Here is a 144,179-nt window from a genome sequence, read left to right as displayed (position 1 = left end):
ATTCTACGCTTGGCAAAATCCATTATCCCCATCATTGGTCATAAAGACATTTTGCCTCTTTGCATAGGTACTTTTGTCCATTGACATTTTTTACCTCGTTTCACATATGATTGATTCTGCATCCATGAACAAAGTCAACCACCAGATTCGTACAACAAGAATTTCTTTTGTAGTTTTGTCAGCAAAAAATTTCGCTTGCTTGTCCAACATGAGCTTGCTCAAGAATTGGAATGTATTCACCTTCAATGGTAATCATTTGCAATTCATTTTCTTTTCCTCTCTTGTAGAGGTGATCGTCAATCAATAAGTAACTTTTGACTTTGGTTTGAATGGATTTCATTTTCACATTGCTCAACCCCTCTAAAAAGGTTTTGTTCTCCATAATGTACGAGCTCCACTTTGGTGCAACCACTACTTTGAACAGTGTTGCATGTTCCACAAGTGCCTAAGTTGTACAGATGCTGCATAAACTAATGTATTTATGAACATTTCTTTGCATTCTAGGCAATACACACCCCATCTCATGAATCTTTGAAATGTTTGAACTTTTTCATTGAGTGAATTCCCATATTTTGCACATGATCTTGTCAAGTACACTTTTCTCTTGGTTGGCTCTATACAAGGTCAAAATAAACCATCATTCCCTTGCTTATATAGCCTTCTAGCTATTAGCACTAGTGTTCATGTTTTCTCAATGATTGATGGTTATCTTTCAATCTATATGGATCCAATGGTGAGCAAAGGTATGACATATTCACTTCACCTTGGCACCATCTCAATGTTGAATAGATATGAGTCTGGTAGGTCATCATCAACACCGATTGGTGCTTCTCCATGAGTCAGTCTAGACAAATGGTTAGCCCTTTGACATGTGGTTCCTTTTTTTACCACTACCAAAGAAATCAAACTCAAGCAATAGTATAAAACATCTTACAATACATCCTGTATTGCAAGTTTTGTTCACCAAGTATAGCAGTATGATCCACACAAAACACAAAATTGTTTGCAAGAAGTTAGTGTCTGAACTTCTTTATAGCATAGACCATTTATAATCCTTCTCTGTACTTGCATATTTATTTTTTGTGCTATTCAACTATCTGCTCGAGTAACTTATAGGAAAATCCATGTTGGTCTCTCCAGGCTGTGCCAAGATGCATCCTATAGCATAGGCTGATGCATCAACATGGACATGGAAGATCTTCATCCAATTCGGAGCTTTCAAGATTGGAGAAAAAATCAATCTCTACTTCAATAACTAGAATGATCTTTCAAGATTGGAGGTTTTGCTATGATTGCATACATATAGATGAATCTTATCTAGTATCCACAATGGCCCATGAAGGTTTGTACCTCCCTAACTTGTGTCGGTCACTCACAGAGAAACAATCACTTGAATCTTCTCAAGATAAATGGAAATTTAATTCTTAGCCACAGTGTGCCCTAAAATTTTCCATTGTCTTACATGAAGACACATTTCTCTGGGTTCAAGCAAATACAATAGGTGTGACATTTCACAAAGATCTTCTTCAAGTGCTCTATATGCTCATGTCTCAAGACAGAATGCATGCATACTTCATCCATGTAGATTTCTAAGAATTATCTTAGACACTCTTTGAATGCATGGCTCATCAACCTTTGAGCAGGTGCATTGGTCAAGTCAAATGGCATCGTTCTATAAGGAATATACCCCATTATGTGGAAAATGCTATCTTATGTTGATCCTCCAGCTTTATGGAAAGTTTAAAACCATCAAGAAAGTTGTGAGCTTCCTTTCCTGCACCTCGCTTGATCACATGATCAGTAATTGGTAGGAGATAGCTGTCTCGGATAGTAGCCGCATTTACATGTTTGACATTTACACATACACGTAATTTTCCATTCTTCTTGGGTACAACCACAATTGGTAACACCCAATTTGTGTGCTCAATCTTGTAGATAAACTCCACTTTCTTAAGCTTGGCTATATCCTCCTTGCTCTTTTTGGAAAAACTTTTGTTATAGGTATAGGGACGTTGTCTGCAAGTCTTTGCATCAATCTTAAGGGTTATGGTATGTTGGAAAATGCTTGGATCTACTTCCTTAAGGTCCTTGTATGACCATAAAAACACATATCTATATTGTTTGAGCATAGCAATCAGTAGCTACTCTTCCTCCTCTATTAGATCCAGTGGCAATGTATGTCGGCTTTGGCTGCTTTCCTGGTTTAGTTAAGTCAATGTGCTTGGATTTGTGAGGCCCATCATAGGATGCCCCTAGTTCTTTAAGTTCTCGCATCAGTTGCTCAACTATGATTTTTCAATCTTGGATTGTATATTTTGGTAGTGAGAGGGTGTGTCAAATTTATCCTCTCTGAATCCTCTTCACTGTCCATTTCAGTCGTCCAAACCTCATTCAAGGTCTGTTTCAATTTTTGATACTCTCATTTTTGCTCGTTTTGGTCATCCTAGATGGATTTTTGGTTGTGTCTTTTGTTTTCACTTTCTTCTCTTCATTTTTAAAGCAAGTTTAGTGTATCCTCATGTGATCTTGTCTTTCACACAATCGATTGCTCCTATGAGCATCAAATATTGCGTTTTTCTCTTCAAAAGAGGCATAGGTTTTTTGTGCATGTGTTTTGTTTTCTCACTCGGTTTGCTTGATATATTTCTTGTCTCTTGGATTTTTGGTTAGGGAAATCATAGAAGATCACCTCGTTTTTGTTTGGTTTTGTCTTGTTTTTGAAGCTACTCGATAGCTCATCCTCAATGTCTGTCTTAAGAAAATTATTGTCTCATGAATCTTGGAGTTCTTTATCGTTTTGATTGCTCAAATCTCTTATAGAAACCTTGTCAATTATGTGTTTTCACTCTAGTATTTCCAGTGCATCCAGGTTCTTGGTCTCTTACCCGTTTCCAAGATAAAACTCACCATATGGAAGGGTGCCATGTCAAAGCCATCTTTATCACAAAGTCGCTTTGGGGTTGCTTAGTTAATGCATACATCTAGAGTGGCCAATATCTGATCTCTACCAACTCTTTTAAAAATGGTTCTAGAATATCGTCTTTGTCCTCCATTGATCTCTCTAAAATGCAATCCTCTCTAGCCAAGCTCTGGCATTTGGACGCTTCAAGCTATGCTTTGTCTTGTAGCCATGCATGTATTTCCTTCTCGTTTACTGTTGTTGAGTCAAATTCCTCTACAAGAGTTCAACTAGAATCTCTATAACTATGGTCCTTTATGTTGATCCTTGTGGGGTAATCTCCTTATGCCACAAGTAGATATGGTTGTAGCCCCAATCTTGGACCATTTTAAGTAGACACATGAATGGTCTCCCCAAAATGACATCAAAGTTTTCGTTATTTCAAAATCCACATGAGTATGCTTGTACTTTATCCCACATGAGGATACTATGATTTGTTCCAGCATACCCACTGGTCTCTGTACATAACCATTTGCAAGTTGTATTCTTGTTTTTTTGAGAGCTAGTCTCTCCCATTTTTTCCATATCTCTTTTGTGGAAATGGCCACTCGAACCCCTCTATCAAGTATAGCAATCATTTTCACTCCTTTGTGCTCCAATGGCAAGGTGGTATTTTCCTCTTCCGCATCACAGTAATCACCCACCTTATTCATAGGTATTGGTTTAGGCCTTTCATTTGTCTGGTGTTGTTTACCCATTTGGCCATCTAAGGGAATATCTTGATGAGAATTTTTTAGCCCCTGCCCACTTCTCCCCATAGATACAGTCTTATTTGGCACATCTTTGAGAGAGCTATTATGCATTGTATAGGAGTCAACATTAGTTCATGAATGCTTTTGGTTTACATCATCTTGGATTTGGCTTCCATTGAGAAGGCATTACCTTGACCTCAAATTTTGTTTCATGCTCTCCTATGAAAGATGGTAAAGTCTTCAACGTTTCAGGTTTTCTCTCTGTAGATGCTTTTGTTCCTACATCACCGAGATTGTATATCTCCATGGTAGAACTCATGATCCATATTAATTTGTGTGATAGTGCAGCCTTAAAAGTCACACTACCATACTTTCTATTCCTGATTGTTTTCCATAAGGCTTGTGGCCATGGCTCTTTCAGTTCTGGAATTTGCATCATCACTTGTGACTTAGAGTCATTCATAGTATTAGCCACTACCCTCATGGTAGAACTCATGATCCATATTAATTTGCGTGATAAGTGCAGCCTTAAAAGTCACACTACCATACTTTCTATTCCTGATTGTTTTCCATAAGGCTTGTGGCCATGGCTCTTTCAGTTCTGGAATTTACATCATCACTTGTGACTTAGAGTCATTCATAGTATTAGCCACTACCCTTGTGTCCAATGGTGTTCCAATCTTAGGCTTCATCTGATCAATCATTTTGTTTCCTTGGTGCTCAAATTCCTTATTTATTTGGTGGATTAATACTTCTTGTTTAAGAATGTTTAGTTTTTATGGGCTCCATTAGAGCTTGACTGGTCTCTATGAGCCGTTTACACATTTCTAACCTCTATTTTTCAACTTTGGGATGTAGGTATGTCAACCATCTTTGTTCCAGGGTTTGGTTCATTTTCAATATAGTCTTGTAGGCTTGCAATAGAGCCTCTAAAGGTTCTAGAACTTTGTCTAGTAAGATTGAACCTCGTGATGATATTTTGGACAATATCGCTCCTTTCGCTTGTTCCTTGTTTTCTTTTTCTTGTTTAAATTGCTCTCTTGTTTGTTACAGCTTTGTTTCTAAGGCAGTTTTCTCTTTCAGCCTTTTTGCTTTCATTTTGTTCCTTTTGCCTTTCCATGATTTTCTCCGAGTCCTTATAGACAAACCCTCAAACTTTGTTTGAACTTGCAGTTTGTTTTTGTCCTCGACGAGTGTGGTTTTGCAACTTCTTGAGCTTGGACTCTAGTCACCACATTGATTGGAATCATTGTCTTGGTTTTAAATCCATTTAAGCACAACACAAACCCAATGATGTTCATTGTTGTTTTTCCTTTGTTATCATTAGTTTTGGGATAGTTTGAAAGTAAACGATCAATCCCACAACCGTCACAAACCCAGGGGGGAAGGGGAGAGGGGGGTTCCACCTCAAAATATGTAAGTATAGCACGTGAGGTCACCCAGAGGGGTTTTTTATATACCAAAGAATTACATAATTCCATGTACAAGAGGGGTTTAAAAATGGAAAATGAAAAATTGAAAAAAGTTAAGGTTTTATGAAGGAAGAGGGGTCTTTTATTTCATGATGAAGTGTGTGTGTGTGTGTGTGTGTGTGTGTGTGTGTGTGTGTGTGTGTTTGTAGAAGGGTTTTAAAAATACCTCTTGAATGCACATGCTATAGGTATTTTTGAAAGGTGGACCCCCCGAGGTCACATAACCCAAAAAATTTCTTACGTTCACCTTTGTGTGGAAAAACTCTTGCTTAATGATCACCTCAACATTCATCATAGCAAGGACCTTCCTGTTGGGATACTTATTGAGCCCTCATTGGTTATCCCAACCTAGGAGGATATCCTCTAGGTTTATAATTTTGATTCTCTATGAGCATGAGTATTTTTTCCTTCATTGTATAGTGATTTTTTTTTTATGGTTGCACAATATATGTTAGTTTTGCAGCATCTTCTGCACTTACCCATTAAGGATAACCTTCATCGCCATATGCAATATCCTTAGTGTCATGAATATTAATTTCTAACCTTCTAAAATGTTTCTCAGCTTAAATTGGCCACTAAGTCCATAAAAAATAAAAAGAGAACAAGTGAAATTGATTAAGTACTAATGCACCAACCGGTCAAGGCTTGGAAAAAAAAGGGGAAGTCCATAAAAGGGCAAGTGTAATAGCTAATTGATTATCTCAGTCATAGGTGTTGGTTAAGGAAGGATAATTGTATCCTGGCAGCCTTGATCAAAGGTATAGCGCAAAGGAGATGACTGAGAGAAATTATGTAAATCTAAAGTTAAAAAGTGATTATATTACTCTCAAATCATTAGGATAAATCTTTAGACTCTAAGTATGAAGTTTGATAAGCCTTAGGGTGAAATTCTAACTTACCATAATTTAGTAGGTCTAAATTTAACAAGATCTGGGAGCAGTTTGGAGGCAGTTTCAAAGCACTGTGCTAAGATTTTGCAATGGAGGTGAAAGCCCAAAGGCTGAGTTTTATTTTTGCCAAAGATTATACTATTTAGCAAGTCCTAAATTAGTAGGTAGGCTATAGCCCTGGTTCAGCTTGATAAGTCCAAGATTTGTGCAAAGGTCTTGCACCCGAGCTAATTAATAAAAGGGTAAGTTTATGGTTGTTATTAAATGGAAAGGAAAAGCTAAATACTAAGGTTAGATCAGCCCTTCCCTCATTTAGTAAGATGACTCTAGTCTTTGTTTACTAAACTTGACTAAGCCACATGTCCAAAGTAGCATATGCTTCCTTTGTGTGAACTTAACAAGTGTGTGTGAGTGTGTGAAATTAAGCCACATGTCCAAAGTAGCACATGCATTCTTTGAGTGAACTTAACAAGTGTGTGTGGTGTTTCCACTTGCCAAGATAAGTCCCAAGAAAGGGGGGGGGGGGGGGGGGGGCAGGGGGTGTGTTTGTTCTAGCATGCAAGAGGGGACAAGTGTTGGACATGCTTGACTTGCATTAGGAGGCGTTCCCACCTTATTGGTCAAGTGTAAAGTATTCTAATTCAAGCCTAGTTGCACACTTTGATAGCTATATAAGAGAGGTCTCATTGCACTTTTGAGGCTCTTGATCTTCTCTCATACTCTCTCTCTCTCTCTCTCTCTCTCTCTCTCTCTCTCTCTCTCTCTCTCTCTCTCAAGTACCCAAGATTGGCAAAGAAAACTATCTCTCTCTCCCTCTCTCCTGGGACAAACTCTATGCTCAAGCTCTTGGCTATGGATGCAAATACAAGCCAATGAAAGTTTCTTCTTATCTATCTCTATTACTATGCTATGCTAAGAGCTTGTCCATGAGCAAGTGTACATGGAATATCAATTCTTTTACTTGAAAATTACTTCTCTCCAGCTTTCTTTTCTTTCTATTTAAAAAGGATAAATGGAGTGTTTTCTATACTACTTCCAATGTTCACTTTTTTCGTTAGGTCTCATTGCCACAAAAACTTGGTGTTTTGGCATGGGTTGTGTTCAGAGAGGATTAAGAGTGAGGGTAATTGACTATGGAGAGAGAGAGAGAGAGAGAGAGAGAGAGAGAGAGAGAGAGAGATTAAGAAAAAAAGGCTCGCTCCAAAAACTGATTTTGGATCAAAGTGAGCTTTTCTTTTGAATTGCTCAGTTGAGAAAAATTCTAGAAAAACTCCCTCCATTCCCATCCCCCTTAAAGGAAAACTCTCTCCTTTCATAATTAAATTTTGTTGAATCAAAAAATAAGTGTTAGATTCTCTAACACTTAGGTTCTCTTTCATGGGTCTCGTTTGGTTCTTTGTAATATGAAGTCAATGGAAACATTCCCTAGTTTGTGTGTGTTTCTATAGGCTGCGTGTATCTAATGATTGCCCGGTTCTCTTGGGGTAAAGGAGGTTTTTGGACCAGCACTACTTGAGTCTTGTCTCCCCCTTGGGTTGCATTATTTAGGCCTATTTGGTACCTTGATGGTGGTGACAATTGCACACCACTTCAAGACATGTGATACATTTGTTGATTCATGGTTGTCGTACATTTAGGTTTTGTTGATAGCTTTGGTTCATCCTTCTGATCACTTCTTTGACCATTTCATCGACATTCGATACATTTTGAGCCTAATCAGTCTACTTTCTTGTGGATTCACTTGTGGTAGAAGAGGTACTATTGGTCGTATTGTCAACATATTTTGTTACCTCTCCGTAAACCTTAGAATTGTCAATAGATACAATGCTCCTCCAGGGAATTGCTCAAATGTGGTACAAGCTTTCAAGTGCAAGTTCTTTTTTAGAGTTTTGTTTCTCAAGCCCTTTATGAAGAGAACTGACAGCCTCTCATCTTGTGGTGGCTCTTGCAGAGGATATCTCTTGATGTATTGCTTGAGCGAAGCGAAGCTTCCTTCGCTTCTTCATTCTCTTTCTACTTGAAAGCATAGATTTGGGACATTCTGTTGTGTTTGATTCCCCATTCAGAGAATTACTCAGCAAACTCTCATAGAAGTTACTCTATGTTTGGAAAATCTCTACTTTCAATGGTTGGAACTACATTAATGCCATTCCTTCTAATGTCAATGAAAGGATGAGAATAATGCCATGTGCTAGTCTCCACCCCAACCATGCTATCTTATAGCCTCCCCTTAGCATACACCTATGCCAGGCCATGCCGATGGCCTTGCCCGTAGGACCTCTATCCTTATATTACCCCCCCCCCCCCCCCCCCCCCCGAGAATCATTTTCATCCTTGAAAACGAACGTAGGAAAACGTTTCTTAAGTGCAGAGACATTCTCCCATGAAGAACCTTCTTCAGGTTTATCTAGCCATTTTACCAACATCTGTCATCTAACATGATGTCTGGTGCGAAGCTCATGAGAATCCAAATTCTTTTTGGGTTCATGAGGGATGCTTGGCGGTTCGATAAGGTCAACTACCACACCTGTGTCGATGACATTATCATTCTGTCCTAGCTATTTTTGTAAATAGCTAACATGAAAAACAGGGTGAACTCATGAGTGCTCGAGAAGAGCTAACTTATAGGCCACTTGACCTATACGTTTCAGAAAGGTAAACAATCCACAATATTGTGGTGATAGTTTAGAAACTTTTCCTATCATCAGACTTTTTGAATGCTCCGAAACCTTGAGAAAAACCTTGTCTCCTTCTTGAAAAGTGGCAAGATAGTGATGCTCATCTACGTACTTCTTATATCGATCTTGAGCTTGCTTAATATTCTGTCGAGCAACTCGAAGCATATCAAAATGGTCTTGGAGAAAATTCTTTGCTTGTTGTATCTTCTCCGCAGCCAACCCCACCGTAACAGGTGATCTAGATTGAAAACCATATAAAAGAATAAATGGACTAAACCGTGTAGTCATATGCTTTGAACTATTATAAGAAAATTCCAATATAGGCAAGTATTCTTCCCAATTGGTTTGCTTCTTGCTAATGTACGCTCGTAGCATATCCTCTAGCACTTGATTAACCCTTTCAGCTTGACCATCTATTTTGGGATGATCATCTGTACTAAGATTAAGTGTAGTTTCCAACTTTTGGAATACAACTCTCTAGAAGAGATTATTGAACTTTCAATCTCTTTCACTAATGATACTAGCTCGAAGACCATAGAGTCTATACATATGCTCTATAAATAGTCATGCTAATTTCGATGTCTTAACTGTAGTCGTAGTGGGAATGAATCAACACATCTTTGTTAGACGGTCTACAATTACCCATATGGCATCATGGCCACGATTCAAAATCCATAGAAATACTCTCCCACTTACCTTGTGGAATCTCTAAAGGATGTAAAAGGCCACCTACCTTGAGGTGCTCTGCCGTATTAACTTGGCACTTCTGGAAATTTAGCATCATGATGTAAGCCTGGCCAATAAAATTTCGGTTGAACTAAGGCATACGTCTTATGAATACTTGGATGACTAGCACTTAGACTATCGTGATACTCAAATAATATTTGGCGCCTAGTGTCTGAGTCCCTTGGCACATATACTCTACCCTTTTGGAGTAAGTAGCCATCATCAATGGAAAATTTATTACATCGCTTAAGCTCTTCCTGAGTAGGGGTTGAGATCTATGCGTTGGAGTTTTTATCTGCTCGTGTAGAAACATGTTGATATGGCTGTGCAAAGGTATGTAAGTGTGAGGGGTCCCTTCTTAAAATTGCACTCCACACTTTAGCATATGATTGATCTTGTGCACACTTGCCACATAATGACTCCAAATATTCACTCTTGATTTCCATCAAGAGCAAGTGAATTAATCTAATGCATTTGGCTTAGTGCATCTGCTACTACATTATATCGCCCCCTGCGATAATGTAGCTTACAATCATAATCTTGAAGGATCTCTACCCATCTAGCTTTACGACCCTTCAAGTCTATTTGAGTAGTTTTATACTCTCACAGTCAAAAACTACTTCAAACTTGGCACCATATAAATAGTGTCGCTACTTTTGTAAATCGTGAACTATGGCATAGAGATCCCTCTCATCATAGACAAAATAACTTTGTGAGCTCTATCCAACTTTTTACTTTCAAAGGCTATAGGTCTTCCCTCCTGGAGAAGTACCACACCAATTGCTTTATCACTAGCATCAGTCTCTACCACAAATGGCTTAAGTGGGTCAATGATTGCTAGGATAGGAGCACTGCCTACAGCTTCAATATCTTGACTAGCTTATAGTTCAAGAAGTTATGAGTCGTACCATCATTCACTAAAAGACGAACACATTTTCTGTTAATAGTGCCATGCATGCAAATTAAATCATTGGGGCCAAAGGTGGGCTATCACATTGAAGCACGCACACAACACTTGTGCTTTTCTTCCATATGAAGAACCTCTACAATGCTACATCACAATATTTAGGAAATGAATCTAATGTGAGCACCATGTGCATGGCCTTTTTTTGCCTTGCAAAAGAGGACAATCCTTCTTATTATGCTGGTCCGAAAGACATCTGAAACACAAATTGTGTTTCTTTCCACGCTCAAAAATGGCAGTGCTGAGAGACCCACGTGGAGTATCTCGTGATTGCTTAGGCTTCTTAGCCTCTTGTGGGCGTGGAGAGGTATATTGTCTCTTATTCCTCTTAGAGTATGTCAACTCCCAAAGCCACGTACCATATTTGCGGTGATACACCATGCTATGGTTGCTTCTCGAATCAATTTCCAAACAGGGGCTAAGAGAAATCTTAAGCCCACGAAAAACAAGGGTTCCAATGAGCCTAAGGGGAAGGAAAATGTCCAAAAGTCTCCTAAGGGCAATTCCAATAACAAGAAAGCTAAGGAGAAGGGAGTTTCCAAAGGCAAAACAAAGTCTCTCCTAAAGAGCTTGAGCGTTGTCGCAAGGATAACCGTTGTTTCAAGTGCGGCGAGCAAGGGCATGTGTACCGCGCTTGCCCCCAAAAGAACACCTGCCACGAGCCTCCTAGAGCTACCTTGGTTGAAATCCAAGAAGAGGAAGCTCGCCACAAGGGATCTCCTCTATGCCATGCTTGGGGAAAGGTAAGAGAACATGATGCTTTTATTCTCTTTGACCCTGGTTCTACTCACAATTTCATATCCACAGAGTTGGCCACCAAGCTAGGATCCAAGCCTATGATATGGGAGATGTCCTACCCGCATATGGTGCTTTCAAGGGGCAAGAAGGCTTCAGTCACTCCCTTAATCGAGAAATTGAGGCTCCATGTCCAAAGCTATGTGGACAAAGAGGACTTATTTATCTCTCCTCTCAAGCACGAGGATGTAATCCTAGGGGCACCATGGTTTGATCGCATGGCTGCCAATGTTAAATTCCCTGAAAGGAAAATCTACTTTAAGTACAGGGAAAAAGATATGTACATAGATGCCAAAGAGATGGGTAACACCATACCCATTGTACATACACAAGCTTTCAATAAGTCAATAAACATCTCTATTTCCGTGTACATGATTTTTATCAAAGATTCTTAAAATGAACCTAATGCTTTAGCAAAAGAAATATAAACAATTACAACGAATTAGAGTTATCCAATTTTCTCAAGAGATTTAAAGATGTCTTTACTGACAACATCCCTTGTGAACTACCTCCTAAACGAGGCAATGATGACCATGCAATTGAACTTCTTCCAAGAAGTCCACTGCCTAAAAAACCTCCTTATAGAGTTTCTCAAGCTCAACAAGAGGAGATTATGCGGCAAGTGCATGAGTTAGTTGAGAAGAGCATGGTTAGCCTAGCTCATCTCCATTTTGCTCACCCGTGTTATTAGTGCAAAAGAAAGACGGCACATATCGTATGTGTGTTAACTATAGAGCACTAAATAGGATCACTATCAAAAATAGGTTTCCCTTTCCACGGATAGAAGACCAATTTGATAAGCTACAAGGGTCAACCTAGTTTAGTAGAATTGACCTAAAAAGTGGCTACCATCAAATAAGGATAGTTGATCAAGACATTGTAAAGACCGCATTTTACACTACGTTTGGTCTTTACAAATACATTGTCATGCCTTTTGGCTTGACCAATGCACCAGCCACATTCAATCGCTTGATGGAGAAGTTATTCAGGCCTCATCGAACCTTTACTGGAGTGTTCTTTGATGATATTATCATCTACAGTAATTCACTAGAGGAACACAAGGAACACCTCCTGGTCATATTTCAAGACTTAAGAGAGAATAAACTTTATATTAATCGAAAGAAAAGTGATTTTTTCTTACAAGAGATTCAGTATTTAGGTCACATTATCTCTCAAGGTGGCATCCAAATGATCCATTAAAGTTAGAGGTAATAAAAGGATGGCCAAAACCAAGGAATCTTCATGAACTAAGAAGCTTTATAGGTATGTGTGCATACTATAGACACTTCATAGAAAATTTCTCACAAATCGCGGGACCATTACATGACCTAACAAAGAGAAACATTAGGTATACATGGTCTGCCAAGGAGAAAAATGCTTTCAAAAAGCTTAAACAAAAGCTTATCTCTCAACCAGTGCTTACACTGTCGGATCTCTCAAAGCCATTTGAGGTCCAATGTGACGCTTGTTGTAATTGCCTTGGAGCTGTTTTGCTCCAAGAAGGGCACACCATAGCCTATGAAAGTTGAATCCTCGACCCTGTTGAGCAAGCTCTAGGCATATATGAAAAGGAACTCCTTGCAGTTCTACATGCCTTAGACTCATGAAGCACTATTTATTGGGGACGCCTTTCATTCTGCAGACGGATCACCAAAACCTTAAGTACTTCATGACGTAGACCAAGCTCTCCGACAAACAAATGAGGTGGGAAAATTTCCTTTTGCAATTTCATTTTCATATTGCTCACATTGCTGGCAAGCATAATAAAGTAGCGGATGCACTCTCAAGATAGCCGAGAGTGAATGCGGTTTCCATACCAACTCACAATGATCTATCTTCTATGATAGATGAGTATGCTATTGATCCCAATTTTCGAGATGTGATTTCAGCCCTTGCACTAGGGAAGAAAGAGGAAGAATTTACTTTACAAGATGGTTATCTTCTCTATGGCAATAGACTATGCGTTACTAACTCACTATGTGAGAAAGTAATGTATGAATCTCCTACTCCTCCTTGTGCGGGGCATAGAGGGATTTTGTCTACTCTAAAAGGGATTGAAACATATTTCTATTGGCCTACCATGAAAGCAAACATACAAGACTATGTTTCTAAATGTGTGGTATGCCAAAAGACAAAGTTTGATAGAGGGAAGCAACCTGGATTGCTTCAACCTTTGCCAATTCCTATTTCACCATGGGAGAGCATATCCATGGATTTTATCTTTGGATTGCCTAAGTCTATCCATGAGAATACGGGAATATGGATGATAGTAGACAGGTTCAGCAAACAAGCTCATTTTATACCTGTCAAAACAACTATCAAAGCCCATCAAATGGCAACCCTCTTTATATCACAAATCTTTAAGTACCATGGCTTGCCAATGTCCGGAGTGTCGGATAGAGATCCTAGAATGACCAGTAATTTCTGGAAGGGTCTCTTTGAGAATTTAGGGACAAGACTAAACATCTCTTCGGCCTATCACCCCCAAACGGATGGCCAAAGTGAAATAGCTAACCTAACAATTCTTGATCTACTAATAGCCTACGTAACAGAAGTAGATCAAAGATCCCAATGGGAGAAGTACTTACCCTTAGTGGAGTATGCCTACAATAACACTGTACATACTTCCATGGGAAAAGCACCTTTCAAGGTAATTGAGGGAAGATAAAAAAGTCCCTTGCTATTTAAGGTACACGGGAAGATCTTTGTTGCAGATGAGTATAGCCAAGACCTACAAGAATCTTTCCAAAAGATAAGGATTCTATCTCTATCTCACAACTAAGGCAAAAGGATGTTGTTGATAAGCACAAAAGAGCCAAGCCTTTAAAGAAAATGATTGGGTCTTACTTACGTCGTGTGCCTTGATTAAGGAACACGATGGGCAAGAATCCTACGGTACACCAAAAGTACTATGCTAAGTTAGCAAAAAGGTACTATGGTCCCTTCCAGATTCTTAGACCTATCAATGAAATGGCCTATCAAGTTGCCCAGCCATTGGCTCATTCACAATGCTTTCCATGTGAGTCTACTAAAGCCTTACAAAGGAGAGCCACCTCAAGAACCAACTATTGAAGACCACCAGAGATCGAGGACCAAGAAGAGGTGTTGTAGGCCAAGTCCATTCTCCGACATGAAGACAAGGTATTAAGGGGTGGTAAGACTATCCGACGGTATCTTATTAAGTTTAAGAATTATCCTTTTGAAGATGCTAGATGTATACAAGGCATACAATTAAAGGATAACCTAAACCTTGTCAATGTTTTACATGAACAAAGTTTTTGTCTTATAAGACTCTAGTTTTCTTTATTGTGCACAAATGTTAAGTAGTATGCATGCTTAGAATCAAGTTTGTGGAGACGACGTCTTCCAAACACCAACTAGAGCTTGTCATTCTACTATGGAAGATTAATAGGACTAATGTGCAGACATGCTTGTGGCAGCTTATGCTCTCAAGAGCCAAATGGATTAGTCATCCATTCTAGAACGATGTTGTAGGGTAAGATAGGGATCCTCTGCCCGCTAGAAAAAGGACTAATGAATCTATGCTTTATCTTCTCTACCCCATAGTTGAGGATGACTATGATTCCAAGAGAGAGGTAATGTCATAATAACTAATATCTAATTCTCCTAAATGATTTTCTCATGTTAAACTGATCATTTAATATGGGGAAGTACCAGGGGAGAAAAAGTTAGAATATTGGTTAAGCTGGTAGACCAGCCACAGTAGGGATCCAAAGAGGGAAAATAGGGATCCAAAAGGGGGGCCATCTGTAAAAGAGCAATGTGCAACAATGGGCTTTAAAGACCCTAAGGTTCAGCCCATTAAGACTTCCAAAATGTTAAGGTTCCAAAATTCAAAGGTTGTGTCCAATGGTCAAGCTTAGTGAAATTGGATGCTTTGTGAGTGTGCCAAAACATCTTCAAGACTTCTACATAGGAGGGGGCGAGCCCTGTAAGTAGGGGATGAGAGAGAAACACACACACACAAAGGGAATAGGGGACACATGTTAGCTCCCTAGCCCAATTGTTAGCTCCCTAGCCCAATTGCCCACAAGGTGCACTAAAAATCCTATTGGATAGCCATAGAGGTGGACCAATGAGAATAAGGCTAGAGAAAATCTAGTTTAATTCATTTAAAAACACTTGATAAAAGAACCAATAATAATTAAGCTCTCTAGAAGACTATTGGCCAGTCCCCCAAGGGGTCCAATGAGCATTCAAGAGCCCCATGGCTTGCCTGATTCCTATTGGCCAAAAAATAAAGGTGTCCAATGAGAGTTTACTTGCATTATTTAATCAGCTAAAGCTCTCACAAAAGGGGAAAGGGGGACACTTGTCACAAGGCTATCACTGATGCTTCTTAAACCCTATTAGCTAAGCTTGGAGAGGTCCAATGGGAAGCCAGCTAGAGGATTTAGCAAGAGAGGTCAACCAAGAGAGAGAGGGGGCTGATTTTTCAAAGGCATTATCACACACACACTCACACAATCTCATGTGTGAAGCAAGAAGACTCTCTCTCTCTCCTTCTCAAGCATTAATGGAAAGCTCATCACCTACTCCAAGCTTGTGAGAAGGGAGGCCTACACCAACAACTCTTGGCTTTGTGATGCAAATCCAACCAAGAGCCAAGCTTCAATGCATGCTCATCTCCTCTACCATGCTAATTACTAAGCTATGCTAAGCTTTTATGAGTGATTATGTGAGGAGATATACTTCTTTGTCATAATACTACTCCTTCTTCCTCTCAATCTACTCTCATACCCCCGTTAGCTCTCACCATCTTCGAAGGTGTGTGAGGTCTTGGGTATGAGACCGTGAGGGAATTGATGTTGTGTTTTGTACATGTTTTCTTAGTGCTTGAAGCTTCCATCTTAATTGCACTAGCTAGTTATTTAAGGAACACAAAGCATTGTATTGTAAAATGTCTCCCTTGATGGGGGAAACCTATAATACAAAGCCTTTTGAAGGGGGGACCAGCTCCATGTAAATCCAATCCTCAACTGTTGTCAATAGCTTAATTTCTTTCTCTTTTGAAGTAGTGTTCATGCCTATCTAACTAGGTGTTATGCTTTTTGTTGCTCTCTCAACCCAAGCACTCATGCTATGCTCATTAGGAATCTATTCTAATAAAATGCTCACTATGTCTATGTTATTTTCCACTATGGACAAGTTTCTAGGCCATTAAATGTTACATGATGAATATGCATGCCGCTCCAAATCAGCCTTTGCTAAACACTAGGGGCCATAACACCTAGTGTGCATGCATTTTGCAAAAACAAATCAAGACCTGCATATCCATGATCATACTTTCCAATATTTATGGCGGATGTGATGCTCCTAGCACACATTAAAGAGGAGTGTAAATAGATCTGAAGAGAAACTAAATACTTTCTACTGCAATCATTTGCAAGACTTACTGAAACATTTGAACCATAATAGAAGGTGAAACATTAATCACTTCTAGGTAGAAACAATGAAACCTTCTCATTACAAATCATAGCCTTGCTATATGCATAAACAACCAACCGTTAATGTTGTTTAGAAACACTTGTACCTTAACAGGTCATTCTGATTATCTGACAATTTTTTACCACTGAAATTGTTCCTTACACATAGTGCTGAAACGGTCTATAAAATGGATTCAATCAGCACCTAGGGACGTTGTCGTGACACATACTTGAAATAGATGGCACCAGTGTCAGTCCTAGAGACTCACATTCTCCACCTGTGGAATATGTCTCATGTAAGGGTGTCGGAAAAAAAACATCCTTCAAGTACAAGATGTACCTTTGCATGGAGGTAACTGCAAACACTGTACAATGGGAGTGAGAGGGATCCTCATTAGCCTTGCTCCACACTCATTAAACCGAACTCCTTGAGTTCTTAGACCATGTTGTATCCCATGTGACAACATGTGACAACATGTTGTCATGTGCCAAATCAAACCCTACAAGTGGGTCCATAACTGCATAATGCAGAAACTTATTTTGGACACTACAACCCAAACTGCTTAGCTCTTGGATGACCGTGTCATTTCTCTTAAGAGAAAAAATGGATAAAAACATAGGTTTATGGAGCCTGCATGAAAAGCAAACAAAAAAAAACAAAACCAAATCAGATGCGTACCTAGAGGTTGAACATAGTGTTCACTTATCCGTAGCAAAAGGCACTTGTCCCAAATTTCCCACTTGCAAAGGCTTGGGAGTGCTAACTAAAAATTAGTGAGGTGCAAGTAGGAGTGCACATGTAACCTTGGGTGTTGCCTTTGCAATCCAAACCCCTTGGTTAAAATCCACATTGTCAAGTCATGTGGTTAGACTTTTGGAGGGAAACTGCTCAACTAGCAGCCAACAGTGTCTGAATTCAACTTTGAAAGTGAAATTATCCACTACCCCTTGGCAACTTATGGACTTATTTTCTTGAAAGTGCAAGCGTGATGGGTCCAAGAGTTGACCATCAACACATTAATAAGTGAATGAGTAATCACGAGCTGGGTCTTACCCCAAAATTGTACTCGTATAGATACTCTTAGTGCTATAGATAAAATAGAAGATTCATTCAAGGTCAAATCTTATTCACCACTAGATCTGCTCTAGACCCAAAAATTCATAATCTTGGGTTTTTGTGAACAGTCGTGCTGTCTGAAATGCTTGCTCTATCTATACACCTTAGTAGAGATAAGCATTTACGAGTTTAAGTCTTTCAAAACTCAACTTGATCTTCACACTGAAGGTATAGTGCAACACTAATACCCAAAAAAATCAGTATTGTCAAGACTCTTGCTTGTCCATAAAAATCAATGGGTACTCAACTGGATGTCATCAAGGGAAAGATGAGCTAGACTTGGAAAGGTAAAGCTATCACTTGTGGACTCAGATTGCACTGAGACCCCTGGAGAAACAACATATGGAGGATCCTTCGGACTTACCGAGGGAGTCTCCATTTGCGATAAGGTTGGTTGTTTAGCCTTTCCTGTATCCAAGAATCTCATGAGACCCATTGAAGGCATGTTGATTCCCTTGTTTTGTCTCTCTTACTCAATGACCCTATGGATGACCTCACAAACTCTTTGTTGTTGATCCTCCACACTAGTAGCACCCATTGTGAATTGTAGGACATCTAACCAACCCACATGATAGGTGTGACATGTGTATAGATCGGTTAAAGTTTCCGTTTGTAGTTCGTACTCCTAGTTCTCATTTAAGAACGCTCCATCTAGGATTGAGGTGCTAGGGGTGTCCTTTGAGCTAGATGCAATGTTGCTTTCTAGAGGTTTCCCTTTAGCGGTTGCTAAGTCAGGAGCACTCGATTGCTCTCTTAGCAAGGATATTGACATAGGGGCTTTCGCTTTTAACTCTCTTCGTTGCTCTGCCTTTCGTAAGCTCTCGAATTTCTTTTCCCTAGCCGCAATGATATATCGCTCAACCTCTTGCACTTCGGCAAGGCTTCTACCATCGAGTAATATGACCTCGGAGGGGAATAGCTCTGAAGAGTCATGAGGTGCAGTGAATGAAGTATTCACGTGCACATTCTTTAAGGGAATAGGGTCTACATTGGTCATGGATGAAGAATTTACTTCCCCACCCCCTCATTTATATCATTAACTCCATGTTCGGAGCGAGTGGCTCTACTAAAGGTTTTCTTCAAGCAGCTAAGCACGCTCGGCCCGGACCGCGGGCCCATGGCATGCATGTCTTGGCTTGAGCTATCGAGATTAGGCATTGGGAAACCCTCCATGACGTCGTAGTCCAAAGGAAGAGTCACTAGCCACTATGTTTGGGTCTTGGTTTGTACTACCTTGGGTCCCCGTCGAGGGCCCGAAACCTAAGGTAGGTGGATAATGAGAACTCACGTAAGTCGAAATTCTCTCTAGTTGCTCCGTCTCTAGCACACGAACAGAGCGCAGATGCATGTACCTTTAGCACCCTACAAGCGTCAGCGAATAACCTCGAAGGTTAACCACTTACTTTTTTAGGCGTCCGTTTTCACTCGTTTTTTATGTTTTTTAATGATCGATTTTTTGATTAAAGTGTGTGATAGCTGAAAATGAGCGTATCACTCAGAGGGTTGTGGTGTGCTTTTTAGCACAACGTTCGAACACCTGAAGCTCCGTTGGTTCTCAAAAAAGTTGATTTTTAGGTACGTGTGAAGCTAAAATACGTAATTTCAAAGGGCGTCTGAGACCTGAGCCTGAGCATGAGCTTGGGCCTCGGAGATATTCCCGATCCCGGTCCTACCTTTAAATTTTTTACATAATTTTTTTATAAATATTTTTTTTTTGGGATAAGGTCATCGCGGCCTGCGCGCGAGCACACACACACTCTACTTACCTACTTACAACTAATACACCTATTGTTACACACTAACACACTTCATTAGCTCTCAAAGATTTACTTCCTACTTACTGTACATTACATTACACATAACTAACAACCTTAATACTAAGACCTTATCACAGAGAAAACATAGTAACCTTTCAAAACTTCATTAACAAAGAAATACACAGTAGCAACACAAAATTCTTCTTCTCAACACACACACCTTCCTTCCCTACCTTTCCTACAATTGAAATTGCACCACAAAAGAAGCACAGAGTGCCATTCAAGCTTAGTGTATGGCATTCCTCGGCAACGGCGCCAAAAATGTGCACGTATGTCGCGCGTGTCAATGCAAGGAACTTGCCAATACACTGTGTGCAAGCCACAAATGGCTCCAAGCACACAACAAGCCTAAACTAGTAAGCTCAAAGATGGCGATGGTGTGTCACTCAATGCTCTACGCTTGCTGTCGTGGAGGATTCCTCGCCTCAAAGAAGAGAGAGACGTCGCTATGTCGTGCTCAACCGCCTCGCCGCCGTCGTGCCGCAACAATGCTCGATTGCACTCTCTCTCTCTCTCTCTCTCTCTCTCTCTCTCTCTCTCTCTCTCTCTCTCTCTCTCTCTCTCTCTCTCTCACGCATACACATACACACAAGGAGATGATGAAGAAGAAGAAGGAGATGGAGCAAGAGCACTCTTCAATTGCACAAACGAGAGAATGAGTGAATTTTAGGTTTAGTTGACTTTTATATGAGCTCGCCCCATTCACACTTGGACGCCCCATGCTTAGCCAACTAATCCCTTGAATGTTCCAGTTAGAGTGCGCCTTTCATCGAAAATCACTCTTACCCTTTTCCTATTGGACCGACAAGCCGGTACATGACTCTACCAAATAGATAATACGGCGTCCGTTCTAGGTGATAGGAATGTACGTGAGGGTTAACAGGCTAAGAGACAACAGGAAGGGCTAAGAGCCATCTATTGCCACCTATTTTGGAATGGCTAAGAGCCATCTTTTTGTAATCCATCAATGATTGCTTTCAAGATCGCACAACTCTATTCAGTTGAGTACCCATTGATTTTTAACGAGAGGGAGTACTTTGGGCTCCAGAAAGCCCAACAAGAGGAAGGAGAGTCGGTGAGAGACTTTATTAGTCGCTTGAAGTATTTGAATTCTCGTTGTAATCCAAATGAGCGCTTCAATAATAATCAATTTCTTGATAGATGCATTAGGGGATTATGACATGAGGATATCTACAATGGCCTAGTCATTAGAGGTATCACCACTTGGGAAGCAGTCACCACCAATGTGATCCAATTGGAGGATAATTTAATGATTCAAGGAGAAAGAGTGTCTGTTGAGCCTAAATCTATTAGCTCGCAAGCATCAGGGCATCAACCAATGACCCTGTTGGCGGTCATAGCACAGCACAAAACCCACCGACATAATGTCAATCCAGTGGATCGGAACCCGGCTAGTGCATGGAGGCATGGATGCACCTAATGTGACGGAATGAGGACTCTAGGAAGAGGGGTAAAGCAAGAGAGGAGAAGAGGGAAAGCCGATGAAGCAAGATCCATGCACACACACTCTCAATCTACACTCTAACTCTCTAATCATGCAGACAATGGTGTATCCCTTTGCTCTAATCTCAAGAACACACACTCTAATCACACATTAAGCATACACAAAGAAGCCTAATGAGAGAAATGTATGCAGCCCACGTATACACACACTCTAATCTAGCACACATGTGAAGCAAGAATGCTCAAACAAGAGGGAAAACTTGAGAGAGAAGAGAAGATTAACACTAATCATACACCATTAATACACATAAGCTTGAAAGACAAGAGAAAGCAAAGAGAACTTAGCTTCCATTAATCCCAATGACCACTACATATGATGTGGAAGATCCAAGCTCCATAGCCACTCCTCTTCTTCTTCTCCACACTCCCTTCTGTAAGAATGCCCTTTCACATCTTGTGAATTGACTTATATACAAGGGCTTTTAAAAATGGGCGGCCGGCCAAAAAATGTATAACATGCTGCAGGTATCTAGGCCATCTAATCATCAATGTACAACTTGGAACCCACTGTGGAGCCCGTAAATACAAAAAATATATGCATACACATATGTGTACACACCAATGGAAGCATAATGCATGTCGTTGACGCTCGCCTGTCAACACTCTCCCCTCCCGAAGTTTTGTCGTCCCCGACAAAGCCATGTCGTGGTATATGCTTGCGAAAGAATGTGCCTACAAAAAGAAAAAGGTGGATGAGGTAGCAAGCGCATAAGGAAAAGGCAAATCACATGTAGTAATGAGTAAATGCAAAGAATTATGAAATGTTACACTGCCATTAAGGAAAAATAAATTGCGCTTTGCTGAAATTAATTAATCAAGAGTTTTGGTCTTATGAATGAGTCTATCAATTAGTTAGCTACGATTAAGGGTTAAAACATTTACTCTAGTACTAGCTAAGTTAGTAAATTTATCCCAATGCAAGATTCCCTAATTATGTCTGTCATAGATTAGCTAACTAACTCTCACAACTCAAAACAAAAGATTGAATTTTTTTTACTTGAAGCTCAATGGAAGTCTTTCTCATTTCATTTTTCTTGCTTTTCATTTGTTATTTTTCACATTTTGCAAAATCATTTGACGTGTGTGCTTATTTGTATACCCGGGGCTTTTTGCTTCTCAAAGAAAAGCACCCACATTGGGAACCTCTAGGGCTCTAGTACCATAGGCAATACATGTGCGTGAAGTACCAAATCAAGCTAGGATTTCTCTTCTAGCTTAAGCTTTTACACTTGTAGCACTTCTGTTTTTCTTCCATTTCCTTTGTATTTTCACTAGTGTTCTTTGTATTTGGGTGAGAAAGCCTCTCTATGCTTAAAACACTCCTAAGGTTTCAAACACTCAAATAATTTTACCAACTAGGACTAGTATTCAAGTAAATGAGTTAACCTAAAGTCACGGCCTCCTAACCTCAAGGCTCATCTAAACTCTAAGTCAATTAACTAAAGAAAGGACAAGTTTATACATCTTTAATGGCAGATAACAAAAAATAATTGCATGCACTTAATAAAACCAAGAAGAAGCCACAATCAACAAATATATATGTACAAAACCATATAGCATAGGAAGGAGTACACCTGTGCATGGGCTCGATGAAGAGGTCGATGTCATGGAAGCTCCTCGTGTCTGGAGATACATCATGTCTACATGGTCATCCAATCTCCATGGGCAAGCTAATGTCTGTCTACGTGCTGCATCAAAAGATCAACAAAAGCACTGTACCTCCAAGAGGTATGTCAGCAGCAAGATAAAATAACAAAAGTAACAAAATAATAAAATAAAACATCTAAGCTAGGGTCTAAAACCTGGATATCCACAGGGAAAAAACCCGAAAGGGAAAAAAGTGCCTCTGGTATATGCACATAAATCTAGTGCACATATCAATGTGTATAAATCTCAAATCTCGTGCAACTAGGAGTCAAGAGAGAGCTCTCACCATGAAGCATGATCTGCAATCTCTTAGCTCGATCTCTAATAGTCAAGGGCTAGTTAACACCTAGCTCCATATGTAAAGTCTCATCAACAGCACAAGGAATGGTCGTAGGGTGGGCATCAGCCTCTACTCGAATATTCTGTGGAAGGCTCTTCGGTAGCCAAATCTGCAATGCTCGCGCTCTCGTAGAGATGTCAGTCTGAGCTCTCCTAGCGTGTCTACGTGTGCATCTAGCTCTAGGACACACTACCTGTTATGAAGGTACCAACCTCTCTAGGGGTAGTCTCATCTCTCGACATCTGGCTCATGGAGGTCTCGCTCTAGGGTATGATCTTGTACGCGCTGGGTGTGCTACCGCTCGTGGCCTAGGTACCCAAACATGTCTTTGTCCCTCAAAGTAATCATGTGCCTCAAGTGACCGTCTAGATGTGAGCCAACCATGTGAAAGTCCGTCGTCGATCATATGGCTCTTTAGAAATATGATCGTGTCATCACAAGGTAAAAATCTAGCATGTATCTCGTCACGGGGAACAAATACCTGTTGGGTTGTCTTGGAAGCTCTACGTGGAGAGCTACGTGCCTGATCTATCCTGTGTCGCTCCTCAGTGGCACTACTCATCGTCGCAGAGCCTGTGCCTAGAGAAGGCTCTACACATGGCTGAGATGCCTGTGTATGTGGTCTCCAAATAAGTCTAGCAGGCTCTATCGTATCCCTACATAGGGTTTCAGTAGAGGTCACTCTAGTCCGTGTGCGTCCATGTATCTGTGGTGTAACCTCTATCTCTGTGGTGTCAGTAATGTGGTCTCTAGGAACCTGATCTAGAAAAGTACGGCTCGTGGCTGGTCTCCGCTCAATCGGGTGATCTAATCGTGAATCGGCACTCGTAGCTGGCACTAGGGCAACATCTATATGTGGTGGCTGCTCTCTCTGTGACTCACTGGCTATGACACCGCTATGCAAGCTAAAAGAGTGGGATAGCGATGATGTCGGCTCTGCATCTTCTCTCATAGGGGGATCTACTCTCGTAGATGGCTCTAGCTCGACAGCTATCTCTAAGGGCCTTTGTGAGGTCGTCAGATCTAAACAAGGATGCTCAAGGGCAGCTAGAATCTGTGGAGTGGTCTCATCTATAACAAAGCCATCAAAGTCACTCACTCTATGACTCTGTGAGATCTCTCGCTGTGTGCTGGAAGTCTCGTGGATAAGTGTGGTAGGTGGTGTAGGCTCCCTAACAATACTCTGACTGGGCTCTAGTCTCAGGGGCTCTACCTGTGGTGGCAGGCTAGGTGTTGGAGCTATCTCTCGTGGCACACTATCATCCTCATCTGGCATCTCCCAAGGTGGTAGAATACGACGTGACAAAAGAAGCCTAGGAGGTGATTTCTCTAGTGGTGTCTCTCAAGGACTCAGAGCTCTCGATAGCTGTGGAGCTAGCGTGGTCGTCTTGGGTAAACATAAATCATCATGTCTAAGTCGAGGGGAGTAGGGTAGACCTATAGTCAAAACATATACTGCATGATCGACATCCCTATAAACTCGCTCACGTGGATCTCCTATCAAATATGCAAGAAGGCGGGCTGAAGGATCTCTGGATCCACCACTCGTCAGGCGTCTATACCTACGACCAAGCTCATCTAGATAGGTCACAGTCTGCTCAACTCTCTGAAGCTCCAGTAGCCTAGGATGTGTCTGTGTGTCTAGGTTGTCATCTGGGTGTGCTCGCTCAATGTCATCAAAATCAAAGGTCTCAATCAAGAGATACTACTCTCTGAGCTCATCAATAAAAACTGCTCTATCGGCCTGTGGGTAGGCTCTCACAATCTGCCTAGATGTAGACATCATGCGCTGCGGGGTGGCTAGCCTCACAAAGGGGTGATCATAAGTGTCAACATAATATGCAACCCCTCGTGGAGATCAGCCTACTATATGCAAGATCTGACCGTCTATATCTCTCATGCTATCCCTAGTCTCTCTGGTCTCAGACAGTGTCTGAAGGGTGGGGGTCAGTGGTCTAGGGGCACTCATATCTACAATGGGTGATCTACTGGGCCCTACCTCTGGTGCTCTCAACTGGGGTGATGCGGTCGTCATAGACTCTCTCGTATGCTCTCTAATCTGTGTCATCAAAGGCTGGCATGGGTCTCTAGATGGTGCAAGGTGTCGAGGTTGAGACTCTCTAAAGTACGTGTCTCGAAGGCTCTGGGTCTCTATCTGTGGCTCACTCTGAGTGGTACACAATGTGCTAGCAATCGCCGTGTACATCACTCTAGACTCGTGATAGCTCGAAACGCTTGGCAGCAAATCAAGTCTAGGTGAGCAGAATCCTGGCGGTGGTTTCCTGAGCGATGTGGGTGGTGGCACTGTGTCTAAAGGAGGTAAGGCACTCCTACTCGAAGTAGGGTGCTTGGTCGGTCGAGGATCGTATGGCAATCCACAAGTCAAAAAGGTAAAGCTCAGTGCTTGTGGTGCTCATGTAGCATTTGTCTTTAGACTCGCCAACTAGTGTCACAACATCTGTGGATAGGCGTCTACTAGAAGTGCGACACTCTAATCGATATATGCGCTGAGCACTATCTATATAGATCACTCGAGGACCTACCCGCTGTAATGTAACCTGCACAAGATGGTCGAAGGCCTCAAGGCAATCATCTGCGTGTACTAGCTCTATCTCCTCTAGCCTAATCAAATGGTCAACCACATACGTGGCGCGATAGTCATCTCTAAATGTGCCATCCCACGTATCGTCGGGAAGGACTCGCACCACCTAGAGGGTTTGTGTGGGGCCAAAGGAGGCGCGGCACTGGACAAAGAAATGTCCATATGTGTCCGTGTAAAAGGGCCGGCCTCTGTGCTCGCCTACAATTGTGAGAAATGTGTACTTAGAGCACGAAGTGGTCATGGCCATTATATGTGCGCTCTCGGCGTGTGATAGGCCTCTAAACCTCGTCAACTCGTCGAATGTAGACTAAAATCAAAATCTGCACTATATCGAGGTTTACGTGTACAATCGGACTCAAATCTGGCAAAATCTGGCAAAACCTAACTCTCGACGTATCTGCTCTAAATGTGTCTTATCATGTGTACATGCACACGAGCGTCGAGTATGTGGGGCGTGTGATGCGTGTGGAATATGTGTGAGAAGCAAAGAAAGAAAGAAAAAAAAATCATTTTTTTTTTGGGTTTTTTTAAAATTCGGATGCCCATGCACACACTCTTTTTATTATCTTGGTTGACTTTGTTTCTCTTTCTCTCACTTAGATTCTTTCCTCACATGCCTTGTCTTTTGTTGACTTTACTCCCTTTCCACACACCTAAAAACAAGCATGCACATGTGCTTGACCCCCACTCCCTTTGTTTGCTTGTGCAATACACTTTACACACACCCAAATTGAGGATGGCACACACCCCTCTTAAATGATGCACACACCTAAATCAAGTAAGTGCACACACACACCCAATTTAAGTAAATGCACACACACATAAATCAAGTAAGTGCACACACACACCCAATTTAAGTAAATGCACACACACATAAATCAGGTAAATGCACACACACACCTAAATCAAGTAAGTGCACACACTGTTCCGAGAAGTGAGACCTATGCGCATGCAAAGCTAAAAATAGGTCGTGAAGTGCGTACGCTCTCAATTTGGTGAAGATTTTTTTGCAATTAACACTTCAAAATCACACCCAAAATCAAATTTTTATGCATTTTGCATCCAAATTAGGTCGATTTTGGCTTCTTTTTTTGCCTAATTTTGACTAAAAATTAGCATAATTAGCAATAGAATTAAGCAAAATTAAGCATATACAATTGATAATCACACTTTGAACTTTGCAATTCATCCAATTTCACATCAATTTGCAATCAATTACAAGCCCAATTAAATGTGCACACACAAGCATAATCAAGCACTAATCGCTAATCAATGCACACACATTCTATCAAAAATTGGGCAGCATTTCAGTGCAAAATTGGCAATCAAAAACCATAAACCATATCAACATATTGACCATAATCAATCAATGGTTTTGCATCAAACACATTAGCATCAAAATTGTCAAAAAACAAGCACCAATTTGTACACATTTGCCCTCACGTTGGCATACACTAGTGCACATAGATTTGCACCGATTAAGTGCACCTAATCAATTCTCAAACCTGCACTTTAATTTCAGATTTTAAAGTGGATTAATTCACTCACATTACAACAAGAATCGCATCGATTTCTCCACTCCAATTAACGATTACACACACACACATGTGTGTGTGTGTGTGTGTGTGTGTGTGTGTGTGTGTGTGTGTGTGTAGGCAACCGCTTCACCGCATCTCCACTTACAAGCACCAATCACAAAGCATCATGTGTAGCATCATTTTTATTCAAATCAAACACATAATCATGAAGGCAAACCATCCAATTAGAAATTCATTCATGTATAGCACCAAAAACACACAAGATTAGTGAGTAATTAGACATCAAAATTAGCATAAATCACCCATAATTACACACTTTCTAATCACACAAATCATGCAAAATTGATGAAATTTCAACCCGTAAGAGTGATGCACAAGCCTCTAATTAAGCACATAAACATGTAAAACACTCCAATTGTTAGCGGATTAGTAGTAAATTAGTGATCAATTAGTGAAATTGAAGAGAAAACATGAAAATTACACAAAACTTTTTTAACAAAATCTCATCACAAATCAACTATTCACCATCACCAATACCTAATCCTAATGAAAATTAGAAACTCAAACCATCACACGGGTGATCCTTTAGCTTAGGCACTCGATCCCCGGCAGCGGCGCCAATGTTGGCGGTCATAGCACAGCGCACAACCCACCGACATAATGTCAATCCGGTGGATCGGAACCCGGCTAGTATATGGAGGCATGGATGCACCTAATTTGATGGAATGAGGACTCTAGGAAGAGGGGTAAAGCAAGAGAGGAGAAGAGGGAAATCCAATGAAATAAGATCCATGCACACACACTCTCAATCTACACTCTAACTCTCTAATCATGCAGACAATGGTGTATCACTTTGCTCTAATCTCAAGCACACACACTCTAATCACACATTAAGCATACACAAAGAAGCCTAATGAGAGAAATGTATGCAACCCACGTACACACACACTTTAATCTAGCACACATGTGAAGCAAGAATGCTCAAACAAGAGGGAAAACTTGAGAGAGAAGAGAAGATTAACACTAATCATACACCATTAACACACATAAGCTTGAAAGACAAGAGAAAGTAGAGAGAACTTAGCTTCCCTTAATCCCAATGACCACTACATATGATGTGGAAGATCCAAGCTCCATAGCCACTCCTCTTCTTCTTCTCCACACTCCCTTCTCTAAGAATGCCCTTTCAATTCTTGTGAATTGACTTATATACAAGGGCTTTTAAAAATGGGCGGCTGGCCAAAAAATGTATAACATACTGCAGGTATCTAGGCTCATCTAATCATCAATGTACAACTTGGAACCCACTGTGGAGCCCGTAAGTACAAAAAATATATGCATACACATATGTGTACACACCAATGGAAGCATAATGCATGTCGTTGACGCTCGCCCATCAACAGACCCTAAAGCCTATTGCTAAGGAGCCAAAGATATCTGAGATGACTTTAGCAGATCTCACCAAGGCTATTCAAGAGAGTCTTAGAGACAATCGTACTCCGCAAAACAATCATATGTATCCAAGAAGGGAGCAACAATGGTGCTCAGTATGCTATGGACCGGATAGTACCAGTGAACGCCCTACTTTTAGAGTAAAATTCAATGGGAATTGCAATGCCTATGGAAGGTATGGTCATCAAGCCAAGGATTGCATAGTATTTAAGCGCGCGATGGCCAATAGACCAACCTTAGCATGGACAGACACACCTCGAGTGCCTAAATTGATGTCGGCCCCACCTCTTCAACAAACAGCACAACACATGGTCCCTAGGGCCCAAAATCTTGTTCAAACAACACCTTACCACCTCCAATGCTAGGACCGCAACCACCACATCTGAGAATCACTTCTGTGAATCAAGTGGGTTGTGAGTCATCTATTGCTTGTTTGGAAGGCTGTGAGGAAGATATAGATCCTAATATTGCCTATGGGATGGATGTGCTTGAAGAGAGTCCACAATACTGCATGGAGGACTATTGGGGACAAGTCAAACCTGTCTATCAAGTAGCTGCTCTTGCTGCAAGAGGCCAAAATATCAATTACACTAAGTGACCACCTCTTCAATGCTATGAGTGTGGAGGTCCACATCGTGTAGCCGAGTGTCCTATTAGGCTACAAAATAATGCCACACTAATGCAAACTAATCAAGCGAGCACGTCTACAATGGCGATACTCATGTGTAATCAATGTGGCATAGATCATTTGATTGCCCAATGTCCAAATAATCCAAATGCACTGAAGATCACGCCATTAAACTTGATTGAAGTTACCAAGGAGCCATCACAAAGTGCACCTGTGGTACCAGCAAACGTACTCACACCATTGATGCTCCAAAAACAAAATTATATTCTTGAGGAAAGAGACACGGCATCAATTGCCCAATCTCAGAAAAAGAAGAAAACACGAAGGAAGAGATCGCAAAAAGCAGCGAAGTCAGACCCCAGTTCAAAGACCAACACAGGGACTGGTGACGACCCCATATATATGAACGACGCTGAAGAGGATTCTGATTCATGAGAAACCATGGAGACCAAAACATCCACTAAGATAGAAACCAAGAAGGAAGATCTTCATGATCCACAATGACCGGGATCCAAGAAGAAGATAGGAACTTATCCAAACCCTACAGAGGAGATCGAGCGAGTCAAGCAATTAAGGAGTTTGGTAGAAGATACCCAAAGGGATCTAGAGCCAGCACCTAGGCAAATCCAGATTACAGACACATTGTTCCCTACACAACAACAACCTCACCAAGTCCATAGACCCTTAGCCATACCTAGTGTCATCCAATAAAAAAGTGACCTAAAGTCATGGGAAAGTGGGCGTACTCACTTCTTGATGGAAAGAATGTTTACAGAGGGACTACCTGATCCTATCGAAGAAATGGAGATCCCATCTTTCCCACGTCAAGGGACTGAAGCCCAAAAGGTGCCGTTAAACATTGCTAAATTGATGGATTTCATGTCTTCAGAAGTTAGAACCACCGTCATGTCCAAACTATATAAAGACCCTGAGATAAGTCTTAGCTCTTCGAGCCTTCCTCAATGGAGAACTGAAGTTTGGGCTACCACAATTTGCACAGATGGATGGAGCTGGGGAGATGCCAATAGAGGAGGGACACTTAGATCCACAACCCAACCTAGATGAGAACCTTGTTATAGAAATACCTGTTAACAAGTTCGGACAATACTTTGAGGGTGATGAATCCAATGCAACCATACCACTCACTACCAAGGGATTGATTGTGAAGGGAATCCTTGATGGTGGCGCTGGGATTAGAATTGTGACTAAAAATTGATGGGAAACTATGGGAAGACCTCACCTTGCGACCACAACCATAGTAGTGAAGATGGCCAATGGGTCTATTGTTAAACCTATTGGGATGCTAGAAGATCTCAAGATCAAGGTCTTTGGACATAAAATAAGAATTACCTTCATTGTTATGGATTCCTCCAAACACACTATGGCATCGGAAATGATCTTAGGACGTCTTTTCATGAGGGAAGCAAAAATGGTGCATGACTGGTCTAAAAACCATATCTACTTGCAGTTCTAAGGTTCTGTCACTCGAGTGGATCTTGTGACTGGTCGACCACATCCTCTAGGAAACAGGTTTATAATTGATCATAGATCTAACACAATAGTTCACTCAGCCCCATTGCAGTATTGTTACACGTGTAAAGCGGACACTGATGTTGGGGAAGATTCTCCTTATATGGATGTACTCCCTGGGATGACTGAGTCGGACAATGTGGATTGGGTCCACCTAGCAGCAACCATAGACACTTGGGGAAACAGGGCGACGACTTGGGTAACACCTGAGGGGGATGAAATGCACGTACCCTTAAATATGCTACAAGCAATGCATATAGCTTCTGACAAGACTCATCTTAATATAACGAAGAAAACATGCACGTGGGTCCCTAAAGATTCTTTAGCAACCATAGCCAATTCTAAAAGACGGGAGCCTGGTAAGAGACATCCCACTCGCTCCAAGAAATGTAAGGAAACGTGGAGTTGGGTTCCTAAACAACTATTGGAAGCCCAAGGCTACTATCAAGGAAATGATCAAATCTGGGTGCCAAAACGTAGATTGTGTTCTTACCTGTCACCTAACCCATGTGAGCCCGGCACATATGGTCTCACGAATGATGACTTTGTTTTTCTCGACGACGAGGATAGGGGTATAGCCTTAGGCTTTCCCCCCAATCTCTACAATATCCTATTCCCTTGACTCTTTAGGGGGAGTGCAAATAAATAGGTTAGGGTTCCTTATGTTTGTGTTCAATAAGTGTTGGTACCTTTTCCCACTGATGTGCCTCCTAGAGGTATTCTTTGTGTTTCCTAGTGTGTACAGGAACGTGTTCCTATGGTTAGGATTGGACCTTCATGGAATCTTTCTCTCGCTCACACTTCAAATCAAGCACGACCATCAACACAAACAGGTGTTTCTTGTCCATTAACATTGCCCCTTATCTTTTTGCATCCATGTTTGTCTGCTTTAATTGTGATTGGTAGCATAATATTCAGTGCATTTGCTTAGTATCAAACATTAAATTCAATGTAATTTTTTGTCATAATCACTTGTCTAGGTTTAAAAATCAAGCATTCCGACTAAGCTAGTTTGACCAAGCTAGGTGTTGGAGAGATCTTCTCTTAATACCATGGGGAATGCCTTCCTAATAATTAATGGTTACTTAGGTTCTTAATCTGATTTAGGAAGAATTGTGTGAAATGTACTAGGGCTTTCTAGTGGGCTTAGTCCCTATTGACCTTTAGCTTAAGTATCATAAAGGGAGTTCACTAGTGTGATGAGCCTGGGGAGGGTAACAATGTTATATGACCCCCAAAGTTACAAAATTAAAATGCTGAAAATGAACAAAAAATAAAAAAAAATCAAAGTGCCACAATGTAAAATCTTAAGCTGGAAGAGAAACCTCATCTTGATTTGGTACTCCACTCACATGTATGGCCTATGGTACTAGAGCCCTAGAGGTTCCCAGTGTGGACGCTTTTCCTTGAAAAGCAAAAAACCCAAGGCATACAAAATAAGCACACACATCAAAATTGAATCAATGTGAAAAGACTTTGGGGGGTCAAAGAAAAGGTAATCAGTCAGGGGATGATTTCATGAGAAATTCCTTTTATCGTAGCTTAACTACAAGGTCTTCTAGGTATAGCCTCTAGTCAGCCCTCGGACATGAAATACTTGGCTCTCGCGATTAAATAACTTAATTGACCAGAGAAAATTGAGAAGCTTGCCCATGGTATTAATAGTCGATCTTTAGTTGTTTAATTTTTTACCTTTACAACTGTTTATGCGTTTGATTATTTTGCAATTTAATGTTTATTGTTGACAAATGGTTTAAATTTTTCCTACCAATCAATTTGTCTGCCTAAAACTGCATATACTTGTATATGAGAATGCAATTACTGTGCCAATGTTGTTTGATTTTGCAGTAACTCAAGAAGGCTAAGGACATTCATCTCAAATGCTCTTCCACCTCAACAAATGAGCTTCAACTCAATAGCTTTCGAGGACGGAATCTATATCAGGAAGGGGGGCATGTTAACCCTCACGCACATTCTTATCACCTACGATGGACATCGTATTATTTATTTGGTAGAGTCAGGTACCGGGCTTGTCGGTCCAATAGGAAAAGAGTAAGAGTGATCGCCGATGACAGGCGCACTCTAACTGGAACATTCAAGGGATTAGTTGGCTAAGCATGGGCGCCCAAGTGTGAATGGGGTGAGATCATATAAAAGTCAACTAAACCTAAAATTCACTCATTCTCTCATTTGTGCAATTGAAGAGTGCTCTTGCTCCATCTCCATCTTCTTCTTCTTCATCTCCTTGTGTGTATGTGTATGCGTGAGAGAGAGAGAGAGAGTGCGATCGAGCATTGCGACGGCACGACGGCGGAGAGGTGGTTGAGCGCGTCGTAGCGGCATCTCCCTCTTCTTCGCGGCGAGGAATCCTCCACGACAGCAAGCGTAGAGCGGTGAGTGACACACCATCACCATCTTTGAGCTTACTAGTTTAGGCTTGTTGTGTGCTTGGAGTCATTTGTGACTCGCACACAGTGTATTGGCAAGTTCCTTGCATTGACACGTGTGACATACGCGCACATAGCCCTTCCTGTTACTGTATTGACATAGAAATATTTTAATAAAATCATGCCTAGTTTCACCTTTCCTGCATAGAAGTTGAAGAGAGAGAGAGAGAGAGAGAGAGAGAGAGAGAGAGAGAGAGAGAATGTTGGGCTAAGGAAAACGTCTTGTTCTAATGTGGTGTATGTCCCTTGCATATGCTCCAGTGCAGAGCATGTCTGTGTCTCTATAAGCGTACAACAATATGCGTGTACAATGCTCTTATAAAGAGAGGTACGATAATTCACGTCTGGACCCACCTAGCGTACATGTGGTCATGAATGTACCAGAGGGACTAAGGTATGGCATTTTTCCTATGAAGAAACATAAAAAATGTTTGAAGATATCAGTCACTTACCTTGTCCTTGACAGAGTAGTTAGAGTTATAGCAGAAGTGTAAATGGTAATGAGATGGAATTATGTCAATCTCACTGACATGCCATGCACGAAGAGGTTTATACCCTCGGCGACACTGACGACCCCAACAAATTGAGCCGATACCAGAAGTGCCTTGCACAATCGAGCATGGATACATCACAAGTTGCCATTGTCATGTGTCAATTGTGAGCTTATCTCCGCACGTTGCCGAATGTCCAAAATTGTTTGCCAATGTCGTTGATTTGAAGTCAACGATAGGATCTTGAAGCCTTGCTTCTCATAAATGTTGTGAAAGCACTTTGCTTTGTGCAATAGGCAATCTTTGCCAACTTAAAAGTTAAATTGTAGAAAACAAGAAAACTCGTGAATTGTCTAACCTGGTTGCCCTGCAGTGGCCAGTTGTCTTGAGTTTTCGAAATAAAAACTCACTTAAATCTGGCTCATAGCCATATTTGTTGCACGAGAGAGAGTTGTCGTATGCACTATATATGTCGTCTTGGCATATCATGGAATAACATGGAGACACTTGTCCAGTACCCTCCCAAGTTCATATGCTCATAGCATATTCCAAACGGGGGAAGTCTTTGCTTTGCATGATACAATTCAGTAGCCCCACTTTGGATGCTTCCATTGCTCATAGCTACAGATACTTTTGCTCGTAGACAGATGCCATAGCAAAAGAAAGTCGACCTTGTTGAGCATTCGTAGATAATCGACCTTGTCAAATTGTACATTGTATTGAAAAGTAGAAAAATACTTACAAGAGATGCACCCCGTACTTGCTTGGCTTAATTTTTTATCCTGTGGATTTGTAGATGGAGCCTTGCTCCCATGATGTCTGTCATAATGTTGTTCATACACGAGACAGGGAAAGGAAAAGTAACCCTCCTGAGTTGCGCAATGCTGCTTTGCATGCAGCCATTGCCAATTACTTTAGAAAATTGTCGGATCACATGCCACAAGCCTTGCATGTACCGCCATGCCACAAGACTTGCCTGAACCTGGGGATCCAACATTGCCTAGGAACCATGTCCTAGAAGAAATTCCAAGCCAAAAGTGGGAAATTGACATCCATAACTGTAGACTTTTGATGGTAGAATTCATTGGGCCAGCGATTGTGCTCATAGTCGTTTAAGATATCACATGCCATGCATGAAAAATGGCGAACATGCTTGAGGGGCTCGATTATCGACAAGTAATTAGCCTCCAATTGTCCAGTGCATGCTTGTAATGAAGAGAGATCTGCAAATTTAATGAATTCAGAAATGAAAACGTGAAAGTCAACTTGCTTACCAATGCTGACAAGCTCTCTTCGAGTGGTGGAACCATGTCGTTGTATTCGTGATGTCCTTGTTATCAACGTCTTACAGGTTGCATGATCATGCATGCCAAGCTTCTCGTATCAAGATCCTTTGAAATTTTGTCGTAGTCATAATCATTGTCCCACTGGTTGCAGTCGTGGCGATTTGCCAGATTTGCCAGCTGAAGCTCAAGCCTTGTTGAAGCCAACTTTGAAGACAAGAGTAGGGTCATTCCCCTTGGGATGCCTTGTGCATGCGGCCCTGAGGACCTACACCATCATCGCATAATCGTGGAGTGGCAAAATTTTGAGTATAAAGCCTTCCCGCAGCCAAGACATTCTTGGAGGCCTTTTTGAAACTCTTCAAAAACGGCCTTGCCGTCTTCATGGGGTAGGCCATTGCTTTGGAGGCCTTGCTCGAAGCTGGGATGTGGTAGGCCTTTGTCATGGTGGGATGGGCCCCATGGGTGGCCCCTTGGGCACCCTAGGGCGTCCAAAGAAAGAAAAAGTGTGAACATTTTTGCTCATATCACAGAGATGGCGGCCGGACCCACACGATGGAGCTCAGTACAAGTCGAACCAGGGGACGACCTTGGGTCAAAAAAACCTCCATGGGGTAGGGAGAATAGAAAGAGGGAAAGAACTCGTCATTTGATGAAGGTCACAGGCCACCCCGTTCCTTGACTAAGGGTGTGCACACACGGTACCTCTCTCTGTCAAACCCGCCACCTCCATGCAAGAGACTGATCCCGCGTCCCCTGATCTCTGTCAACCCCGCCATAGGACTCCTCGACACAAGAGCCCCTGCACGTGGTCGCCTGCTCCTCGGCTGCTCCTCTTGTGTAGCTTCCTTCATGGAACAAGCCCGCCAAGAGAGAGAGAGAGAGAGAAGAGAGAGAGAGAGAGAGAGAGAGAGAGAGAGAGAGAGAGAGAGAGAGAGAGAGAGAGACCATACATGCCTCATGAAACCTTCCCTCCTCCTCCATGGCTCCTCCTCCCTGAGCTTTGGGACCAATAAAAAGCCAAAGGATGGATTGGCATATGGTTCCCCTCCCAACCTCCCTCCTTATATCCCTTGGCCCTTGCAAGTAGGACCCCTTAACTTATGCCTAGCCCTCGGCTCCTAGCCCCATTGAGCCATTCAGTCCCTAGCCCTTGGCTTGCTGCCCGGTCCTACCATTGGCCTGACAACACATCGATGCACTATTGATTAAGAGCAATGTCACTCGTAAAGAAGAAAGTGGAAAATACCCTCTTCAACCTCATTTCTCTATCTCTCTCTTTACTGTTACTCTTGAGGGAAGTGTGCAGGTGGGCATTAGTAGCAAGAGCGACTTGCAAGGGTAGTTGATGGCATTAGCAGCGTGAGAGCAAACTGCAAGGGTAGTTCATATGGAAGGGAAAGGGTAATGTCTCTCAAGACTTAGAGAAGAGGGATTGGTGGATTATTTGAATACAAGCACGACCAAATTGAGAGCCACGACACTGCATGGTTGATAAATACTCTCTCTCTCTCTCTCTCTCTCTCTCTCTCTCTCTCTCTCTCTCTCTCTCTCTCTCTCTCTCTCTCTCTCTCTCTCTCTCTCTCTCTCTCTCTCTATATATATATATATATATATATATATATATATATATATATATATATATATATATATATATATATATATAACATAGCAATGTCGAGCCCCAACTCCTCAAACCCCCCCCCCCCCCCCCCCTCCAAACACACACACACACACATCGAGCTCCTCCTCCTCACCTCTTAAAGGGGAAGGAATGCTATATATCCTATACTTGGATATGTGCATGCATGGACACACACTGAGCTCCTCCTCACCCTACTCATGGTCTCGTGCGGCACCACCCTCTACATGGGAGTTTTTCCCCTCTCTCGCCACCTAGCAGCTCAGCCTTTATCCTTTTTCTTTACTCTTCAAGGGATAACTCACATGCGACCTTGACCCCTTAGCTGTGTGTGTGTGTGTGTGTGTGTGTGTGTGTGTGTGTGTAGCTGTTTTAACATAAATAATAACACATAATTAAACTTTTACATTCAAAAGACAACTGGCTCCAGAGAAAGGGAAATGATAAGCACAAAAACAATTCAATCTTAGAATTATTTTTGTACAATGCTTATAAGAATGAAGCCTCATTCCAATATACATATATCAGAAGTACTTCCCCTGTATAATAGGTGTATGTGTAATCATGTGTGGACAACTGCTTTAAGCCAAAAAAAACTTCCAAGATAAGATAGAGTCCTTATTTGCATCCATCTAAATAAGACAACATATATGTTAGCCTTGGATGTGTTTTACAGGTATCAATGGACTATACCACTTGTTATCCATGTCCATCTCATAACGTTTTTTTAACTTACAAGCTTAATCCAAAGTATTTATGTTGTTTTTAAGCGACAATCATCACGATGCCAAGTTTTAAGCGACAGTACCAAGTGTAAGAACCAATATACATCCGGGGTATACCCCCCATCCCAAAGCTCCACTATGTACCGACAGGTTACTTACCATCAAAGTTTTGCATTGTCAAGCCAAGCGGCAGTTAACATACACTTCTCTCCAACATCAGTGCACAGAAAAAACCCCTTATATATACTTAGCCAACCCAAAACGGTGGGCTTTACTAGGCTTAAAGCAACAGTGGTCAAGATGCCATGCTTAAGTGACAGTTCTCACTCAAAAAATTAGTACACACCAGGGTATACCCATCCCAAAACATTTTTATGAACATCATGCAACGTCAGGTTACTTATCACCAGAATTTGCCAAGCCAAGCAACTTATATATATATATACCCCTATTCAAAAAACCAATGAACCAGTTAATGCAAAGTAACATCGCATCAGAATTTTACTGTGTAAAGCGGCCATATTTATTATGCCAAACCCCAAATTTTTAGAATCGCCTTCATTCAAACGATATAATATGCAGCTTTTACTGGAAAAAACCGAAACCTAGTAGAGGGATCAGAGCTTTACTGCTCTGCCTTCTTCCCCTCTATTATATTCATTTATATAGGAGATTCCTTTGAATCCCATGCCTTCTTCCTAAGGAGCCCATATCAATTCCATTACCAAGTAAAAGATAGAGGCGACGATGGATTCCAACTGTGACCCCTGGAACAACAACCAAAAGCTCACCCTCCTAACTAGATGTGCTAACACACCGACATGCATCCACAAATTTGATAAAAAAGTGCAAATGCAACTCCGGTCGATCTCAGCTGGTCTTTCCCCTCACCCGGCACTAGCGCTTGCTCATCGTGCCGGCCTGCCCATTGCATGCGCACACCTGTACAAGTTCTCTTGCTCTGCCTACTACACCGCCCAACACTTGCTATTCGCCATGCAAAAAAGGCTTTCCCTTCTATGCTAAGATGGAATATTCGTTTTTTGAAAGTAAGGTGTGATCCAAACTACCCGGAACTTGCATAACATTCGTGCGTTGGCACAAATTCATTGGTTGAGAAAAGTTGTTGCAATGTCCGGACCTACCAAAGCTATAGGTGGCCATCCCCCCTCAGACGAGATGAAGGTCCGTGCACTTTTCAAACATGAATTGCGGAGAGGCTTCGAACCTCTGTCCCCACAACAACGCAACCAATGGAGATAACCAAGCAGGCTCAACGCCTTGTTTCTCTTGTAGCTGCAAATTTCGTTTTTGTGCACGAGCTGTCCAGTGTGAATTGTGATGTGCTAAAAAGGGAGGGAGAGTTTGCGCGTCTAATTTCTCTTTTGAAACGTGTCGACCTCGGCCTACTAGGTCGATATACTGGTTCTTCTCATATTGTATTCATTACTTTCTCAGATTCCATCCTCTCACCTTAGCCTACATTCTGATTCTAACGTGAGCATTTAAAAAATGAGTAGAGTTAAGAATCGAACCCAAATCTCACAGCATGTAGTGTAACTAATGTAACCGATTGAGCTAACATGTGGTGTTATAAAAATCGTGATCTATAAGCTCAAAAAAATGATTGTTTGCACGCCTCGAGCACCTCGCAGGACACCTCTCCCACGCTTCTTTTTTGCTAACCTCTTGCAACGTCGTCAAGCGAGTTGGTAGCCTCCTCAGCCCGCAACCTGTTTTCGTCGTGGCCTTCATCCATGGCTCTCCTTCTTGCATGCCTCCTAAACCCACGATCTGTTTTCGCCGCCATGGATCTCCTTTACTTTGACTCAAAGCTTGGGGTAGGATATTGCTAGATTCTCATTAATGGGATTTTGTCAAAAATCGTGGTCACACACTACATACTACTAAGGTCCAATGGTTATGAGTTTTGTGTTCTAAGTATCGATTATCTGAAAATGGAAGCAATTTAACGAGAGCATAGTGCTATTTTGAATTATTTTTAAAATTACGAGTTCTTTCCCAACATTTGTGTGACATGGCCGGTTGTCTTCTGCAGCATTGTAGAACTCAACATTTGTGTGACATGGCCGGTTGTCTTCTGCAGCATTGTGCAGGATCTTTTCTTCACCATCTCCATCTGCGTTCCTTACCCCGTAATGGCAGTGTGCTTCTTAAAGGTCTCTCTGCCTCCCCCCCCCCCCCCTCCTCCCCTCTTTTGCTGGGTAACACGCGCGCGCACACCCACCCACCCCTGAGACATGGACACATATATTCGTCGCAGATGCATTGCAACGTTTGCAGAAGAACCTGGCTTCGTATTGTGGTGCTCCGGAAAACCAGAAACAAGAGGAAGCACGAATCGCAGAACGTCTTGTCCAGGCGGTGAGCTTCACAGCAGCGGCCACTGCTCCCAGCATAGTTGCTCAGCATGTGTTCTTTTGCATGCAGCTCTACATGCATCGCACCTTGCTGTGCGACAGTGATGCTGCCTGCTATGTGAAGATTCTGCAGACATTATGGGAGTTTGAAGATCAATGTTTGATTTTGCGAAGGTGATTGTGATGATGAATGGTCTCATCGATTTGTAGAATTGAAAGTGTCCTCCAGAAGCGAGACTTAAGGTTTTGTAAGACCTAAAAGGACTGATTTTCGACCTTTGCAGTTCTCTTATAAATGACCTTGCAGTACGCGCGCTTCTTGAAGCGCATCACCTTAGAAGTTGCAGGCCTGCTATATCTGCTGCTCTTCACAGTATGTTCATCACATCATCACATGAAAACAAAGGAGTTCTAGGTAAGGAACTCTTGTTGTTTGATCATTCATCACGTTTCTACAAACTACAGTCTCATTGTTCCCTTAATGCAGTGGAAACCATTCTCCGAGAAGTCTATAAGCAGAATGACCTCCTTAGTACATGGAATGAAGCTATTATTGCTGGCATCGGAAAGTCTCACATGCGTTTGGGCTTGGTTGAGCTTGCCCTTTTGGATAGGGTTGATTTCTTCCATTACTTTGGTTACATCTTGTTATTTTTTCAGAAAGTGCTGATTTTTGCAGTTTGTTTGAAGCTGGTTGTTTTAAGGCCATGTTTATAAGTGCTTCCTCTTTTTGATTGATGAACAGTGCAGCAGTGTTGATGCGGTGATGAATCCGAATGTCGACGTACTTGTTTGCTGCATCAAAGCTGCTTTCTCATGCATGTAGTCATTCTATGCTTTCCCTCCCTTTTGAAGTTAATTTGAAGATGGAGCATGTGACCTTAAACAATAGCAGAACTTCTGAAGTTACCTGGTGCATAGAGCAACATGTCCAATTATTGGCTGCGCTCTGATTTTATGCTTGGTTTGTGTTGGGACAGATCATTCAATTGTGACAAGATCAGGCAAACAGTATTTGAGAAATTGAGCCATTTGAGAGGCCATGCAGTACCGGTTTACATCAGGTGTGGGTCCCATGGCAATTGTCATTAAGTTTGGCCACGAGCATGTTTTCTATCAGGGGATGAATTCTCATTCATAACTTGCACAAAGATTTTTTCAAGCTTTGGCAGAGATTGATAAAGTTGACACCATCGTTTACATCAACTTGAGTAAGATTTTTACGTACATGCGGTTTGTTTCTTGGAGCAAATGTTAAACTCTTCAGTTTCTTAGCAATAACCTACTGGCAGTGATCAAGCTCCTCAGAGAAAAGAAGGGACTGGACATGGCAGTTCAAACTTCTCTTTATAGCGCCATTGACCTTCTAAAACGAAGAAGTGCAGAGAATGTGTATAAGGTTCGACATGATGATACTGGCTGTATGTTTTTGTTTACTTTTCGAGTATGGATTTGAATGTCGTAAACTGTTTTTCAATGTGTATTAGGTGCCCTACTTTCAAGTTTTTTCAGAAAAATGGCTGCCAACTATCGAGAACATGTAACTGGTGCAAAGTGGTTCCATAAGCGATGTTTGGTATAAGCTCTGCCATTTTACAAGAACAAAATTAAATCTTGCAGTGTGTCTAGCTGCTGTTATATAACTCTGTTTGAATATTCTCAATTAGGAACTGGTTTTTTCTTAGGCGAAAATCTACTGGCTTGAGAGAAGATGGCTAAAAGCCTAATAGCGACCTGGCTTGTACAAGCAGGTCCATGAAAACCACCAATTGCTGATTCCTTTGTGCACTGGAGAGAACTAGAGTGTGCTCTGCCATGCCTGATATCATTATTAAGCCAGCCAATTTTAGTGGGCAATCAAGATCTACAAGGTAAATCATGCACACAAGGTGTGCAATCCTTTAGATTGTGCATCAGATTTGAGAAAACCATCGAGCACCGGTATTACTCTCATGATTGTCATTCTAATCAAATTGGATGTTTGCGTGATGCAAATTTTGGCGGGCATAGAGGGGTGCTGACCACCGCTTCAAGCTTGAATCGGAGAATGCATATTGTTCCATTGTGCATGATTGAGCATGTGCGAGAGGTGCTGGTTGAAGATTGGTTGGGGCAAGGATAGGAGGTTATTTTTAGAGTGTAGTATGAAGAGTCCGTGTTAAACTTTTACCTTGCCACTGTCAATCTTGGGGAGTAAAAAGGTTTTGGGCCACAGCATTTGCTATTTTCTCAGCAAGTGAATATGTACCGAGTAGGCTGGGCCACTGATTTCTGTGAGATGGGTAGATCATGGATCCACCCAGTCATTCTGTAATAAGTGTAACAAAATGTTTAGGGTTGTTACTATTGGCCTCAATGCAATAGTGTGAAGAGAAGATTGGCGTAATCCAATTGAACTCCAGACTTAAGTGTCTGTGGGGGTGCAGTTTGGGCCAAAAGAAAAAAGGTGCCTGTGTGGGTGCATTTTTTGAGCGTGGGAAAAGAAGGTAATGGGGAAGACATCGTTGAGGGGGGCGTTACCAGCAATGGGATGGTTAGCATGACGTACAAACGTTCTGCTCACAAGGTTGGAGGTCCAATACCCAATCGATTTTTGACTTAGAACTGGGTCCCCCTTTTTGACTTTGTGTAATGGCCCCTGCTTTTACATGGGAATTTCTTCTTTCATGTGGCACACGCAAACGTTGATGCTGCTGGTGGTAGGCCATGCCTAGTGCGACCATTTGAGCCAAAGAGATCTCAGAATTCTGCAGCAGGCAAAATTACCCGGTGCTACCTTAGGGTTCTTAAACGTGGCCCTTTACCCTATGTCTCAGCCCTATACAAAGGATGTTGCTGCTGGTAGGTGCCCCCAGTATTGATAGATGGTCTTCAGAACTGAGCTTTAGGGAAATTTAAAGGCTAAAATTCATTTCTTCTAGCAAATATTTCAAGCCTTGGAATGCGGACTATAAAAATATCTTTATGAACGTGAATAGTCACAATTGGCTTTTAAAAGCCAACTTTCACGTTCAAACTTCTCTAGATTGTGTCATGGGGATTCCAGCAAGCTATCAAAATTGAAGTAAAAAGGATTGGAAAACAATTTGAGTTTATCACACAACGGTTGTCACATAATAATGTTGCAAATATGACCAACTCTAAAGTGTTGATTGTATGGAATATCACCAAAAATAGCTGTTCTAGATAGATTTACAGGTTTGGAAAAAACTTTTGACTCTCAACTTCAGACAGTCTTCAGTATGGTGGGAGTAACTCAAGGCAATCAGGGTGGGTGTGTACATACCCTCGCGAGCATTCCACCACTAAGTTAGTCGTATCCATCAATTTCACAATTACATAAATGTCACAGTTGAAACTTTTGAATGTCCACGTGAAAAAGTAGAACATGAGCGAAGATGTACAATTAGTGATGCTTCCTACCTTGTGCTAATAAAAATTAGGAGGGCTAACGGTGTTCTAAGGGCAGCAAGTCAAACTTCAGCAGTAACTTAACCAGTTATGATATAAGATGGTGAAATTTGGATCTTGAAATATGGTTTGAGTCTGATCTCATGAGGCTGCCATCCCTGCCTTCCTCTTAAAGGGGTTTTCATTGATCATTAAAACATTAAGAACATTTAACATGCACAACTACTTTATGATGTGTGGTGGTTTGTGTTCGAATATAACGATACAACTTGATAAGTCACCAGTTCAAAAATTATTATTAGAGTGCACTACAAGAACTTGCAAAGAGAGGGAAAGAGAACCAGGTGAGAGCGAGCTGCTTCCTCTTATTGACTAGCAAAATGCTTCAATCCACGATATTTGAAACTCCTCATAGCTCACAAGGTATATGAAATAATGGAATATAATAACATCAAAGATTTTTTTCTTTCAACAAAAAAATGAATCGTTGTTTTAGCATGCTTCCTTGTATTGACTCTTGCTTGTCCTTCGTACTTTGCCTCAAGTCCTTTGCACAGTTAAATCCCTTTAACATAAATTGAATCATTGTTTCTTGGATCCAATTGGCATAATTAGTGGTACTCATTAGAGTTTCCATGCTATTTGTAGTGGTGGGTTCAATCATTTTTTTAGTGAGGCACCTCACTCCCTACGTGAAGTCCCAAGCTTGCTATTGTTGACCAACCTGGCCATCGGAAGGTACACCAACATGCTCATCATCTCCTTCATGGTGCATATCTTCAAGAGATATTGAATACATGGCTTGGGTTGCAAACGTGGCAGCACAGGAGCTGAAGAGCCATTGTGGGGGAGAGGGAAGCTGAGAGGAGGCATCGGAGAGAGAGAGAGAGAGAGAGAGAGAGAGAGAGAGAGAGAGAGAGAGAGAGAGGCTTTGATGGTGAGTAGTCCCGACATCTATATGGATGGTGCTCTAGGCCAGAAACTTGCAGCAACAAAGTAATTCTAATGTTGCCAGGAGCCCATGAGGCATAGTCCCTTGATAACAAAGGAGACCCGGGGTGAGAGATGAAGAGTGGACCAACATGAGCGATCATCCATCCAGGTCTTGGGCACTGTTAGTGAGGTGCATGTGCATGCCTCATCTTGATAGCTTTTAGGGGCAAGTGGATCTTAGCTTACTACCCAAACTTCTCATAATATGGACTGTGGTTAAGGCACTTCAACATCTTCAACAAGATCTACCCCAACCAGTGATCCAAATTCTCATAACACTATTCATGGTCATGCGACAAGTATACCTTTTGCAAGTAGTGGGCCACCAACAACGCTATCGTCGGGTCTATCTTTGTGTACTTTGATGAGAAAGATACTCATACATTGATACTCTTTTGTTGTCATAGGCAGCCACTCCTCCGTAGAAAGAGGGAGTCTCACTCGTATATTCTATTAAAAAGATAGGGTTCCATCCACGTGGTTGCAAATGCTTGCAGCCATGGATGCCCTACCGAGCCAAGCCAACGGAGCTCAAGGTGCTAGAGGTGAAGGGAATCAAGAAAATATATATGTTTATGATGCGATCAAACATCAAGGAGTGAACGAACGATTTTTAATGATTCAAACCCCAATAGAGTATCAAGATAACCATTTTACCTTATTGTTTGATTCTAAGAGTACACATTCTTTCATCTCTTTTAGATGCATTAAAAACCTCATTGTCCCTGAACACCCCAATCTTATAGTGGAATTAGCTATGGGTAGAAAGGTTAAGTCTTTTACTTCAATGGGTAACTTGAATTTTGTTTTGGATGGCTACAATACTTCAACTCACTTTAGAGTCATACACATAGGAGTCTATGAAGGAATTTTAAGGATGGATTGGCTTAAGGCCAATGACACTCACATACATTGCAAAAATGCTTCATTAACTTTCGTAAATGATCGGAACTCAGAGTTACAACTATCAGGAAAGGGGGGAAACCTAAACTTTAACTGGTGAACTTTACCAAACTAATGAAAGGCAAAAAGAATAAAATGATTTATGCAATAAAGCTTAACCCTAGAGAAAAGAAGCCAAATACACCTAAACCCAAGTGGTTGACAAAATCTGATGATGTATTTCTTAAAGAACTTTCACAGTTACCACCTAAGCGTGAAATTGATCATGGAATAGAGCTTATTCCATGAGCTCAACTAGTTGCTTGTAGACCATACAAGATATAGTCCTTTGATTGTTTTGGTCTTCTGTCATTTGTCTCTAATGTTTGTCTCTTTTATGACATTGGCATGTTTGCCTGCAATTGGTATATTTATGGGATGCCCTATGTGGAGCATGGGATGCTAAAACTGCCTCGAACAAATTTTTTCTTATGAAGCAACTTATGTGCATGAACATGCAAGAAGGAAACAGTGTTAGTTCTCATTTGAATGAGTTCAACAATGCCTTTTTGTAGCTTACTTTTAAAGGTCTTAACTTTGATGATGAGATGAAGGCCATCTTCTTGCTACGTTTATTGCCATCGTCATGGGATATGTTCAATACAGCCATAAGTAACCATGCTATAAGACCTAGGAGACTGAGATGCCGGATCCACCGTCCTACCTCCCTATATATAGGCCAGTTCCTTGCCCTAGCCATAGTTTGGATCCCCAGTCGACACCGGTTTAGTCCGAGCCCTTGGCTCAAGTCCCTAACCCCCTAGGTGGAGCCTTGCTCCTTAGGATCCTTGTCCTAACATTACTCCCCCTTGGAGAAGCGTTTTCGTCCTCGAAAACAAGAGTGTTGATACACTAATGTGTTCCACAGTGTCATCCTTCATGGATCCAATTGTTCATTTGACTCGAACATGGTTCAACGGGAGGTTCAATGATATCATGAATAATATCCGGATTTTTCACATTGTTATTCCTTTGCAACCATCTTGGTGTAACCAGCTCATATACAACATCGCATGTAGACTCCATTTAGGATTCACTTGAGTATGCTAAATGAGTTATCACAACTAAGATGTACTGAAAGAGTACCTCTTTTCACTTTTCATGAAAGTAACTTGTTGCTAACCTAACTTATCAGCCAAGCTTAAGTCCTTGAATTGTTATCTTCTCGTATCAGTAAACAACCCCACCATAACTAGTGTTCAAGGTTGAGAACCTGAATTATACATGAAGCTCCAACTAGAGCAATAAATGCTTACTAACTGCATTGCTTGGTGCTAACGTATGCACTTTGCATATCCTTTAGCCCACGATTACACTTTGTAATTTGCCTACCCCTTGGATATTGACAGTACTAAGGTGTGTTTTCCCACGGTTTACAGACAGTCTTCCAAAATGACTGGTAAATAGGGACCATTGCTCCTTACAACATGGATGAGAAATCAACAATGTTGTTAACTTGAAAAATCCACAAGAACCCAAACCAAGCCATGACCTCTATTGGTGACTGGTAGATCCAAAGGTAGAGATACTGCACATAGAGTGCAAAATGCTTCATAAGCAATTAATGTGATGCATATGCATGCCGCTCCAAATCAGCATTTGCTAAACACAAGGGCCCATAACACCTAGTGTGCATGCATTTAGCAAAAAAAAAAAAATCCATGATCATACTTTTTAATACTTATGGCGGATGTGATGCTCCTAGCACACATTAAAGAGGAGTGTAAATAGTTCTGAATAGAAACTAAATATTTTCTATTGCGATCATTTGCAAGCCTTGCTGAAATGTTTGAACCATAATAGAAGGTGAAACATTAATCACTTTGAGGTAAAAATAATGAAACCTTTTTATTAACAACTCATAGCCTTGCTATCTGCATAAACAACCAGTCGTTAATGTTGTTTAGTCGTACTTGTAACCTTAACAAGTCGTTCTACGTATTCCATAATTTTTGGCCACTAAAATTGTTCCTGATACGACATGCTGAAAATCGTCTAGAAAACTTGTAACAGACCTGGACACTCCAAGTCAAGAATCTACCGCGACAGCACAAATAACCACTTCAAAACAATTCACGGTTCACAATTGATTCGACAATGGCCCGCAGGTGGAGTTTCATGCCTAGAGGTATTGGCCCCAAAGACTGGCGCCCCTTTTGGTATTTCTTTTTGTATTAATCTGTGTTCAGAGTACAAGAGTGCGGGCAGGCGCTCACACTCAGACTCTGCGTCCAGATGCTCTGAGTTGTGAGACCCTGCATGCTTATTCAAAGAGTACAAGGGATGCCAAAAGCAGAGCCCCAAAAGCTTCTCATAAAAAGCTGTCCCAAAAAAAAGGCTTGCAATTTAAAGCATCTCTAAAAATTAAAGCTCTTTCTCTCTCTCAAGCTTGCGTAGAAAATAAAGCAACAGTCTCTCTCTCTCTCTCTCTCTCTCTCTCTCTCTCTCTCTCTCTCTCTCTCTCTCTCTCTCTCATGCTGTTTTGCGTGAAAAGCAATACCGAAAAGCAGTGCCAAATCTGCCTTGTGTCCTTTTTCTCCACCATTTCTGAGGCTGCTCTAGCAGCCAACCACGTCAGCCTTTCAGGTATAGTGCCACATCATCAAAACAGATAGTGTGTGTGTGTGTGTAGCAAGTAAGCAAGTGCGTCAGATGGTATCTAGTGGCATCAGGAGGTCGAATGGGCTCAAGACTTGCACGTGGATAAGTACGGACACAATGTGGGTGTTTTCTTGTGATGATTATGCAGAAAGGTCATCATGAGTACTATATTTGGGAGCCACTTCACGTGATTGCTGGATGCATTATTGAAAAAAGCTGAGTGCCAGGTGTGCGGATGATGCAAAAAGGTAACAAAAATGCACTGCGTGGTCAGTTTTTGGCATGTTCGGGGTCCGTTTGAGGTCAACTAAAAGGCCAAAGGTGCCCGAGGGATAAAGTGAAGTGTGGACACTGAAAAACCTGAGAAAAAGACTAGCAAAACGTGGAGAGAAGAGGAGGAACAGCCGCAACTGAGTTTTTGCTGTTTTTGGAGCCTGTTTTGGCCATAAACTGCTCATCTAAGGTTGGATTTGAGCACTTTGATATTGAAGACTGGGGTTTTTGGCCGTTCCGGATGCAGTGGTGCTATCCATTTTGCCAAATTCCTCACTTTTTTTGCTGTTTTGGCTGTGTAAGTTTCTTCTGTGAGCGAAGCCTTTGTTCAAATTTGTGATTGTATCTAGCATATTTCATCCATATTGTGTGAGCTATTTGCCCCATTAGTGTTGGCCCAAGCTCAATTGTATCTAAACATAAAAAATATTCCTCTTTTGAGCTGACTTTTGTGTGTGTGTGTGTGTCTGTGTTGAGTGGGCAAATGGGTAGTCTCTCTCCTCTCACTCCATCGGTGTGTTCCTTGTCTCGGCTAGGTGGCTTGTGTAAGCTGAGTGGTGCCCGATAGTGTGTGTGTGTGTGTGTGTGTGTGTGTGTGTGTGTGTGTGTGTGTGTGTGTATCACCCCAAGAGTGTGTGTCGGGTCATTATAGAGGCGTTGTGTGTGTTTCTTCCCGCGCACAACGTGTATGCACGGTGCAGTGCGTGCGTGCGAGGAAGGAGAGAAGCAAGAGACTAGTGCTGCATAGGTGGTGCAACCTCCAAGAATGTGAAGATCTAGTAGGTCCCACTCATTGATGCATCGCCTTTAAGTGGGAGTTTGCTGGGATAAAGGCTTTATGCCTTTGCACAAGGCCAACGGACATCCGATGTCTGGCCGCTCACTATATGTACATACTTACCTTATTCTTTTGGTATACTAATTAATAAGGAGCTCCTCACCATTCTTGAGATTTCTCCACCCACATAGTACTTCTTCACTACTCTTTCCTCTCCCGCACTGCACCGCGCTCACATGCATCCGCACTATGTCCACTCATAAATTGGTCCCATTCACCCATAGGAAAAATTTTGTGTCCTACATCACCTCATCAACATTTATCATGAGCATATTAAAGAACTCCATGTTTGTCATCTCTGCTTGTGTGTTTAGAGAGCAGACCCACTCTACCTCTGCCTGCACAGACTCTGACAACACCTGTTGTGTCTCACTAGAGCATTGGGCACCTCTCTACGTATGTCTCTATATAGTCTACTAGCACGTTCTACACATAAGATACAATAGGTGAACTTTTAGTTCTTTGGTTTACATGATAGAATAGTTTATGTTGGGCTAAAGGCCATAGAGGCTTCTACCCGTGGCTAAACCCCTAACCATTAAGTCTTTTCTTTTTCCTTCATACAAAATAAAGGAGCCACTCACACACACTCATTCTCCTTTAAGTGTACCCCATCTCTCATGCCTCTTCTCTTTCCTTCCCGCTCTACACATGCACCATGAACACTCAACCACTGGTATTAGATCCCGTGCATGGCATCCGTGATTGTCTCCCTCCCCTCACACATGAGCCAACCGTAGATTCAATGAGCGAACGTTCTTCAAATTCTAAAGATTGAGGCCTTTGCAAATTGGCTTATAGGAAATAAATGTTGGCACACAAAAGTTAGTGCTGAATTTTTTCTATAGAATTAACGTAGGGTAGCCTCAGCACTAAAGGGCACGGGAAATTTTTGAAGCTCAAGCGGTGGGATCCACGGCAGCGAAGTCAAGACACGGCGATCGAGACGCGCGCAACCGTAGGATGCCGAGGTAAACTAGGACACGAAATGGTAAACTTGGACAAGCAGGGGGGGCTGTCCGAGTTTATTTATCATTATTTGGTTTGCCCATATGTCAACTTCCCCGTCGCGGGTGTAGCAGTTAAAGCATTGGGCTCTCATGGCGATCGCGCGGGTTCGAGTCTCTGAGCCTGCTATCGACGCCCATTTTTTTCCGCCATCCATCCGCCTCAAGATTCCCCCTTTGGACCCCCACCGCGGATCCCATCTCTTTTCTCCCGTGCCCTTTAGTGCTGAGGGTAGGGTAGGGAGATCCAAGCAAAAGTAGTGTAATAATGAAGAAATTCAAAAACACAAGCAATTTCTTTTGAAGCATCAGCAATTAAGGGCCTTTGAGAGAGTGTTTGTGTGTGTAGCACACACACACATAGAAACAAAAATTTCACACCAACAAGGGTGCTTCCTATGTAGCGTAACGAGAGCAAGGAAGCTTATAATATGTGTGTGTATCATAGGTGGGTACACACACATTGAGCATCAAAGGGGAAAACCACACACACACACACACGTGTTTTAGAACATGTGTAACTCTGGCTTCGCATAAGAAGAGAGAGGAAGGTGTGTATGCTTTTGATGCATGCACACACAAATAGGGATTCTTTTGGATTGCGGCATCTGTGGTAGTTTTTTGACATCCAGTTCTCAACATTAGCATCACTGCTTTTGGAACTCGTTCGGTGTGTTAAGTATGGAGCCTGATTTACCCTTGTAATTTTTTGTGGTAAAAGCGCACATTTGTAAGGCCCCCATTATGAGGAGAAGCCATCGTGCGTGAAGGTAAATCACTCACCTGAAACCAAAATTATCACAGTCAAAAACCAAGGGCAACTTTAGGGGCCTCTCCGGAATATTCCTTTTCGCCGGAATTTTATGGCCGGACGTCGGCCGGAAAGTGGTCGGAAAACAACCGCCGGTGGCCGGTAGTCAATGGCCGGTGGTCGGTGGTCGGAAGTCTATGGCCGGTGGTCGGTGGCCGAATTCAGTGGCCGGTGACTGAATTCAAAAGCGGACTTGTCTTCTCAAGGGTGGCCACACATGGGCGGATTGGAGGGTCCGATTTGGACTTATCTACACAAGGGCGGCTACACATGGATGCCTCTCATGAGAGAAGGCAGCCCTTTTGGCCTATAAAAGGAGGCCATTTCTACATACATTTCATAGTGTGAAGTTGATGCAACAAGGTGAGTGTGAGGTGGTGAGAGTGAAGCAAGGCGGGAGCTCCATTAAGGGTATAATCCCTTTGTAAACTACTTCTTGTTTTGAAGTACTAAAGCCATTGAGTGGCTGCTTTCCCGTGGACGTAGCCCACATTGGGTGAACCACGTATATCGTGTGTACTCTCTCTCTCTCTCTACTCTATAATCTCGTGTATGTAAATCTGTCTCTCTCCATTAAGTAATCTACTCAATTATCTATTTAGCTACGTCTTATTTCCTAACAACTGGTATCAGAGCAAGGTTTACTCGTAGCTAAATTATGTCAAGGAAAGGATTCCTTGAATTGAGTGGGAGTTATGGCGGAGGAAGGGAAGCTCAAGATTGAGAAGTTCAACGAAAAAAACTACCAACATTGGAAGATGCAGATTGAAGACTATCTCTACCAGAAGGACCTCTATTTGCCACTAGGCGGTCTTGCGAAGAAGCCCGCAACAATGGCAGATGAAGCATGGATTGTCTTTGATCGAAAGGCACTGGGAACAATCCGGTTAAGCTTGGCGTCAACGGTGGCCTTCAATGTTTCGGAGATGAAGACCACGGAGGACTTGATGAAGTCACTTGACGACTTCTACAAGAAACCATCGGCATCCAATAAGGTATTTCTTATGAAGCGCTTGTTCAATCTAAAGATAACAGAGAATCGTTCAGTTGCAGAACACCTAAATGAATTTAACACAAACATAACTCAACTTCGATCGGTGAAAATCAATTTCGATGACGAAGTGCGAGCTCTCCTTATACTATCATCTCTACCGGATAGTTGGGACAGCCTTGTGATGGTTGTAAGTAATTCTATTTGTGGCACAAATACTCTTAAGTTTGATGATGTTGTGGGTGTTCTCCTAAGCGATAAAATATGAAGGAGAAGTATAGGAGAATCATCAAGTGTTGCACTGTCAGTGGAAACAAGAGGAAGGCCTAAGGAGAGGTTCAAAAACCAAAAGGGTCGTGGTCGCTCAAGGCAGAGCAAGTCACGCACAAAGTCAGTTCTTGAATGTTGGAACTGCGGCAAGAAGGGCCACGTCAAGAAGGATTGCTGGTCCAAGAAGAAGAAGGAGACAGAGTCTCAAGACAACAAGCCAACATCGGAGGCCAATGTGACAGGTAAAGTAGAGCAAGATACTCTAATTCTCTCATTAGACAATGTGTCTAATTCCTGGATAGTAGATTCCGGGGCTTCATTCCATGCAACACCACACAAGCAACATTTCCAAGACTACACCAAAGGTAATTTTGGGTATGTATACTTGGGAGATGATGAAGCTTGTGAGATTGTCGGCAAAGGTACAGTTTCTGTCAAAATTGCTAACGGAAATGAATGGAAGCTTAAAGATGTTAGGCATGTTCCTTCTCTTCGCAAAAATTTAATCTCTACAAGACAATTAGACGATGAAGGTCACAACATTGCATTCGAAAACAAACGGTGGAAGATCTCAAAGGGATCTTTGGTGGTTGCCAAGGGAGAAAAGGTCGGTATACTTTACTTGTGTACTGTTAGCACGCAACCTTCAGCTTGTGCAGCAACTACAGAAGTTGACAGTGCAGTGTGACACTACCGGCTTGGGCATATGAGTGCGAAAGGAATGCAAATCCTTCAAACAAAGAAGCTTCTACCAGGTTTGAAAGAAGTGGACTTAGAGTTCTGTGAAGATTGTGTTTATGGTAAACAAAAGAGGGTAAAATTTCAAAAATCAGGAAATGAAAGAAAAAATAAAAAACTTGAGTTGGTTCATTTTGATGTTTAGGGTCCTGCAAGTACACCATCACTTGGTGGCTCATTGTACTATGTAACATTCATAGACGATGCGACTAGAAAAACATGGGTTTATGTCATGAAGAATAAATCCGATGTATTTTCCATATTTCAAAGGTGGAAAGCCTTTGTGGAGAATGAAACAGGTACCAAGGTTAAATGCCTCAGATCCGACAATGGAGGTGAATATTGCAGCCAAGCTTTTGAAAGCTTTTGTGCTAGCAATGGCATTCGGAGGCAAAGGACAACCCCAAGGACACTCAGCAAAATGGTATTTCAGAAAGGATGAACAGGACAATCATGGAGCGAGCACGAAGCATGTGGCCACATGCAGGCCTACCGCTTGAGCTTTGGGCGAAAGCTATAAGTACGTCTGTGTACTTAATCAATCGGTCACCCTCAACGGCATTGGATGGGGGAGTTCCAGAAGAGGCATGGACAGGTAAACCGGTGAATTATGCATTTCTCAAAGTGTTTGGGTGTGAGGCTTTCATGCACATAGATAGAAGCCTAAGATCAAAGCTAGATGCAAAGTCCAAAAAGTGTTTCTTCATTGGCTATGGAGAAGCAGACTTTGGGTATCACCTATGGAATCCTGAAGATGGTAAAATCTTAAGGAGTAGGGATGTAATTTTTAACGAACAAAATATGTACAAAGATTACTTGGAAAGAAAACAAACAAAAGAAACAGGTGATGAGTACATGGAGCTTGAGGACGGTGAAGACTCAAGGACTGCAAACGGTGACAATGTGCAACAACGTCAACCAAATGAGGAGCCTCAATCTATTCCCTGAAGATCTACAAGAGCAAGTAGACCTCCAGAAAGGTTTGTTCCTTCTTTCAACCATCTCTTGATCTCAGATTTTGGAGAGCCGGAATCATACGAAGAAGCTATGCAACATGAATCCAAAGAAGAATGGACGAAGAGCATGCAAGTGGATGGACTCACTACATCGCAACCAAACATGGGAGTTGGTTGAGTTGCCTAAAGGTAAGCGGGCACTTCAAAACAAATGGGTGTACAAGCTGAAGGAAGAAGAAGGTGGGAAGAAAAGGTACAAGTCTAGGCTTGTGGTAAAAGGTTTTTCTCAAAAGAAAGGTATTGACTTCAATGAAATATTTTCTCCTGTTGTAAAAATGAACTCAATTAGGCTTGTCTTAAGCCTTGTGGCTGCTCATGATCTAAATCTCGAGCAAATGGATGTAAATACGGCATTCCCTCACGGTGACTTAGAGGAGGAAATCTACATGCTTCAACCAAAGGGGTATGAAGTAAAAGGTAAGGAGAAAATAGTTTGCAGATTAAAGAAGAGCTTGTATGGTTTAAAGCAAGCATCAAGACAATGGTACTTGAAGTTTGATCGATGGATGTTGGATCATGGATTCACAAGATGCAACTCCGATCACTGCGTCTACACGAAGAATTTGGGAGATGGGAAATTCATCATCCTAATGTTGTATGTTGATGACATGTTGATTGCAAGTGCTAACATGCAGGACATCAAAGACCTAAAAGAGAAGCTGTCTAAATCTTTTTCAATGAAAGATTTAGGTGCTGCAAAGAGGATACTTGGTATGAAAATATCAAGGGACAGGACGAAGAAGACAATAAAGCTATCTCAAGAAGATTACATCAAGAAGGTACTAGAAAGGTTTGCAATGCAAAATACAAAACCAGTTTCTACACCTTTGGCTGGTCATTTTAAACTAACGAAGGATATGTGTCCAAAGACACAGGAGGAGATAGCCTATATGTCTAAAGTTCCATATGCTGCAGCGGTAGGTTCTCTAATGTATGCTATGTCTGGACAAGGTCAGACATTGCACATGCAGTGGGAGTTGTGAGTAGGTTCATGGACAACCCAGGTAAAGAGCATTGGCAAGCTATGAAGTGGATACTTAGGTATCTAAAAGGGACAACAACAAATGCTTTGTGTTTTGGAGGAACTGATATTTTTCTAGAAGGGTATGCTGATGCAGATATGGCAGGTGACAAAGATACTCGAAGGAGCACTACTGGCTATGTGTTCACGGTTGGAGGCACAGCAGTAAGCTGGGCTTCAAAGCTGCAGAAAGCGGTTTCACTTTCTACCACGGAAGCAGAGTATGTAGCAATGGCGGAGGCAAGCAAAGAAATTCTGTGGCTTCACAGATTCTTAGAAGAGCTTGGATTCAAACAAGACAATTGTGTCTTGTACAGTGATAGCCAAAGCGCTATCCATCTTGCGAAGAACTCAGCCTTTCATTCAAGGACAAAGCACATTGAGGTGAGATATCACTTCCTACGCACTCTTTTGGAAGAGGGACAGCTAAAGCTAGGAAAGGTGCATACAAGTGAAAATCCTGCAGACATGTTTACAAAGGTGGTCAACAAGGAGAAGTTGAGCTTTTGCTCAGCTTCAATCGGCATTCAAGGATAAGAAGCCAGAATGGAAAGCAGTCACAGGTTTGTTTTGGAGATCAGTCTCCAAGTGGGAGATTGTTAAGTATGGAGCCTGATTTACCCTTGTAATTTTCTGTGGTAAAAGCGCACATTTGTAAGGCCCCCATTATGAGGAGAAGCCATCGTGCGTGAAGGTAAATCACTCACCGGAAACCAAAATTATCACAGTCAAAAATCAGGGGCAACTTTAGGGGCCTCGTCAGAATATTCCTTTTCCCTGGAATATTATGATCGGAAAGTGGTCGGAAAACAATCGTCGGTGTGGCCGGTGGCCGGTAGTCAATGGCCGGTGGCCGGTGGTCGGAAGTCAATGGCCGGTGGCCGGTGGCCGAATTCAAAAGCGGACTTGTCTTCTCAAGGGCGGCCACACATGGGCAGATTGGAGGGTCCGATTTGGACTTATCTATCCAAGGGCGGCTACACATGGCTGCCTCTCATGAGAGAGGGCAGCCCTTTTGGCCTATAAAAGGAGGCCATTTCTACACACATTTCATAGTGTGAAGTTGATGCAACAAGGTGAGTGTGAGGTGGTGAGAGTGAAGCAAGGCGGGATCTCCATTAAGGGTATAATCCCTTTGTAAACTACTTCTTGTTTTGAAGTACTAAAGCCATTGAGTGGCTGCTTTCCCGTGGACGTAGCCCACATTGGGTGAACCACATATATCGTGTGTACTCTCTCTCTCTCTCTCTCTCTCTCTCTCTCTCTCTCTCTCTCTCTCCTCTATAAGCTCGTGTATGTAAATCTGTCTCTCTCCATTAAGTAATCTACTCAATTATCTATTTAGCTACGTCTGATTTCCTAACAGGGTGAGTGCATTGACTTTCAGCATTCTTTTTTGGCATCGGCTCTCCTTGAGGGCCATTGACATTGGATTTGTCAAAGAAACTAATATCTAATTCTCCCAAATGATTTTCTCATGTTAAACTGATCATTTAATATGGGGAAGTACCAGGGGAGTAAAAGCTAGAATATTGGTAAGGCTGCCACACCGGTCTCTGCAGGGATCCAAAGGAGAAAAAATAGGGATCCAAAGGGGGACAATCTGCAAAAGAACAATGTGCTTCAATGGGGCTTAAAAGGCCTAAGGTTCAGCTCCATTAAGACTTCCATATACTAAGGTTCCTAATTTTTAATTAAATTTTCCAAAGGCCAAAGTAGGGGAAATTGGATGGTTATGGGAAGACTTAAAAGTCTTCCCACATCCCTAGGAAGGAGAGGGCGAGCCCTTATTGTAGGGGATGAGCGAGAAACACACACACACACACACACACTCCAAGGCTCCCCCTTTACACAAAGGGAATATTGGACACATGTCAGGCTCCTAGCCCAGTTGCCCCCAACCTCCCCTCAAATCCTACTGGATGGCCATAGAGGTGGAACAATGAGAATTAGGCTAGAGTAAAGTTAGTCTAATCAATTTATAAAAATTCTTGATAAAAGAACCAATAGAAATTAAGCTCCCTGGAAGACTATTGGACAGTCTACCAAGGGGTCCAATGAGCATCTGGCAACCCAATGGCTTGCCTGATTCCTATTGGCCAGAAGACTAAGAGGCCCAATGAAAGTTTAAATGAATGATTTAATTACTTAAAGCTCTCACAAAAAGGAAAAGGGGGACACTTGTCAAATGGCTATCAATTATGCTTCTAATTTGTGATTGGCTAAGCTTTACAAGAGCCAATGGGAGGCCAGCATGACCAAGTACCAAGAGGGGTCGACCAAGATGAGAGAGAGGGCTGCATTTTACTCTAACACAATGCTACACACACGCGCACACACACACACACACACATAACTCATGTGTGCAAGAAGAACTACATCTCCTTCTCCAAGCATTGATAAGTAGAGGTATACACCAACAACTCTTGGCTATGGAATGCAAATCCAACCAAGAGCCAAGCTTCAATGGCATGCTCATCTCCTCTACCATGCTAATTACTAAGCTAAGCTATGCTATTAGAGTGATTATGTGAGGAGAATACTTATTTCTCTTAAGATACACCTTCTTCCTCTCAATCTATCCTCATTCCCTGCTAGCTCTCACCATTTTTGAAGGTGTGTGAGGTCTTGGGACTGAGGCTAGGGACACTAGGTGTGTTTTTCAAGCATAATTTGGTGCATGAAGCTTCCATCTTCATTGCACCAATGATTTTTGTCAAGGAACACAAAAATTATATTATACAAAAGGCTCCTTTGATGGGAGAAGCTATAATACAAAGCCTTTATGGAGGGGGGACTGGCTCCATGTAAATCAGGTCCTCAACTATTGTCAATTGTTCTATTTCTCTCTCTTTTCACGTATTGTCAATGCCAAATTAGTTAGGTGTAAATTGCTATGTTGCTTTCTCAAATTAAGTACTCTCTCTATGCTCATTAGGAACTTGTTCTTAATGAAATGCTCACTATGTTATCAATTTCTAACACACACAAGTTACTAGTGCATTAAATGTTACATTGGTATCAGAGCTATTGGTTTCTCTTTTCTTGCTCAAGAAGAGAGGTCCTCAAGCTTGCTACAAATGGTTGGTGTTATATATTGCAAAAAAGTAAGTAGAATAGGGATTTTTCATCCTGGAAGCACGCCTACTTTATGCACTTAATGGGGATACGGTCGAGTAACTAATGATGCCCCTATGCTTGTGAACTATCTTGTTTCTAGGCTTCAACAAGCCCTGGGCAACCCATCCCTCCAAGGTGAAGTGCTATGGCAATTGCGCATCCATGGTATTTTCCAAACTCCCCACCAAGAAGAGAGAGTGCCTAGGAAAGCTCCTGGTGAGACTTCCAAAAGAGGACTCTCTCCGATAATGGAAGAAGAGGAGGATCCGTACGAAGGGCTCAACAATCTACTACTTGATGACTCATCTCCCTCTCAAAGGAGAACCCAAGTTTCAATGGTAGAGGCCCCACCAAAAGAACGAGAAAAAAGTGAGTCTCCTGCCACCTCGGCGGAGATGGCTCCACGAAGACGGCAAGAAAAACGCTCTCCAACACCCCCTAAATGGAGAAGACCATCGCATAGTTCTCTACACCATAATTCAAAAAGGTAAGAAAGAAAACAAGAGAAGATAAAGGCAAGAAAGAGGTCACCCTCTTCTCCATCTTCTTCATCCTCCTCCTCTTTTGAAGAAAGTAATGGTGCAGATGTCTGGTAAATATCTGGATGAGCAAGGCAAAGAAGACAAAGACCCAAAGAACCCCCCAGACACCCAACAAAGATATATGATAAGTGCAATAAGGACCCCCCAAAACCCAATGAGAAAGATGGAGGGAACTTAGAGATAAAGTAATGTGCTACATGTCCGCTGCCAGGGAGCGTTGGAGTGGTTGGAGTATAGACACACTTGCAAATAACAAACACGACACATACATAAATATGGTGATGATTGGTAACAAAATGTTATAGTGAATGCTTGTGAACCTGCACAATGAGAATATACACAAATTGTGTTTAAACTATGATGTCTGAGCGTAAATCGCTTTTACAAATATTTGCTTTGTTTTTATATCAAAATGTAGCGAGACAGAGAAAACTTGGCTTTGAAATCGATGTGTCGAAAGTCAAAACTTGATGGCGAGGCTCAAAGTGATTCTCACAACCCTTGAGGATTAAATTTTATAAAGCTTCAATATTTTTGTTAAATTACAATTTTTTACGGAAGTTTGCTACTACGAGTGGCTATATGAAAATGATAGTGCATGAAGTGTGCGAATAGCTAGAGGCAAGGAGTCTTCACTTTAATGGTGATCGTTGCGCCGTCACTTGTGCGATTTGACGATAGTCCAAGCTTCGATGGTGGACGTCTTTGTAATAATGCTTGAAATCTATCAGTGAAATCAAAAACTAGTGGGAGGACACCTCTCACCGTTTGACGGTGAGCCACTTCCTCCTCTTTAATTTGGATGCAACTTCGCTCTCTCTCACTCACGCTTTGGCACTTTAGCGCTCTCTCTCGACTTCTCTCTCTTCCTCTCGGATCCGACACTGAGAGAACTTCTCTCTCTCTCTCTCTTCCAATCTCTCTTTTTCTCTCTTTTAAGCCCATACAAAGACTCTATCTCTCTCTTTCTATCTTTTGTGGGGACCCTCCCTTGAAGGGGGTTAAATATATCAAGTTATTGGTTCTCTTTTTATAACAAGGCCGACACTAGCGTGTAGACGGCTGCACTGCCTGCTGTTAAAGAGAGAGAAAGAGAGAGAGCTCTTGACTGCGTTGATCGGCAGAGCAAAGCAGAGAAACACACACACGCACACACACACACACACACACACACACACAGAGAGAGAGCTGCTTTGAACGGCAGAGAGAAAAATATAATCTATTTTTATTAGGGACCTTAAAAATAGCCTGAAAAGGCCTAAAAGAAAGCCTAAAAAATGTGTACACAAATTGATAGGCATCACCCCTATATCACTACCTGCAAGCAAGCAGTGCCAACAAATCAAGTCTGCAAAAACAGAGAGCGCTTTCTCTCTCTCTCTCTCTTTCTTCATCGTCAACACAGGGAGACCCTCGTAGGAGCTTTCCCTCTTCCTTTCAATTTTGTTGCAGCCCACAAGGGCTCGCTTTTTCTCTCCTTGTATGCTGCAGAGAGCTACAGGCTCTCTTTCTCTCCCTTGTTCGGTTTCACCCAGAGAGACTCTCTCTCTCTCCTCGTTTCTTGGCAACCCCTCTTTCTCTCTCTCTGGCTCTCGGCAGCACACAAAGGAGCCCCCTTTCTCCCTCGGCTATGGCTCACAGGGCAAAGCCCTTCTCTTTTTCTCCTTGTTCACAGCAAGGCTGAGCCCTTGTCTCTCTCGCCAAGACCAGAAGCAGGCTATGGCTTACAGGGCAAAGCCCTTCTCTTTTTCTCCTCGTTCACAGCAAGGCTGAGCCCTTGTCTCTCTTTCTTTTTCCAATACAGAGAGATGATTTCTCTCTCCCTTTAATTTAATACAGACAGTGTCTCTCTCTCTAACTCTCTTTCTCCTTTTGGTAACCTACAGAAACCTTCCCTCTCTCAGGTTTCGACTCGAAGCAGGGCAAAGCCCCTTTCTCTTTCTCCCTATCTTTCTCTCTTAGATTCAACAAACAGAGAGGCTCTCTCTCTCTCAGACAATGCTCACAGCGTGCTCTACTAAGCAGCCGGCAAAGCACAAATGGAACTCCATCTCCCTCTTCTCTCTCACGAGCAGACACAAGCCCCCAAAGGCATCCCTTCATTTTAATTTATTTTGTTATCATGCCTGCTCTAAAAACTCCAACCTTATAACTTTGTAAATGGAATGAGCGCTGAAATCAAAATGTAAACTACAGGAAGCATTTTGGTATTCCATGTTGATCTGTGTCGCGACCATCATTTGCAACCCTTCTGTAAAATTTGAGTTTCTTGAGCACTGCAAAAACAACCAACCTTCCTCGTCCAAGATTAAGCACGGTAGCTCAAACAATCACAATATTGACAGTGATAATGCTGATGCAAATAAATGCAACACAGTGGCGGTGACAAAAGTGCGTATGCATGTCATGGTGCAATGATGTGGGGATATAAAGATAGCATTCGCTCTTGAAAAAAAATGCAACACTGGCGTCCTGTGAGGAAAACTAGCCTGCTAGTGTGAACCCAGAATCTTTGGTTAGACTGGTGCCTTATCCATTGGGCTACAGAATTATAAGCAAATGGCACAGGTCAATAGTGAGAAAGTGATATCAGAAAGGTGCATAAGTCTACGAGTCATGGATAAGATGAGGAAATCAAATGTGGTAGGGTGGGTGGTTTGCAGACTCCTAAGATGAATAGTTAAACCCTCAAATTCCAAGCATGTTTCACCCAACTAGATGAAAACTGAATGTTGTGTGAAACAAGCCCGTTCTACCCAAGATGCAACTAGATAAAACTGAATGTCAGCAAGCGGAAAATACATGAAAAGGTTTGGAAGCATCTAGTGGCTTAAGAATAGGGGCCTTAGTAAATGCACTTTTAAGGGAAGAAAAAGAGGTCTCTTGAGGTGTCCCCCAAATAAACTTTTGCTCAACCCTCAAAAGGGTATTAAGTGGTAAAATAAGATGAGCCATATCTTTAATAAAGCGGCTATAATGCTTAGCAGCCCCAAGAAAAACCCTTAACCTGACGAACAGTGGTAGGTGCAAGAAATGCAAGGAGGGCTTCAACCTTTGTAGGGTCCATAGCTATCCCATGTGCACTAATAAGGTGTCCCAATAAAATTCCATAGGAAACTCCAAACACACACTTGCGAGCATTCAATGCAATGGACTTCTCTCGACACTTTTGAAACACATAATGGAGGGCTTTAAGAAAATTCGCTCGAGTGGTCCCCATGCCTATGTCATCCATAAATATTTTGAGAAAGTCTATAAGGTCATCACGAAAACTCTCATGCTTATACTTTTGATAAGATGCCTCAGCATTGCATAACCCAAATGGCATGACATGATATGCAAATGTCCCAAAGATGGTGGTAAAAGTGGTTTTAAGCTTATCTTCATCAGCACCCATCCATAAATCCATAAATCTCCCTCCCAACTAAAGCATCTAAAATCTGATCAATAAAAGGCAAAGGGTAATAGTCTTTGATGGTAGCCTTATTAAGTTGTTTATAATCAACACATATACGAAGCTGTTTATTTTTCTTAGGTACAAAAACAATAGGGAAAACCCAGTCACTGTTATCCACGGAAAAGATTAACCCAACTTCTAAAAGTTTTTTTATCTCCATATAAACCCCCTCTCTATAATGCTCCGGCAACCGACGTTGACGTTGATGCATAGGAACAGCACTAGGCTTAAGTACGATGCGATGCACAACTAACTCGGGTGGGAAACCTTTCAACTCCGTGTAATCCCATGCAAAAATGTCTTGGTACTCCTGACATAAACAAATAACCTCCTCCCTTAATGGTGACTCTAAAGAAGGTCCCAAAAGTACAACTTTGTCCTCCCCTTTTATAGGAACCCTCATAGTGTCTTCCTCTCTATCCAGAGGTGGAGTCTCCACGTTTTCATCAAGGGTAATCTCAATAGCATCAGGGTAAATACAATAAGGAGTGGGTGTACAAGAAGAAGTAGAACTACGGTCATCATCAGCATCACTCTCAATTTTTGAAGTAACCCTAGGACTCGTAATAGAAGAAGGGTAAGCTGGCAGAACTACCCGTGAAGATCCCCTACCCAACAACAACTATCCTCTAGGGATATCAATGACGCAATCCGTCCACCATATCCAAGGTCTCCCCAAAAGAATCTGGTACTGCCCAGGTCCCGGGCTAAGCCGCAAAACATAACAATCAATTTCCACAGTTCGGCCTGCCACAGTAATGGGCAAACCCTGGATGAAACCCTCAGCACTCATAGAACGATGATCACCCATGTGTAACCCAGTATAACAGGAACCCCATTAAAAGATAACCCAAGCTATGAAAAGGTTGTGTAACTCAAAACATTGACGCCCGACCCGCCATCAACTATAGTATGTGGGATCACAAGTTGATGGATCATGCACTCCACTCGGGGACACTCTCGCTCGACAAGAAGGGAATCCACCTTTTGAACAGCACGAAGAATAGGACTCACCCTCTTTGAAGAACCCAAATCTCTGCAGTACCTTCTCAAAAGGGCACGGCTAGAAGGAGAAGTGAGAAGGTATTGTGGTAGGGACATGGTAAACTCCACTTGATTAAGAGCAGCAACAAGATCAAAAGAAGGTATAGGAGGGAATAACTTACTTGGGGTAGGGTGAATACGAACATGACGAGGTTCGGGCAAAGGGTCAGGAATGGGAACAACAACACGGGTGGGTGAGTGGGTAGCAACATCGAGTGTAGGGTCTCTCTCCTCCTCAACAATTTTCTCTTTTCCCTTTCGTGTAATGGCATGCACAGGCAATGCAACAGAATCAGTCATATTAACTGATGGATTATTGGTTGTTGTGGGTGCCAAAATAGAAGAAGCCATGGTTGGAGCACTAGGAGACCCTCTTTGTAAAAGTGTCCAACTAGGCCTGGTCTCTCGTTCCCACTACGATGGTTCATGGGGCCTGGCGGTGGTATTGTATGATTGCTATTCATCATGTGACGCATCTTAATATAACAATTTTCTTCAATATTCCCCTTTCCCAAACATCTCTCATAAGTGCATATGATTGTGGGATAGTCTTTGGAAAGATGGCCAGGTACGCCACAAGCACGACACACAATCTTAGTGGGATTAGGCTCAGGACGGCGAGTGGACAGCAAATTTTGTTGGCGCTTCAAAAATTTCACATCTAGAGTCACAACTTTCATGTCTTCATTTAATTGGTTTATGTAATTAGTCATCATTTCTTTCAAGTCCACGGTCCTAGATGCAGTGCTCTCATAACCATCCCCACCCTTGTATGTATGGAAGGTGCAGTGGTAGAAGTAGATTGAGGATAAGTCACAAAAGGTTGGGGAGCCTAAGAAACTCGCGCCAGGAGATGTGGAGAGGTGGATGAAGAGGAAGTCTCTATAACAAGTGTGGGTGCTGGGAGTGAAAGACGCGATGATGTAGCTTGAAGTTGGAGTGGGGTAACAGGTGGTAATTGCAGAGGTGGTGTCGATTGTAATTGAGGTACATAAGATGGGGCTGGTAAAAATAAACTAGGAGTGGACATGGGTAAAGAGTGTGGTGCTAGCCATGGATAATACTATGGAGATGGTGTCGCAACTAGTTGTGGTTCATAAGCGCACCTGTAGTAACTCTCCACATTAACAGCAGACGTGATAGCAGTATTTAAATCTTGTGGAGCCTGAGCCCTCATTAAAATTTGAATACTAGGATGCAACCCCCTAAGAAATGGTTCCATGATGGTAAGCGGATCAATGTTAAAAGTGGGAGTATAATGGTTGATAAAATTCATGAACCTGGTGGCGGCTTGCTCAATGATTTCATGCGGATAATTTTGCTTAAAGGAGCGTAACTGCTCAAAAAATGAGGAAAAATTTGGAGGTTTGCGAAAAGCGGCTACGAATTTTTGCTCAAAATCGGCAAAACTAGGAGTAGAATTTGCTTGCTGCTTGGAAAACCAATTCGAAGCTTCCCCTTTTAGTGTGGTACTAAAATAAGTCATTACATGTCCCTCCTCAACAATATGCGACGTCAAACAAGCAATTTTAAAATTGTTTACATGGGCTGCAGGATCTTTTAAGGGCGACCCATGAAATGTCCGGAGTGGGATGAGTGGTGCATCAGGGCGAGCGAGATTAGTTGGTAACACTAGGGGTGACTCGATTGCAAAGGGTTGAGCCATGATGGGAATATGGACAGAAAGTGAGGTACCTGACGGACCTTTCCCTGATGGAGTTGATACTTTTGGAATCTGTTTTTGTGAAGGAGTTGCAGGGCTAGAATGCCCTTGTAATGCTTTATTCCTTTTCCCTTCTATGATATCTCTTAGCTCGCTCACTCTCCCTAAGATGTTCTCGCCACTCTTTATCAATGTGCATACATCCCCTTCCAACTAGGTTCATGTCACGGAACCTCGACTAAGTCAAGGTCCCACCGGGCATGTCACTGTCTGGTAAATATCTGGATGAGCAAGGCAAAGAGGACAAAGACCCAAAGAACCCCCCAGATACCCAACAAAGATATTCGATAAGTCACTACAACAAAAAAACGTGTTATCGACGCGGCCCGTCGCTATACGCGTCGCTATCCGCGTCGCTGTGAAACCAGTCGCTATTAGAGACGCGCATAGCGACGACCATAGCAGAAAAAAATTTTATTGGGCAGAGGGCAGGTAGCTTGGCCTGTGCCCAGTTAAAAGATGGACAGAGCCACAGCCAGACTTCCTGCCCTTTGCCCAAGAAAGCGAGCAGCACCAAAATATCAACCATGCTCCTGCGCGCAGAAATTTTGGCAAAGTTCCCTTTGTTTTTACATAAACTTTTCAAAAAAAAACATATCATGTATACGCCTCCTACATGCTATCCATGTAGGATCTCACATGAGATTTAAGGCCAATGAAAGACGTACCAACTGAAAAGCATAGCCATAACTTAAAAGCATAACCATAACCGGCTATAACCACTTTGATCAAAACCATAATGCAGATAACCATAACCATAAACAAAATTAACAATAACCATAAGCATAACCAGAAAGAGAAACAATAACTGTCTATACAATGACAATGACAATGACAATGACAATGACAATAATCATAACCATAAGGGAAACAATAACTGTCTGAACACTAACTGTTTGTACAAAAAAGAGACACAGAAGCGTGTCTGTGTCTCACAAAGCATATAGATGAAATCTGGTCCACTAATGACTAGGCGTCGCATCCTGCACATAGGACAACTCACAAAATTAGTATTGATATTACTTCACATATACTGACTTAATTAAATCAACTCACACATATTAACATCTCACCTCAAGCGATCAGCGAGACTGTAAGGCCTCCCAGTCTACAGGCTCTACTGAAGCTTCAAGATCATTCAGTACTTCATAGATACCTCTGCGATATCCATCTGACTCCTCCTCGCGTGATGGAGCTCGATGCATCGCAAGATTCTGCGTTTATACAAAAATCAAAGTAATAAGAATACATGATTCATTGCGTTTTAAAAAACGCCATAGTTAAAATTGGATTAGAAACTCACAAACTCATAACGAAAGGTGTCGAAGCCTCCGCTGCCAAGATGAGATGTCCCCCTAGTCATCTGTCGTACCTGCGCGGCCTCACGCTGCTGTCTAAACCGCGTGGCCGCTGTCCGCTCATCCTCCCTGATCTGCAGCCACGTCTCATGTGGGATGCCCGAAGGCTTCAGCGAGCCGGTCCTGAAAGCCTTCCGAGCTGCATCTCGTCGATGTTTGATGGTGTCCCGTGCAACACCCTTGATCCACTGCACCGAAACAACGGAAGAACCCGGAGCAGGCTGGTACTCTCTCAGGATGGTCTCCACTATATAAGTGACTTTTTCCTTTTCTTACTGATCCCAAGACATCAGAATGCTGGTCGAAAACTGCAGCTCCACGAGCTGGTGAATCCGCTGTCGCATCTCAATCCCGACTCTATCCATGTCAACAGAACCATCTCCCCGTACGGTATAGAGCTTGGAGGCACTAGGATCGTGTGCCCCCCAAGGTGTCCAAGGTGTGCCAAGAGGTGTGTCGAGAGGTGTGCCTGGGTAAGACGGGGGTCGTGAGCGAGGAGGGATCGAAGCATCTGTGGACCCTCCTCCACAGCAACCACCACCTCCACCTGACGATCGCCGAGATCGGCGAGTGCGCCTGTGCTGCGGAGATGAGGACGTACCCGCCTCTGCCCCACCCCTAGGTGTCGAAGCGGCCGTGATGGGAGAAGAAGGCGTCGTACCCATAGGCATCCTGAACCTCGTAGGCGTCCCCCCCCTAGGCGTCAGACCCTCGGGTGTGAATCCCGGAGGCGTAGTACCCGTGCCTCTGGCTACACAGTACTGAGAAGCCTCTGCCATCTGAGCAGGCGTCATCCGTGTAACGAAGCCCATGAATGCATCTGCACTCATGGAAGCGGGATCTAGAATCTCGTTTGCCATACTAAAGTCCTGCACAAAGAAAGTAAAATAAAGCGCCAGAACACAGTTGTTTAAATTAACTTTAAGCTTAATTTTAAATCAAAGTCTTCACACAAACACTTACATGCCTAGGCCTCGACGAGTGAGGCATCATCGATAAGATCTTGCATCGTATCATCGTCTATCTCTAATTGCAAACATAACTCTGCCCCAACTCGTTCTAGCAGATTGTCTTCATCCATTGCATCTTCATCTACAAGTGTCAATTCTGGCTCGTCTGCGTCATCCCTCGTATATCTGTCAGCTTCCTCTGCCATACCTTCGTCCATCTCATCTAATGTCACAGTAGTATGGACGTCGTCTGACTGACTTTCCTCGAGGAGATCTTGCCCTTCAAATACTTGTTTATTTCTTGGAGCAACCTGAACCACAAACCACCATTGTCGCTCTCGAGGGTCCACAACAAAGACCACTTGCTCACAATGTTCGGGGAGAGCAAATGTGTCGCTCGCATCTGTCCAAGTCTTTGTAGAATCTATTTGCACAAGTTTGTTTCCATCTCTACGTACCGTTGCATTGCAACCAGAAGTAATCACCTTGAACCACTTCACATCCAACAAAAACATCTCAAACCGCCTGAAGCTTACTTTCAGGATATCTAACACCAGACCACAGTAATCCAGGTTGCTAGTGCTCTCATTTGTGTCTCTAGCACTGGCCCTGCTCTTTTGCATGAAACTAACCATTACCCCACTGTCAAACGTGTTTCTTCTGCTGTCAATTTTTTGTGTTCTAAAATGCTTTCCATGCGACCACAGTGCCATGTATGTATGATACTTCCACTCACATCCAATAGCCAGCTCTTCCTCTTCTAGAGATATGGGTTCTCCGATCTGTCGAGCTGCTCTCACTGTCTTGTCCAACCATGCCATTGTAGGGAATTCAGGTAGAGGAGCGAGATAGTCTGGCAAGGGTAAGCCTCTAGTCGTTCAACTTCGCCTGAAATCCTGTCGCTCTAGATTGCGTCTCTCTTTCTCTTCTTCGTACCTTTCAAGCCATTTTTGCATCGGCGCTGAATTTAGTATACAGAACTTCATGATCTTTTCTCGCATGGCCAGGTTCATTTTCTTCGGCACCCCTTGCCCTTGCGGCTCCTCTCCCACCAGTCTTGCATCCTCCTCATCGCTCCACAGTCGAGGCATTTCTGGGTCAGAAACGGATAGAAATTCGGTCGCCAATACAAGAGACTCTTGCACCAGCCATCCTTCTTCCATGCTCCCCTCTGGACGCGCTTTTTGGCGAACAAAACCCTTAAGTGTTTTCATGAACCGCTCTAGAAAGAACATCCAACGGTTGTGGACTGTAAATCAATAACCATTACCAAAAGCTTCTCCGTATCCTGGCCAATCATGCATAGTCCACATAAAAAGTCCATGGATCCTTGCATGTTGTTGTCCTACTGATTCAACCGCATCTGCTATGTCGATCCCGTGCCATAACTCCTGGAGCTCGTCAACTAGTGGAGCTAGATAAACATCCATGTTTTTTGCTTTGAACTTACCAAGTGCAATCAAGCTTAAAATCAAATGACCCTTCTTGATAGCAAGCCACGGCGGGAGGTTGTAATTGATAAGGCACACAGGCCAAGTGCTCCATGACGAGCTTCTCAAGCCAAATGGATTGACTCCATCCATTGCCATGCCCAAACACAAATTGCGTGGTTCACTCTTAAAATGTGGCTAGGTATCTTCAATGTGCCTCCAAGCCTTCGAATCAGCGGGCACCCTACATGTTGCGTCAGTGGATCTATTCGTAGAATGCCACCACATCAACTTTGCAATGGAACCACAACGAAACATGCTTTTTATCCTAGGAATAATAGGGAAATGCTGCAACACTTTAGTTGGCATTGTCTCGCCAATTGCATCTTGTTTGTAGCGCATTGCTCCGCACTTAGGACACGACAGACAATCTGCGAATTCATTGCGAAAAAGAATGCAATCATTTGGACATGTATAAATCTTGTTGTAGTCCAAGCCAACTGAGGTCAGAAGTTGCTTTGCGTCTGGCCTGGAGGGGGGCATTTCAATGCCAGCCGGGAGAAGTTGCTCCCGCAATAACCTGTTTAAGCCACATTAAATTAAAATTAAAGCTCTCCGAGCACATCACCGTTGCAATCGGAAAATCTCTTTTGTAAATTACGTACCTAAACAAAGCAGTGATGCTTGCATCTGACCACCCGTACACTGACTGAAGATTCAAAAACACCAGACAAGTACGAAGCACAGATATTTTGGCGCCTTCATAGATTGGTTGACGTGCCAACTTTCTCAACATGTCTTCAGGAGATAGGCGCACAGCTTCTGGTGCTGCTTCGTTCGCGTTCTCCTCGCTTGTCTGGAAGAAGGCATCCAGCATCTCCTCCATGCCGTCGTCTTCTGTCTGTAAGCCCTTTTCTGCTTCCATCCGTGGCTCTATATTGGTCGGACCTTCACCCATAATCTTTTTTCTCTCTCTCTCAGATGTAGGTGCTATGTCGCGGAAATCAATGCCCGTTCCGTAGGAGTCGTATCGCAGATTCTGTACGGCTTCTCTAGCAAACTCTCCGTACTTGTGCACATGCTCATTACATATCCTACGCTTGCGCAGGATTTGATACTTGCAGAGCGTGCAAGAGCATGCAATCTTTTCCTCCATGTTAGTTGATGACGTTGCCATCTACAATGATTATGAATGTTGTTTTAATATATATATATATATATATATATATATATATATATATATACTCCTCACAATGTAAACTACCTCGCATTCTCTAGTCTTGCCCAATCTCCGTACACCTCGGTCCAGAGGTGTACGGAGATCAGGACCACCGGGTCAAAATCTCGTCTTTATTGGTCAAATCCTATATGGGTAGACACATACGTGCACTCCCAGGTGTACATGGCAATGCATGTAGCAGGTGTTAAGTATGGAGCCTGATTTACCCTTGTAATTTTCTCTGGTAAAAGCGCACATTTGGAAGGCCCCCATTATGAGGAGAAGCCATCGTGCGTGAAGGAAAATCACTCACCGGAAACCAAAATTTTCACGGACAAGAATCAAGGGCAACTTTAAAGGCCTCGGGGGCGGAGGCCCCCGAGACTTTTTTTTTCGCCGGAGAATTATGGCCGGACGGCGGCCGGAAAGTGGTCGGAAAACAACCGATTGGTTGGCCGGTGGCCGGTAGTCAATGGCCGATGGCCGGTGGTCGGTAGTCAATGGCCGGTGGCCGGTGGCCGAATTCAAAAGTAGACTTGTCTTCTCAAGGGCGGCCACACATGGGCGGATTGGAGGGTCCGATTTGGACTTATTCGCACAAGGGCGGATTGGAGGGTCCGATTTGGACTTATTCGCACAAGGGCGGCTACACATGGCTATCTCTCATAAGAGAGGGCAGCCCTTTTGGCCTATAAAAGGAGGCCATTTCTACACATATTTCATAGTGTGAAGTTGATGCAACAAGGTGAGTGTGAGGTGGTGAGAGTGAAGCAAGGTGGGAGCTCCATTAAGGGTATAATCTCTTTGTAAACTACTTTTTGTTTTGAAGTACTAAAGCCATTGAGTGGCTGCTTTCCCGTGGACGTAGCCCACATTGGGTGAACCACGTATATCGTGTGTACTCTCTCTCTCTCTCTCTCTCTCTCTCTCTCTCTCTCTCTCTCTCTCTCTCTCTCTCTCTCTCTCTCTCTCTCCTCTATAATCTCGTGTATATAAATCAGTCTCTCTCCATTAAGTAATCTACTCAATTATCTATTTAGCTACGTCTCATTCCTAACAGCAGGCAAAACCCCTTTGCCTCTTTTAGTTCCATAGTTTCTTCTCTGTCTACGTACCCTATCTCTCGATCTCGCTCTCGCTATCTCTCTCTCTCTCTCTCTCTCTCTCTCTCTCTCTCTCTCTCTCTCTCTCTCTCTCTCTCTCTCTCTCGCTCGCTCGCTCTTTCTATCTCTCTTTCTCTATTTTCCTATCTCTCTCTATTTCTCTATTTTCCTATTTCTCTGTCATAACTCCTGGAGCTCCACTTCCCTATCTCTCTCTCTCTCTCTGTCTATCTATATATATATATATATATATATATAACTCTCTTTCTCTATCTCTCTATTTTCTTCTCTCTCTCTCTCTCTCTCTCTCTCTCTCTCTCTCTCTCTCTCTCTCTCTCTCTCTCTCTCTCTCTCTCTCTCTCTCGCTCGCTACTTCCCTATCTCTCTAATGATCGAACGAGCGACTGATCTAGGGAGATGTAGACGCCCATGACTGCGGAGGACTACACAACATCGACAGAGGCTGCATCAAAGGATCTAGCTAGGTCACTTTGGCTCGACATGCACAACGTCCGGTCAGAGTACTGACCATGGAGGAGATCTACCTATCCCAACTAGCTCGTTTAGCCGTTTAGTCCACACCCAACAGTTTAGGATTCCATAATATTTTATTTTGTCATCTTCTTACTCTGACTTTGTATCAGATCCATCACATTGTAACTTTCTTGTCTCATTTCTCATAGGTCACTTTGGCCTTTCGAAGACATTAATATAACATTTCATTTCATTTCTCTCTTTAATTTTTTTTCTTTAGTTTTAATTTCCTAAGCATACATTAATTCTCTCTCTCTCTCTCTCTCTCTCTCTCTCTCTCTCTCTCTCTCTCTTTCCTACACACACACACATTCTCTCTCTCTCTCTCTCTCTCTCTCTCTCTCTCTCTCTCTCTCTCTCTCTCTCTCTCTATTACTCTCTTTCACAGCCATTTTTTGACCTAGTAGACAACAGTTCACTCTTTTGACCATAACTTGCTCATCCGAACTCCGATTTAAGTGATCTATAGCTTCAATCGAAGAGCACGAAGCCCTCTACGCATTGATGTAAAGACAGAATTTTTTTGTGTAATGGAAGGCTTTGCTGTAACAGCATCTCAAAACTGAAAAAACTGTCAAAACTTTGCGTTTTTGTTGCCGACTTGAAGGCAATGTCAGACAAAACTCGCAAGGGTGAAAAAGCCACACTCGCCATGGAGAATGATAAAAAATCTCCAAGGAATTTGGATGCTAATCCAACCACATCGTCTACAACAACGGAAGCAATGATCATGGCTTACTTGATCTCGTTACAAGAAACCGTCAACAAGCAAGGTGAAGAGTTACGCGCACTTGCAATGGAGAATGGTACTTTAAGAGTTCTCGTTGTGGAGAATGAGCACCTCAAGAAGGTTCTTGAAATGCAAACAACACGCTTGATGCATCTTGAGAATGAAGTTCAAGAATGTAAAGGCTCTCTTGTTGACATGAATGTAGTGAAAGAGCGCTTGAGCAAAGTTGAGAGTGATCATGTATTGAAAGAGGAAACAATAGATACAATACGACATGATGTACGTGAGATGAGAAATACATCCAAATCATGGGCTGATATATGTAAGGATAATGTGGTTTCTACATCTCCTATCACGCAAGCCGTTGTCCAAGCAAAGAATGTAGAGAATGTGGACACTCAAGAATTGCATGAACGACAAAAACGCTCAAAGAACATCGTCATTTGTGGAATCAAGGAGGAAAGCATGGAAACACCCCAATCTCTTGCGGTTGCTATTGAAGAGTTTTTTGCTACACACTTTGGCATGTCAGGAATCCTGGCTTATGGTGCACATCGAGTTGGAAAACAAGGAGTCCCTCGCTCGGGAGAAAGACCTATTGTATGTACCATGGCTGATGAGGTAAAGAGAAAGATCATCCTTGACAATGGTTGGATCTACCTCAAAGGAACGGGTTGTAATGTATATGAGGATCGCACTCTTATGCAACAAAATGTACGTCGCAAAGCATACGAGGAAAGAAGCAAGAAGGTTAAGGTATCATCTCAAGAAGAAAAGGCACTTGAGGAGGATGCAAGTCCACCCAACAAATAGGGACACATGATCTATGAGACCAACTCACGCTTGCGAATAAGCTTTTGGAATTGTAACGGGTATCCATGGAATGCGGGAATTGGCATTGATGAGCTTACCAATGACTCCGATGTGATACTTCTTGTCGAAACATGGGAGCATGATGCGCAACGAATTCTTGGATTTGACAAATACGATGTGCATTCTTTGATGTGGGCCAAAAATGCAAAGCAACGAAGAGGCCAAGGAGGCGTCGCATGTATGACCAAAAAGGGTTTGAAAGATGTTTCCATTGTCAAAGAAGATAAGTATAAACGCTACTTATGGCTGAAAATCAGCCCACCAAATGGTCAAGTCATGTTTGTGGCCGGCTGCTACATTCCTCACTATGACTCCAACTTTTATGCTCGCTTGAATATGGATAGAGATCAGCCCTTTGTTGAACTAGAGGAAGACATTGCTCATTACAAGGATCAAGGTGAAGTCATTGTTTTTGGAGACATGAATGCTCGCACAAATATGTTACAACACGACACACAACAAGTCGACATGCCGCATGTATCAAGAAGAGTGGATGACTCATACATGTATAATCGAAGTTCTAATGATGCAAAAGAAGTGGATCACTACGGAAAGTCACTTCTACATATGTGCAATAGTACCGGAATGCTCATTGCAAATGGTGTATCTCTATGGCAAGGCACCAATGACTTTACATGTAGAAAGCACAATGGTGCTAGCGTGATTGACTATATGTTGTTCTCAGAAGCCACTCTAGAATGCATACAAAGCTTTACACTTGGTGAATGGAATCCGGAATCGGATCATAGGATGTTATGTATTGACCTCAAGTGTGGTAAACGGCCCGAGCATGTAGCCTCCAATCATGATGTGAATCATTTGTACCTACATCTAGACTTCAAACGAGCACTTATATATGCTGATATGGTGGACCAAATGTTAAGCATGATAGAGCATCAAGGGAGCCCAACATTAGAATGCAAGTGGAAAGTTTTCAAAGAAGTAATTTTCTCTTGTGCGAAGGAATGCTTTTCGGCGAAACACATGTCTTGCAAAAGGTCTAAGAAGGGTAGCACCAAGAAGAAATGGTTTGACATGGAATGTAGTCAAGCCCGAAAACACTTGCTAAGATTGGATGCAATCAAAGACAAGGAAGTTTACTTGGAATGTTCACACACATACAAAGCACTTGTTCAAAAGAAGAGGAGAAGGTGGGAAGTCGAAAAACAACTTCTTTTAGCACAAGAGAAAGCACATGCATGTGGCAAGTTTTGGCAAAATCTAAAAGGCAAGCGCGTTGAGAGCTTTGGTGACTTGACTCTTGAGGATATGTATATGCATTGTAAGAACCTCTATGAGCAACCCAATGTTAATAAGATGGAGGGTTGTAGCTCCCTTCCATTTATGTCTCCCTTCTTTACCATTGAAGATGTATGCCGCGCGCTTGAGAAACTTGCTACTCGCAAGGCAGGTGACCTTCAAGGTGTCAAGGCTGAAATGATTAAATGGACAAGCAAGAAAACACGATATTGGATATGCGATATGTTTAACCTTGCACTTCAGTATGGCATGTCTCATGATTGGAGTGCAAATTGGATCAAACCTTTGCACAAAGGAGGAGATGTAAACAATGTGAACAACTATCGCACTATAATGGTTGGTTCTTTGATGGCAAAGTTATTTGGATGTATCATGGAGATGAAGATAAGTGAATGGGCTGAAAAGAATGGCAAACGTGCGCTTGGCCAAGCAGGTTTTCGAAAGCATCATAGCACTATTGATCACCTTGTCACTCTTCGAGTTCTTATGGAAGCGTCTCGATTGAAAGGAAAAAAGTTGTATTGTTGCTTTGTGGATTTCAAGAAAGCTTTTGACATGGTACCGCGAGGAAATCTTTGGAGACGTATGCAAAGCCTTCAAGTGCCGAGAGAATTTATGCATGCAGTCTTTCGCATATACCAAAAAGTGATATGTCGATTACGTATGGGAGATGGAATTTCAGAATTTTTTGCAAGCACTATTGGTGTCAAACAAGGATGCCCACTTTCCCCAACCCTCTTTGGGCTACTCATTGATGAATTGGAATACATGGTTCTTGATTTTATGCAGCAAGAAGGCATAGAAGAGGTTAAGATTGGAAATGCGGTGATCATGCTTTTGCTTTATGCCGATGATGTAGTGCTCTTGGCACATACCTTAGAAGATGCACAAAAGCTTATGAGTGTCTTGGAACGCTTTTGCCTACATAGCGGGCTGATCGTGAATGGATCCAAAACCAAGGTTATGCTTGTAAAGACCCTCAATGACGAAAATCCATGCATTGTATACAACAATGAGAAACTTGAAGTGGTAGATCACTTCAAGTACCTTGGCCTTGAGGTTCCATCCAATCATAAATGGAAGGATTGTGCAATGCGTCGCTTGGAAGCCGGAAAGAGGGCTTATTATGCATTTGAGAACATGTGCAATGCAGGAGAGATCAAGTGTTGGGCTCTCAAAAAGTACCTCTTTGACACATTGGTGACACCGGTGCTTCTTTATGGAGTGGAGGTGTGGGGTGGAAGCATCGGGAAGTCTACTTGGAAAGAGTTTGAGAATGTCCAAAAGCGTTTTCTCACCAACTTTCTCCAAGTCAAGACACAAACACCCTACATGCTCTTACTTCTTGAGTCCGGATCGCTTCCCATTGAGGTCTTGGGCATGAAAAGGGTTGTGGAGTACATGCGTAAGACACAACGTAGCCCTTTGCATCGACTTCCTAGAATCGCATATGAAGCAAGTCAAAAGGTTCAAAAGACATGCAAGAGCAAAATACTAAGTTCGGGGTGGATTCTTGATATCAAGAAATGGTTTGGAAGATGGGATGCATGTCACTTGGTCAAGGATGCGTCGATCGACTCCCAAGTTAATGAGGCCTTCTTACAACGCCAATGTATCATGGCTTGGGAGAAATCCGGAGGTTCTCGCTTCAGCCATTACACCACACACGTTGCCCCAAACTACAAATCTCTCTTCTTCTCGGAACGAGGTAACCGAACCCATTCCTACATCCTTGAGCCCATCCCGTTGAGTGCGATCCGCACCATTGCCTCCATTCGTCTTAGCTCCCATTCTCTACACTGTGAGACAGAACGTTGGGGCACTGGCGAGGAGTGTCATCGACTTTGCACCTTATGCCCTCGTCAAGTGCGAGAGAGTGAGTACCACACACTACTTGAGTGCTCAGCTTTTGACCACATTAGGTCCTCTTTTCCCCATATATTCAGCCATGAGCTCTCCCTACATACCTTCCTCTCCCAACCACGATGTGGACTCTCTATTGCGACGCTCATTTCAGCCATTTTTGAGCATCGAGAGTCACTTATGAACTCCACTCACACCACGTGACATGTTCATTTGGTCCCATAGGTCATATTTGACCTCCCAGGACGATAATAGAACTATCTATCTATCTATCTATCTATCTCTCTCTCTCTCTCTCTCTCTCTCTCTCTCTCTCTCTCTCTCTCTCTCTCTCTCTCTCTCTCTCTTTCCTACACACACACACACGATGTAGAGGTAGAGAGAGAGAGAGAGAGAGATCAAGAGAGAGGGGTTGGGGAGGGTGGAGATGGACATAATACCTGCGCAGCAAGTTTCAGCCAAGACCCGAGCAGGCGAAAATGACCCCTGTGCGCGGGTTTCGTTTTTTTCTCCCAATTTTTTTGGCGTTGATATACGCGTCGCTATACGCGTGGCAAATAAAGCCTTTCCCCGCGTATATCGACGCACATTGCGACGCGTATAGCAACGCGTATAGCGACGCCCGCTAATGTCGTCGATATACGCGTGGAAAGGCATGGCCGTCGATATAGGCGCGTCGATATCTTCATTTAGTGTTGTAGTGAGTGCAATATGAACCCCCAAAAACCCAATGAGAAAGATGGAGGGAACTTAGAGATAAAATAATGTGCTAGATGTCCGCTGCCAGGGAGCGCTGGAGTGGTTGGAGTATAGACACACTTGCAAATAACAAACACAACACGGGCACAAATATGGTGAGGATTGGTAGCAAAATGTTATAGTGAATGCTTACGAACGTGCATAATGAGAATATACACAAATTGTGTTTATATTATGATGTTTGAGCGTAAATCGCTTTTACAAATATTTGCTTTGTTTTTATATCAAAATGGAGCGAGAGAGAGAAAACTTAGCTTTGAAATCGTTGCATCGAAAGTCAAAACTTGATGGCGAGGCTCAGAGTGATTCTCACGACCCTCGAGGATTAAATTTTACAAAAGCTTCAATATTTTTGTTAAATTATAAATTTTTACGAAAGTTTGCTACTATGAGTGGCTATATGAAAACGATAGTGCGTGAAGTGTGCGAATGAGTGGCTATATGAAAACGATAGTGCGTGAAGTGTGCAAATAGCTAGAGGCAAGGAGTCTTCACTTTAATGGCGATCGTTGCACCGTCGCTTGTGCGGTTTGACGGTAGTCCAAGCTTCGATGGCCGTCTTTGTAATAATGCTTGAAATCTGTCAGTGAAATCAAAAACTAGTGGGAGGACACCTCTCACCGTTTGACGGTGAGCCACTCCCTCCCCTTTAATTTGGATGCAACTTCGCTCTCTCTCACTCACGCTTTGGCACTTTAACGCTCTCTCTCAACTTCTCTCTCTTCCTCTGGGATCCGACACTGAGAGAAATTCTCTCTCTCTCTCTTCCAATCTCTCTTTTTCTCTCTTTTAAGCCCGTACAAAGACTCTATCTCTCTCTTTCTATTTTTTGTGGGGACCCTCCCTTGAAGGGGGTTAATATATCAAGTTATTGGTTCTCTTTTTATAACAAATTAAGTCTGCGAAAACAAAGAGCGCTCTCTCTCTCTCTCTCTCTCTCTCTCTCTCTTAGTCGTCAACACAGGGAGACCTCGTTGGAGCTTTCCCTCTTCCTTTTGATTTTGCTATAGTCCACAAGGGCTCGCTCTTTCTCTCCTTGTATGCTGCAGAGAGCTACAGGCTCTCTTTCTTTCCCTTGCTCGGTTTCACGCAGAGAGACTATCTCTCTCTCTCTCTCTCCTCGTTTCTTGGAAACCCCTCTTTCCTCTCTCTCGCTCTCGGTAGCACACCCATGTCTCTCTTGCCAAGACAAGAAGCAGAAGCTTTCCCTCTTCCTTTGTCCCCCTTGGCTATGGCTTACAGGGCAAAGCCCTTCTCTTTTTCTCCTCGTTCATAGCAAGGCTGAGCCCTTGTCTCTCTTTCTTTTTCCAATACAGAGAGATGATTTCCCTCTCCCTTTAATTGAATACAGAGAGATGATTTCCCTCTCCCTTTAATTGAATACAGACAGTGTCTCTCTCTCTAACTCTCTTCCTGTTTTTGGTAAACTACAGAAACCTTCCTCTCTAAGGTTTCGACTCGAAGCAGGGCAAACCCTCTTTCTGTTTCTCCCTATCTTTCTCTCTTAGATTCAACAAACAGAGACGCTCTCTCTCTCTCTCAAAAAATGCTCATAGCTTGCTCTACTGAGCAGCCGGCAAAGCACAAATGGAACTCCATCTCCCTCTATCAGTGCCGCGACCATCATTTGTGATCCTTCTGTAAAATTTTAGTTTTTCGAGCACGGCAAAAAACGACCAACCTTCCTCAACTAGGATTAAGCACGGTAGCTCAAACAATCACAATATTGACAGTGGTAATGCTGACGCAAACAAATGCAACACAGTGCCGGTGACAAAAGTGCGTATGCATGCCGTGGTGAAATGATGGGGGGATATAAAGATAGCATTTGCTCTTGAAAAAAAATGCAACAGCAAACAAGGAGGAACAAGGGAAGAAAAAGGCGAGAAAGAGGTCACCCTCTTCTCCATCCTCCTCATACTCTTCCTCTTTTGAAGAAAGTGATGGTGCAGCTCTTGAGCCACCTAAAAGAAGAGGCCATAGGAAATCCTATGCCGCCTGGAAGAGGTCGTCTAAGATAAAAAAGTTCAAAGAGGGAGGAAAGAACATCTCTTTCCTTACCTACAGTGGCACCTTTGGTGCTATGGAAAAAATATTGGCCTCTATCCAACAATTCGATGTGACGTTTGGAGACGAGGGCTTCACGGAGTCCTCTAAGCTACATCATGTAGCTACGCATTTTCAAAAGTCCGTCTGGCAATGGTGGTCTAGCTTACGAGAAAATGGTGAAGCTCCACAAACATGGAAAGCTTTAAGGGCTTCCATCATGAAGCAGTTTTTGGCTACCGATGCCAAAGACAAAGTACTCACCGAATGGCAAAGCTTGAAGCTCTCTCCCTACAAATCTATTCATAAATATGTAGACGAGTTTTTGGATTTACACCTCAAAGCCATTGTCTTTCAAAAGATGGATTTTGGAGAGCAGAAACAACAATTTTGTGCGGGTTTAACTGAGGATATGGCAGAGTATGTCAACTCCCAAAGGCCACACACCATATTTGCAGTCGTACACCATACCATAGTGGCTTCAAGAACCAATTTCCAACAAGGGGCTACGAGAAATCTTAAGCCCACGGAGAACAAGGATCGTAATAATGGGCCTAAGGGGAAGGGCAATGTCCAAAAGCCTCCTAAAGGCAACACCAACAACAACAAAGCTAAGGAGAAGGGAGTTTATAAAGGCAAAAATAAACTCTCTCCTGAAGAGCTAAAGCGTTATCGAAAAGATAACTGTTGTTTCAAGTGCGGGGAGCAAGGGCATGCCTATCATGCTTGTCCCCACAAGAATACACGTAATGAGCCTCCTAGAGCTACCTTGATCAAAATTTAAGAAGAGGATGCTCATCACAAAGGATCTTCTCTATGCCATGCTTGGGGAAAGGTAAGAGAACATGATGCTTTTATTCTCTTTGACCCTGGTGTTACCATATACATGTGGTAGTGATGTGTGTGAACACACTAGGACCGCCGGGGCATTTTTTCCCTCTTTAGGAGGTTTTTTCCCCCGAGCATTATATATACGCCCATCACTCTAGGGCTATCTATCTTTCCATTTCATACTAAGTAATACACTCTCTATTGTGTGCCTTGAGCTTCCTTCGTCTTCTCCAAGCTGTGTGTGTTTCTCTGCAACCCTAATTCCAACAATTGGTATCATAGTAGGTTGCATCCTCCCGGGCTTAGTCACCAGCTGCTCCAGTACACTCCGAGCATTATATATACGCCCATCACTCTAGGGCTATCTATCTTTCCATTGCATACTAAGTAATACACTCTCTATTGTGTGCCTTGAGCTTCCTTCCTCTTCGCCAAGCTGTGTGTGTTTCTCTGCAACCCTAATTCCAACAATTGGTATCAGAGCAGGTTGCATCCTCCCGGGCTTAGTCACCAGCTGCTCCAATACACACCTGCTCACTTTCTCCAATTTCAGTGAGCTTTGGCGAGCGTTCGCAGGTCGACAAATACTTTGGAAAATCTCGTAGAGCTTGGTCTGCTCAGAATTTTCATTTGGGCTCATTTCGGCCTCCGTTTCCACTACAGGCGGGTCTGCACAGGCAATTTCGTCATTTTGTGCAGAATTTTTGTCAGTGCCATTTTCTGCATAAGAGGTGCCTTACAGTCTTCTACGGTTTGTGCTATATAGTACGTGTTGTTCTCGCTCCATTTCTCCTATTTTCGGGGAGATTTCACATCAGGTGCAGCATTTACCATGGCTGACAACAACACAGATGTGTTCAAGATGTTTGCTGTTGAGGACAGGTTGGATGGAGAAAACTACCCTATGTGGGCTTATATGATGCAACATGTTCTTGTGTCAAAAGGCGTCTAGAACATTGTGCAGGGCATTGATGTACGTCTTGGTTCTGAGGATGTAGGCGATGTTGAGGATGTTGCAGGTCTTGCTGCAAGGATTGCTACTGTTAGAGTTGTTTTGCCTACGGCAGAACAAGCTCGTTGGGATGTAAATGATGCGCAGGCTCATGCATTGATTGCGTTGTCTGTGAAGCGCACCATTGTTCCTCACATCCGTTCAGCAAAATCTGCAAAACAGGCTTGGGATATTTTGGCTGGTCTTTATGCAAGTCGCAATGAGGCTAAAATTGCTCTGCTGCGTAAAGAGCTGGAGTCGAAGATTATGCATGAGGAAGATGACATGGACACTCTCCTTGCTAGTGTCAAGGATATCAATGAGCAACTTATTTCTGCAGGTGAAGTCATTTCAGACAGTTCCCTTGTGCAGATTGTTCTTGATGCCTTACCAGATTCCTACCAGACTTTTGCTAGTACTTGGAGACTGATGACCCAAGGAAATCCTGAAGTTGTCAAGTTTGATGCATTATGCACATCGTTGTTGCAAGAGTCACTTTCTAGAAAAAACAGGACTAGACAGCGTGCAGTTGAACAGGCTTTTATTGCTTCTCAAACAAAGGGTGGTAACAGTAATGCAGCCACTTCTTATGGTTCTGCTGCGAGTGGAAAAAATTCTGTTCCTAATGCTTTTGCTGGCAGCAATTCGTCTGAAAATTCTAGTGATAAGGGCAAAAAGAAGATGCGTTGCCATTATTGTAAAGCTAATGATCACTTGATCAAGTCATGTCCTAAGTTGAAGGCCAAAGAGGCTAAGAAGAGAGAGGGTGGTTCCACTGCAAATGTTGGTTCCACTACAAATGCAGCCATTGTTGAGTCTTCTGTGAAAGGAGACTGTAATGTTGATGTTGATGCAAAATGAGCTTTTAGCGCAGAGTGCACTTACAATCCTGTTGTCCATGATGCATGCTTGTCAGTTGCTACAGATTCACATGTGTGGTATTTCGACAGTGATGCTACAAAGCTCATTACCTCACATCGTGAATTGTTTACCTCTCTCGAGTCTGTCCCTCATGGGAATTCAATCACTTGTGCCAACAATGCCTCTTATCCAGTTCAGGGAGTTGGAAAGATTGTGCTTACTGCTGCAAATGGCAGTACTTTCACACTTGTCGATACACTTTATATACCTGGGATCAAGAAGAATCTCTTGTCTGTATCCACACTTGCTAGACTTGGACTTGTAGTCAAATTTGTGGATGACAGATGTACAATTCATGATCTCAGTTTTGGTGATGAAATTCTTGCATCTGGCCTTTTGTGCCGTGGGCTGTATAAGCTCACTTTGTATGACAAGTGTGGACAAAATTTTGCAAATGCTGTTGCAGATTCAAGGGCTATTTCAGATGCAAAACTTTGGCATGCACGTTTTGGTCATCTGAATTTTGCCAGTTTGCTGCGTTTGCAGAAATCTGATATGGTTGCTTCTTTGCCACCTCTTGAAGCACCTGTCAAACATGTTTGTGAAGGCTGTATTTTGGGTAAGATGAAGCGTTCTAAGTTTCCAAAGGATGGTTCAGTTCGGGCCACATGCAGGTTGCAGCTTGTGCATAGTGATGTTTGTGGGCCCATGCAAACTCCGTCCTTGGGAAATTACCTTTACTTCGTGACTTTCATTGATGATTACTCCAGGCATGCATGGGTATTTCCACTTAAAGCGAAGTCCGAAGTTTTTATGTGCTTCAAACAATTTCTGGCTATTGCTGAAAATGTCTCAAAACGTACTATGGGCACCCTCCGTTCCAATCGAGGGGGGGAGTATATGTCTCATGAATTTAATGCATTTCTGGCTAGTCGTGGGATAAAACACCAATGTACAGTGCCTTATACACCTCAGCAAAATGGTGTTGTTGAGAGGAAAAATAGGTCACTGACTGAAATGGCACGATGTATGGTCAAAAGTCAAGCTTTGCCGCATTCTTTTTGGCTTGAGGCCATCATGTGTTCCACTTATGTACTAAACATGTGTCCTACAAAAGCTTTGCAGCCTATTACTCCATATGAAGCATGGCATGATAGAAAGCCTTCTATTGAGCACATGCGTGTTTTTGGCTGTCTAGCATATGCTTTGGTGCCACAAACACAGCGCAGAAAATTGGATGATAAGGCTGTCAAATGTATTTTTGTTGGTTATAGTGCTGAAAGCAAAGGTTACAAGTTGTATCATCCGCAAAAAAAACATATTCTGGTTTCACGGGATGTAGTGTTTGTGGAAGATTCTGTTTAGCCTTTGCTGTCATGTACTAGAGACAGTAATGTAAGCTCACAGGACATTTATGACACTTTGTTGCCTCTTTTCAGTGGTGGAAATACGAATGTAAGTTTCAATGAGGCAAATGTACAGCCTATGGGGGTTAGTGAAAATGTTACAGATCAGCCTATTACTGATGCAGATGTACATGATGTACTTGATGAGGAAAGGGCTGAAAATGAGCAGGCTAGAGGTATGCCAAAATGACTGGTGCACACTTTGCGTGACAGTAAATTGGATGCACCTTTGTCTAGTGGTACTCGTTCAGGCTCTCGCCATGCATCTTATGCATCAGATTGTTATGCTTTGGCTGTGTCTAGTTTACATGATGTTGAGGAGCCTCTTTCTTTTGATGAAGCACAGAATTCAGAAAATTGGATGACTACCATGCAATCAGAATATGATGCACTTATAGAAAATGACACATGGACTTTATGTGATTTGCCTCCTGGCAAAAAGGCCATTGGTACGAAGTGGGTTTACAAGTTGAAACGCAAGCCGGATGGTGAGATCGATCGCCATAAGGCTCGACTTGTTGCAAAGGGTTATGCACAACAAAAAGGCATAGATGATGAAGAGAATTTTGCTCCCACATGTCGTATGACTACTGTGCGTTTTCTATGTGCATTGGTAGCTCATTTTGGTCGGGATGTACATCAATCAGACATTGTTACTGCTTTCTTGAATAGTGACATATTTGAGGAAGTTTATGTAACGCAGCCTCGCGGTTTTGTCATAAAAGGACAAGAGGACAAAGTGTGCAGATGTAAGAAATCTTTGTATGGGTTGAAGCAATCTCCTCGTGCTTGGTATGAGAAAGTTGACACTCATTTGGTTAAACGGGGCTTTTGTAACAGTCCAACAGAAAGCACATTGTATGTAAAGCGTGAGGGTGATGTACTTCTCATTGTGGTTCTTTATGTCGATGATTTGCTGATCACTGGACCAAATGAGAGACATATTGCTGAATTTAAGGCTGATTTGAATGCTACTTTCAAGATGAAAGATTTGGGGCTGTTGCATCATTACTTGGGTATACAGTTTAAGCAGTGTGATGGTGGTATTTCCTTGTGTCAGAAAAGTTACATAGAGACATTTCTATGTAAGTTTGGACTTGAGGATTGTAAACCTATTGCCACTCCCATGGAAACAGGTTTGAAGTTGAGTCTACATGATGCTGGCGATCCTGCTGATGTCACTCTTTACCAAATTGTTGTTGGCTGCCTCATTTATGTATGCAACACGAGGCCAGATATTCAGTTTGCAGTCTCACAGGTCATCAGATTTATGCATAGCCCAGGGTCTAAGCATTGGCAGGCTGTCAAGAGGATTTTCCGCTACCTTAGTGGCACTTTACGTCTTGGCTTGTTTTATCCCAAGGGGGGATCAATTCCGCCAGACTTACATGCTTTTTCGGACTCGGATTGGGCTAGTTGTTTTGACACGAGAGTGTCCACAAGTGGTTTTTGTTTCATGCTTGGCAGTTCCTGTATATCATGGTTGAGCAAGAAGCAACCTACTGTGGCCACTTCGAGTTGTGAGGCTGAGTACAGGGCAGTCTTCACAGCTACGGTTGAGTGTGTATGGCTCAGACGCCTTATGGCTGATTTGGGTGTTGGACAGGACACTGCCAACACTATCTACACTGACAGTTAGAGCGCATTGGCAGTTGCGAGGAACCCAATTTTTCATGCTCGCACAAAGCACATTGAGGTGAATTACCACTATGTCAGGGAGAGGCTCTCAGCAGGAGAGATCAGCTTGGCTTATGTGCAAACACAGGACAACCTTGCAGATCTTTTCACAAAGGCATTGTCTCGTGAGAAGCTTGAAGCTTTCCGCAAAGCTTTGGGCTTACTCCCCTTTGTGGACTGATCATGTCCTTAGGGCATGGCACTTCCCTTTACTCATGTGCCAACTCTCGTTCACCGCATCACTCCAGGGGGCATTTGTTACCATATACATGTGGTAGTGATGTGTCACTAGGACCGCCGGGGCATTTTTTCCCTCTTTAGGAGGTTTTTTCCCCCCGAGCATTGTATATACGCCCATCACTCTAGGGCTATCTATCTTTCCATTGCATACTAAGTAATACACTCTCTATTGTGTGCCTTGAGCTTCCTTCGTCTTCTCCAAGCTGTGTGTGTTTCTCTGCAACCCTAATTCCAACACCTGGTTCTACTCACAATTTCATGTCCACAGAATTGGCCACCAAGCTAGGCATCCAAGCCTATGAGATGGGAGAAGTCCTACCTGTCCGATGGTACTTTCAAAGGGCAAGATGCCTCAGCCACTCCCCAAATTTGATGTGCAAGAAAGATTTTGAGGGGTTCTTCAGAAAGATGGTGTAGTTATAAAATCATATGACATGGCTTTGCAAGCTGGCACCCATTTAAGAATGGTTTAGGCTTTGTCGAGGATATGTGCTCTCATCTTATTGTGCATTGCGCGTGAGTGTTGGACTCTACGACACTCCACCAATTGCAAGTTAATAAACTTCGACTCTTATGCTCATCTCATCCAACATGAGCGACATGACTTAGATATGCTCAACTCTTCCAGCTTGAGCATAAGCCTAATAACTACGAATCTTAGCACAGATTTTATTAAGACATGAAGCTTTGGGACTAATAATTTGCTCATTTTAGCAACCCGACTCTGACTACGCCAAAGAGTGTTTTTTGCACCCTGGCGACTTGACTTTTTACATTCTTGTGCTTACTACAAACATTTCTTCAAGTAAAAGTAAGGTTGAATCCTCAAAAAGAGGATTATTGAAGAACCAAGTTGGCATTGAAGGTTCCTTTTGCCATACCTGTTTTATCATCTTTGAATCAAAAGCTTCGTTGGTTGAGTTGTCCTTATTGGACTGGAAAACTCCATTGTTCGTGTGATTCTCCAATTAGACATGTTGATAGGTGTCTTTGATATTGTTGTAGGCCTCTATTCATTGTCGGCATTTGGCTTTTGACTAGGAGCATTGGAAGACTTAGGAATCCAAACCTCTTGATGACCTTTATATCTCCTTTTTTGACTTTGCCTCGCTCTCAGTCTTCTTGGCTTTTAGAGAGTGTTCTCATTGTGAGTGGTCATGGGGTGGTCTTACCAATAGATATTGGCAGTGTCTATAACCCTTTATAATCTCAAGATTAGGTATGACACGCATAGCATAAACAGTGTGAGCGGAATAGAAACACACAGAATGCCTCTATAATGACCCGACACACACTCTTGGGAAGATACACACACACACTATGGGGCACCACTCGGCTTACACAACCCACCTGGCCGAGACAGGAAACACACCTATGGAGTGAGAGGAGAGAGACTACCCATTTACCCACTCTACACAGAGACACACACACATACACCCAAAAAACTCAGCTCAAAAGAGGAGAATTTCTGATGTTTAGATACAATTGAGCTTGGGCCAACACCAATGGGGCAAATAGCTCACACAATATGGGTAAAGTATGCCAGATACAATCACAATTGGAGCAGAAGCTTCACTCATAGGAGAAACTTACACAGCCAAAACAGCAAAAAAAGAGTGAGGAATTTGGCAAAATGGACAGCGCCATCGCGTCCGGAACGGCTCAAAACCCCAGTCTACAATGTCAAAGTGCTGAAATCCGACCTCGGATGAGCAATTTTACGGCCAAAACAGGCTCCAAAAACCCCAAAAACACAGTTGCAGCTGTTCCTCCTCTCTTCTCCACTCTTTTTCTGGTCTTCTCGCTGTTTTTTCAGTTCCCACACTTAGCTTTTTTACTTGGGCACCCTTGGCCTTTTAGATGACCTCAAACAGACCCCGAACAGGCCAAAAACTGACCTCGCAGTGCATAGTTGTCACCCTACTGCATCCATCCGCACACCTGGCACTCAGCTTTTTCCAATAATGCATCCCGCAACCACGTGAAGTGGCCCCAAAATATGATCCTCATGATGACCTTTCACCATAATTATCACAAGAAAACACCCACGTTGTGTCCGTACTTATCCACGTGCAAGTATTGACCCCATTCGACCTCCTGACGCCACTAGATTCCATCTGACGCACCTGCTTACCTCATGTCGTCGGCCCGCAGATAGCTTCCTCGAGAAGTTTTACATGCTAGCAACTCCTCATTATTATATAAAAAACACACTGGTACCGGTGATAGTGAAAATCGATGCACTATGTACATGTTGTCCTACCTGTACACATGTGGGCCCCACGTAACCACCTGGCTCTGGAAAATGGGCAATTCCTTATTTGATGCACCATGCATGTTTACTTTGGCATAGACCGGCAGGTGCAAATGTATCTCCTTCTCCTTAGCTGAGAGGTCTCCACTGATCATTTGTGTCATCAATTCTTGCTTCTTTGACAACTCAACCTTGGTTTGCATCAGCCCTTCAATCACTTCATAAGGCCCTTCACTTTCATCTTCAACCTCATTTGTAAATGCGACTACACCAGACTCCTGGATTCCTTTCTCCATAAAAATAAATGCAACATCAGCATCCTCATCACTGCTGGTAGTACTATCACTATCCTCGTCAGACACTGTGAAATAGTCTTCATCACTAGACTCATCCTCATCTTCATAAAGCTCCTCCAATCGTTTCCTTGTGTCCCATATTATATATCTTCTTGGCACGTGTCTTTCCATAGAGGCTAATCGTACCATGTCTCCAATCCTGAACAGCTCCTACTGCACGTAACCATGGTCTACCCAATATAATAGGATATGCTCCCAACCCTGCTGGCATCACATGAAAATCAACCACTGCCTTTGCATCATATGCTTCCACTTCTAAGCTCTTTACAACACCCAAACATTTTACTTTCTGATGGTTTGCCAATCTGATCCAGAAGCCTGACACCCCAGTCACTATAAGACCCATCTTCACAACGCATGAGTGTGTTAAGACACATATTTGGGCTCCACCATCCACATAACCTTGTCCTAGATTTTTTATTTTATGCCACACATCTACTATTGGGCAAATGTCTGGTAGCTCGTCCATCGCCAACACCTTCATTGAACCTCTCTCTGGCTCTTTCTCCATAGGGTTAACCATCCTCTTCCACTGTCTCTTTAGCTTAGGCACCATCTCTATAAGCTGCCAAAAAGTAACATCGGCTTTCCTGCTTGTCAGATCCTCCTTCATGTCATACCTTAATTGCCCATCCCCTAGTGGAAAATCTGAAACATGAAACCTACGACGAGCCCTTCTTTTCCTCTTGGCCTTGACATCCTCGCCTTCATGGCTCTTTCCTTTCTTCTTACTAGGACCTGGGGCACTTCTTCCTTCCTTTTCCTCTGTGGTCCTCTTCCCAATAGGCATCACTAATGTATCCTCTAGTTTTGATGCCTTCTCCAAGGTGACTACACTTAGCACTTTTGTCTTTCCCTTTTCCTCTTGGGTTAATTCAGTGGTTCCCTCTTCTCCCTTAATTTCAATGCCATAATCATTTGACCTAGTTAGCACCTGTCTTGGCAATGGATACATGTCTCCCCCCACCCTTGGTGGCTTATCACATTGTGGGCTGATGTGCCCCAACTCTCCACAATTGTAACACGTGGGCGTCTGCCTCCAGAACCTACCATTACTTTGTCCAACACCATTCTTAGGCCTTTCTTCACTTCCTGGCTGATTTGCAAACCTCCCTCGACCTCGATTATTCCCCACTTTACCTAGCATATTTAGGCTAAGATTCTTCATTAAATCTACCACTTGCCTCATGTCTTGCCTTAGCCCATCATCTTGCACTGCTGTAGTGACCATTGTTGGCATAACCTGAGGAGTAACAGGAACCAGTGGTTCATGATGAACCCCTCGCATACGACCTTGTGAAGAATCCATAGGCTGAAATTCAGACCTCATGGGCAAAGACTCTACTCCTAGCTGACTCATTTTCCTCAGCTTCCACTCTTTGTTCCTTGCTACCTCTAGTGCATCTTCATATGTCCTAAGCTTCTTTAGCTCCACTCTCCAACGTATATTCTCCCAAAGACCAGCCAAGAACCTGTCCTTCTTCATCATGTCAGGCGGGGGTACCTGTGGTGCTAAGCCATTGCACATCCGCTCCCATGCCAATGAAAACTTACGTATGTACGCATCTACTGGCTCACCTTCCTTTTGCACTAAAGCCTGTACTTCTTGCCACACTTTGTCAGGATCTTCTATCTTCACAAACTCCACTTCTAATCCATGCCTTAGATTCAATCTTACAGGTGGATCATGAAGGAGTACGAGCGGAAGTGCGACGCGAGAGAGAGTGCGAGAAGAAGAGCACGACTATATGGTGAACTCGCTCTACTGTAATGTGTAGAGCATAGTGAGTTCTTATTAGGTTTTTACAAAAGAATATGTGTACATACCTGGCGGCCCGCCCACTTACCTGGGCGACCACATTGGGCTTTATACCCCAACAACCTCCCACTTAAAGTCCAATGTGGTACTTTAAGTGTGAGAGAAGCTACTATACAAGTTAATAGACAAGAGATGTAGAGAAGTCATGTACTACCCTACACCTAACTGCTTGCGAAAATGCGCAAAGCTCTCTGAGGGAAGTCCTTTTGTAAGTAGATCAGCAGGATTTTCTGTGGTGTGAACTTTGACAAGCTGAAGTTGCTTATCCTCAAGCATTTCCCTGATGAAATGATACTTCACATCCACATGCTTTGTCTTTGAGGGATAAACTGGATTGCAAGCCAATTGTATAGCACTTTGACTATCACAATATAACACAGGCATCTCTTCTTTGATTCCCAAATCTGTTACTAGTCGATTAAGCCAAATTGATTCTTTGCATGCCTCTGATGCTGCAACATATTCAGCCTCTGTAGTAGACTGAGTAACACAATCTTGTAATCTAGAACGCCATGATACTGCTCCACCAGCCAATGTAAAGACATACCCTGACGTAGACCTTCGGTTGTCTAAGTCACCTGCATAATCTGAGTCTGTAAAACTCTTTACACTTAGCTTCTGACTCCCATAGCATATACTATACGCATACTCTTTGTAGCTTTCAGATATCTCAATATTCCTTTCACTGCCTCCCAATGTTTCTTGCCTGGGTTTGACATGTATCGACTTACTACTCCCACTGCAAATGCAATGTCTGGGCGAGTAGCAATCATTGCATACATCAAACTACCCACTGCAGACGCATATGGAATCTTATCCATTTCAGCCTGTTCTTCCTCAGACACAGGACAATCTTGTTTGCTAAGTTTCACATATGGTGGCAATGGAACACTCAGTGCCTTTCCCTTCTCCATATTGAAACGTTGCAAAACCTTGTCAATATACTCTGTTTGAGATAACCAAATCAACTTCTTTGATCTGTCTCTCTCAATGCGCATACCAAGTATATGACTTGCCTCACCCATGTCTTTCATGTCAAACGATTTTGCCATCTTTGACTTCAAAGCTGAAATTTCTTCCAAGTGCTTGCCAGCAATCAACATGTCATCCACATACAAAATAAGGATCAGCCAACTACCATCCTTAGCCTTCTTTGTATATAGACAGTCATCGAACTCACTACGTTTGTAGCCTTGAGAAAGCATAAACTTGTGGAATTTATGGTACCATGCCCTCGGTGATTGTTTTAAGCCATAAAGACTCTTTAACAACTTGCATACCCAATCTTCCTTGCCTTTCTCAACAAACCCTTCTGGCTGCTGCATGTAAATTTCCACATCTAAATCACCATGCAAGAACGCTCTCTTGACATCCATTTGGTGCAACACCAAATCTAATATGGCAACCAATGCAAGAAAGCATCTCAATGTAGTCATCTTGACCACCGGAGAGAAGACTTCATCAAAGTCAATGCCTTGTTCTTGCTTAAAGCCCTTGGCAACAAGCCTTGCTTTGTACTTTGGCTGACTATCATGAGCGGTGATCTTATACCTGTAAACCCATTTACAAGGTAGAGCCTTTTTGCCCTGTGGTAATTTAACTAGCTTCCATGTCTTGTTTTTATGCAGAGCTGTCATCTCTAACTGCATGGCCAATTGCCAATTCCCGGAGTCCTTCATTTGCACTGCTTCCTTGTAACATGAAGGCTCATTGCAATCAGTCAACATGACATAGTTCATAGATGGAACAAACCTATCAGGAGATCGCGTGACACGTCCAGATCTACGCACAATAGGTGGCTCAGGCTCAGCCACAACCTGTGGTTCCACTCTATCCTGTCCTTGCTCTTCTTGAGCTCTGACATTTTGTCTTACACGTGCAGGTCCATCTTCTTGGAAGACAACTCTTCTAATCTCCTCAACCCTCTCTGGTTTAGATTGATATTTGGATTCATTAAAGTGAACATCATTGCTGCGGACAACCTTTCTGGATTTGGGATCCCAAAGTCTGTACCCCATCTCACCAGAATTACCATAGCCTAGAAAGATGCACTTTCTACTCTTTGGCTCAAGTTTGTTCCTAAATTCCTTTGGAACGTGAGTATATGCCTCACAGCCAAAGACTCTGAGATGCTTGTATGAGGGCATTTTTCCTGACCATACCATCTCTGGCACTGAATCCTTCTGCAAAACCTTGCTAGGAGATCTATTTACAAGATGAACAGTTGTTGATACAGCTTCAGCCCAAAACCCATTTGGCAGCTGTGCATTAGACAACATACTTCTGACCTTCTCTTGTATGGTCCTATTCATCCTCTCAGCAACACCATTTTGAGGAGGATTGTAAGGAGCATTAAGTTCACGTTTTATACCTTTTGACTCACAAAAGTCCTGAAAGGCCTTTGAAACATACTCTCCACCATTGTCAGTGCGTAAGCATTTAAGCTTCTTGCCACTCTGATTCTCCACAAGTGTCACAAACGTTTTGAAAGCACTAAACGCTTCATCCTTGTGCTTGAGAAAGTAAACCCATACTTTCCTCGAGTAATCATCTATAAATGTCATAAAGTAAGAAGCTCCCCCTAGAGATAGTTTAGGCATAGGTCCACACAAATCACTATGAACAAGTGCCAACTGTGTATCTCTTCTACTGCTTCTATGCTTATGTGGCTGTTGTGTTTGCTTACCATACAGACAATGTTCACAGAATTCAAAATCATTAAATGAAAATCCAGGTAAATAACCAGAATGAGACAAGATTTCCATTCCCTTCTTGGACATATGTCTTAACCAGCTATGCCACAAAGAAACGTTCGGCTGCTCGATTACATTGATTACATTTTTAGAGACATTTGATACATAAATCATGTAAAGTCCTCCAGACTTTACTCCATGTGCTACTGTCATAGAACCCTTGGATATCTTCCACATGTTCTGTCCAAAAGTGGTGACCCGTAGCCAGCATCATCAAGTAAACATGTGCTGATCAAGCTCTTTGTAATTGCGAGAACATGTCTCACATTCTTCAGCGTGAAAGAAGAGCCATTCTGAAACTTCAATTGAACATCTCCAACACCTAAGATCTCACATGTCTACCCATTGCCTAGCCGAACATGATCTTTAGTGGTCACATAAGAGGTAAACCACTCCTTGTTTGGAGACACATGAAGTGATGCCCCTGAGTCTATAATCCAGTCACTCAGTGCATTTCCATCAGATGCTGTAAGAAGAGTTGAGTCCATTGTATTCTTCAAGAAGTAGATGTCTCCTGACACTAGACTGTCATCCTCTGCAACAGTGTTTGTCACATTTATTTCTTGAATCTTCACTGAGGACTTGTTCTTCTCACCATGGTCTTCATCTTTCTCTTTGCCTTTTTCTTCTTTCCATTCTCTGCAGTCTCTTTTCATGTGACCCTTCTTGCCACAATGGTAGCATTCTATGTCACTCTTGCCTTTAGCACTCCGGGACTTGCTACGAGACTGATTCCTCTTTCCACCTTTGTACTTTTCTTTGGTCCTTCCCCAGACAACTAAGGCTGTTCCTTTGCCTTTTTCCATTGTCTTTCTATTGGTTTCTTCAGTAGCAGACTTCCTTCTACACCTGCTATGTTCAAACCATCTGGAGGTGCAGAATTACTCAAAGCTGTGCGAAAAGTGTCCCAACTTTCCAGCAATGTGATCAACAGGAACATAGCTCTAACAGGTTCATCAAACTTGACACCTTGAGCTGACAACTGACTATAGATTGTGTTGAATTCATTCAAATGATTGGACATAGGTGTCCCTTCTTTCATCTTCAAGTCAACAAGCTTCTTAAGCCAGTATACCTGTGAAGCTGCACTCTGCTTCTCATAAAGATCACTCAGCTTTAACCATGCTTGATAAGCCGACATCTCGTCTGCTACATTGAAGTAAACGCTTTCTGCCAAAGTCAACATAATGGTAGAAAGTGCCAATTCATCTATTTCGCTCCATTCATCTTCGTCCATATCTTCTGGTTTTATCCCTTTGAGCTTTATAGGTTTTATCTGCTTCTTTTGTACCAACACGTGCCAAATCTGCTGCTTCCACAATGGGAAATTGGTTCCATCCAGCTTCTTGATATTGTAAAGAGCAGTGTCCTGTGATCCAGCCATAGCTACGCTTCACAATGGTTTACTTTCCTGGGAAAAATTCGGCAGAGTTTCCCCTGTAAACTGACCTCTGAACCAATATCAACCTGTCAAATGAACCAATAAAGCTTCAGATTTTGCATAAATTTCGACAGAGTCTCCTTTGTAAAATGGCTCTGGTGTACTCAAAAACAGACCAAAAAACAGCTCAAAAAACACTGTCTCTCTGACACTGTAAGCTGTGGGTAAACCTGTCCTGCACCTGTACTGTCTCTGACTGTCCTGTCACTGTCTTGTAAGCATAGACTGCGACAATGCCTCAACGGCAGTAAAGCAAAGATGCAATCCCAACTGTCTAACTCACAGTCAATACATCCTAGCTGCCTATCTAAGGGTGCTCGAGGGATCACTCCAAGACCTGTATCACCGAAAGGATCTCAACATTCGAGAATCCCCCAGCTCAATAAAACCTCACTCGACCCTCAACAAAGGCTGCAGTAAATGTGACAGTACATAGACTTCCCACAAAGTCATACATCCACAAATTTCCCACTATATGCTGTAACCGCTACGGCGGTTGTTTGCTGCGTGACTCACAGCCAGCAAACCCTCAACAAACATACATCATCTCTGACAATACATCCCATGTGGAAGTACCTGCAATGTCAGGATGAAATCTGGAATATCAAGCAGCAAACACAAGCTACCTGGATGAACTAGTGGATGTCGCCTACAGTCTGTGTGTAGATGCACCCGTGTCGTATGTGACACGCCTCCAAGAACTGTGAGTTGTCCTTCGATGTGTAGACAGCCACAAATCAACACTCAAGGAGTGTCGATATCCTCAGCACCTGCAGTCGTAGGCCAAAAACCCCAAATTTGCAGAGTCGGATCTGCACCCGTAGAGACCACGTAGTCGAAAATGGCCTGCGCAGACCTTTGTCGAAGCCGAACGGTGGCCGAACGGTGACTCTAGCCTCCTACAGTGCTGCCCCGAGCCTCGATCTGAGATCTGATACCAGTTGAAGGAGTACGAGCGGAAGTGCGACGCGAGAGAGAGTGCGAGAAGAAGAGCACGACGATATGGTGAACTCGCTCTACTGTAATGTGTAGAGCATAGTGAGTTCTTATTAGGTTTTTAAGAAAGAACATGTGTACATACCTGGCGGCCCGCCCACTTACCTGGGCGACCACATTGGGCTTTATACCCCAACAGATCATCCACACGTAACTCCTCTTCAAATGCTTTGGACCAAACTTGTGCATCACTCTTCAAACAAATTTGGAGAAGACGTAACATTTGCGTTGGGTCATGAATCTGGTTGCTAATACACACAACCTCCATCTTTTCCAAAAAGTCTTCTACATCTTCATCACTTCTTCCATGAAACTCCGGATAAGAGAAAGCCATGGCTACCCAAGTTCAATGTTTTGAGAACCCCTTCGAACGCACGTACAAGAACCCAAAACTTTTTATTGACTCAATTCGCAAAAACTTCAATGAGCTCAACTTAGATAAGGATAAACACATACACATCAAATGATTTTTCATAGTTAATCATCGGAATTACAACAGGCAAAGGACATTCCAGGATCTCTCGTAATCTTCTTGGCCCGAACATAAAGACTATGCGCTGCTGGAAAAAAATCTTCCTGGACACATGAACATTTATCTGGATTCTTTGAGTTAAATGAAAAGGACTGAATTGAGGGCCATTCTGATCATCCATTAAAGTCAAGCATGTAGCTCCCAAGAAAGCACACCTGTCTTATCCTCTGATTTTGCCAAAATTTCAGCAACATAACAACATAAATGGCTCAAAAGGCCAAAAACCAGCCATCATAACTTGGAAAATTTTTGGCAGAGTTTCCCCAGAAATAGAGCAGTGAGAACCCAAAATATAGACTATATATGTATGCATAAACTACCAACAATAGAACCCGAGCATCGAGTAGGAATCACTAGTACATAGCCTATGGCGAGGTCACAAAAAGGGTGCTCCAGCTACATGTATCACCGAAAGGATCTCCACATTTGAGAAACCCCCAGCTCAATAAAACCTCATGCTATCGACCCTCACACGAAGGCTTATGCAAATCTCGTATAGTCAAGTCTCAGAAATGACTATCTTCCAGACCAAAAATGGCTGAGACTGCCAAAAAAAACCAAGTATGGCTCCACAAAGGCGTACAATGGAAGTTTCCACAAGTAACGTACAATCCAGCAGACAATGCGCTCAAACAGGCGCCAAATGATGTGTGAATCACATGTACCTGTCCCTGTAACCTGTAACCTGCTAGCTGTAATCCCGAATCTCGAAGCTTCAAACGTGAAGCAGAAGATACTCGAAGAAGGTCCTCCGTGGGGGCGCCAAAAGAATGTGAGCGGAATGGAAACACACAGAACGCCTCTATAATGACCCGACACACACTCTTGGAAAGATACACACACACACTATGGGGCACCACTTGGCTTACACAACCCACCAGGCCGAGACAGGAAACACACCTATGGAGTGAGAGGAGAGAGACTACCCATTGTAAAACCGCCTTGGGTGCTTCAATGCTTGAAGTGCCTTTAAAAAAATCTTTTTACATTGCTTGTAGCAGCTCGAACGCCTTGAATGCCTTGATGTGTTTTCAAAGAACCATGGTTATGATGCTATTGAAGCGAGAGCTTAGTGAGCATTATGCTCAAGATGAAGGATTATGTCGTGAGAATGGCCTCTTAAGACACAAACACACACACACACACACACACACACACACACACACACACACACACACACACACACACACACACAAGAATAGATATGAAAGTGATAGCCTATATCGAAAGAAGATGGTAACACAATCCTTGCACACAGCTTAGCAAAAGAGAATAGAGAGAGGAGTCTTGTAAGAGAATGTTCTTACACATAGCTTAGCAAAAGAGAATAGAGAGAGGAATCTTACAAGAGAATAGAGAAGAATCTTGCAAGAGAATGGCCTAAAATTGTAGCCCTCAAACTCCACAGCATCTCTTGTGGGGTTGAGTCTTTAATTTTTTTTATTTTATTTTTTCAAAACTCATTAGAATAGCTCATTCAAGCCTTGAGGGGCAAATCATTACAACAAAAGTACCAAGTAACGAACTATCACCAAAAGACTAGTCCGTTATAACAGCAAGGCTCGATTGGATGGTGAGGGTCACCCTAAGCCAATCATCCGAGTCTTGCTCTTTTACATATCACCTATATTATCTCCTTGCTTTCTTGTACAATCTCTGAGAAGCTAGCCCCAGAGAGGTCGCTATCAAATGCATGGCAGTTCCTGGTCTTCCAGATATTACTGAGAAACAATATATGACAATCTGAGTGTAGCTTAGAAGGGCAGGACTTTGAAACTATTTCCCACCAAGGCACAAATCCTTCTTGAAAAACCCAATCTTCCAAGTTCTTTGTATCCATTTTCACACCTTCCCTGCCAAGCCTCTTATTGCCGGGCATTCCATGAATAGGTAGGTGACTTTGCTAGCCAGTCGACACCTTGAACACCTATCAAGCATGATACCACGTGCCTAAATCTTAACCTATTGGCAAGGCCCTCACAACACCTTCCACTAAATTATCTTCATAAAATGAGGCTACTGTGGTTTCCAAATGTTTTTTGTGACCTCAACCCATCAAGCTTCCAACCATTGTTTCTTCCACTGCTTGTTAAGAGGGGTGAACCAATCAGCCACGTGACTTAGCGCTTGATAGATGCCCTTGGTATGAGGTTTAAAGAATTGGCTACTCATGGGCCATTTCCAAGCTTTCCACTCAAAAGTAGATTCCTAGATTGGCATCAGAATATTGTCCATGCCTTCTACAGTTCTATTGACAAGTAGTTTCTCAATTCCATTGAGTTGAAATTGGTCATTCAATTGGTCAGAGGATTTCTAGCACTTGTTTTTTCCATCCCATAAGTAGACCAACCATTGTAGTCCTTTATTGTTCATCCTCCTTGCAAATTCTCTCCAATAAGGGTTCAAAATTACACTAGTAGTTTTAGGCAACCAAGGGACAGTGCGATATGGAGCTCTAGAAATATTTGGTTGATTCACCCTATTCCAGTACCCATGTTTCTCTATTGCACTTTTGCACCAGCTCTCTCATGATGCCTCCCAATCTCAAGCTAGACCACCTCAGGGCTAATAATTTATCATACACCTCAATCCCTTTCCACTCACCACTTTTAGAGCAAATCTTTGCCTTCTCTATCATATCCTTGGTCCTGATAGCTTAGGAGTGGTCTTGCTTTGTGATTGAGACCACAAACTTGGCACACAGGGCCTCAACCTAGACAGCAAAGGGTTGAGTATTAATTTTATTATTAACTTATTTAGGTGCCAAAATTTTGAGGCCCCTCTTTACACTTTAGTTCATGTGTGGTACCTATCACTTATTGCATGACCCTTTATAGGGTGGGTTCTCGTTAATTATGTACAATGGAGCCATATCGACTTATGGGAAAAATAACTACAACATTATGCAAAAGTAAATGGCCGAAAAGTATTATGCTATTGTTGATATCTTCTCCTCAGTTCCCAAAGCTCCAATCTACACACTATCAACTCGCTATTAGAAAAAATAAAAGATAGCATAATAATTTATCATTACGCAACACTCCATATCCCAATTGTAATGCTAACCACATATAATAGGAGGGTACTAGGAGGGTACCCAGAAGAATTGCTTTATACCTAATTTTCCTCTTGGAATTCTACCCTCACTCCCTGAAGACCATAAAATTGATATTATTCCAAGTAATGGGCCTCCCCACAGAGCACCTTATCGTGCAAACCCAACTACACACAAGGAGATACAAAACCAAATCATTGACTTACTTGACCAAGGATTCATACGACCTAGTAATTCACCATAGGGGCTCTAGTACTTCTTGTTAAGAAGAAAAATGGAGCCTTCCGTATATGTGTATCGACTATAGGGCTTTAAACAAGATCTCCATTAAGAATAGGCTTCCTTTCTCAAAATCAATGATTTGCTCTACAAATTGAAAGACGCAAACATTTTCAATAAAATTGACCTTAAATCGGGGTACCACCAAGTCAAAATGTTTGAGGAAGATGTTTACAAAACTTTATTCATGACATAAATGGGGCACTAAGAATTTATTGTAATGCCATTTGGTCTGAAAAATGCACCTTCCACTTTCACAAGTATGATGAACTAGATTTTTATTGACCATCAGGATTTCATCATTGTCTTCTTTGATGATATTTTGGTGTTCAATAAATCTGAACAAGAGCATAAAGAGTAATTAACACATATATTTGATCTCTTTGTCAAAACCACTTGTATTTGAATCCCAAAAAAAATCATTTTTTAAATTTGAAATTGAATATTTGAGACACATTGTATTGAGAAAGGGAATTCATGTAGAGTCAAAGAAAATTGAAGCTATCCAGTCATGGCCTAGACCCAAAAAATCTGCATAAGCTAATATTTCTTATAAATCTCATCATTTGACTCTCCTATTGAAGAAAAACAATCCTTATGTATGGATTGATTTACAAGAAAGCTCATTCATTGTACTACGGAATGCTTTAACTAATGCACCTATGTTACAATTGCCTAATTTTGATAAAGCATTCTTTGTTGTTGTTACTGATGCTAGTTGAAAAGGTATTGCAATTCTTATGCAAGATAACCATCCGCTCACATTTGAGAGTCGTAAATTTAATCCTTTTGAATCAAAGTTTAGTATACATGACAAAGAATTGATTGCTATAATGCATGCTTTAAAAACTTGAAAACATTATCTAATGGGTGTTGATTTGATCATCAAAACTGTTAGGAAATAAGACGTAGCTAAATAGATAAGTGAGTAGATTACTTAATGGAGAGAGATAGATTTATATACACGAGATTATAGAGTAGAGAGAGAGAGAGAGAGTACACACGATATACGTGGTTCACCCAATGTGGGCTACGTCCACGGGAAAGCAGCCACTCAATGGCTTTAGTACTTCAAAACAAGAAGTAGTTTACAAAGGGATTATATCCTTAATGGAGCTCCCGCCTTGCTTCACTCTCACCACCTCACACTCACCTTGTTGCATCAACTTCACACTATGAAATGTGTGTAGAAATGGCCTCCTTTTATAGGCCAAAAGGGTTGCCCTCTCTTATGAGAGACAGCCATGTGTAGCCGCCCTTGTGAGGATAAGTCCAAATCGGACTCTCCAATCCACCCATGTGTGGCCGCCCTTGAGAAGACAAGTCCGCTTTTGAATTCGGCCACCGTCCATTGACTTCCGACCACCGGCCAACCGACTGGTTGTTTTCTGACCACTTTCCGGCCGCCATCCGGCCATAATATTCCGACGAAAAAGAATATTCTGACGAAAAAAAAGTCTCGGGGGCCTCCGCCCCTGAGGCCTTTAAAGTTGCCCCTGATTCTTGTTCGTGAAAATTTTGGTTTCCGGTGAGTGATTTTCCTTCACACACGATGGCTTCTCCTCATAATGGGGGCCTTACAAATGTGCGCTTTTACCACAGAAAATTACAAGGGTAAATCAGGCTCCATACTTAACAATCTCCCACTTGGAGACTGATCTCCAAACCAAACCTGTGACTGCTTTCCATTCTGGCTTTTTTATCCTTGAATGCCAATTGAAGATGAGCAAAAGCTCAACTTCTCCTTGTTGACCACCTTTGTAAACATGTCTGCAGGATTTTCACTTGTATGCACCTTTCCTAGCTTTAGTTGTCCCTCTTCCATAAGAGTGCGTATGAAGTGATATCTCACCTCAATGTGCTTTGTCCTTGAATGAAAGGCTGAGTTCTTCGCAAGATGGATAGCGCTTTGGCTATCACTGTACAAGACACAATTGTCTTGTTTGAATCCAAGCTCTTCTAAGAATCTGTGAAGCCACAGAATTTCTTTGCTTGCCTCCGTCATTGCTACATACTCTGCTTCCATGATAGAAAGTGAAACCACTTTCTACAGCTTTGAAGCCCAGCTTACTGCTGTGCCTCCAACCGTGAACACATAGCCAGTAGTGCTCCTTCGAGTATCTTTGTCACCTGCCATATCTGCATCAGCATACCCTTCTAGAAAAATATCAGTTCCTCCAAAATACAAAGCATTTGTTGTTGTCCCTTTTAGATACCTAAGTATCCACTTCATAGCTTGCCAATGCTCTTTACCTGGGTTGTCCATGAACCTACTCACAACTCCCACTGCATGTGCAATGTCTGGCCTTGTCCAGACCATAGCATACATTAGAGAACCTACCGCTGCAGCATATGGAACTTTAGACATATAGGCTATCTCCTCTTGTGTCTTTGGACACATATCCTTCGTTAGTTTAAAATGACCAGCCAAAGGTGTAGAAACTGGTTTTGCATTTTGCATTGCAAACCTTTCTAGTACCTTCTTGATGTAATCTTCTTGAGATAGCTTTATTGTCTTCTTCGTCCTGTCCCTTGATATTTTCATACCAAGTATCCTCTTTGCAGCACCTAAATCTTTCATTGAAAAAGATTTAGACAGCTCCTCTTTTAGGTCTTTGATATCTTGCATGTTAGCACTTGCAATCAACATGTCATCAACATACAACATTAGGATGATGAATTTCCCATCTCCCAAATTCTTCGTGGAGACGAAGTGATCGGAGTTGCATCTTGTGAATCCATGATCCAACATCCATCGATCAAACTTCAAGTACCATTGTCTTGATGCTTGCTTTAAACCATACAAGCTCTTCTTTAATCTGCAAACCATTTTCTCCTTACCTTTTACTTCATACCCCTTTGGTTGAAGCATGTAGATTTCCTCCTCTAAGTCACCCTGAGGGAATGCCGTATTTACATCCATTTGCTCGAGATTTAGATCATGAGCAGCCACAAGGCTTAAGACAAGCCTAATTGAGTTCATTTTTACAACAGGAGAAAATATTTCATTGAAGTCAATACCTTTCTTTTGAGAAAAACCTTTTACCACAAGCCTAGACTTGTACCTTTTCTTCCCACCTTCTTCTTCCTTTAGCTTGTACACCCATTTGTTTTGAAGTGCCCGCTTACCTTTAGGCAACTCAACCAACTCCCATGTTTGGTTGCGATGTAGTGAGTCCATCTCCACTTGCATGCTCTTCGTCCATTCTTCTTTGGATTCATGTTGCATAGCTTCTTCGTATGATTCCGGCTCTCCAGAATCTGAGATCAATAGATGGTTGAAGGAAGGAACAAACCTTTCTGGAGGTCTACTTGCTCTTGTAGATCTTCGGGGAATAGGTTGAGGCTCCTCATTTGGTTGACGTTGTTGCACATTGTCACCGTTTGCAGTCCTTGAGTCTTCACCGTCCTCAAGCTCCATGTACTCATCACCTGTTTCTTTTGTTTGTTTTCTTTCCAAGTAATCTTTGTACATATTTTGTTCGTTAAAAATTACATCCCTACTCCTTAAGATTTTACCATCTTCGGGATTCCATAGGCAACACCCAAAGTCTCCTTCTCCATAGCCAATGAAGAAACACTTTTTGGACTTTGCATCTAGCTTTGATCTTAGGCTTCTATCTATGTGCATGAAAGCCTCACACCCAAACACTTTGAGAAATGCATAATTCACCGGTTTACCTATCCATGCCTCTTCTGGAACTCCTCCATCCAAAGCCGTTGAGGGTGACCGATTGATTAAGTACACAGACGTACTTACAGCTTCCGCCCAAAGCTCAAGCGGTAGGCCTGCATGTAGCCGCATGCTTCGTGCTCGTTCCATGATTGTCCTGTTCATCCTTTTCGAAATCCCATTTTGTTGAGGTGTCTTTGGGGTTGTCCTTTGCCTCCAAATGCCATTGCTAGCACAAAAGCTTTCAAAAGCTTGGCTGCAATATTCGCCTCCATTGTCGAATCTGAGGCATTTAACCTTGGTACATGTTTCATTCTCCACAAAGGCTTTCCACCTTTGAAATATGAAAAATATATCAGATTTATTCTTCATGACATAAACCCATGTTTTTCTAGTCGCATCGTCTATGAATGTTACATAGTACAATGAGCCACCAAGTGATGGTGTACTTGCAGGACCCCAAACATCAGAATGAACCAACTCAAGTTTTTTATTTTTTCTTTCATTTCCTGATTTTTGAAATTTTACCCTCTTTTGTTTACCATAAGCACAATCTTCACAGAACTCTAAGTCCACTTCTTTCAAACCTGGTAGAAGCTTCTTTGTTTGAAGGATTTGCATTCCTTTGGCACTCATATGCCCAAGTCGATAGTGCCACACTGCACTATCAACTTCTGTAGTTGCTGCACAAGCTGAAGGTTGCGTGCTAACAGTACACAAGTAAAGTGTACCGACCTTTTCTCCCTTGGCAACCACCAAAGATCCCTTTGAGATCTTCCACCGTTTATTTCCGAATGCAATGTTCTGACCTTCATCGTCCAATTGTCCTGTAGAGATCAAATTTTTGCGAAGAAAAGGAACATGCCTAACATCTTTAAGCTTCCATTCATTTCCGTTAGCAGTTTTGACAGAAATTGTACCTTTGCCGACAATCTCACAAGCTTCATCATCTCCCAAGTATACATACCCAAAATTACCTTTGGTGTAGTCTTGGAAATGTTGCTTGTGTGGTGTCGCATGGAATGAAGCCCCGGAATCTACTATCCAGGAATTAGACACATTGTCTAATGAGAGAATTAGAGCATCTTGCTCTACTTTACCTGCCACATTGGCCTCCAATGTTGGCTTGTTGTCTTGAGACTCTGTCTCCTTCTTCTTCTTGGACCAGCAATCCTTCTTGACGTGGCCCTTCTTGCCGCAGTTCCAACATTCAAGAACTGACTTTGTGCGTGACTTGCTCCGCCTTGAACGATCACGACCCTTTTGGTTTTTGAACCTCTCCTTAAGCCTTCCTCTTGTTTCCACTGATAGTGCAGCACTTGATGATTCTCCTGTGGTCCTCCTTCGCATTTCCTCGCTTAGGAGAACACCCACAACATCATCAAACTTAAGAGTATTTGTGCCAGAGATAGAATTACTTACAGCCATCACAAGGTTGTCCCAACTATCCGGTAGAGATGATAGTATAAGGAGAGCTCGCACTTCGTCATCAAAATTGATTTTCACTGATCGAAGTTGACTTATGTTTGTGTTAAAGTCATTTAGGTGCTCTGCAACTGAACCATTCTCTGCCATCTTTAGATTGAACAAGCGCTTCATAAGAAATACCTTATTGGATGCCGAAGTTTCTCGTAGAAGTCGTCAAGTGACTTCATCAAGTCCTCCGTGGTCTTCATCTCCGAAACATTGAAGGCCACCGTTGACGCCAAGCTTAACCGGATTGTTCCCAGTGCCTTTCGATCAAGGACAATCCATGCTTCATCTGCCATTGTTGCGACTTCTTCGCAAGACCGCCTAGTGGCAAATAGAGGTCCTTCTGGTAGAGATAGTCTTCAATCTGCATCTTCCAATGTTGGTAGTTTTTGCCGTTGAACTTCTCAATCTTGAGCTTCCCCTCCTCCGCCATAACTCCCACTCAATTCAAGGAATCCTTTCCTTGAGATAATTTAGCTACGAGAAAACCTTGCTCTGATACCAGTTGTTAGGAAATAAGACGTAGCTAAATAGATAATTGAGTAGATTACTTAATGGAGAGAGACAGATTTATATACACGAGATTATAGAGTAGAGAGAGAGAGAGAGTACACACGATATACGTGGTTCACCCAATGTGGGCTACGTCCACGGGAAAGCAGCCACTCAATGGCTTTAGTACTTCAAAACAAGAAGTAGTTTACAAAGGGATTATACCCTTAATGGAGCTCCCGCCTTGCTTCACTCTCACCACCTCACACTCACCTTGTTGAATCAACTTCACACTATGAAATGTGTGTAGAAATGGCCTCCTTTTATAGGCCAAAAGGGCTGCCCTCTCTTATGAGAGACAGCCATGTGTAGCCGCCCTTGTGCGGATAAGTCCGGCGAAAAAGAATATTCCGGCGAAAAAAAGTCTCGGGGGCCTCCGCCCCCGAGGCCTTTAAAGTTACCCCTGATTCTTGTCCGTGAAAATTTTGGTTTCCGATGAGTGATTTTCCTTCACGCACGATGGCTTCTCCTCATAATGGGGGCCTTCTCCTCATAAATCAAGCTCCATACTTAACAAAAACTAATCAACAAAGTATCAACTATTTATTATCTCAACCCTTGATACATGATAGGCATGTGAAGTAGGTTTCCTTCATTCAAATTTTTCAGCCCAGCATTCAATAGCAACCTAGTAAAGAAAGTGTTGTGGCTAATTATTTTATTCAAAGATCCTCTCCTAACAATCTATCAACCATTGTGGGTACCTCATTTTATTATATGCATGATATGTATACACAAGATGATGATTTCAAAACAACATGTTTGCATATGCTTGACAATTTTGTGCATACATTTTTGGAATACATCACACAAGAAAAAGTTGTTTATTTTAAATAGAAACTGTGTCAAAATATCTTTTCCTTTTTTACTCATTAAAGAGCTACATAAACCACCCTATGCCGGCTATGAAGCATTTTTTGTTATATTTTAGAACTTATGTCAGGATTTTTATAGGCCTGCTATGAAAAGTGATGTTAAACAGTATGTTTCTTTTTTTTTTTGCTAAAAGATTAAATCAGCAGCAGCAAGTAAGAAATGGATCTTTTACACCCTGTCGCAAATCCCGAAAAACCTTGTGAACACATTTTTATGGACTTTGTTACTAGTTTTCCACTCACTATTCACAAGCATGATATGATTTGGACTGTCATTGATTGTTTTTCTAAACAAGTACACTTTATTCCTTGCAAGAAAACTCTCATAGCACACCACTGTGCTTTTGTTTCTTAAAGTTGTCTTTCCATACCATGGTTTGCCTAAAGTGATCAAGATTCCAAATTTTGTAGTTCTTTTTGAACTACAGTTTCTTAAAATCTTGGTACTACACTTGATTTTACTTCTACATTTTAGCATGAGGCTAATGTCAAACGAAAGTAACTAATTGTATCATCGTTGATTAACTAAAAGCTTATGTTTCTTCTCAACCAAAGAAATGGGATGATTACATGCATATATTATAGTTTACCTATAGCAATACCGCTCACTTTGCTATAGGTAAATCTCCATTTGAGATTATGTATAGTCATTCTCTTGTTACCATGTATGTAGTGTGAACACACTTAGGACCTCTAGAGCATTTTTCCCTCACTAAGTGTTTTCCCCCGTGCATTGTATATATATCATTCTATGGCTCCATTTGTGCACTAAGCAATAAACTCTATGTTGTGTGCCTTGAGCTTCTTCATCTTATCCAAGTTGTGTGTGTTTTCCTACAATCCTAATTCCAACAATTGTTATCAGAGAGCAGGTTGCGTCCTCTAGAGCATAGTTGCTAGCATCATCGGCACCCGCCTGCTCATTTTCTCCAATTTAGGTGAGCTTTGGTAAGCGTCAAAAGTTTGATTCGGGCTCATTTCACCTCCATTTCAACTACATGTAGTACTCCGTAGGCAATTTTTTTCTTTTGTGCAAATTTTATCATTGCAATTTTCTACAAAATAGGTCCCTTACAGTCTTCTTTGGCTTGTGCTATATAGCGCGTGTCAGTTATACTTTTTTTTTCTCTTTCTGGATAGCCTTCACATCAGGTGTAGTCACTCGCAATGACTGACAACAATACATATGTTTTCAAGATATTCGCTATTGAGGATAAACTAGATGGGAATAGCTATCAAGGTGGACTTACATGATGACACATGTTCTTATGTCAAAGGGAGTTTGGAATGTTGTGTAGGGCATTGATGTATGTACGTCTTCTATGGATACAAGCTTTGTTGAGGATGTGCAGGCTCTGGTACGTCTGCTTCTATTAGAGTTGCTTTGCCTACGACTGAGCAAGCTCATTGGGATGTTACAGATGTGCAAGCTCGTCTATTGATTGCATTATCTGCGAAGTGCACTATTATTCCTTACATTCGCTCAGCAAAATCAACAAGACAGGCTTGGGATACTGTGGGTGATCTTTATACAAGTCGCACAATGAGGCTAAAACTGCATTGCTGCGTAAAGAGATGGAATCAAATATTATGCAAGAGGAAGATGGCATGGACACTTTTCTTGTTGGTATCAAGGATATTAATGAGCAACTCTGTAATAAAAATAGCCAATGATTTATTTATTGCAGGTGACAGGTAAAAAAAGCTAAGGGTGATGCAAAAGGATAGCATATTTATGGACATTTCATTATTTAGGAGCTCTTTATGAGCTATGGCCATTTATGTCCGCCCGGCCAATATGTATTCACTTTGAGCATTCAAGAAATCTATAAATAAATACATGCAAGAGGATAATGATCACTCTGGCACGGGAGGAGATTGTACCCAGTGCTTGTGTCTTTCTTCTCTCCTCTCCTTCCTTCTCTCGTCATGTTGATGTAGCACTCCGCTCTAGGAGGTGCACATGTACATTTTTTCTCTCTTTCTCTCGCTCTGTGCATCTCTCTGTTCGCGTATGACTTTGATTATGTCTTGTGGGATTAGACAGGTATGCAGTTTAGTCGGTTTTATGGCTTGTAGCATGTAGTTTTTTCTATTTTGCAGGGTCTTCCACCCATCCGTTTGTAGCAAACTCATTTCTGTATGTGAAGTCGTTTCTAGCACTTCACTTTTGCAGACTGTTCTCGATGCATTGCCACATTCTTACCAGGATCTTTCTAGTAATTGGAGACTTATGACCCAAAGAAACCCTCAATTTGTCAAGTTTGATGCATTATGCATATTGCTATTGCAAGAGTCACTTTCAAGAATTAACAAGGCTAAACATTGTGTAGTAGAACATGCTTTTGTTGTTGCACAAAGGAAAGGTGGTAATAGGAATGTCGCCACTTCTCATGGTTCTTGAGTGAGTGGAAAATCACATGTTCCTAATGCTTCTACTGGCAGCACCTCTTCTGGGAATTCTAGTGAAAAGGGAAAGAAAAAGATGCATTTTCATTATTGTAAGGGTAATGATCACTTGATAAAGCAATGTCCTAAGTTAAATGTAAAAGAGGCCAAGAAGAAAGAGACTAGATACCCTACAAGTGTAGCTATTGTAGAATCTGCTAGGAAAGGACATTGTGATGCTGATGTAGATGCTAAGTGGACATTTAGTGCAATGTACTTATGATCCTTTTGTACATGATGCATGTATGTCAGTTGTGGTAGATTCACACGTGTGGTACTTTGATAGTGGTGCTACAAAGTACATTACTTCACATCGTAACTTGTTTACCTCTCTCTAGTCTGTCCCTCATAGGAATACGATCATTTGTGCCAAACAATGCCTCTTATTTGGTCAAGGGAATTGGAAAGATTGTGTTGACTACTGCTCTGAACTTGGTAGTCCTTTCACACTTGTTTATGCACTTTATGTATTAGGGATGAAAAAAAACCTTCTATCAATATCTGCACTTGCTGACTTGGTCTTGTTGTCAAATTTATGGATGATAGATGTACAATTCATGATCTCAGTTTTGGTGATGAAATAGTTGCATGTGGTATTTTATGTCGTAGGTTGTATAATCTCACTTTGTATGGAAAGTGTGGGAAGAATTTTGCAAATGCAATTGTGGATTCAAAGGCTCTTTCAGATGCAAAACCTTGGCATGCACATTTTGGGCATTTGAATTTTTGCCAGTTTGCTACTTTTGCAAAAATCTAATATGGATACTTCTTACCACCTCTTGATGCACCTTCTAAGCATGTTTGTGAAGGTTATATTTTGGGTAAGATGCAATGTTCAAAGTTTCCAAAAGGATGGTTTAGTAAGGGCTACATGCAAGTTGCAACTTGTGCACAATGATGTTTGTGGGGCTATGCAAACTCCATCCTTAGGCAATTACCTATACGTCTTGACTTTTATTGATGATTACTCCAGGCATGCATGGGTGTATCTACCTAAAGCTAAGTCCAAAGTGCTCATGTGCTTCAAGAATGTTTTGGCTATGGTTGAAAATGTCTCTAAATGTACTATGGGCACCCTCAGTTCAGATTGAGGGGTGGAGTATATGTCTCATGACTTCAATGCATTTCTAGCTAATCGTGGGATAAAACACTAATATATTGTGCCATATACATCTCAGCAAAATGGTGTTGCTGAAAAAAATAATGTCGCTTACAAAAATGACACAATGTATGGTCAAGAGTCAACCTTTGCCACATTTTTTTTGGCTTAAGGCTATCATGTATAGTACTTATGTACTTTTAATAGGTGTCCTATCAAGGCCTTGTAATCTATGATTCCTTATGAAGCATGGCATGATAAAAAGCCATCTATTGATCACATACGTGTCTTTGGTTTTTTAGCTTATGCTTTGGTGCCACAAACGAAGCCCCAAAAAATTGGATGATAAGTTGTTAAATGCATTTTTGTTGGTTACAGTATTGAAAGAAAAGGTAATAGGTTATACCATCCATAAGCAAAACGTATCTTGGTTGCAAAAGAGGTTTTGTTTGTGAAATATTATGTTCAACCTTTGTTATCATGTACCAGAGGTTGTAATGTACGCTGACAGGACATATATGACACTTTGTTGCCTCTTTTTAATGGTGGAAACTTGAATATAGATTCCGATGAGGCAAATGTACAACCTATACTAGGGTTTTTAAAAATGTTACATATCAACTTATTACTGATGCAGAGGTACATGATGTACTTGATGTTGAAAGGGCTGATAATTAGGAGGCTAGAGATATATGCCAAAACGGCTGGTGCATACTTTGCATGATAGTAAAGTGGATTCACATATGTCTAGTCATACTCGTTCAAGTTCTCGACCTGCATCTTATGCGTCAGATTATTATGCTTTGGTTGTTCTAGTTTATGTAATGAGGAAAAACCTCTTTCTTTTTATGAAGCACAAAATTCAAAAATTTGGATGGCTGCCATGCAATTAGAATATGATGCACTTATAGAAAATGACACTTGGACTTTATGTGATTTGCTCTTGTCAAAAAGGCCATTGGTACAAAGTGGGTTTACAAGTTGAAACATAAGTTGGATGGCGAGATTGATTGTTGCAAGGCTAGACTTGTTGCAAATGGTTATGCTCAACAAAAAGGCATTGATTATGAACATATCTTTGCTCCCATTTGTTGTATGACTATTGTTTGTTTTCAACGTGCATTGGCAGTTCATTTTGGATGGAATATACATCAATCATACATTGTTACTGCTTACTTGAATGGTGATATATTTGAGGCAGATTATGTAATGCAACCTCGCGGTTTTGTCAAGAAAGGACAAAAAAATAAAGTGTGCAAATGTAACAAAGCTTTGTATGGGCTGAAGTTGTCTCCTTGTGCTTGGTATGAGAAAACTAACACTCATTTGGTTAAACAAGGCTTTCGTAACAGTCCAATTAAAGCTCCTTGTATGTCAATTATGAGGGTGATGTATTTCTCATCGTCGTTCTATATGTAGATGATTTGGTTATTACTGGCCAGAATGAGACACACATTGATGAAATCAAGGCTAATTCAAATGCTACTTTCAAGATGAAAGACTTGGGGCTTTTGCATCATTACTTGGGTATGTGATGAAGGTATTTCCTTGTGTCAAACAAACTATGTAGAGACATTACTATGTAGGTTTGGACTTGAGGACTATAAACCTATTGCTACTCCAATGGTAACATGTTCGAAATTAAGTCTTCATTGCTACTCCAATGGAAGCAGTTGGAAATTAATTCTTCATGATACTGGTAATCTTGCCGATGTCACTCTTTATCAGATTGTTGTTAGATACCTTGTTTATGTATACAATACGAGGCCAAATATTTACTTTGCAATCTCATAGGTCAGCAAATTTATGCATAGCCCACGGTCGAAGCATTGGGAGGCTGTAAAGAGGATATTTCGCTACTTGAGTGGCACTTTACATCTTGGAATGTTTTATCCCAAAGGGAGATAATTGCCACCAGATTTGCATGCTTTTTCGGACTCGGATTGAGCTGGGTTTTATGACACACAAGAGTCCACAAGTGGTTTTTGTTTCATACTTGGCAATTCATGCATATCATGGTTGAGCAAGAAGCATCCTACTGTGGCCACTTCTAGTTGTGAAGCTGAGTACAAGGCAGTCTTCACAACTATGGTTGAGTAGGTATAGTTGAGACGTCTAATGGTTGATTTGGGTGTTGGATAGGACACTGCCAACATCATCTACACTGATAGTCAGAGCGCATTGGTAATTACCAAAAAACCCAATATTTCATGCTTGTATAAAGCACATTGAGGTGCATTATCACTACGTTAGAGAAAGACTCTCGATAAGAGAGATCAGCTTGGCTTATGTGCCAACACCAAGACAACCTTGCAGATTTGTTCACAAAGGTGTTGCCTCGTGAGAAGCTTAAAGCTTTTTGCAAAGTTGTGAGCTTGCTTCCCTTTGTGGATTGATCATGTCCTTAGGACATGGCACTTCTCTATACATTATGTGTTAGCTCTCGTTCACCCATCACTGCCAGGGGGCTTTTCTACCATATATGTGGTAGTGATGTGTGTGAACACACTTAGGACCCCATTGTATTTTTTTCCTCACTAGGAGGTTTTCATTCCAATAAATTGTATATACACCATCATTCTAGGGCTTTCCATTTGTGCAATAAGCAATACACTCTCAATTGTGTGACTAAGCTTCTTCATCGTCTATAAGTTGTGTGTACTTCCTTGCAACGTTTATTCCAACATCTCTTTCTAATATTGTGTCTGTTGCGAATAGTTTTACTGGAAATTTTCATGACATTTATGCAAGTGTTCACTCTGATATCAAAGCATTCACAAGAACTTTACACTAAACATGGTAATAAATATCGCAAAGCACATGAATTTAAGGAGGGTGGTTACGTTACGCTTTGAATTGAAAAGCGAAGAATTAGACATGTTGACACCAATATTTTTGTAAAGCTTGCTCCCCATTTTTATTGTCCTTCTTTCACATTTGTCTTTAACGACCCTTTCAAGGACCTACTACACATCACATTTATGAGGATCTATAGATCAAGAAGAACTCATTCATGTATAAATAGTTGATCATGAGACTACCACCACATGCATTGGCATAGTTTAGAACCGCTATCTTTTGACTTTTAAAGGCTACCCTAAAGGAGATGTCAAATGGATACTTGAAATTTTTTGGAACTTTGCAAATCTTCTCCACAATTTTTATCACTCACGGTCCAATTGATTCTCTATTGAGCAACTGAGAGCAGATGCTATACCTAGTGGGAGGGATGTTATGATATTGAGCACCCTCATATTGTATGTGGTTAGCATTACAATTGGAATAGCTAACATGTAATGATTGATTATTGTGATGTCTTCTTCCATACAAGTTGATGTTGTGTAGATTGGAACTCTGAGAACTGAGAAGAAAGCATTGGTAAATAAAATAATATTCCTCAACCATTTATTTTTATGGTGGTTATTTTTTCAATAAGTCAAAATGACTCCATTGTACATATTTAGTGAGAGCTCAGTCTATAAGGGGTCATGCAATAAGTGATAGGTACCACACATGAACTAAAGTATAAAGAGAAACCTCAAATTTTTGGCACCTAAATAAATCAATAATAAAATTAAATATTGAACCCCACATGAGACACCATGGAGTTTGGGAACTACAATTTTAAGTCATTCTCTTGTAAGATTCCTCTCTCAATTCTCTTATGCTAAGTTGTATGCAAAAATTATGTCACCATCTTCTTACCTTACAAGTGATCACTTTCATATCTATTCTCTTGTGCATATAGTGTCCTTGTCTACTTGTATGTACTTGGTAAAAAAGAGAGATAGTGAGAGGTTTGACAAGTATTTTTGCCTCAATCAAACTAGGGACTTAGGTATTAAAGTAGTTTCTTAGAGAGAGACATTCATTTTATAAGAAGCTCAATAGACTAAGAGCTTCATTGCATTGTTTCTTAGTGACCTCAAAACAAGATTGTAGCTATCAAAAAGCCCTTTTCTTGTTTAATTCATTTTTAAGTAATTCTTTTTTTCTCAACAAAGGTCAATTTTTTCTTAGTGACATCAAAACAATCAAAACAAGATTGTAGCTATCAAAAAGCCCTTTTCTTGTCCTTATTTCATTGTAAGTGATTCTTTTTCTCTCAACAAAGGTCAACTTCTTCAAGAGCTAATATGTTGCTATACAAAATGATGCAAGAGATCCGACCTCGAAACATTTTGTCGTTGATAGAATCCTGATCATATGATAAGGATTCATTTCGATGCAAGGTTTTAAATTTTCTAAGCACTTGAGTTGGTTTCACATTGATTGCAATTGATTTCCTCCTAATAAATGAGATATCATCTTGTGAAGTGTGATTATTTCATTGTAGTAGATTTTGTGCATAATTGTGTGATTGGGTTTTCGTACAAAACTGATTTCTATTTTGGGAGCTTTGGTTTCAATTTTGATAATCTGGAAACATTAAAACCATGTTTTTCATATTCTTGCCCGAACTAAGTAATGTTAACATTACGCAGTTTATTCATCTCTCACTCCGTTGAAATCCAAGCTCAATTTGCACTTGGAAACTCACATTTTCCTGGTAAAGTAGATTTTGAACATGCTTGCATAAGGGTAGCAACTCTTTGCGTTAAGATCATGATGGTATTTCAGTTGGCATTAGAAATGACTCATGCACAAGTACCTGTGCACATGCAGGTGTACTCTCCTCTACTAAAGATTGCCTCTATGCAATTGGCTGACTTCAACTTACTAAGACTTCGAATGTCAAAAGTGTGATTTGATAGCAAAGACCTGCAAAGCAACATTCATTAACAAGTTGCCATTCCTTTCTTAGTGGCCAACCCTACAGGAGATGTGTAGCCAATACTTTAAATTTTAAGCAGTCCACCTCACACACGTAAATGGCCTACTGGGCAGGCATATTGGGGCAAAACAGTCCATCAGCATAACATATCATGACAAAAAGATTCAGTGCCAATCACGTGGATTGTCTGGTTTTAAGGATAGGATGGATAACTATGAGCACAAAGGATGGCACATATTCGATACAATCCTCACCTTAAAATGATAGCAAACACAAGCAGCAACACAATGTTTCAATCCATTTTGGTGCAAGTCAATCCAGGCATCCACAATTATCGGACATCGGAGAAAGAACCAGGCGTTTAATCGTCAACCAGACAGGTGGGCAGAGGGGCTGAGCACATCCCCTTTCAGAAGGGCACATTGTTTAGATTCTTTTCAGTGTCTCTTCACATGTTTATTTAGGCATAAAGATTCTAGGATCTATACTGCTAACAAATGCTCAATTACAGACTCCACACAATTAAGAGCTAACTGTTTACAATTGAAAGTACGAATCCGCATGAATTGTGTTCAAAAATCTGCATGCAAGACCAGGTAGAACAATTTCCAGGCCATGCAGCAACCAAGACATATTGCAATCAAAGGACTTCACCAACAGTATCCCATTTTTTCTTTTGATACAGTACAATATCGAAGACAGATGAGGTAAAAAAAACGCAGAGATAAGGCAGTGACCGCACTCTTACTCAGCCAAATCCATCTTTGGGACCTACAGATTAAGGCAGAGCCTCAACCATAAGTGGCACGTCCAAAAAGGGTAGGGACCAACGGCAGAGGTTTAATCTGCCCATGAGTTTCATGGAATAAAAAAATTAGAGCTCCATCGAGTCACGGATGCCCATGGAACCCCCAACCTCTCACTTCACAGAGCAGCACCCTCTCCAACCCAGCTACCGTGCATCGCTGCAGGGAAAATAAGGCCCCTGTCACACTGGGACACCCAAAGCTTGGCCAAGCTGATGTGCCGCCTCATTCGTCTGTGAAAAGGGTAATTTGGGGCTATATGTTGTCAGATGGCCAGCCTCACAAGCTCGCCCAAGTTTCGAGAGTGGCGGCCAACTCTCAAAAAGCAATGGCAGGAGTCCAAGAGATATGAGTTGAGCTCTGCCCGTCAGAGCAAGAAGCGGGGAGACCACCATCTGGGCTGCGAGGGTTGGCTGTTTACCTTTTGTGTCATGGCCTGTTGAGACACGAACTGGGTGCCCACCCTGCAAATCAGAGATGGGCAGGCGGCCCAGTGTGACAGGGGCCTAAGGCCACAGACATATTAACCTGCCCTGAGTAACCAAACAATATGGACATCTCCAATGAGAGATAAAATACAACAAACGGGGCACAGAGTCCCTACTACCTGAAGTAAAAATACAAAATAGGCCTACAAAAATACTAATGAATTCCAAAACAGCACTGCAGGCCCTAATGGGAAAAGGGAAAATGTTATAGGTGGGTAATGGCGCTGTAATATACATAGGCCATGGAACTTAAATGAAATACCCAGTAGAACCCATACAGTTGCACATGAGCCAACAGTCAGAGCTACTGAACTGAAAACCTTGACAATAAGGGAACTAGCATTTACAGGCACACCAATGCAGGCCTCATGACACTCATTGCAAAGACAATAGTCTAGGCATATGATATCTGCAGCAATAGCAGCCATCTTTACAATCAACCCGCTTTCTCACAACCATTCAATGACGGTCTTGCTTACACACTGCAAAAACTCCACTCCAAACTGACAGTGCATGCACGAATGATTTTGCTATTCCATTGGGCCTGAGATCACCTCAGAGGACCACAAAATTTAAGCTTGATGTTGTAATCAGACAGACTTTGTAGTGCAAATTAAGGAAGAGCCATTCTCAACCCTAACATGACTCAAGAGAGAAGCGGACATCACGCACAGTACGTTCTTAGGAAAGTATAGAATTCACACAGGCCAATTTTTACAGCAATCAGAGGCAGAAGTCAGAGGTAAGGCTACAGCAGAATCAGAAATCATCTTTTACGAAAAGTATTGCCGAATTCATGTTGTTGAAGTCATTCCTCAGAAATACATTAAACAAGTAAAATATGCTCAAGAAGCAAAATTGGAACAAAACCTCATCTTGTGTACTACCTAACGAGCATACAACAGAAGAGGCACTTGGCCTCCTGGCACGCATGCACACCACAAAATTTAGCAGCATGTCAGCACCAAAGTATCCTAGAGTTGGATTCAACACTTCAGCACGAGCTCAAAAGATTCTTTGAGGCTTCCCCATAGTCGACTTCAAATACAAAACTCGCACCTGCAATAAATGAAGTCACCAGCATGCTTAGACGCTTCGACAGACAAGCACATCACTTAAGAGAGTGTAATCATGTCATCAGACTTACATTTTGCCAGTTCTTCTTCAAGAGGGATACGAGAAAGTTCACGCTCAGCTGCACATTCTGAAAAAGCTGCTTTTCCTCCATTTCAAGGTTTCCCACAGCAACACCCATGCACAGCACCTTCTTCAGCTGAAATTTAACAGTGGCCTTCGTCTCATTTAATTTCCCCTCCAATGACTCTTGGTGAGAGACGAGAGTAGGGAATTTCCCCGCCTTGTTCAAACCAGGACCCAGGAGACGAGGAATCTGCTTAATGACAGCTTCAGAGGCCAAAAAGGCATGATACTTCTTTGCCAGCTTCTTCACAAGCTTCTTATTCTTATTCATTTTCTTCAGCGCATCGACATCCATACAATCCAGGCCAATCTTCTCCGCCTAGTGAAAAAATGAAGCAAGCCAAAAATCAGAACATTCTCTCATTCAATGTTGCATGCAGAGCCACCTATTATAATCATTGAACATTTCCATATTGTGTGTTTATATTCTCAAGAATCCCTTACTATTGTAGGTTTGCAATTTTCTCATAAATTTGAACTTTTGATTAAGCTATTTTATACAGCAGCATTCAATTAGTACAGCTTCAATTCAAGCCTAAGACATCAGGCCTGGCCGAAGTTACAGCACTACTTCTATTACAGATCATCAGTACTTCAATCGTTGAGTATATAATCTAAACAAAACGTTGTTGAAAAGGAAGTATCCCGGGTAAGGTAGGCCTGTGGATGGTCCCTAACTTTCATCGACGATGATCAACAAGCTTAATCCTTTGAAACTTAGAGAGATGTGGGCATGGATGCAAGGAAAACATAACCTATCTACAGGCATATGTGGAAAACAGTTGACAGAACGTTGTCCATAGCATAAACAATAAAGCACAAGATTACATGCACATTCTCTGCTTTTCAATAGCCTACAAAAGCAACTGCAGGATCAACTCGAGCAAATAATAAGGGCCTAGCACTCACCTCTTCCACATGCTGGGCATCTCCTAGCATGCACACTTTCATCTTGGGTCGCGGGATGTGTGCGAGCTTAACTGACCCGCTGAAACGCTTGTCCTTTTGAGGGTCATAGTTCTTCAACCCAATCTGAAGCTCAACCGTCTCCACAAACTTTCTCTTCTTCTCCTTCGATTCCGACACGAGCTGCGTGATGGCTTCTCTCAGCACATCGCTCTGAAGCTTGCTGTAGATAGCAGAAAAACAATATTGGCATCATAAAAATGGCTGCTAGAATCCCGATCGGCTAACAGAAGACCGAAAAGCAGGAGAGCAGTCGAACCAGCCCAAATTCAACTGCAGCCTTGAGAGGCTTTCCAGAGATCAACCCATCTCCTCCCTCACATAAGGAGGGACGCCCACAGAAGAGCATTTCATATGACTCAGGAATCCTCACCTCATGATTGCTTTGCTCCTTCCGCTCCCTCCCGCGACTGTGCTGTGGGCGAGAAAGAACCTGCTCAATACGAACCTTAAAGATATAAAACCCTAAGGGCGCTTACACATGAAAGGGCCGCCGGCCATTTTTACACAAAATGCCCCACGAAGTTTCAGAGCTGCGTCCCACTGAACCGGTTGCAGGACCAAAGGCAAGCCCCCAATACAAATGATGCTTTACACCATTTGCCCGTTAGAAGTTTTGTTGGCACTGCTTGCTTGTAGGGAGTGGTATAGGTGTAAATCCTGCCCAATTTTGGTGCACCTTCCCAATGCTCTCTCTCTCTCTCTCTCTCTCTCTCTCTCTCTCTCTCTCTCTCTCTCTCTCTTTCTTTGTGGTAGATTTGTTACACCATTTCCCTCTTGAATAACAAGTCTTGAGTTCAACTCTCGTCCTCGGATAGATCTTTAAGGTCTCTTGGGATAGTTTCCTATGATGTTAAAATACTCTTCTTCTTGTCGAGCATGCAAAACAAGTATAAGCCTTCTCAAATGAAAAGGCACTTGCTTTGATTTTTGGTGCGACAACATTGGCGGGTTGGAGGTTTCATGCTCTCCAAGTGGGAAGTAGAGGCCACGCCGATAATCAATAATAGGATAAAATACTAAACAGGCTTTCTTCAACCACTCACACACATCTAGCTAGAGTGATTTGATAGCTACATTGCATTGAATTGGAGTTGAGTCTAGTGAAGGTTGAAAGTTCAAGCTAAACAATTACATCTTTATCTTTAAATATTCAATCCAAAAAAACACATGTTGTGTCATAATAATAAATATCTAATTCTCCTAAAAGATTTTCTCATGTTAAACTGATCATTTAATATGGGAAAGTGCCAGGGGAGAAAAAGCTAGAATATTGGTTAAGCTAGCAGACCGGCCATAGTAGGGATCCAAAGGAGGGAAAATATGGATCCAAAGGGGGGGGGGCATCTGCAGAAGAACCATGTGCAACAATGGGCTAAAAAGACCCTAAGGTTCAGCCCATTAAGACTTCCAAAATGCTAAGGTTCCAAAATTCAAAGGTTGTGTCCAAAGGTCAACCTTAAGGGAATAGGAAGGTTCAGCCCATTAAGACTTCCAAAATGCTAAGGTTCCAAAATTCAAAGGTTGTGTCCGAAGGTCAACCTTAAGGGAATTGGATGCTTTGTGTGTGACCAAAAAAGTCTTTGAATATCCCTACATAGGAGGGGGCGAGCCTAGCAAGTAGGGGATGAGAGAGACGGCCACACACACACACACAAGCTCCCTTTACACAAAGGGAATGAGGGACACATGTCAGCTCCCTAGGCCAGATGCCCACAAGGTGTACCCAATTCCTATTGGATGACCCTTGAAGTGGACCAATGAGAATTAGGCTAGAGTAAATTTAGCCTAATTAATTTTAAAACACTTAATAAAAAGAACCAATGAAAATTAAGTCTCCTGGATGATTATTGGACAGCCCGTGAAGGGGTCCGATAGGAATTGAGCAGCCCAATGGGCTACTTAATTCCTATTGGTCATAATGGGGAAAGGTCCAATGGGGATTTAATTCATTTAAATCAATTAAGTTTAATTGATTAAAAGGGGAAAGGGGGACACATGTCAGAAGGCTATCACTTATGTTGCTTAATAGCCATCAGCTTGACGTGGGGAGGTCCAATGGGGAGCCTGCAAGAGCAAATAGCAAGAGGGCTCGCCCAAGAGAGAGAGGGGGCTGATTTTTGCAAGGCATTATCACACACACACTCACACAATCTCATGTGTGAAGAAAGAGAAGACTATCTCTTCCCAAGCTTTAATGGAGAGCTCATCACCTACTCCAAGCTTGTGAGATAGAAGCCTACATCGACACACTCTTGGCTTGTGGATGCAAATCCAACCAAGAGCCAAGCTTCAATGCATGCTCATCTCCTCTATCAAGCTAATTACTAAGCTAAAGCTATGCTAATATGAGTGATTATGTGAGGAGATGTACATCTTTCTTGTAAGATACTCCTTCTTCCTCTCAATCTACTCTCATACCCTGCTAGCTCTCACCATCTTCGAAGGTGTGTGAGGTCTTGGGTCTGAGAACAGGGATAATTAAAGTTGTGTTTACTAAGTGTTTTGCTTAGTGCATGAAGCTTTCATCTTCATTGCACTAGCTAGTCTTGAAGGAACACAAAGAATTGCATTGTACAATGTCTCTCTTGATGGGAGAAACCATAATACAAAGCCTTTTGGAGGGGGGACCGGCTCCATGCAAATCCGGTCCTCAACTGTTGTCAATAGCTTAATTTCTCTCTCTTTTGAAAGTATTTTTGATGCTATCTAACTAGGTGTTATGCTTTTTGTTGCTCTCTCCACCCAAGCACTCTTGTAATTCTCATTAGGAATCTATTCTAATGAAATGCCCACTATGTTCATGCTAATTTCCGCTACACACAAGTTTTTAGGCCATTAAATGTTACATTGGTATCATAGCACAAGGTTTCTCTTTTCTTGTTCAAGAAGGGAGGTCCTCAAGCTAGCTATAAATGGTTGGTATTATTAATTGCCTGTGAGTAAGTAGAATAGGGATTTTTCAGCCTTGCAGTGCGCCTGCCTTTGTGCAGTTAACGGGGCATCATCGTCGAGAGCTATGGTCTTAATAGTGGAATTCTACGGGGCTTGCCTACGGCTTAACCACTATTGAGCTATTAGAAGCTTGACAGGAGCCGGTGCTGTTTTGGTGTCGAAAGACCCTCTCTTCTATTCCTTGCAATTAATGGTATTCGAGCCGCAGGTACAGTAGCTTGAGTGCTTTTTCTAAAGGGGTAAAGAGGAGTAGCAACTAGGGCTTGAAGTGCCAAAGTACACCTAAAAATTTTACACCTAAAAGTTGTTAGAATGGCTGACAATAGTAAAGAGAGTGAAATTAATGTTGATAACTTTGATTTTGCTCATGAGCAAGCTACTAATGATGCTTCAATGCTCGTTAACTATCTTGTTTCTAGGCTTCAACAAGCCATGGGCAATCCATCTCTCCAAAGTGAAGTGCAACGGCAACTCCGTGCTCATGGGATTCTCCAAGCTCATCACCATGACGAGAGAACACCTAGGAAGCCTCCTTGTGAGACTCCCAAAAGAGGTCTCTCTCCAATTCGGGAAGAAGAAGAGAATCCATACGAAGGGCTCAAGAATTTACTTCTTGATGATGCATCTCCTTCCCAAAGGAGAACTCAAGAGCCTCCACCAAAGGAACAAGAAAGAAGTGAGTCTCCCGCCACCTCGGCAGAGATGGCTCCACGAAGACGGCGGGCTAAACGGTCTCCATCACCACCAAAGCGGAGAAGACCATCACACTCTTCTCCACGCCATAATTCAAAGAGGGATGATAAAAAGCAAGAGAAGAAAAAGGCGAGAAAGAGGACACCCTCTTCTCCATCTTCTTCATCCTCTTCCTCTTATGAAAGTGATGGTAAAGACGACGAAGATCAAGACAAGAAAAAGGCGAGAAAGAGGTCACCCTCTTCTCCACCTTCTTCAAATTCTTCACCTTCTGAAGAAAGTGATGGTGCAACCTTTGAACCATCAAAAAGAAGAGGCCATAGGAAATCCTATGCCGCATGGAAGAGGTCATCCAAGCTGAAGAAGTTCAAAGAGGGAGGGAAGAGCATCTCTTTCCTTACCTATGATGGCACCTTTGGTGCTACGGACAAAGTCTTGGCCTTTATCCAGCAATTTGATGCGGCGTTTGGAGATGAGGGCTTCACAGAGTCCTCTAAGCTACGCCATGTAGTTATGAACTTTCAAAAGTCCGCCAGGCAATGGTGGTCTAGCCTACGAGCCAACGGTGAAGCTCCACGAACATGGAAAGCTTTAAGAGCTTCCATTATGAAGCAGTTTTTGGCCACCGATGCCAAAGACAAAGTACTCGCCGAATGGCGAAGCCTAAAGCTCTCTCCCTATGAATCCATCCACAAATATGTAGACAAGTTTTGGGACCTACAACTCAAAGCCACTGTCTTCAAAAAGTTGGATTTTGGAGAGCAAAAGCAACAATTTTGTGCGGGCTTAACCGAAGAAATGGCAGAGTATGTCAACTCCCAAAGGCCACGTACCATATCGGCGGTAATACACCATACTATGGTGGCCTCTCGAATCAATTTCCAAACGGGGGCTAAAAGAAATAATAAACCCACAGAAAACAAGGGTTCCAACGAGCCTAAGGGGAAGGACAATGTCCAAAAGTCTCCTAAGGGCAACTCCAACAAAGCTAAAGAGAAGGGAGTTTACAAAGCTAAGAACAAAATCTCTCCTGAAGAGCTTGAGCGTTATCGCAAGGATAACCGGTGTTTCAAGTGCGGAGAACAAGGGCATGCGTACCGCGCTTGTCCCCAAAAGAACAACCGCCAAGATCCTCCTAGAGCTTCCTTGGTTGAAATCCAAGAGGAGGAGACTCACCAAACTCATCACAAAGGATCTCCTCTATGCCATGCTTGGGGAAAGGTAAGAGAACATGATGCTTTTATTCTCTTTGACCCTGGTTCTACTCACAATTTTATATCTATAGAGTTGGCCACCAAGCTAGGCATACAATCCTACGAGATGGGAGATGTCCTACCCGCAGACAGTGCCTTCAAGGGGCAAGAAGCTTCAATCACTCCCTTAATCGGGAAATTGAGGCTTCATGTCCAAGGCTATGTGGACAAAGAGGACTTCTTTATCTCTCCTCTCAAGCATGAGGATGTAATCCTAGGGGCACCATGGTTTGACCGCCTGGCTGCCGATGTTAAATTTCCTGAAAGGAGAATCTCCTTTAAGTTCAGGGAAAAAGACATGTATATAGATGCTAAGTGTAATGGAATTTGCCTATTCAATTTGAGAGTAGCGGAATTTAATCAGAGTACTTTCAAGAAATGATTTTGTGAGCATAGCGGGTAGACATAATTGAAGATAGCAACATAATCATAGCAATTAGTTAACTTGGCATAGACAATACTTTTGCAAGAGAGAGAATTTAGAGAACATGACAACAGTTGAGGACCGGATTTATGTGGAGCCGGTCCCCCCTCCAATAGGCATTTGTATTATGATTTCTCCCATAAAGAGAGACTTGTTACAATACAGTCTTTGTGTTCCTTGTGACCTAGGTGATGCCATGAAGATGGACGGCTTCATGCATCACAAACATAACATAAACTTGAAGAAAGCTTTAACTATCCCAAGCCTCAGTCCCAAGACCTCAAACACCTTCGAAGGTGGAGAGAGCTAGCAGGGAATGAGGGTAGGGAAGAGGAAGAAGAAACATTTCGTAGGAGAAAGAATTAGTTCCTCACTTATCATACTCTTGTTGCTAGCATACATAATAGCATAGTAATGAAGAAGAAGGAGATGGCAAGCTTAAGCATTGAAGCATGGCTCTTGGTTGGATTTGCACTCCATAGCCAAGAGTGTTGGTGTAGGCTCTCAACCTCTACTTGCTTGGAGAAGGAGAGGGAGCTCTTGCACTTTGCATAGTACACAATGAGAGTGCTTGTGAGTGTGTGTGGGTGAGTATACCCCCTAAGCACCCCCCTAGCTTGCTTGGGTCGACCCCCCCTTGTAGCTCATGCTTGAAGCTCATTGGACCCCTCTAGGCCTAGCCAATCACAAGCAGAAGCCATAACAAGCAACAGGGATAGGCTTGGGACAAGTGTCCCCCTTTCCCCTTTGAGAGAGAGGACTTGATAAATGAAAAAACAATTAGATAATTCAAGTAATTTATCATTGGACCCCTCTGAAGCCTAGCCAATAGGCTTCAAGCAACACATGAAGGTAACATGGGTAGGGACCTGACATGTGTCCTTGCTGCCTCTTCAAGCTGGGGCTTCCCTTGTGAGTGTGAGTGTGTGTTCTCTCTCTAATCCCTAGGAAAAGGGCTCGCCCCCCCCTCTTGTAGGGATGCTTTTGACTTTAGGAGCTCAAGCACCTTAGTCATCAAGCATGACAAAGCACTTGGACTAGGGGGTATTCCCACAAGCATCTCAGGCAAGCATGTCAAGGCACCTCAAGCACCTTAATCAAGCAGCAAGTCAAGCCCCTCAAGCATGGAGTAAGTCAAGCACCTCAAGTACCTTAATCAAGCACCTCAAGCAGGACAAACACCTCGAGCTTGGGCCGGGTTCCCACCTCAAGCTCAGCCCTAGCTTACCTAAGGTCAAAGGACTTTTACACACATTATTGGAGGTCTTCAATGAAGCTAACCCTAAGGTCTTATGCTCCATTGGTTAGCCTTGCTCTTGATAGACCATCTCCCATTTGGGCCCCTTTACTATTGGCCCCGTGTTGAGATAGATCTATAAGCACATATCTATATCTTAACACTTGTTCCCGTTTATTCTCCCACATTAAGTGATCAAATTTAATATGAGAAAATCATTTGGGTTGGTTAGATATTAGATTTTATGACACTAAGGAAATGGGTAACACTATCCCCATTGTACATACACCAGCTTTCAACAAGTCAATAAAGAGCTCTATTTCCGTGTACATGATTTTTTGTTAAAGATTCTCAAAATGAACGTAATGCTTTAACAAAAGAAAATAAAAGCAACCAAAAGGAATTAGAGTTATCCAATTTTCTCAAGGGGTTTTAAGATGTTTTTATTGACGACATCCCTTGTGAGCTACCTCCTAAACGAGGTAATGATGACCATGCAATTGAACTTCTTCCAGGAAGTTCACCGCCTAACAAACCTCCTTATAGAGTTTCTCAAGCTCAACAAGAGGAGATTATGCAGCAAGTGCATGAGTTAGTTGAGAAGGGCATGGTTAGGCCTAGCTCATCTCCATTTTGCTCACCTGTGCTATTAGTGCAAAAGAAAGACGGCACATACCGTATGTGTGTCGACTATAGAGCACTAAATAGGATCACTATCAAGAATAGGTTTCCCGTTCCACGGGTAGAAGACCTATTTGATAAGCTACAAGGATCGACCTACTTCAGTAGGATTGACCTAAAAAGTGGCTATCATCAAATAAGGATAGTTGATCAAGACATTGTAAAGACCGCATTTCACACCACATTTGGTCTTTACAAATACATTGTCATGCCTTTTGGCTTGACCAATGCACCAGCCACATTCAATCGCTTGATGGAGAAGCTGTTCAGGCCTCATCGAACCTTCACTGGAGTGTTCTTTGATGATATTATCATCTACTCTAATTCATTAGACGAACACAAGCAACACCTCTAGGTAATATTTCAAGTTTTAAGAGAGAATAAACTTTATGTTAATCGAAAGAAAAATGAAATTTTCTTGCAAGAGATTCAGTATTTAGGTCACATTATCTCTCAAGATGGCATCCAAATGGATCCATCAAAGTTAGAGGTAATAAAAGGATGGCCTAAACCAAGGAATCTTCATGAACTAAGAAGCTTTATAGGTATGTGTGCATACTATAGACGCTTCATAGAAAAGTTCTCACAAATTGCGGGACCATTACATGACCTAACAAAGAAAAGCGTTAGGTATACATGGTCTACTAAGGAGAACAATGCTTTCAAAAAGCTTATCTCTCAACCCGTGCTTACACTACCGGAGCTCTCAAAACCATTTGAGGTCCAATGTGATGCTTTTGGTGATTGCCTTGGAGCTGTTTTGCTCCAAGAAGGGCACGTCATAGGCTATGAGAGTCGAAGGCTCGACCCTGTTGAGCAAGCTCTAGGCATATACGAAAAGGAACTCCTTGCAGTTCTACACGCCTTAGACTCATGGAAGCACTATTTATTGGTGATTCCTTTCATTCTACGAACGGATCACCAAAGTCTTAAGTACTTCATGACGCAGACCAAGTTCTCCGACAAACAAATGAGGTGGGCAAATTTCCTTTCGCAATTTCATTTTCATATTGCTCACATTGCTGGCAAGCATAATCAAGTAGCTGATGCACTCTCAAGACAGCCGAGAGTGAATGCGGTTTCCATAGCAACTCACAATGATCTATCTTTAATGATATATGAGTACACTATTGATCCTGATTTTAGAGATGTGATTTCAGCCCTTGCATTAGGGAAGAAAGAAGAACCATTTACTTTACAAGATGGTTATCTTCTCTATGGCAATAGACTATGCGTTACTAACTCACTACGTGAGAAAGTAATGTATGAATCTCATGCTCCACCATATGCGGGGCATAGAGGGATTCAGTCTACCTTAAAGGGAATTGAAACATATTTCTATTGGCCTACCATGAAAGTGAACATACAAGAGTATGTTTCTAAATGTGTGGTATGCCAAAAGACAAAATTTGATAGAGGGAAGCAACTTGGATTGCTTCAACCCTTGCCAATTCCTAATTCACCATGGGAGAGCATATCCATGGATTTTATCTTTGGATTGCCTAAGTCTATCCATGGGAATACGGGAATATGGACGATAGTAGACAGGTTCAGTAAACAAGCTCATTTTATACCTGTCAAAAAGACTATCAAAGCCCATCAAATGGCAACCCTCTTCATTTCACAAATTTTCAAGTACCATGGCTTGCCAATGTCTATAGTGTCGGATAGAGATCCTAGAATGACCATTAATTTATGGAAGGGTCTCTTTGAGAATTTAGGAACAAGGCTAAACTTCTCTTCGGCCTATCATCCACAGACGGATGGCCAAAGTGAAATCGCTAACCTAACAATTCTCGATCTACTAAAAGCCTATGTAACGGAAGTAGATCAAAGATCCCAATGGGAGAAGTACTTACCCTTAGTGGAGTATGCTTACAATAACACTGTACATACTTCCACGGGAAAGGCACCTTTCGAGGTAATTGAGGGAAGATCAAAAAGTCCCTTGCTACTTAAGGTACATGGGAAGATCTTCGCTGCAGATGAGTATAACCGAGACCTACAAGAATATTTTCAAAAGATTAAGGATGCTATCTCTATCTCACAGCAAAGGCAAAAGGCTGCTGCTGACAAGCACAAAAGAACCCAAGCCTTTAAAGAAAACGATTGGGTCTTGTTAAAGTTTCCCAAGGCTCGATTAAGACACACGACGAGCAAGAATCTTACGGGCCACCAAAAGTACTATGCTAAACTAGCAAAAAGGTACTATGGTCCCTTTCAGATTCTTAGGCCAATCAATGAGATGGCCTATCAACTCAAGTTGCCCAATCATTGGCTCATACACAATGCTTTCCATGTGAGCCTATTAAAGCCTTACAAAGGAGAGCCACCTCAAGAACCAACTATTGAAGACCCACCGGAGATCGAGGACCAAGAGGAGGTGTTGCAGCCCGAGTCCATTCTCCGACATGAAGACAAGGTATTAAGAGGCGGTAAGACTATCCGACGATATCTTATTAAGTTTAAGAATTATCCTTTTGAAGATGCTAGATGGATGCAAGGCATACAATTAAAGGATAACCTAAACCTTGTCAATGCTTACAATGCTTCCCAAGAGTAAGCAAATGTACAAAATGTTAAAAATGAACAAAGTTTCTTGTCTTATAAGACTCTCTTTTTCTTTATTGTGCACAAAAATGAAGTAGTATGCATGCTTAGATCAAGTTTGCGGAGACGACGACTCCCAAACACCAAGTAGAGCTTGTCACTCTACTATGGAAGACTGATAGGACTAATGTGCAGACATGCTTGCGGCAGCCTCAGGCTCTCAAGCGCCAAATGGACTAGTCATCCATTGTGGAATGATGTCGTAGGGTAACATAGGGATCCTCTACCCGCTAAGAAAAGGACTCATGAATATGCTTTATCTTCTCTACACCATAGTCGAGGACAACTATGATTTCAAGAGGGAGGTAATGTCATAATAATCAATATCTAATTCTCCTAAATGATTTTCTCATGTTAAACTGATCATTTAATATGGGGAAGTGCCAGGGGAGAAAAAGCTAGAATATTGGTTAAGCTAGCAGACCGGCTACAGTAGGGATCCAAAGGAGGGAAAATAGGGATCCAAAGGGGGGGGGGGGCATCTGCAGAAGAACCATGTGCAACAATGGGCTAAAAAGACCCTAAGGTTCAGCCCATTAAGACTTCCAAAATGCTAAGGTTCCAAAATTCAAAGGTTGTGTCCAAAGGTCAACCTTAAGGGAATTGGATGCTTTGTGTGTGACCAAAAAAGTCTTTGAATATCCCTACATAGGAGGGGGCGAGCCTAGCAAGTAGGGGATGAGAGAGACGGCCACACACACACACACACAAGCTCCCTTTACACAAAGGGAATGAGGGACACATGTCAGCTCTCTAGGCCAGATGCCCACAAGGTGTACCCAATTCCTATTGGATGACCCTTGAAGTGGACCAATGAGAATTAGGCTAGAGTAAATTTAGCCTAATTAATTTTAAAACACTTAATAAAAAGAACCAATGAAAATTAAGTCTCCTGGATTATTATTGGACAGCCCGTGAAGGGGTCCAATAGGAATTGAGCAGCCCAATGGGCTACTTAATTACTATTGGTAAGAATGGGGAAAGGTCCAATGGGGATTTAATTCGTTTAAATCAATTAAGTTTAATTGATTAAAAGGGGAAAGGGGGACACATGTCAGAAGGCTATCACTTATGCTGCTTAATAGCCATCAGCTTGACATGGGGAGGTCCAATGGGGAGCCTGCAAGAGCAAATAGCAAGAGGGCTCGCCCAAGAGAGAGAGGGGGCTGATTTTTGCAAGGCATTATCACACACACACTCACACAATCTCATGTGTGAAGAAAGAGAAGACTATCTCTTCCCAAGCTTTAATGGAGAGCTCATCACCTACTCCAAGCTTGTGAGATAGAAGCCTACATCGACACACTCTTGGCTTGTGGATGCAAATCCAACCAAGAGCCAAGCTTCAATGCATGCTCATCTCCTCTATCAAGCTAATTACTAAGCTAAAGCTATGCTAATATGAGTGATTATGTGAGGAGATGTACATCTTTCTTGTAAGATACTCCTTCTTCCTCTCAATCTACTCTCATACCCTGCTAGCTCTCACCATCTTCGAAGGTGTGTGAGGTCTTGGGTCTGAGAACGGGGATAATTAAAGTTGTGTTTACTAAGTGTTTTGCTTAGTGCATGCAGCTTTCATCTTCATTGCACTAGCTAGTCTTGAAGGAACACAAAGAATTGCATTGTACAATGTCTCTCTTGATGGGAGAAACCATAATACAAAGCCTTTTGGAGGGGGGACCGGCTCCATGCAAATCCGGTCCTCAACTGTTGTCAATAGCTTAATTTCTCTCTCTTTTGAAAGTATTGTTGATGCTATCTAACGAGGTGTTATGCTTTTTGTTGCTCTCTCCACCCAAGCACTCTTGTAATTCTCATTAGGAATCTATTCTAATGAAATGCCCACTATGTTCATGCTAATTTCCGCTACACACAAGTTAAATGTTACATGTTGAAGGTTTTCTTTATTTCTAAGAGCACTATTGTTGTGTCTAAGAATGTGCTCCCTAGTTTATGGTTGTGTCACTGCAAGCCAATTTGAGTGTTTTTTTCAAAATGATAAAAGAGTTTGATAATTCTTGTAGATTGATTTTTTAAATTATGTCTAGCATGCTTATGTCTTGGGAGGGAGGATTGAGAGAGAGAGAGAGAGAGAGAGAGAGAGAGAGAGAGAGAGAGAGAGAGAGAGAGAGAGAGAGCAAATGTGTTTCCTCGTCTTAGCGTTCTTTTGACCTAATAGTGTTTCCGGTACTATGATCATAGTATTTTAATTTTAAAAATGTATACCTCGCTACAAACTACAAGAAGGGTTAAATATTTGTCAAGTTTGGTGTTTCTAACCATATCTCGCTTGATTATTCTTTCACATGTGTTGTTCCAATTTTGTTTCCAAAAATAAAAAAGCAAAAATATGTAAGTTTCCTTGCATGGGAGAGTCCACTTTTTCCCATATATGTGGAAATGCAACATCTATATGGCAACATAAAGTTTAAAGTGCAGCCAATTACTGTGCTATAATTTGTACATAAAGAATTTAAAGAAATTTATTGATTCTCCTATCTAGATTTCACTTGTCATAGACTAACGCAAGGTTGTGTCATGTCTTTGTTCTATGCCACCATATCATTTTTTTGGATGCCATATTTCAATTTGCACTTCTGAAGCTTTCTACAAATCAAGAGCTTTCAAACACCAATGGCCATGAGTTGGAATTGAGCTGCATTTTTCCAAAAGTTAGCCCAAGATTTTATGATTAGAACTTTACAATAGTGGAAAAACAAGGCCTTGCTTGCTATGTTGCTCACCCTATTCACCATCCATATAGTAAAAGCATTCACAGATCGTGATACTTTTGGCATTAACTGTTATGAATTTGTGAATTAAATAATGGTTTTTATTTTTAATCCACTTCAGATATTCTGTTGGTGAGAATTATGATCTAATGTGTGATGTGTGTTGGCAGATGAGTAGATGTGAATACAAGGACTCATTCACTTCATGCGGACTCTACTTCTTTTTTTTTGCCATACTCACAATTGTGAGTTGAGAGAATGTATATTAACTCGAAAAGAATACAATTGCCCACAAGCACTACATGTGCCTTGGGGGGACTAGGGTTCCAACAGAGGCTTGTACACGAGTAAAGAGATACTACCAATGGTTACAAACCTACCCTCTTGAGTGTTCCAGGCAGCTCAATGCATGAGTCCAATCTTCATCCTTATTCACTGACCCTCTTCTAGCTCCAACACCATGGATGATCTCAGTGCTCATGTGCACAATATCATCAAAACAAGCTATCGCCAGCTTGGCCTCAAATACCCGAAGATTCTTAGACTTCCAAACTTGGTTCAGGTAGCAAAATGTAGTAGTTTGGGTGCACACCAAAATGGCATGGATTTGGGATTCATGCCCTCCCAAGATCAGATCATTAGTAAAGAAAATTGTCTTCCAAGTTCTCCATACCCATTTGCATACCTTAGCGGGCAATCCCTGTGAAGTAGGGCACATGATGAATAGGTGAAGGGGGTATTTGTAGGCTCACCTACAGCCAGATCAGGTGTCAAAGTCGAGCTTTCTAGTGCGTACTTTAATACCAATAGGCAAGGCTCCCCATAGCACCTTCTAGATGCATATCTTCATGTATTTTGGCCATTGAGTCTCCTAAATGTCCTTAACACTCTTTTGCTAGTGCTCTTCAGACCAGTTTTTTGTCCAGATTTTTGTGAGTGGGACAAAGCCACTTTGTATATCAGCACATTATAGGAATTCAGAGTCTTGGGAAGCACGAACACTCTATCCTTCGGCCAATCCCAGGATCTCCAACCAATTTCTGATCCATTAATAGGTGGAAGTGAGGCTGCAGGCACTTCTAAGAGTCCCAAATATGGGAGGGTTTAGAAATTCATTTGTTGTTTGCAAGGCGTGCAACTTCCCTTCAGAAGGGTCCCAAGGAACCCTTCTCAAGTTTTGAGAGCTAGGGGGGCCAATTGAGAGAGGAATCCTTGAAGTATTTGGAACTCTCCCCCCCCATTCCAAGATAGAAGCTGCTCTGTTGCACTTTCGTGCTAGCTCCCTTGTGTAGCCTCCAAGCTTCAGGAGTGTCCAAAAGGGCGCCAGAATCTTGTCCTACACTGTGGAATTCTTCCAAGCGCTCAAGCTTTGCTTCCTTAATCATATGTCGTGCAAACTCTATGTCTACAATAAAGATCAAAGTCTCTTGGGAGTCTATTTAGGTCTTAGTTCATAGGAACCCACGTCTCTGAAAAATCAGCAAGCTTTAGATCCAAGGAAACAAGTCGAGCACCAAGTTGTGCTTGTTGCTCAATGGGAAACTTTGAGGCGACACCCCCAGTCCCCCAATCAATAGTGCATTTGGTGGCTATCATCCACGTGTGTCCTAGGTTTATATTACCCTCCATAGTTCCAGTAGGCATGACCAAAAAGTCTTGAGCTACAATTCCATTGTCATAACTGACAGAAGTGTGCCAGATTCCAAAAACCGTAGTTTTTTTCTTGTTGACACCCTTGACTTGGATAATACTCTCAGATAGAGGTGGCTTCCCTAACTGACACCACACCCCATACGATAGCAGATTATATTTAGCACCCGTGTCCAATAAGGCGTTATATAGCACTTTTCCATAGGCACTATTTAACTCAATAGGGTATCGTAGAGGTGTGTCAGAGTCCAACCAATCCTCTTCGATTTCCACGTGGAATGCATTTGTGACTCCAAGGTTAGCCTCTCGTTTTTGTTTTATACGTTGTTGTCGCTCCTTAGCCTCAGCTTGAGCTTGTATCTTGTTTAACTCGGTTTGTGGTTTGGCGGCCTTCTTTTGATGAATGGCCCGTAGTTCTTCTTGGCTTAAAGGATCATAATATCTTTTGAATTTACTCCCATTGAGGAATCCAATGGTTTCAACTCCATCAAGAGTTTCCACACGAAGGGTACCTTGTGGGGTAATTTCACATACTCTATATGGTCCTTTACCAGCATATTTCAACTTTTTCTTCTCTTTACGTACTCCATACATAAGGACTTTATCACCAACTTTGATGTCCTTGTCCTTCACATGGCGATCAAACCACTTCTTTCTCCTATCCTTTTCCACAAGAGCATTTTGCACAGCCAACTGTCTCTCTTTGTCTAGTTTTTCTAAGATATACAAACGCTCGGTTAAGGGGTTACCATTCCATCCTTCTTGCGAAGCTACCCTAAGACTAGGAATGACAAACTCCCAAGGCATAATCGCTTCTTGGCCGTATACCATTTTGAATGGCGTACAATTAATAGCCACTTTATAAGCAGTACGATAAGCCCATGGAGCAGATGTCAACTTCAAATCCCAATCAGTGCGATGAGCTTCTACCGTCTTGGTTAAAATAGAGATTAGAGTCTTGTTGGTGCTCTCGGCTTGTCCATTAGCTTGCGGGTAATAAGGTGTAGACTTATGGTGGGATATCATAAAGGTCGTGGTAAGCTCTCTTATTACCTCATTTATAAAATGGGTACCATTATCACTAACAATTTCAAAAGGGAAACCAAATCTTGTGATAATGTTCTCAAAAAGAAACTTAGCTGTTGTCCTCGCGTCAGCTTTTTGTGAAGCCTTAGCTTCAGCCCACTTTGTTACATAGTCCGTAGCAACTAGAATATATTGAGATTGAGTGTTACGAGCTGCGGGACTAATTGGACCTACAAAGTCTAAGCCCCATTTTTCAAATGGTTGGGTTACTTTAATAGGGTGTAAGGGCATTTTGTCTTTGCGCTGTGTGGTCTTGTAACGTTGGCACTCATCACACCCTTTTGTAAAAAGTGATGCATCCTTAAATAAAGTTGGCCACCAATAGCCTGATTGCAGCACCTTTCTAGCAGTCAGGTCTCGTGAAAAATGTCCTCCTGCTATGCCCATATGTGCTTCTTGCAAGATATACAAATATTCATCCTCGCGGACACAACGCCTAAGAATATCGTCCTTGCCTAGTCTATACAGAGTTCCGGCAATTAAACAATAGGGTTCACATTCTTTTACTAGCCTTCGAGCGATATCCTTACGAAGTTCCTTGGGTGGAAAACCATTAACTAAAAAGTTAACAATGTTCTCACTCCATTCAGGCATAGTCTCAACTATGAATAGGGAAGTATCGGGTAATTCATCATCAACTCCTGTAGGGGCTTCACCATTGGGTATGCGAGACAAATGATCAGCCATGACGTGCCTTTTACCGGGTCTCAATACAATCGTGAAATCAAACTCCAGAAGAATTAACAACCATCGTGTGATTCTTCCTGTGGAGCATGGCTTGTTTACTAGATACAGCAACGCTTGATGATCCACATAAAATACAAACTTGTTTGCCAGAAGGTAGTAGCGAAATTTCTTTACTGCATAAACCATTGCTAAACCTTCTCGCTCTGTAGTGGTGTAGTTCCTTTCAGCATCGTTCAATTCACGGCTTGCAAAGCTAATGGGATAGTCCAATTTATGTTCTCCTGGTTGAGTGAGAACACACCCAATAGCAAAGTTTGATGCATCAATATGCACATGGAAAATGACATCCCAGTTAGGTGTCCTTAAAATCGGAGCACTTGCTAGTGTTTTCTTCAATTGTTCATAGGCCTGGTCACACTCTTCAGTCCATTTAAATTCAATGAGAAGCTTGTACAAAGGACGTGCTATCTCAGCGAAAAATAAAATAAATCGTCGATAATAACCCACGTGTCCCATGAACCTTTGAACTCCCTTGTAATTGGTTGGTGGTGGTAACTCTAGAATCACTTTAATTTTGCTCTCATCGGTTGAGATACCATTCTTAGATACTATATGCCCTAAAATAACTCCATGCTTGACCCAAAATTGGCATTTGAACGGGTTCAATGAGATACGATATAACCTACACTTTTCAAACACCTTCCGCAAACATGATAGATGTTCTTTCCAAGAAGAGTAAACACAAAGGTCGTCTAAGAAAGCTTCACAAAACTCTCTCAAATATTCTTTAAAAGCAGTGTTTATTAATCGTTGGAACGTAGCAGGGGCATTTGTTAAGCCAAAAGCCATCACACGAAATGCAAACACGCCAAATTCTACGATGAAGGCAGTTTTAGCTTGGTCTTCTAGCGCTATCGTGATTTGGTTGTAGCCTGAGTACCCATCTAGAAAGCTATAAGCTTCCTTGCCTGCAACTCTTTCGAGTACGTGTTCGGAATATGGTAGGGGGTAATGGTCTCTTCTAGTAGCTGCATTAACTTTTTTGAGGTCCACGCACACCCTGAGTTTCCCATTCTTTTTTGGCACGATAACTATTGGAGACACCCATTCAGAGTGTTCAATAGGATATCTGAACCCACATTTGATAAGCTTTTCTAGTTCTTCTTGAATGATCCTTGCGTACTTAGGATTCATCGGGTAGGGTCTTTGTTGTACGAGCTTCGCAGTGCTAATCATAGGGATTGTATGTTGGACCACAGAAGGTGGAACACCTTTCATATCATGGTATGTCCAATCGAATATGTCCTTGAATTCCTTGAGAAGCTCTTTGAGGACCGCCTCTTCAACTTCTGTGAGGTCTTGGGCAATAAAAACAGGTTTTGATTCTTCACCGGGGTCGGCTAATTCTATTTCTTTAACTATTGCCGGACCATCATAGATTCCATTATTCCCATCGATAGGTATTCTTTGGGCTTTTGTGTACACAACCTTTGCTTCCCCTGTGGTGTAAGATTTGAAATGTTCTGGTGCAGGATGCAAGTCTGTGGATTCTGGTTGTGCTTTGGTTTGTGCTTCCATTTCTGCTTTCTTGTGTTGTCGAGCTAACTCTTGGTTTTGACGCCTCCTTGCAGTGCGGCTCAACTTTGGCTTGTCTATGATCTCTAATTGGGCTATGTCATGGGGTCGTGGTCTACACCACATAACATTTTGGAGATATTCACCCCAATCGTCTACCAATTTTCGATGAGCATCACATGCTCCTATATAACTGAGCCATTCTGTTGAGGATCTCTTCTTTTTTATCCTAGCACGTACATTGGCTCGATATCGACGCCTCTTAAAGTTTTTCTTTTTCTTATTTGAGACCTCCTTTTGATTTGCATTTAGATCTGGCTCACTAAAGGAGTCCTCGTTGGTGTCCTCTTCACTCTCGGAGGAGCTATCATCGGTTGATGTGCTCGGTCCTTCCGAATGTTTTGACTCTGAACTTGCTCCACTCTCTAATTCATGAGATTCAGAATCCGTTTCACTCTGGGAGTCAGTGTCTGAGTCGTGTTGGTCAAAGTCTTCTATTGAGCTATCGGTGTCACTGTCAGATTGGTCTACAATTGCCTTGCCCTTAGAAGATGCATGTATGGCACTTATCATGTTCATAGGTGCAATTTGTGGTACCTCTTCCCCCTCTGGTGTGACCCAAGTGGTTCCTCTATTTCCCCAGGTATCTATGGTTGCAGCTAGGTGTACCCAGTCTACGTTGTTTGATTCCGTCATACCCGGTAACACATCCATGTAAGGAGAATCTTGGCCAATGTCTGTATCCTTCTCACAAGTGTAACAATATTGTAGTGGGGCCGAGTGAACTGTGGTGTCAGAGCGATGATCAATAATGGTTTTACTCCCTAAGGGGTGTACCTTACCAGTCACCAAATCCACTCTAAGGACAGAGTCTTGGAATTGCAAATAGACATGATTTTTAGACCAATCATGAACCATTTGTGCTTCCCTCATGAATGGTCGTCCTAAAATCATTTCATATGACATAAGGTGTTTAGAGAAATCCATTACAATGAACATATGTTGTACCTTGTGTCCTAAAACTTTGATCTTAAGATCCTTGAGCATCCCCATAGGTTTGGCTATGGTACCATTTGCCATCTTTACCACAGTGTTAGTAACACTGAGGTGGGGTTTTCCCATGGATTCCCAACAATCTTTTGTAACGATGCTAACTCCCGCACCACCATCAAGAATTCCCTTTATAGTTAATCCCTTGGTAGTGATGGGTAGGGTCGCATTAGACTCGTCGCCTTCAAAATACTGCCCTAATTTGTTAATGGGTACCTCGATCACAGACTCGTGTCCATCTAAGTCAAGTGATTGCACATGATTTTCCTCATCAATCATAATCGAGTCAGGCCTATTTGGTTGCGCAAACTGCGGTAATCCCGTTCGTAGCTCTCCGTTAAGGAATGCTTGAAGTGCAAGGAATAACTCAGGATCTCCATACAGCTTTGCTATGATCGTGGTTCGGACCTCAGAGGACATGAAGTCCACTAGTTTGGCAACATTCATTGGCATTTTGCAGGGTGTAGGTCCTTGACTAGGAACTGGTGAGGATGGAATCTCATATTCCTCGATGGGATCAGGTATTCCTTCGTTAAACATCCTTTCCAACAAGAAAGGTGTATGCTCACTTTCTGATGTCCCGTCCTCACTCCCTTCTTGGATGATACTAGATATGGCTAACGGTCTATGGTTCATGTGGGGTGGATGAACTTGCGTGGGAAACACTGTGTCATGAATTTTGACATGCATGGGTTCTGGTTCTAGTTTCCTTTGAGTCTCCTCCACTAAACCTCTTAGATGTTTCACCTGCTCAATCTCGTCTACTGGGTTTGGGTACGTCCCAATCTTCTTTTTACGATTCTTCCCTTTTTGCTTCTGCGGTTTATCTTGGGGGTCTTGGATTGGATTTGGAAACACTTGTGGTGTTTTCAGAGGCTCTTTATGGTTTTCTCTTATTCGGTTTTCATTTGGTTCCATGTTACGGTTTTCTTTGTCGGTCTTTCCCTTTGTGGTATTGGTTCTAGTCTCCATTGTCTCGATTGAATCTGAATCATCCTCGAGGTCATTCATATACACGGGGTCATCTCCTGTTCCTATGTTTGTTTTGGAACTTGGCTTTGAATTTCCCGTATTCTGCGACCTCTTCCTTCGTGTCTTCTTTTTCTTTGCTTGGATAACTAACGCGGTATCTCTCTCTTCGAGGATATGGCCTGGCCCTTGAAGCATGGACCGTGTAATCGCATAAGCGGGTGCGACGGGTGGTATTGGCGATGTCACACTAGCAATTTCGACCAAATTTAGGGGTGTGATTTTAAGCGCATTTGGGTTATAGGGGCATTGGGCAATCAAGTGATCTATGCCACAACGATTACATGTGAGTATTGGCATTGCAGACGTGCTCCCTTGATTCATTTGCATCTGTGCAGCATTTTTTTGCAGCCTAATAGGGCACTCCGCTGCCCGATGTGGTCCACCACACTCGTAGCATTGAAGAGGTGGCCTCCTAGCCTGGGTGTTGATATTTTGACCTCTGGATGCGAGAGCAGCAGCTTGATAAACCGGCTTGACTTGCCCCCAACAATCTTCCATGTAGTATATAGGACACTCTTCCAATGTATCAAGTCCGTAGGCAATACTAGTGTCTATTTCCTCCTCACAGCCATCTGCATAAGCATTAGATGGCTCGCAACCCACTTGGTTCATAGGGGCGACTCTTGGATGCGGGGGCTGTGGTCCTAGCACAGGAGGTGGTAGCGGTGTAGCTTGTACAACATTTTGAGATCTAGGGACCATGTGTTGCGGTAGTTGCTCAACAGGTGGAGCAGGCATCAATACAGGAGCTCGAGGTGCGTCCGTCCAGGCTACAGGTGGTCTATTTTACATCATACGTTTGATCATTAAACAATCCTTAGCTTGGTGACCATACCTACCACATGCATTGCAAGTTCCATTAAATTTTACTCTAAACGTAGGGCACTCACTAGTGCTATGTGGACCTAAGCAAATGGAACACCATTGTTGCTCCCTTCTTGGATACATGTGACTATTTTGAGGGGGTCGATTATCCTTAAGAGACTCTTGGATTGCCTTGGTGAGGTCTGTCAAGAATGTCTCAAATACCTTTGGCTCATTGGCAATGGGCTTTGCAGTCATGGGTTCATACTCAATGGCTTGTGAGCTAGTGGATCTCGTGTCAGTAGACACCCTCATGCCTGCTATTATCAAGTTGTCCTCTAATTGGATTGCATTGGCAGTGACATCTTCCCAGGTTGTGATAGCTCTAATCACTAGTCCATTATAGATTCCTTCATTCCTCAACCCTCGAATGAATCGATCAAGCAGTTGGTTATTGTTGAAGCGCTCATTTACAGGGCAGCGAGAGTTTAAGTGCTTTAGACGACTAATGAAGTCCCTTACTGACTCTCCTTCCTTACGTTCGGCCTTCTGTAGCTGAGATGCTACACCCCAAAGCACACCTTCTCGTATGTACTCCTTTAGAAACAACCTTCGAAGGGTAGGGTAGATTGTTTTCTCGTCCACCCTTAGGGTTCTATACCAATCTCCAGCCTTCCCACTTAATGTCAAGCTTAAGGCATTGCACTTATGTAGTTCGTTGCGTTCCCCTAAGGAATCACATACTTGTTCAAACACTTCAATGTGTTTTCTAGCATCTTCGTCCCCATTGAATTTTTGCATGAGTTTGGCAATTTGTACTGCCTTACTTCTAGGCTCTCTATCAGATGCATGACGCATATTTTCCGCGATAGATCGACCTATGGTTTGAGCAAACGCTGCCAAGTCACCTATGTGAGGAGGCAGGGCCGGTGGAGGTACTCTTGGAATCATATGTGGGAGAGGGACGGGTACCGGTCTTGGCATATGTGTGGATGATGCAGGATATGGAACATAACCGGGCACAGGTCCACTCGGATAAGGGCTAGGGAGCGGCACTCGAGGAGCATAAACAAGTGGTACAATTGGAGGTGTGGGGGCCATGTGTGCATAAGGGGCTAGAGGCACATACGGTCGAGGCCCCATATTAGGTACTACGACACTAGGTAGTGGCACTGCGCTAACCATAGATGTCATCGGTACATTCTCTGTCAGGCCTATCCCTGGAGTGAGCACTGTGTTTTCCTTAATAGAGGGTTGAGCCAAGTTAGGGAAGCTAAAGTTGTCGCTCGGAGGCTCAGATTGCATAGAGACCCCAGGTAAAATGACGTAAGATGGGTCCATGGGACTCATTAGAGGAGTCTCCATTTGTGATAGAGTAGGCTGTTGAGCCTTGCTCGTATCCAGAAATCTCATGGGGCCAGTTGAGAGTATATTTACCCCTCGGTTTTGCCTTTCTGATAGAATAATGCCATGGATAACATTACATATCATTTTCTGTTGATCTTCGATGCTCGTGGCACTAGAGGTGTTTTGTACAATCTCTATCCATCCTACATGGTAGGCGTGGCCAGAGTGTAGATCCGTCAACACCTCAGTGTAGAGGTCATATGTCCAATGATCATTAATGAACAATCCTTCTAGAGTCGATGTGTTAACGGTTTCTTGTGAGGTAGAAGCAATGCTGCTCCCCGTGGTTTTACTCGTCACCAACGGTACTCTAGAGGGAACTTCTGAAGGAGGCAGCTCAACAGGGCCTTCTTGGTAAGAAGTTGGCAGGATATCCACATGGACACTAATTGGGGGTGTGGGGTCCACGTGCGATGTGAAAGGAGAGTCCACTTTCCCACCCCCTTCGTGTGCTTCATTTGCATCAGGTTCCGAGCGAGTAGCTCTACCTAATGTTTCCATGAAACGGCTAAACATACTAGTACTAGGCTGTGGAGCTTCGGGAGGTGCATGGCCTTCTCTCTCAGTGTTTTGGGTAGGGTATGCTTCCATGATTTCTGAGTCGGAGGAGGAATCACTAGCGGCTATTTTAGGGTCTTGGGTGGTGCTACCTTGTGTCCCCGCTGAGGGTCTAGAGCCTATCGTGGATGGGTAATGGGTGTCCGTATGAACAGAGGCACCCTCAATATGCTCGTGTTCTAGCACCCGCCCAGAGCGTAAGTGCATGTGCTTTTGATACCCTCAGGTGTCAAAAAGCTGCTCTAGGAGGCCTTGTGACTAGTTTTTTGCGTGTTTTTTGTTTGTTTTTTTGCTAGATTTTTTAGAGGGTGTCGTGGAATGGGCCGTGTGATAGCTCGAAACGAGCGTATCGCTAGGAGGGACGCGCTGTGCTTTACAGCCCACCGTTTGGTTCTATTTTGCTCCAGAAAATCCCGAAACAGTCTTTTCCTAGCTGGGGAACTAGGCTCCAAATAGCAAGTCTAAGGGTGCAAGCGGGAAGAGAAGGGAGGAGAGTGGAGGACTTGCCCCACATGCTCTCATTCCCTCTTGAGGGGGTAGGGTATATATATAAGAGTGAGTCAAGTATATATCATAAGACTGAGGGCTTGGGCTTGGGCTTGGGAAAATGATCCCGATCCCGATCAAAATTTTAGTGGTCCCCCCAGTCCCTCACGCTTAAATATTTTCGATTTTTTCCCGCCCGTTTTTATAACCTCCCCCTCACTCACGTTTTTATTTTACGAATTTTTTAAATTATTTTTTTGACAATTTTTTTTAAATTTTTATTTTTATTTTTATTTTTATTTTTATTTTTATTTTTATTTTTATTTTTATTTTTTTATTTATTTTTGGATATTATTTGGTACGCGTTTTGGTGCGCGTTGACCTCACCTAACTATTTACTGTCCCACCTACCTACTGACCTGCTAATCAATGATTCACCTAATTACTAACCTGCTTAATTAACTAGCTGTGCGCCTAACTGTGCACAAACCAGAAAACACAGAAAATGCAGAAAATTGAAACTTGACAGAACTGTGCAGTGCAAACTAGAAAATGCAGAAAACGCAGAAACGCAAGAAATGCTAACTGTGTGAGCTGAAATCTGAGCTTAATAGAACTAGCAAAACAGAGCTTAACAGAACACAGAAAACTTGAATGCAGTCAACAACATTCTGTCTTTCTCTAGTGTTTTTGCATAACAACAATAATCAAACTTAAGCCGTGCCTTTCCTACATAAAAAATAGCTTCAATACAATTTACAGGTCGCCATTGGAGCTTCACGCGCAGCAGCTCCCCGGCAACGGCGCCAAAAATGTCAAGGCTAGGGACTTGCTACGCGCCGTGTGCGAGCCACAAAGGCTCCTAGCACACAGTCATACAACAGACAAGCTCACAAGGAAGAATGGTGTGTCACTCACCTTCCTGCGTAGTTATGAAGGATTCCCGCGCCGCGAAGAAGAGGGAGACGCCGCTACGCCGCGCTCAACCGCCTCGCCGTCGTCGTGCCGCCGCAACGCTCGATCACACACACACTCTCACACTCTCTCTCACACATACACACACACACACAAGGAGATGGTGAAGGAGAAGGTGGAGATGGAGCAAGAGCGGCCTCTATTGCACAATGAGAGAATGAGTAAAAATTAGGTTTAGTGGCTTTTATATGAGCTCACCCCATTCACACTTGGGCGCCCATACTTAGCCAACTAACTCCTTGAATATTCCAGTTAGAGTGCGCCTGTCATCGGCGATCACCCTTACCCTGTTCCTATTGGTCCGACAAGCCCGGTACCTGACTCTAAACAATACAACGTTTATAGATCATAGGGTGTCCGTGTGCCGTGAGGGTTAACATGATGATAGGGTGTCCGTGTGCCGTGAGGGTTAACACTAGCTTTACGGCCCTTCAAGTCCGTTTGAGTAGTAAACCATTTGATACTCTCATTGTCAAAATCTACTTCAAACTTGGCACCATATAAATAGTGTCGCCACTTTCGTAAAGCGTGAGCTATGGCATAGAGCTCTCTCTCATAGACATAATAATTCTGTCGAGCTCTATCTAATTTTTTACTTTCAAAGGAGGCTATAGGTCTTCCCTTCTGGAGCAGTACCGCACCAATTGCTTTATCACTAGCATCATTCTCTACCACAAACAGCTTAAGTGGGTCAACGATTGCTAGGATGGGAGCAGTGGCTATAGCTACCTTGAGCTGTTCAAAACTGCGTTTTTGGGCTTCTTCGCAAGAAAAGGTCTTACCTTGTGCTTTAAGTTGATCCGTCATAAGAACAATGATTTTGGCATTGTCATAATAACTAATATCTAATTCTCCTATATGATTTTCTCATGTTAAATTGATCATTTAATATGGGGAAGTACCAGGGGAGAAAAAGCTACAATATTGGTTAAGCTGGCAGACCGGCCATAGTAGGGATCCAAAGGAGGGAAAATAGGGATCCAACGGGGGGGCCATCTACAAAAGAACAATGTGCATTAATGGGCTTCAAAGACCCTAAGGTTTAGCCCATTAAGGCTTCCAATGTAAAGTCCAATGGTCAAACCTTAAGAAATTGGATGCCTTTGTGAAGACCTAAAAAGTCTTTGCAAATCCCTAGATAGGAGGGGGCGAGCCCTTTTAGTAGGGGATGAGAGAGAACACACACACACACACACACCCTCACAAGCTCCCTTTACACAAAGGGAATAGGGGACACATGTCAACTCCCTGGGCCAGTTGCCCCCAAGATGCATTCAATTCCTATTGGATGGCCATAGAGGTGGACCAACGAGAATTAGGCTAGAGTAATTTAGTTTAATTCATTTTAAAACACTTGATAAAAGAACCAATAGAAATTAAGCTCTCTAGAAGACTATTGGACAGTCTCCCAAGGGGTCCAATGAGCATTCAGCAGCCCAGTGGCTTGCCTCATTTCTATTGGCCAAAAGAAAAAGGGGTCCAATGAGAGTTTAATTAAATACCTAAGCTCTCTCACAAAAGGGGAAAGAGGGACACATGTCAAAAGGCTATCATTTATGCTTCTCATTTATCATTGGCTAAGCTTTGCAGGATCCAATGGGGTGCCAGCATGAGTAAAATGCAAGAGGGGCGACCAAGAGAGAGGGGGGAACTGATTTTGGCAAGGCATTATCACACACACACTCACACAATCTCATGTGTGAATCAAGAAGACTCTCTCCTTCTCTGCTACAGTCGGAAGCCTGGCTGCCCTGCAAAATACTAGAAAATAGCACATAGCAAGACATAAACGACTAAATCTACGTACCTGCCGACTCGCGTAGAACATAACCACGACGTATGCAAACAGAGAGAGATAGAGAGCGAGATAGCACGTGCAGGTGCACCTCCTAGAGCGGAGTGCTACGTCGACACGGCGAGAGAGAAGAGAGGAGAGGAGAGAAGAGCAACGCAAACACTGGGTGCAATCTCCCCCTGTGCAAGAGTGAGCATTTCCCTCTTGCACGTATTTATTTATAGATTTCTTGAATGCCCAAAAATGAGTACACACTGGCCGGCCGGTCATAAATGGACAAATCTCATAAAGAGTACTTGAATAATCAAATATACATAATATATAATATCCTTCTGCATAATCCATTATCTGCTAATGCTTTTGCCACCTGTCAGCTGCAATAAATGGATAAATATCAATTCCATAACATACCTCTCCGTTGGAAAGCAACTGTCCTCAGTTGCAAATATAAGAAATCTGCAAACGATACTTGTAAAAAAATGATTAGAAATTTGTGTCAAAAAATAGCATATAGTAAAATGAATGACACTAAACAACATTGCTTATGCCTGGCGTCATCCACATACTATCTATTCTAGTGTCCCATACCACTAGAATAAGTAGTATATGTCATACCCTGATGAATCAGGATATCATTGGTCACACTCATAATTCAATAATCATTTCTCATCAATCTCAAATCCAATTTCATAAATACTGTCATAACAGAAAAGCATCGACATATACCAATTCCCAATCGAAATCCAAATCCAAAATATCTTTCATTTTCTATACCCGAGTAACAAAATCCTACCAGTTACAGTGGTGGCCAGCCATTGCAGCATGATTTTGTGATTGGTGTTGCCTAAACCGGCGAATCTGCATTTGATATAAGTTCAAAAAGCGTGAATTTGTAGTTTGTTGTTGTGCTGCCTAATTCGGTGAATCTGCACTAGATGAGCATTGACACACTGCCTAAATCGGCGGATCTGTGTGTTTGTGACCAATGGACTAGACAAGGCATAAAGGAGAAAATAAAAATAGTTACTATGTTGACATTGCAGTGCAGTATATCAAGGCAGCTACAAATTGTTGTGCACTATCCCAAAACACCGTGGCTCACATGAGTAGCTGCAGGGCTTATTGACAAATCATCTTTACAAAAAATACTTGTAGTACAATTAGAAGCCATAATCGGAGCATTTGATGGAGTATTCAGTGAGCAGATAATGTAGAGAAATGAAATTTAAAAATAGGAGTGATGAATGTGAGATTCCATTTTATAAGTATTAGTGATGACATGAGAGATGTTGGGTTGCCTAATCTATAAAAGATTGTCGGTAAAGCAATTATGAAAAGGGGAGTGAGGTTAATGTACATACCTTGAGGATACACTGCATCAAAATTATACGAGCCAGTGTGTTTGTGGAGAGAGATACAATCGTAACTTGCATTTGAGGCGTGTCAAACAGATTTGTAGAAGCTAAGGAGAACTGCAACTATCAAACTTGCACCATAGTATAATTAACAATTCCAAAATATGTTAATTTTGTGTTAGTAATTTGAAATAAAATAAAAGACTATGTTGTCTGTTGAGAATTTGATTCAAGATTAGTGTGCGATCACATATTTAGTACATACAGTGTTAGCACTTTGATTCAACAATCGCAAAATAAATCAAATGAAGCTGGAACACAAATTGAAAGTTAGCCATAGCCCTGCGAAAATGAAAATGTGAGAAAATGTTGTAGTCCTAACGAAATTGCACAGATAGACAAAAACACGAACAAGGCAAAAAAAAGAAAAAAATAAAAACAAAAATGTAGGTAAGGAGATCTAATTGGATTTTATAGTGCAATGTGGGGCATGACCTTCGGTGCATTTGGATTATTCGGACATTGGGCAATCTGTCAGGACACCGGTAAGGCCGGACTAGACAAGGGCAAGGCAGT

General features: G+C 42.2%; 2 protein-coding genes and 3 pseudogenes across 4 annotated transcripts; 1 reads left to right on the top strand and 4 right to left on the bottom strand.

Annotated features, from left to right (window-relative positions):
• Positions 1–21,677: 21,677 nt before the first annotated feature.
• LOC147460445 (uncharacterized) lies at positions 21,678–24,344 on the bottom strand (annotated as a pseudogene).
• A 429-nt stretch (positions 24,345–24,773) lies between these two features.
• Positions 24,774–25,911, bottom strand: LOC147460444 (uncharacterized; annotated as a pseudogene).
• A 13,502-nt stretch (positions 25,912–39,413) lies between these two features.
• LOC147460442 (uncharacterized) lies at positions 39,414–106,605 on the top strand. 3 transcript variants are annotated; one of them, XM_086507684.1, is made up of 10 exons: positions 39,414–39,586; positions 39,691–39,961; positions 40,072–40,202; positions 40,275–40,402; positions 40,533–40,609; positions 40,768–40,851; positions 40,940–40,998; positions 41,080–41,186; positions 41,275–41,363; positions 106,196–106,605. In XM_086507684.1, the coding sequence occupies exons 1-9, from the start codon at positions 39,445–39,447 to the stop codon at positions 41,329–41,331; spliced, it is 1,056 nt and encodes a 351-aa protein (XP_086363810.1). In that variant the 5' UTR covers positions 39,414–39,444; the 3' UTR covers positions 41,332–41,363; positions 106,196–106,605. The 3 variants fall into 3 exon arrangements, with proteins under 3 accessions (XP_086363810.1, XP_086363808.1, XP_086363798.1); XM_086507682.1 differs by lacking the exon at positions 106,196–106,605 and adding an exon at positions 41,473–44,007; XM_086507672.1 differs by lacking the exon at positions 106,196–106,605 and having other exon boundaries at positions 41,275–44,007.
• Positions 63,326–64,084, bottom strand: LOC147460443 (uncharacterized; annotated as a pseudogene).
• Positions 106,606–115,145: 8,540 nt separating the features above from the next.
• Positions 115,146–117,068, bottom strand: LOC147460441 (large ribosomal subunit protein uL1). Its single transcript, XM_086507664.1, has 4 exons — positions 116,929–117,068; positions 116,499–116,718; positions 115,537–115,908; positions 115,146–115,448 (listed from the first exon to the last, which is right to left on the bottom strand). The coding sequence occupies exons 1-4, from the start codon at positions 116,931–116,933 to the stop codon at positions 115,395–115,397; spliced, it is 651 nt and encodes a 216-aa protein (XP_086363790.1). The 5' UTR covers positions 116,934–117,068; the 3' UTR covers positions 115,146–115,394.
• Positions 117,069–144,179: the final 27,111 nt, after the last annotated feature.

This window comes from Adiantum capillus-veneris, chromosome 3, assembly GCF_014529385.1.
Source record: "Adiantum capillus-veneris isolate H3 chromosome 3, ASM1452938v2, whole genome shotgun sequence".
NCBI classification, from domain to species: Eukaryota; Viridiplantae; Streptophyta; class Polypodiopsida; order Polypodiales; family Pteridaceae; genus Adiantum; species Adiantum capillus-veneris.
The sequence above is the reverse complement of the archived record's forward strand: the minus strand, read 5'-3'. Positions and strand labels throughout refer to the sequence as shown.

Coding starts and splice junctions, on each gene's coding strand:
- LOC147460442 (XM_086507684.1), top strand. CDS start 39,445: ATGGCCGGTTGTCTTCTGCAGCATTGTAGAACTCAACATTTGTGTGAC. Junction 40,852..40,939: donor GCAGTACCGGTTTACATCAG/GTGTGGGTCCCA, acceptor ACTTGCACAAAG/ATTTTTTCAAGCTTTGGCAG. Junction 41,187..41,274: donor GTGCAGAGAATGTGTATAAG/GTTCGACATGAT, acceptor AATGTGTATTAG/GTGCCCTACTTTCAAGTTTT.
- LOC147460441 (XM_086507664.1), bottom strand. Junction 115,909..116,498: donor ATGCCCAGCATGTGGAAGAG/GTGAGTGCTAGG, acceptor TTTTTTCACTAG/GCGGAGAAGATTGGCCTGGA. Junction 115,449..115,536: donor TGAAGAAGAACTGGCAAAAT/GTAAGTCTGATG, acceptor CATTTATTGCAG/GTGCGAGTTTTGTATTTGAA.